Raw genomic sequence first — 144,179 nt, 5'->3', positions numbered from 1 at the left:
TTAAGATAAGTAGTCACACGATCTCTAATTCATATGTGATATAGTTTTCCGACCAAAGTTCACGTTGAAAACAATTAAAGGCTTTGGATATATTATAGGAAATTCCTAAGGCATCCTGTGACTCCTCCCAAGCTTCAAATATATTAATAATCCTATCCCCCATCGTAAAGTCAAATTGTTTTCTAAGAAGCAGTTGTCTGTTACAGTAAGCTTATAATTGCTTAAGATATTATTATTAAAAATATTTTCCTGATGATTGGCCTTTAGTTATTGGAATCTGAATAACTGACAGATTTAATTTACTATTAGCTCAGGAAATAAATAAAACTTTTAAAAATTTTTGCAAGATAAAGTAAAATCACATCGATTATTTATTGAGCTTACAAAGATACCTCATTTATCAGAAGTTTTATTAATATCTAATGAGTTAAACGATGGTCGTAAATTAAAATTTTAAATGACATTACCATCCTTTTTTTTGTCAGCGGATAAACCCCTGTCGGTATCCCTTTGTAAAGAAGTAAGAAGTAAGTTCCTTTATAAGGAACTTATAGTAGTCAAAACTGGCATATCAGGAAAGATTTTCAAAAAATGAGGTAAATAATGAAGTGTAGTCAATATTTACGAGATTATTATTATTATGCGACCAATTTCACAATTAATAATTTTTATAACATATTTCTATTTTATAATGTCATGAATAATTACTAACATAATTAAGAAAAGTGGTACAGTAATTGTACGTTATTTAATTGTAAAATTAGTACATTCGTTGCTTACTTTTATGAATTCCAATATTGTTCAATGTTTTCGTAGAAAATATTTTTAATTACTGTAAATAAAGTGTTGTTTAAAACATTCTGATTCTTACTGGAAGTTAAGTATGTGTGATTGACCATTATGTCATTCTTCAATACGACTTGTGTTAATAGGAACAAATAATATCTTTACAGGCTTTATATTTCGGAGTTATAGGAAATCTTCTTCACTGTTGTCATGCTCCCGTTCTTTACATTTTCTTAAAGTTTTGTTATCTTTTCCTTTTGATGTAGTCCGTAAAGTTGATAAAATGTCACCTCCGCGAGTATTCTCAATCTACAGAGATGATTGGACACTCGTCCTTAGATTCAATTTAAAAATTACCGTTGTTTGATCTCTGTTTAAATAAATTAAAGCTTTAAAAAAACCCTAAGCCGGGTGTTTAAATAACATTGAAATTGCATCAATGACAAACAAAATTTTAATTTATCTATTACGTTTATCATTAAAAGATTTCATGTATTAAATAACTTTGTGAAATTCATCATTAGTAGAGCATTTTCCAAAATTATTTTAGAAGTCAGTTCATTGTTTTTTCAATTTTACTTTAGCCGTTTAAGAGCGAATAATAATATAGGTATCGGCTTAGAAAGTATACTATACCCTTACTATAAATTATAATAATAATCAAAGTTTAGTATTATCATAGTTTTTTTTTTAGCAACATTATGCTGCTCTTTGTAGAGTGAATAAATACAATGGTATAGTAATTTGTAATTTAGAATTATGTACATATATAAGACCGAAATAAAGTTAATGAAAACTAACGAATACTTTGCTTTAAATAATTTGGATAACAGTCCGGGAAATGGATGGGCGTTATTTACGTTAAGTGATAAAAACTGCTTTTTTATAATTAAGAAAATACTAATTTTATTATAACTTATTCAAATACACATTAATACTAATTTCATAAAGTTACCCAATTCGGTCTAGCCGTTTGGGGGTAATCGACGCATAACGTAAGACATCAAATATAATATAACTCGAATCTCTTGGTAGTGGCTTCGCGCAAGCCGGCCTGGTAAGTACCATCCACTCATCAGATATTCTACCTCAATATATAGTATTGTTGTATTCCGGTTTGAAGGGTAAGTGAGCCAGTGTAACTAATAAGCACCAGGGAAATAATATCTTAGTATCTAAAGTTGCTGTTAACTTCCTGCAATGTACATCACAAACAACTTTGGTGCTGAGCATTTAAATAAACATGTTATTTAATGAAACCCTTAAATTCAATATTGCATATGACGCAACAGGGTGCGAATTGCGAATATCAAAACGTAAACTGCCATTGAATCCATGATTTTCGAAGGAAAATTGCTACTTATAATTTTTTTGATGTTAAACCCGTTTTTTTATGTAATTCGAATGGGCTGTTTACATTTATTTGTATTACAATAAACAAATGATATTTTTTATGACAATAGTTTAATATATGTTTTTTTATTTTAATATAGAAAAAATAAATATTACGGAATGTTCTACAATAATACTTCTTGTTAAAAAAAATATTTTTAATCATTTACTAATTTAATTATAATTGCATTAAAAAAATAGGAATTGTACCTTTTTAAAAAATAATGTTATTATATGAGTATTTATTTTAACGCTGTATAAATCACCGTCTGGTATAAATCCACAAGACGATTCAGTGCGATTCTTTGAGAATTCTCTTCGTATCTCAGACGTGAAATGTTGACAACCGACTTTTGGTGATATGCCATTTTGATACGTATATCCTATAAATTTTAAAATTATTGTAGTCAATGTCGCATATCACATTTTGACGTTACACACTCGTGTTCAGAGGTGAGTTTCGATTTTCATTTCATTCATCTTCTTTCCCTCTTGTCTGTTGTTTTCTAAAATGCGTTTTCCTTTCGTAGCTCGTCCTGGGCGAAGAATTCGATTTTATAATCACTTTGAATCGTTTCAACGTTTAAATTTAGAGCAGAGCATAATTAACAGTAGAGGCTGCTGAAAGGACTTTGATAATACAATCCCACTCAATCGTTTTGTGCGGTGCATCTGTATCATTAAATTTACAGGCCAATTTCGCTGACTGTTGACCGTCAACGAAATGTCGCGTTACTGCTATCCTGAAGTCGTTTTCCGTCATCTAGTTAAGCCATTAACTATAAAATTTTACTAGCGATTTGAGGTTGATGTGTTAAGGTTTGGGTATTTTATATTTTATTTTATTATATAAATTATCATAAAATCACATATGTAAAATGAATGCACATAGCGTCGAGTGCATTGAAAAGGCCGAATAGAGGTTTATGATTTGTAATTATGCAGAGATGTTCTGTTGTTAGATAATTATGAAAGCTTGCGATATAGAATATAATCGATGTTGCCTCTGTATCAAGTTGAGAGAATTGCTGCTAATGTTCAGATGAAAGAACCCTTTAAAAACAAATATCATTAACCATTTCGTACCCCAAACTAAAATAAAAAAAGCCCAACACGGGTTTTTTTTTAGAATTATGAGTCATGGAAAATAGATTTTCTTCATTGACTAAGAAGGCAAAGACAAAAAAATCTAGAAAATTAATTTCATCATCTCCACTACTTTTTATTGCACATCTAATAATATACAATCCTCAAGATTGATATCGTCCATCAACCTGCTATTCGTTGTATATCTGCTGTAGTAGAGGAGTAATTACTCCTACAGTTTTACATTACAGTTAATTAACTGATGAAAAATTTAACGACTAAGAGTCAAATTATGTATCAGTATGTAGTATCAGATTCAGTAGCTATAACTTTGAAATAGGCGTACTAACTTGATTACTTTGAAATACCTTACCTAGGTAACGTTAACTTACCTAGTTTACCTCGGATGAAATCGTGCGCTAACCTTTCGAGTTCTATCTTTTGTTTCTTACATACAGATAGTACCGATGAAATGAATAATTATAAGGTTATGGATGACCATAGTATGTGTATTCACAGTTTGTGTACGAATGAGTATTTGTTCAATCTTCTTTTTAACCTTCATTATTAGAAACAATATCCATATACAATAATTGCCAATCGTTTACTACAATATTTGACTTTTTACATTTGAATATATCAATTTAGAAATCTATTTCTAAGTTGATATATTCTAAACTATATAAGTCAGTCATTTTAAAATGACTGACTGAAATACTTGAAAAAAGCACTCCAAAAGGATTTTTCAAAATTCATCTTTTAATGTAGTTAAACGTGGGATGAAAGTTTGTGTAGAAATTCGTCATTTCTGATGTTGGAACAATAAAAATCGGTTTTTAGCAGACTTAAAGATAAATATTAAAATCTTTCTGGAAATACTAAGGAATAAAAGCTAGTCGATAATAACTTATGCAATAGTGTTTGATTTTTTTTGGTTTGGCTATAGGCAGTTTAGCACATTTGTTTTGGTTTAGCTATAGGCAGTTTCCGTAAATCAATAACGGGTTGACTCCAAATCTGTACTAAAAATGAATTATTCCGTGGATTTAATTTGACTCGAGTCAAATTGAAATAAAATTTAATAAAACGAAACTCAACTGTTGACTAGCGTAATGAAAGAACACCCAAAAACTATTTATTAATGTGAATATTACTGGATTGGATCAATTTATATTAGTTTAGGATCAACGAAAACAGGTTTCAAGTCAACGTTGGCACAGGTATTACTGCAACTGTTGCCTGTTGCTCCTTGAACAATTGCTCTTTCAGTATACCACAAAGTACCTACCACATCTAGATACGGTAAATTGTCTCGTTTCAACAGTTCGTATTGTAATATACTGGCACATATACTTCTCATAAATCTAACACGTAAAATTCTCTCTAAATCTTCCTAGGTCAATAATATTCCACACATTGATGAATTTCAACATTAAAATAATCTTTATAAATAGCGTAAGGCAATTTTCGTAATTATGGGACGATGGCTGCGTATAAAAATAGGTTATAATCTCATTTTGAAGAGCTCCAGCCGTAAATGTGCATAAAATTAAAGAGGATTCTAGATTAATTGACTACATTGTTACGATTTAACAACGAAGTAATTTTAGAGAGCGGAAATAAGCTACTAGCCGGTTAGAGAACGGTAATAGAAAAATATGAAAACGTAAATATCCTACATAACTGAACTGACATTAAAAATTTCATTTAAAAGTGTTTTCATCATTTTGACGCTAAATGTAGATGAGTGACTTTAAATTCGAAACAAAACAAAACCTGTCATAGGTTTCGAACGACCTAAAAATATTTTGAACAAACGCAAAGTTTCGCGGGAGACCGACTAGTCTTGATAATTGGGATAGACTATAATATTTGCTTAAAATAGTTTATATGTCGGTGGAAGTCACTTCCGTTCTGAAAGTCGTCTCTTTAAAAAGTTTCTTGGTTTACGGTGACATTGATCGACTCGTACCAAAATTTTAATCTTTCTATAATTCCTTATATCAATTCTTAATTCTCTATATGATTATTGGCCAATCCGCTAGGTCCGAGTTAAATTCTTTAATAAATATTACCAAATATCGCCACTATAATTTTCAAGGGATTAATTCGAAACGAATATGTCGCTCTACATGATGACAAAACGTTTTAAAGACACATATCAATAATGCACAGATATTGCAAGTTAGACCGAAAGAATAGAGAACAACAGCACAAGTATCTCCTATAACAGTTATTCGAAGTATGCCAATAATAAGAAAAATGAGACATTACCAGTTAAGTACTAAATCAAAAATTCAATATATTAGGTATAATACTAAAATTTTCACAAGTTACAATATATTTTTATCAAATTTTTAAGTGGACTCGCAATATGCTAAGTGGTCATATACATTGGTGCCGTAAGAAATATTAAGCATTCCTTACATTACTAATATTCCAACAACATACTGTATATACATACAACTAAGATGTTATGTCTCTTATTGTGTGTAAGTGTCAAGTTTCAAACTGGAACACAACAAAGTATTTTTTTATGTTCTAGTGTTACAGTGCAGAGTTGTGTTGTTTGGAAATATAATTTGTGATGAGTGAGTGGTACCTACCCAGACAGGCTTGCTCGATACCGTAGGATTTTGTGCAGTCCGGGTGCGTTGGTGGTAGCAGAAAGATCATGAAATGTCAACAATAAAAATAATAAAGTGAGGCTTCCAATAGTTGAGAAATGGTTTTTATTATTACCCTTTGTGATTAGAAGATAGCAATTAATTTGATATTTTTGGAAAATTTACACATTCAAATATTCAAACAGCTAAAAAATATTTACTTAATAAGTACATTAATGTAAAAGTATTAACATTTTTGAACTTACATGCTAGGTACCTTTGTTAATAATATATTAAGTTTAATTGCAGGCAGACCAAAGCTTAGCGAAGTGACTGATAAACTTTCCGGCTGTAGTTCTGACTTCGTAATTAGTTCATACAGATACTCGTATTGACAAATCAGTTGTTCCTTTCAGTCAAGGTACTCTTCTTATACAAGGAAGCATAGTTTTAAATATACATGGTAGGTACTTAAAAGCTTTATATGTACGTGGCTCTAAACTAACTAAATAAAACTAACGCCGCTGTAAGGTACAGTTCTCAAAATTAAACAAAATAATACATTTCTTGTCCGGCAGTACCGAATAAATAATAATAAACTTGTAAAAACGTGAAAAAATACAATATATAATTTATTATTTATCAAAAACATTTTTTTTAATTAAGTATTTAATTTGAAAAACGTACTAAAAGTAAGCAATACTAATATAATCATAACCTTCTTAGCATTTAATGTAATTCAAACCTATAATTATATATTTTAAAATGATTCCTTGAGTATTCCTGATTTGGTGACACATGTTATTTACATATTTTTTGTAATACTCCTAAAATATATCCTTTATTTTTGTTTGTTATTTTCCTACCAATGAAAACGTTTGAAAATTATACCTTCCTCGTGTTTTCAGCATACGGTCAGATATTTTACGACACAATTTTCTCATTTATTATTAATAATGAAAATAAGTAATCTCACAACTGCCTTAATTCACACTTTTATTTAAAACATAATCAAAGAACGGTATCCTGAAATTCCTTTCAGATTCAATTTATGAAAGTCCGTTAAGTTTAATACTTTATGGGTCAGTATATGTCTGTAGATAATTACTTAGCTTTAAATGTTAAGAAGTATTTGGACTTCACAGGAGAAAGAGCAACAGTTCATGGCAAAAGTGATACACGTGACACCTCGAAATATCACGATACAGTTTCGTCAGGCTTAAACTCAAACACACCGTTGGCTGCTGTCGCGGTATCATGATTACTTGCGTTGTGTAATATAAGCGTGTACTAATTCAAAGGTGAATACAAAAGCGGCGCCCTGTCTTTCGGTACGAATAAAATGATCCACGCCATGATATTTCGTTTGAAATAAGTTTTAATAAGTTAGAAAATAATTCAACTATTTTATAATTTAAGAAATCGTTGATAAAAAAACAAATATAAGCTATTACGTTACAAAGTCTGCAAAGTCATTTTGATTTAGTTATCTCGCTATGGATCTGATATGGCTATGATTGCTTTTAGTATGTATTTGCGTGCGCTGAGGCATTATTTAATTCGCATACTCTGCCAGCTAGCTAGGAGATCTACTTAATCATAATTTTCTTACTTATTCATAAAATGATTATTGGACCGACCGGTGGCTATTTTTGGAATTAATTGCGGTTAATGTATGGTATAATTTTATACGGCAGTCTTACCTTTACTGATGTAGTTGATGTCTCAGTACATATCTTATCTCTTCTCTCTTGTCTCTTCGGCTTCGTTGACCTACTTTTATAATGTATATATATACCTTAAAAATGTAATCAATGATTTTTAACTTTAATATTTGAAACAATATAATTTATTTGATTGTTTGATTATGTATATTATATTGTCGCTTCGCTTTTTTATATAAATAAAAATAAAAATTAAAAGAAAATGAAGTAAATTGAAATAACATTGAACAGAGTGGTAAGTAAGGTGAGTGTTAAGTACATTATTATTTAAAAAAATGTATGCATTAACGTTTAACGTTATATTTTAATATCTAAAGAAATAGGGAAATTGGTTAGGTAAAAACAAACAGTTTTCCGTTTTTAAACGTATGTTTAATGTAACAATTATTTCATGAACACATTTAATATCATTTTATTATATTAATAAACTAAATGTATTTAAAATTTTACTACATAAGTAATCATTTGGTAATATTTCAGGATACATAAAGATATATAATTTAACATATAACATGTATACAATAATTAATCGTAGCTGAACATACTACTTTTCTAGTTATCACAATTAAATTAAAAAAGGTAATGAAAACAGAAAATATAATTTCGGATTTAATATTAAAGGCACAATGAATTCACAATAGTATACCGTCATACATTTACATAACAATATCGCTGAGCTTCCCTTTAGTAGAGTTCGTCGCATTCCAGAGGTTCGGTCGAAGTTCACCGCACATTTTGCAGGTTTCGTCGACAACGAACCAATTGTAATCACGGTTTCATCGTCCCGAAACCCGAATTATGTGCGGTTTCTTCTTTAGTTTTCTTTCATGAAGTCGGTTTTTCGAGACAGATTATAATATAAATGTTAATATGTATAATAAAAATGTATGTCACACAAAATTCAAACAATAAAGTTCTTAAATAATATCACTACATTTATAGATGGGTTATATACATTTTTCTTAAATTAACAGCTCTTTTTATTGCGAAATATAATAAAATAATTCTTATTTCATATATCACAAGGGCCCAGTGCACTGTAATCATTTTAAATAAAACCAACAAAAATTATGATTTATTCATCTAAATTTTAATTATGGAATGAAACGGGCAATTAATTACTTAGGCAATGGTCTGGCTTAATAAACAAACCGCCTGATGACTGACTCAGTCTTTGCGTTTTCCGTTTCTAAGAAAATAAAATATCAACGTTTTTCTAAATGTTACTATTCATCTACACGATTCGAGAACACATATTAATATACTGTTTGTGTATTTAGTACAATATTACGCCTGTCTTAAAAACAAAATTATAATCATCTGAAACTTTTGTATCATTGTATGCGAGTGTCTGTAAAGGAAAATCAAATATTATTTCATCATATATTATTACCGTATGTTAACAAACGCTTAAGCATTTTCTCCCTGAACAGATGACCAATTGTTTGTGCTTCCATAACGGCAGCCGCTAAAAGTTTTCCCATTTATTCAGTGCTCATACGTCAAGCGATGTAGCGGTAGCGAGGCGGGCGGGCGGCGGCGGCCGACGCGTTCCGGCGTGATAAGGCGGGTGAGTCTATTGTCGCGGCGTTGGCGCACGTTTCCTCCGCAGCCGTCGAGCCTACCCGCATTGTTCACTCTGTAATGAACAAACTTATTCCCGAGGCTAATGCTGCAAACGCCCCGCCGGCTGCCGAATTCGCTCACTTTAACGTTATCTCCCTCAATTGTCGTGTACCTTATTCTCGTAACTTATGACGCCCGACGAACTATAATAGTCCGAAACCCATAGCCCTAGTTTTGTTTGAATTATCTTACCATTCCATCGAATGTATACTCATATTAGCATAACATTTTGAAGGATTGTTTGAGAAGGACCCGAACTATTAGCGGTTGTGAGACTGTTTTAACGATGTGTAATGTTACGCACCCTATTACTATTGACATATATTGCCTAGTATAAATTATTTAAGAAACTTTATGTAAAAAAATTTTTCGTTTAATATTTATGATATTAGTAACTTATTAAATTAGCAAAATCAATAAGATTAAAAAATAACTCTGGAGCATTTAGCACATTCGCGAAACACACGCACACTGACAGGGTGTCAAGTGTTAGGTACCCTTTCAACTTCAGGGGGACCGGCCCCCTGCCTACCGAACTTTTCACGAATATTATGCATTCACAGTGGCGCCAAAATTTCTTATTCATTCGAATATATTCAAAATTTTCTAATAGTAATAGCGTCTCTCAATAGCGAAAAAAACGCGTCCTGGCAATAGCTCTGAAGGGAGAAAATCGCATTTCGATCGAAAAGAGGGCAAATCTTTTATGTAATATCAGATTGTCATCGCGATTATTACAGGCAAATAGAATACGCCGGATCAGTAAGTAGGTTATCTTCTCGCTTCCTTTGCCTGGAATCACTTTATTGGATGTTGCGAGGTACAACCTACTTATTTTATTTTATGCTTGGTCATGTTTAAAACATGCTTATGTTTATTTTGATTATGTTTAGAAAACGATTTATGATTAAGTTTATAAAATAATAATTAAATTTTATCAATGTTTTATGGGCCTTAAAAAATATACGCGGCTAGGAAAATACATAATACTGTAATGTCAAACTTACAAGAATCACACGTTTTCTTTCGACGCAAACGAATATGAATCAAAACTTTTATTGTGCGAGGGGTGACGCCAATTTGCTACAATTTTTTCCCGGAATATTTCTTAAATTACTCAATACAAATTGTCTATGACGAGATTGTTATCCCAACTTTATAAGAAAACTCTGCCGATAGCGAGAAACTCTGTAAAGAAAAGTAAGTATTTAATTTTTTTATAATATATTTACTTTGACAATGTTAAACGTATACAAGAGTTAAGTCTTTGTTTAACTTGTGCAATGTTTACTTAAAGTCGGATTATGTTTATTGGATGCAATACAATAGTTGTTGAATGAAGAATCATTACTTTCTAATGAAATTATAATCTTCAGAAGTCAACCTAGAAATCTGATTATAACTTATATAATTAATTATGACTAAAAAATACGAGAATGCCTATATGCCTATTCCTTATAACACAATCTTATTAATGTAAATGCAAGAAATGTCACCTAAGCAATCATTTTAATGAAGTGAATCGTATATAACTCAGCTTTGATTGCGTCGTGAGACTGTTAGTGCAGCGAGTACGGGAGCAGATGCGCGGAAAAATCATAGATTATTAGCTGACTCCAGACGGTGCGACATATTCATATTTAAATGTCACCTTGTGAATGCACCCGGTGTTAACTCATTTGTATAATACACATATACATACAAGCAGTACAAGGAAGCGAAGCGGTTTATAGGAAAACCTGAAGTTTTACATATGTATGTATGTGTTGGCTTTACATTGCTGTAGCGTATTAGATATTCTGCTTCAGAAATACGACTAATTATGATATTGTATTTTAGAAATAAAACAATAGTTTGTGATTAATTTTATAAAAGTATAAAATTATTTAGCTAGATTTAAGACACAACGATCATGACGTCAAAGTTTTATCGAAGAATAGCTTCCTCTTTAAATATATAAATGGAAATATTAGATACATTTAATTAAGTAATATTAATTTATATTTGTATTTTGAATTTAAAAAGAATTCTCATTTGATAAATCGGAGGAGTCTGTTCAAAGTATTAGACCGAAGACTTCGATATGGAAGCCCTGTTGTGAAAAGGGATTAAATTTTTCATCATCTTTGAGCTTATCTTTTAAGTATTTTTTTCCTATTTCAAGTATTACTTTGAACTATTTCATTAATACTTTATCGCAGATGTAATAAATATTTCTATAACTTCAGATATATTTCATATGAAAAATGTTACAGATAATGATAGTATTTTTATTGTGCATTGTTTTTATTTTCAATATTAATAAATTGTATTGTATTGTAATGCTTTTTAAATGTTATTTAACTTCAACAGAATAAATATTAATGCTATTTTTAAGGACAAAAGAATATTTCAAAAGGAACCACAATATTTAAGAAGTAATGATTTTACTGATAAAGCACCAGAGCCACTCAACCGCAACGTTTCATTGGTTGACAATCGAAACAAAATTACAAAGTCTAAAGGGATCCTCTCTTAAATTTCTCAACTACAACAAAGGGATAAAAATGTTGGCTGCAATTTCGCTGAGAGTCAACGCCTCAATCCCGCGCCACCCCGGGAAGCTAAACTGAATTTATGGTTTGAAAATTAAACTCAAATTGGATATAGCCGAGTTATTTTTTAAGATTTACATTTGGTGATTAAGATTATGATTACACAATTACATAAAACGACATTGAAAGATGAAAAATAATATATCAATGTTTTTTTTTTTAATTTTATTTTATTGTGCAAAAGTGGTGACGTTACTGCTTTAGTTAGATCATATTTAATCTTATTTTTAATTTTAAGCCATCATTATTTAATTGCTTTTAGTTTAATTCTATGTCTAATTCCAGTGAGATGATTTGAATACCGCGCATTACGTGCGCAAGCGATACATACCTATAACTACATATACTCGTATAAGCGTGTTATAATAGGCTTATTAGATATAGATACCAATTCGTTATAGATATGAGTAAGCAGGGATAAGTAATAATTAATGTACCTAATTAATTTATCATTATTATGAGTACAGCTATTGCGATTGACATTTCTTCTTTTGTTCGAATATCGTCCATTTTTTGTGAACGTCTTTGTCAAAAAATGGAATGACTTAAGTTTCGATGTTCATGTAAATTATTAGTTTAGTTTTTTACAAATTTATTCATTTTTGTAAATATTATGTTCATTTGAAAATATGTCCATTATTTTGATACAAGTTATAATATCGTGTTACTCTTTTTATGTTTTCTGTTTTCCGATTATATTGATTCGGTTAGGTGTAAATATATATAACAAAACTGAGCAATACTATGATTGTATTGAAAGTTAAAATATAAAAATACGATTTTTACGAAATCTTAATTAAACACATTCGCAAAAACCAGAAAAACAAGTAAAGCAGTTTTATAAAGAACCATATGACGGGATTATTTTGATTTGTGTTACAATCTGCACGTGCTTACACAATTATGATACGAAAAACTTGCTCACTATTTTTATGATTGCTATATACTTTATAATTAAAATATAATTTTCTAAAATTTCCTTAAATATTAGAATAAAAATATTTACTACGTAATGCAATAATTTCCACACAGTATTTGTAAAATATAACTTATCTAAATGTTATATAATAAGAAAGACTAGAAAAAAAGTGGAAAAGAAAACTGTTGAGATTACTTTAGTACCAAATGTTGACATTGCAGGCTTTCATCACCCTTTTAGAGAGGGTAAAACCTTTTACACATATTTAAAATACGCAAACAATACAGTGTTAGATAAAATACAAAGCCTACAGGTGTTTAAATTAAAACAAAATATTTAAAAAAAATCCCGTGTAACCTGAATCTAGTTAAAACATAACAATGTTTTATACAAATGACATTAAGATGGTTTGAAAACTGAACTTTTCACAGAAAGTATCATCAAAATTCGTTCGTAAAGAAAAATAGATTGCTTTACACTTAAAAAACATACAGAATTCAGATTAATTTTGAAATCAAAAAAGCAGATTCAAAAAACAACAAAACCGTAAATAAACTTTGCGAATGTCTTATAATTAACTTTTATTCTTCATATTTCTAAACTAAAATAATAAAGTAAAATTCACTTCCGCTGCCTTTATCCCAAACAATCGCGTGCCAAATCACGTTGTACAAACGAGTAACCGGATCAAGGAAGATGACACGCCATATTTTAAGTATCGGTCGCGAGTCGGTGCGGAGACGACACCTGGAGGACGGGTCCCTTCTCCCACCCTCTTTATTGATATTACGGTCGGCGCATTAACCACTCCACGCGATGTGTATTGGCTTTCACGGAGCCTACAATAAAACTAGGATTGCTGCTGCGTTAGTATAAAAATATCCGGGAAAATGTCTTTTAACTTTAAACCAGATTAGCTGATGTGTGTGTTTTTTATTAAATAAATTTGTATTTATTTTCTTAGTTTTTATATCGTCTAGTTGTACTGTAAAGGTTAATAATTAAGGCACAGTAGCTAAGTAATGATAATGACGTCTATAGGCATTTACTGTTTCAGTAAGTGAAGAAATATATTGATAAATTAAAAATAAAATACATTACAAAACATACAAAAATTTTAAATTTTAAAGTGAAATTGTCACAAGATTATATTTATTCCATTCGAAATATACCGTGAATTGGCTTCTAAAGCTATAAGTACGTTATGGGTATTACTGAGTTCTAAAGTAAAGAGTGCAGTGGTCAGACGCGGCGCATTGTACCCGGATCACGATAATGAAAGAGCTGCTCTATTAAGTATAAGAGCTTATATTCTGCGAGCAGAAATGGTCAGTACCGTCGATTGCCGCCTGTAATTGTGTCCGGTTCGTCTCCACTTTACTTCAGACGCAAATCTGCAGACTTCTTAAACTGTATCGCCGGTGCGCTATCTATTTGCAAATTGTCTTTAAGCTTAATTTTATATGCAAAACAAGATACAGTCTGTAGTTTGCTAAAGAATGGGTGTACGTAGTAAGTGGCTATTTAGTAGAACCATTGTCTTAGCATACTAGTTGGACCACCAGGGATAGAAGTTTGAAGCGAGACGCTGTCGTCTAACCGCGGACACCGCCACAACTGCCGAACTTAGTAACACTTTAATTAGTATTTACTACACTTAATAAGTCACGACTTGTTTGTAACCTAAGCGCAAAAACTTAACATGATATAAATTAATTAAATTCTTAACTCTTTTTTGGCTTTTATAACTTTAGCAAAAGGGCGCAAAGAATGTATCGATACTTCTTAATAAAAATAAAACAATTAAAACTTCAGTTTAAAAAAAAAAACGTTTATCTAAATTGTCTATATTACTTTTGTTAGTGGAGGAAGATTTTGAAATATTTGTATATGATTTTTTAAAACGTACTTGTATTGTACCAAAGAAAATATAAGAAGTTATACTAACCAAAGCACATTAAATCGTATAAGACTAGGAGCTTGTATAGTAAACGTTTTATGAAACATTAGCCCGTAACAAGTACGTTATAACGTTATATGAAAATGGGAAAGAAAATACGTTGCAAGTATATTAGCTTTAGCACCGAGTACAACCTATTCGGGATTTCCCTGTAAAGCCGTTCTCAATAGATGGGCGTCAGGTAATAAGCTCAGCGATGGGCTATTATGATGTTAAGGGAGAAATTCGTATCACAAGAAGCCGGCACGATATCAGTGGTAACTTTTATGTAATGGGAGCCAGATTGTAGCGTGCACGCCGTATACAATTGCAATCGATTAGAAATAGCCGCCAGCTGCAAATTACTACGATTGTTCGCTACGTCGCGTTTGACTCTGGACCTTATAATTTTCAATGCAGCTTCCTATTTTGTAAATGTTTTATCAAAAAATATTTGAAAAATGAATTTAACGTGAATGTCTAATGATATACGAGAGATGAATTTTATTTTCATATAAAACATTACTTAAAATCCCTTGAAATAAGCATATCATTAAAACAAACTAAGTATACTATTTTCCGTAAGCGCCGGGACTTTAAATCCTTATAAATCTTTTCTTCTTTAACAAAATCGTAATGTTATTCCAAGTAGTACGGTAACCCTTTAAGTGACGTGTAAGCTAAATGTAGTGATACTATCAGCCGTACCAGTTGAGAGTACATTGATAAACTTTGATAATTACCTATGGGTTTTGCTATTAAATAATAATTAAAGACTCCGAATATATTAGATAAAACCAAACGAAACAGTTGATTACAATCTTTGTTGTCTCGTCAAGTTACTATTCTATTAATCAACAGAATGAACATTATTCAAGGAGGAGTTAATCAGCAGCCGTGGAAATTCTACTAGTATTTACATCTGGCTGATTTTGAACTCTCGTCTCAAACAACCATCATCACTAGAGTTAACTTATTTAGATTATAATCAAGCACTCAAAATGTTAAATAAATCTATTTGTTTTATTTATTTATTTTAAGGTAACTTAAAAAGCATAAAATATATTTATAAAATAAATTTCGTGTAATGAATGAGCTTGACATAGCGTTAACTTAAAATGAGCTTGCCGAGATTGTTATAATGTCGCCAAATTTAATTTAATAAGGTTCGTTTACATTTTACGACATGGCGACGTAGCCGCGTCGTTATTATCGTACTAAAATCAATTCACAAAAATTATATTTAAATATATTAAAGACGTACTTATTTGATGCAGACTATGACGGAAAGGGATTAGCTTTAATAATGTTTCATTTTGTTACTTGTCCTTTATGAAAAGTAACTGAAATGATAAATATAATTTAAAATTTTTAGTATTTGTTTAAATGCATTCTTCTTATTTGTTTTCATAAGACACCAATGTATTTCATTAACTGCCTAGACGGTGTATTTTGTGGTTCTGCTATAAGAGCGGGGTTTTTATTGGGAAATTTATAGAGCAACGTTTAAGAGCGTCACCGCGCGGGCCCTCGCCGCCGCGCGCCGTACCGTTGTGAAGACATCTCGCTGTCCCTTTATTGCTTGCTTGAAATTAATGTCTCGACCTAACAGCGAAGGATTTTCTACTTTGTGGGAACGTTTATCGGATTTTATTACGTAAATATTATAACGTTTACGTAATATAACAGTTGGGCGATGCAATAATATAGCAGCCATCTAATATCTCATTGCTTCTTTCATATTTTTCATATTATTAATTTTGCATTTAAGTACTTAGTTTATTTAAGTATGTCAAAGTGTGCATCCATTGCATTACCAATTTAGGTAAGTATATATAATATTATCAACTATTAAAGTTTAACAAAAGACTTATAAGCTGTTTGTAAAATATGTAACCAGTAAACCTTAACAAACAGCCCGTTTGTTAACATTACGTCCAGTTTACCGCTTCATGCACCGCGGAGGGGGATGGGGAGCGGGGTGCGGGCGCGTGTAATTTTCAGATTAGTTTGTTCAGTAGCGAGTCGAGCGCTGCTTGCCCGCAAATATGCGGCCAATAATAATGCCCTACCAGCTGCCACGCTGTCGTCAACAACACTAAATTCTTCTAAAAGTAACACTATTAGTTATTTCTGCATAGATTAACTCTACATTAAAAATTATTATTAGCTAAATTTATTAGTCATAGCACATATATTGATTGAAATAGGTGAGATCTGAATAAAAGTATTAGGGATTTATATGGTATTGATAAACATAATTAGCTTACAAGAAATGCTCGAGTGCTTCCTCAATATGAATCAGTGCCACCCAGATGTTTATTATCAGTTTCGCTCGCAATAAATAAAGTCGTATTATATTCTTGAGCGGACGATCTCGACGCTCTATAAATCATTTTTATTGTGCTGTCGAAGAGCCCGGGTAATAGCGAAGTTCGAGGCTAAATTGGGTCGACTCCCACAATAAATAGATAATACTTCATTATAGAAATATTTTCCTCTTAGTTAATCAATTGATATTTAAATTATACAGGTTTGTATGTTGTTATTTTAAGCCCCTCTGTTTATTTTACACTATAGGCTAACGGTTGAACGCTTTTGAAAAACACTTTGCACACGGCTGGACGAACAAGCGCAACATTAGCTACAAAAGCATTTTTAAATTTATTCTGCCCCTACATATAAAAATAGTAAAAATGCATTTATACAGTAATTTAATAGTTATTTAAATAAAAGAGCTAAAAGAGCGTTTATTAAATACGTCTAAGTATATATAGTCACCAACAGCCAAATTTCATTTATTTTTGGATCTATTAATATTTTTAATCCGTACTAAATATAATTGCAATGTAGGTATAATATTATCCTTATTTATAAACAAGAATATTTTTTAATAAGATATTATTTATTATTGTTATTTTTGCAATATTAAGCTAAAATTTGTTTCGCATTCTTTCAAAAAAATATACAGCTGTATTCATACATGTGATGTATCTCATTTTAATAGTGTATTTTTTAGAATTATTTCATTCATATCATCAATTGATTTCAGTCGTGTATTCTCCTACGTTTCTTTTCCATTTTAAATGACTTTCGTGTAATATTTTGTGCAAAAAATAAAAAGCGCAGATAGATTAATTAGCGCGTTTAAATTAACAATGTTTGTTAATTGTCATTATTAATAATTGCATTTACTCAAAAAGCATTTATCAATTACTGTTTATTAAATAAAATCTTTTGAATATAGGATAATAGAAATATACTGTACCACCACAATATAGCCATCTAGCCTTTCAGAGTAATCGGTGATCATAATGATGTATATGAAACATATAATCATTTCAGTAAATCCTTTAAATCAGCTTAATGTATTTAGCGCCTGGTGTGTTTACATAGCAATTACCTGTTATTGCAAAACAACTAGGATCAATACATAAGTAAATTAAGTTACTATAGAATATAAAAGCTTTGTTTCTTGTTTTTATTTTGATGAATCCAGAAAAATGAACGAACAAATAAAACTTTCTGTAGAATGGGCGTATTACATAATACTGTTTTTCTTTTGTAAAAAAATAAACAATCAATCACGCTTGCAAATAATAGGACTCGTAAAATATATCTAAGTAATATATAATTACATACAATTCATTAGACGTGTTCAGTTATAATTAAAGGACAATGCAGAAAGAATGTCATTCAAACAGTACGTTGCTACACGGCGTCGTGAAAACAATGAAAGCTTCGGCATTACTTCCGGTAGTTACTTCGCGTACTACACACTACGCCTCATTTCGTCCTATTCCTTTACAATGCACCTACAATGTAGACGATTTATGATTAAAGCTAGCCATAAGAAATTGAAATGATTTAAATTACATTTATGAAATGATCTGCTTTTTATCGTAAAGTAACACATGTAAGATAATCTTATACATACTTAATTTATTTGTTGCTAAATAATTATTTCTTTACCATAAAAACAATTATGGGTAGTTTTCCAAACTATTAATTCTTAAGTGGCTCATTATTATGTTTTTCTAAAAGGATTATATGAATTGTTGAACATCAATCTTTGATTTTTGTATCAAATTTTATGACTTTTACAAACATCCCATATTATTTAACACTGTAAAAATTGTTTTTTTTTTTAATTACTCGTGGTAAAATTTGTTTATTTTATGCAATTGTAATATGTTTTTGATTTAGTTTACTAGCCCCGATATGCGGCCGATATAAAACTGAGATATAAAAGAGGTTATTTGGTTTCGCAAGCAATAAAGCGGTATTCTTCGAGGACAATGGGAAATGCACTCGGCTGTACTCCTTCTGTGATATTCTGTTGTGTATAAGAATTAATGTACAATATCAGGAGTATTTCCTACTTTTTAAAAGTAACTAAGCTTCTCATCCATAAATAGGGAATAAAATAACAATGTGTGTAGCGTAGAATTTCCGTTTTAATTTGTTTTATAAAGAAAAATAATAATATTTTATAAGTTATAAAACTATATCATATATGTGAAATCATGTTATATGAAATGTCTCCATCATAGTTTAGTTTTGACATGTGAATATTTATATAAAGTACATTTCTTAAAGCTTAATTTAACAGTTGGAAGTAGGTCTTGAAGACAGCAATGAATTTGGATAATCTCGGCAAGTGCAAGGATCAGCGGGGGATTGCGGTGACAACAATACAAAGAGGAGGCCGTGACTAGCTCGTTAGGCAAAGGGATCGTCTGCAGACAATCAGCCTATCTTCGATACCACTATTGCTTACATTTAAAGCGCTACGTCCTAATTCTCTCCCGCAATATTCTGAGACGGTTATGATTTTACGTAATAGAGATAAATTTGTTCGTTATTAATAAGGTGGCTTGATTTATATTTTGTATTATTATACGGAAGTTTTGTGTTTCATAATATTTGATAGATGATTACGTAAATACCACGTGGATCGTTAATAAAAATATTGAAAGCGTCTGACATACGGCTTCACAACTGGAAGATTGTTTACTTTTGTGGATATTTCAAAAATGTCATGTTATATAAGTGTAATCTTTATTCTCAATTGTGAAATAATAATATTTATACATTTAACATTTATTGCATTATTTTTTGTAATTAAATAGTAATATTAATTATGATTATTGAGATAACTACATTTTGAAGTATATATTTTAAAAAATAGTGTCTAAATTTAAATAGTGCATATTAATTAAAAACGAATCAAAATAACTGTTAAAACAATATCAATAATTGCACGCACGATTACCTTCATTGAGAAGATTAAAATGAGTCTACTTGAAATGAACTTCATTTGTACGAGAGATCGTCGGGATATAGAGACGGAAATTCTTAAAAATTCTTACAATGCTACCCACGGGCCTCCTTATTAGACGGTTGTCGTAATTGTGGCAGACTTACAAAGTTAAGCGGTCGAAGGTAAGCCGCAGGTCCTTGCGATCATAATCGTTATTTCGTCTGCAGACTTTATAAAGAGTAGACGTACGTTGACGCGCATAGCCAAACGAAATTATTATTAATGCTCTCGAATTTGTTTAATTTGTTGGCTTGCAAACTATAAAACATAGTATATAGAATTGATTGGGTTCGAAAGTCATCAAAAATATTTTAAATCGTTATTCGTTTAATGTCGTAGAAGGTTTTAGTGAGATGTTGTTTTAAGGTATCTTTTAAAAATATATGAAAATATGAGTTACATTAGATATACATAATTTATTTTTACATTACTTAATATATCAATAAGGAGATTGCGTCATAAGAGAGATAAATAATATTAGAGAACAAATTATTTTACTGAAAATTTGTAAAGTAATTAATATCGAAAACGATTTAAGTTAGTGTACAGTAGATGACTTAAACTTAAACTAATGAAAACGAATAGAAAAACCAATTAAGTATTATCGCGTAGTTCATAAGCAATTCATTAGTCTCGAGGTTTACTAATTGGTTTGCAAATGAATTATTTAAATGGCGAAAGCAATGTAACCGGTCGGCAAGCGCTATGTACAATGGCTTTTGATATTTTGTTGTAGTTTAAAGAAGTCTCTCACAATCTTATATTATGAGTTGCTATCCATCCTATTTGCTCTGTGTATCATATGTAGAAAATAGTATGAAATGTCTTTAGGTTACATAACGGTAATGATACTAATATGTGCATGGTAATTTTGCCGTACAATGAAGTGCACGTTGCTCCAACTGATATGCAAGGTAGAAATTGGATGAAATGGCAAAGTTATCAAATCGCAGTATGCATGGGAGTGGTGCATCGACGGCCGTCTATTCACGTCAACGCGTCTCTGCGGCTCTGCGCCTACCGACTACGTGGTCACAATAGTCATTCAATAGGAGACGAGCGAATTCAATCAATCAAGTGTATACGGTGTTCTAACGTTTAAAGTACTATGAAATGTTTATTATTATCATTACGTTATTCAATGTTGTTATTGAATATACTATAAACGCACCCAAGAAGAAAAAAAAGGAATGAATCAGTATTAGTATAAATTCGAACCTGTAAGAAATTGTTGGTTTTTATTCTTTCTAGTCGGGTAATATTCATAACTAACTAGTGGGTTCGTAGTAACAATAAACTTCACAATTTCTACAAAAGTATTTTTACTAGATTATTAAGTATATATTGAGAAACGACGTCAATATTTCAATTTCTTTTAATTTATATAAGAAATTGATTATATTAAAGAATAATTTAAAATATAACGTTAATTTAAGACCTCATTTGTGGTTCGACTTTCGTGGGCTAGGTACCCCAGATTGCTTACAGAGCTCACTCTCGAAAAGGCTGTAGAGCTGTCCATACGAAAAACAGTCTTCTCTTATAACTACTCCGGCCATTTTTGAAATTTTACTTTGTACTTTATAAATTTTTATGGTGAAGCATACTTTAAGCGCGAACTGACTCTCTTGAAATTAAAGGGGTATTCTGATGGTATCAAAGATATTCGTGGAATATATACTATTTCTCCTTTAGTAAAATGATAAGTTTAACCTATGACATTACCATAGAGAACCCTTAATATTAGTCTGGTGACGTGATAATTTTTCAGGTCTTAAAATCCACAATAACATGATTGGCGCGCCAATCTCCTAACATAAAAAAAATCCTTGGCTTCAAGACTTACCCATATACGACCCCTATTTCAACCCTTAGGGGTAGAATATCCAGAAGCGCTTAAACTCTTATATACAAATTTTTTGTAAATATCTCAAAAACAAAGTTTCATGTGAATGTAGTTTTAAGGTAGAAACCTTAAAAAATGACGGACTTTCATACTAACTTTTAACCTTTATTTCACCCCTTAAGGGTTAGAATATGAAAAAACGCTTAAATTTATATCTACTGATTTCTAATCAGTATCCCAAAATTAATGTTTCATGTTTCTAACTTCAATAGCGGCGGAATTCCAGACTAATCTATATACGAAATGGCTACCCCTATTTCACCCCTTAGGGCTAGAAAACAAAAACAAAGTTTCAGGTTTATTATTGCTTATTTTACCCCTTTAGGGGTAAAAAATCCAGAAACGCTTAAATTCGTATCTATTCATTTTTAATCAGTATCACAAAAATGAAGTTTCATGTTCCTAACTTAAAAAATGACGGACTTCCATACAAACGTTTAACCCCTATTTCACCTCCTTAAGGGTTGAATTTCCAAAACTCCTTTCTTAGTGAGTGTCTACTCAATAAAAAGAGTCGAGATGGCACAGTGGTTAGAACGCGTGCATCTTAACCGATGATTTCGGGTTCAAACCCAGGCAGGCACCACTGAAATTTCATGTGCTTAATTTGTGTTTATAATTCATCTCGTGCTCGGCGGTGAAGGAAAACATCGTGAGGAAGCCTGCATGTGTCTAATTTCAACGAAATTCCGCCACATGTGTATTCCGCCAACCCGCATTGGAGCAGCGTGGTGGAATATGCTCCAAACCTTCTCCTCAAAGGAGAGGAAGCCTTTATCCCAGCAGTGGGACATTTACGGGCTGCTAATGCTAATAACTCAATAAAAAGATTCTACTCATAAATTTCAAGGCTCTAACTTTGATAGTTTACGCTCGGCGATGATGAATCAGTCAGTCAGGACTTGTTATTTTATATATGTATATAGATTAACTACATTAATGATAGTTTCTAAAATACTTTTTACGAAATATCGAACATGAATGTGTTGTGTCACTAAAAAGACGGTTAAAAATAGTTTAATATATTTATATAATATATATATTAAGCGGCTGGTAATTCACGTAGCAATTAACTCTTTTAACAGTATTACTATTTAAAATTGTAGGCGTTTCAGAAAACGATTAATTTTTAAACCTAAATTGCCGGCAATATTATACTTTGTGTAGGTATATAATTATGATAACAATTTTGAATTGATGCAAAAATACACATCATCTATAAAGTTTAAAAATAATTACATTCTTGTTTATTTATTGTAAATTTAGATATACTTTACTATTGAAGTATTTAAAAGGTTTGTAACAGATAGTGGAAAAAATTTAACACAAGTATTTTTTGTCACAATAATTTAGATAGATTTAAAATAATAATGAGCATTATTTCGAAATTTGAGTTTCAGTTAATTAGGTTCGTGAGTCTGGTAGGTTTTTCGTCTTTAGGTCTCAGATCATTACCCAGTAACGATATTTTTTTAATAATATATATTTGTTTAATAAACTTGTATTCTGTAATCTATTGAGAGAAAATAAACGTAAGACCTTTAATTATTTGGTTTCATGATATAATTATTAAATAAATGTTATATAATATATGTAAAAACTGTTTTCAACGTCATTTATCATCAATGTTTTTTTTTAAATAATTCGTAGTAATGTTTCTTTTTTATTTTACATTTCTGTTTGTAATACCTAGTAGTTTTCATATAAAAAACTTTCAATATTTTGCTTCCTATTCACAATGATTAGTTAATTCTTCTTATATATTTATTTCGCGGTAGTAATTTACGTAAAATATTAATAATTCTCATAAAGTGCGGTAATTTCATAGAGATGCCAGCAAACACGAAAAAGTTTGATTGGTTTCAAATCGCACGAAGTCGTGGAATCATCAAAACTCATTAAAAAGTAAAGAGAAAATATCGAAATATAAATCAAATATGGTGAAATTATCTTCAGCGTATACCGTGTCTAATGTTTATATTAGAAAATTTATTTGGTATTTCCTGTTGCTAGAAGATTGTATTATTTTTGTAATGAGATGGTAAATAACAAAAATAGTATTAATTTAGCGATGATATTTCAAAGAAAGTAGATAAATGTCAACTCCATCACAAAGTATAGCATAAAAATATACAGTGTTCAGTGAATGAAAATAAAACGAGGGCGGAATATGCGTACTGGACGTGGAGTGCCTCGCATGGACCTCTGTTTCATTACTTGATGACTGGACTGATGGTTTAAAACTGGTATTTCCCTTTGTCATGACATTTATTATGTACGGTCTTGTGCTTGTAACAAAAGTCATACTTCCGATTTTTTTAACTGCAATAATTGCTAATTAATCTTTAATTGGCTCCATCGCTTTTTCTTTTATGTTACAAATTTTGAAGATTGATGTTAAAACATTATTTTCTTCTATTTGGTTATCTTAAAAGTAATATGTCGATGTCTTGTTTTCTTGATTTATGGTTTTTATAATTTTAATAAAGATAGTCGGTGTATTTATCTTATCTACTCAATTACATTGTAAGACTGTCCCAATAACTGATCGACAAGACAAAGCCTAGACAAGGGGATGTAGACAGACATACTTGTATAACGATTTCTATGTGAACATGTGAATTAAAAAAATCAACCCATAGGATAGTTAATTAGTGGATTAAAGTTTGTATTCAATATTGTAATTTTAAAACTTCAAAAAATGGTAATTAGTCTATTATAGTATAATAAACGTCAGTTGCATCCGCCTTTTTGATTTCATATCAGCTCAATCGATTTCGATGACGGCGACTATTCTCAATGGAGCTAACAAAACATAGGTACACTCTTTACACTAATAGTCACATTAATGTTTTAAGTCTTTAATTTTTTCCACGAAACGAATTACTCGCCGTTACCAAAGGTTAAAAAAAAACCAAGGCATTGGCAGAGCAGGTAACCCAAAGTGTCTACCATTTGTGAAAAACGGTTGATTCATGAGATTAAACAGAAGCGAAATTGGGTTGTTTATGAAAACGTCATAATATTCAAACTACTGATCTCATTATCTTAAAACTTTATAATATTGTCAATATCCTTATGATAATTGATCTTATCTCACTATTATTATAAATGTGAATGTTTGGTTGACGCTTGTTATTCATTCACGCCAGAACAGGTGAAAGGATTTGAAAGAAATTGGGCTTAGAGACAGATTATAGTCTGGAATACCACGTAGGTAATCTTTTTATCCCGGAAAAATGTTCCTCACACATGTTTCCCCACTCTCCCTTAACTAACTGTGTATATTTTATTTTTGCATTAAATTTAACAATACGAATAAATAATATAAATATATAATTACTAACTATTTGTTAACTTATTTGTGTGCACTGTTAATGGTGATATTATCAACAATCAACTGACTATCAATTGAAATTGATAATTCGGTTTTCGTTGCATTCGCGTTCCTAGATAGATAATATCAACCAATTTTGTTGTTTCCGATTTGGTGGTTTTTATTACAGCTTACTTTAAAATACTACATTTTTCCCTCTTTTCCAACCTACTTTCGCTTCTAGAAGAAAAATACATGCTATTCACCAGCCGAAGAATCGACGTGCGCTAGCGCTGCGCATTATATGGGTATAAAGATAGAAAAATCTAAAGAAAGAACCGAGAAAATTTGTGCATTATTTTTTCTTATCTTTATCTTTACTGACTTTAAATTGATTATTTGAATAGTGTTGTATGTTAACTAAATGAAAAAGTAACGTTTAAGTGTTGAAAACTAGAGGCGAATCATCATTACTCTCTAAGCGGTTCTGCGTTCTATGAGTTTTGTTAAAAAGGGCCTTTCAGTCTCTCATTTTAATTATGTAAATTATTAGAATAATTTATCACTAAAAATAACAAATTATACCTATTATTATGTAAATAATTATATAAATCTACTTTAAAATAATATTAAAATATTTACAATAATTGAACAAAAAATTTACAAGTGAATTTTGGAGGTTTTCGCTTAGCAAAAGTTAGTGTTTTACTTTTTGTGTTAAGTATTAATTTTATAAAAAACCTATTATGTTGTTATTACGTTAAAGGTTTAACAATGCTTTAAAAGTATTTTTTTTTATAATAGTCCGACTCATCAAAATCCAAGGGCAATTATGGTTTGAGTAAATGTCGCGGATCTGTACTTTGTACGTATTTTATTTTCATAAGATTAAACATCATGTTACATTTTCTTAAAGCTTTATAAAATTCATGAGAAGCCATTTTTTATTAATTAACAGGATTGGCAAAGTTGCACCACATTATCTCCATAGACATTGGAAATTTAAGAAGAAATTTGGGAATTAAGATATTAAGATATATTGTGTATGTAGTTACTGGCTGGCTATCTCTACCTTCAAATCGAAACCCAACTGGCTGTATGGTAGAAGGTGTTATAAGTGTGAGGTACCTTATTAGACGAGCTAACAAAAAGCCTCACCAACAAGTAAATGATGATGATAAGGTGCATTAATATAGGCTGCTATTTTTAAACTATTGGGGTTAAGTAATTTGATTTGTCATAAGAACATAACAGCTTAGGTACTTAAAATATGGTAATCTGGCTCACTTCAAACCGAAACACAACATTACTAACTATTGATGCTCAACAGTAGAATATATGATGCGTAATGAGGATGGTAATTACTCAGACGGGTTCGCACTACCACTAAGTGGATATTAAAATACCTAAGATTTTTTACTTAATATATTTTTTGAATAAGCAAATTAATTATAAAATCTATTCATGTTATTGCTACTAGCTGGTGGATATTCGACATTAATATATAATTACTTAAATGATGTACAATTATATACCTTTCGATACAATTGACGTTCTATGAAGCCTTACTGTTAGTATACAATTATTACCGTTATAATAATATTTATTAGTCTATTAACAAAAAGGTTATTATTAAATAGGTTGTAGTTTATGAATATTTTAGAGTTTATTTAATCCTTATCAATTATGAACCAATTTAGCTGATTCAATTTTTGTACCTTAAAAATGATTGCATTTAAATTCGGAGAATATACTCCTCTCCTTAGGGCGAAATAAGAGTGGAAAATGTGGGGCCTGTCACTTGTTCCTCTTAACGGCGCTATCTCATTTAAAAAACGCTTTAAAAAATTGAGATTTAAAATCTCTTTTAGAACAAAACCAATTTTAAAATTGGGTTATTTTTAACGTCGGTATACTTAACTGAACTGTTCGATAAGAGTGAGAATTGCCTCGCTTAGCCAAAACTAGCTGATTGATGACATTATTGGAAATGATTATATAATTCTATTTAATTCTATATTTTCCTAATAAATTACAAACTTTGCTTATAAAAATGTTATTTTAAATATTAATTTTTAGTTTGTAGTTTTATTTCGTTCAATTTTTTTTTCAATTTAGTATTTTTGAAGTTGACAAAATGTTTCGAAATATTTTATATTGACAAATCTATGCATGATTTATATATTGTATTATTTGTAAGATTATAAAATACGCATATTTATTTGCATTTGATTTATAAGGTCATATAATAATCCTGACTTTTTTTATGGATTCAAAACAATATTATAAAGAAAATTTAATTGAAGTTAAAAAAAAGATTATTGCTATATATAATAAGTATAAGTAAGGTTATAAAATACATTTGTGAAATAAATATTAAGTAAAACCGTGTGGGATGATTTAATACTGTTAATTTAATATAGTGGTAAACGTTATATGTTCAACAAAGTAAAATTGCTTTAAATATTTTTTACAAACAAATTGTAATTAATTCCGTCTATGGTACAATGGGCTTAAATAGGAATAAACCTCTACCCCGACTCCAATATTGTTGTGTAAATACGGCGTTCATTTAGTTGCGGCGGGTTATTACCTAACTTTTATTTGATTACAAACTAGGCATCTCGGTCGTAATCTTTAATGGTTATAATAAATTGATTGTTGCTCGTTCTCTAATAACACTTACGAATTATTTTATTTTGCGTTACTGTTTTTGAAGTAAGATCATTTTAATGTGCATTAAAAGTAACGCTAAGAAAAGTTCCTTTAATTTTCATGTAATAAACGTTTTTTTTATCAAATTATATTATATATTATGCTAATTGATATTTATGATATTTTATTTAAATTTTCGTTCGAATTCGATTTTATCCTGAATTGATCAAGAGGATATAAAAATGCTGTATCTAATATATAATAAAAACTCATGAACATGTATGTAAAATAAGACACTTCCGCAAATCTTAAACTTTCGAGAAATGTTCCGGAAACAGTAACTTTTCACTTAATTTAAAATGCCTCGTAGTTTTTCAGACGTCATTTCCCAGCTGTTTATCGCAGGCAAATTCACGACTTCCCCGAAGAAATTGCTTTTTAATCAAATAAAATTCACTTACCCTCGAGGCGGGCGGCTAGGAACGTACGGGAAGATACCGGATCGGAGTCAGCACCGGCCGCGACCGCTCCGTTCAGCCCTGCGACCACAACTGATATTCCACCGCTAAAACTTCCCTCTAGCGCGTCATCACTCACCCCATTTCCAACCGACCAATGATTCGACGTCGATTCTAGCGAAGCCTTCCGGTTTCAACCGAGTTCTGCCGAGCGCGTAGGGTGGCGATTGGATCTTTTAATCTGAAACGTAAATGCATACAAAAAGAAAATAAGTGAGCTGTAAGCTTCCGTGCACGGGATGTAGGCCGTAGCCGTAGCGCGAGTTCGCGCAACAGGTAAAGCTGCATCGCTCCGTCTACGAGCTCCGACTGTGATTCTTTTACGATCACTAAATTTTAAAGTACTCTGAAAGTACACTTAGATGAAACAGATATCTTTAGTCTTATATTAGATAAGTTATTTAAAACTTATTTTCCATGACAAAATTTTATTATTTGTTGTTTTTTAGTTAATCAATCTACTCTAATATTTTATTATGTATCCTTGTAATCAAAAAGGAAAGGTGATTTTGTTAAATTATAAAATACTAATTTACAATTCAAATCATTTGTTTATAGGAGTCCGACAGGATTAAAGGGCAAATTTATTCTTCGGACAGGATTTCTGCTTATTATCCGAATGCGAATATATTTTTCTTTTCTTTATTTAAAATTCAATATAAAGCACAAATTTTATCCGGATTGCCGTAGCGACTCATTTGGGGATACAAATATCGCAATGAACATATTGCAGTCGTTAAATTTTATTTAAACATTAAAATAAATTGAAACAGTCCCATAATCCTCTTTGATTACGTGCACCGCAAAATACGTATTGTGTGTAATTGAAATCCCTTCAAATGGATCGTTCGGTGGAGTGCTACGTGTGCCCCATTAGATTACTTGTTTAATTCTTGACCACTGGCGGCGCAGGCGGCGCTCGTAATCTAAGTTGTAAACTAAATCTTGGGGCGCGTCTCACATATCCCCCGTAAGCCTGGCTTGCTCGCTATTTGAATGTTCCTCGAACGACCACGAATTAGTATGCGCGCTCCATTCGGCCCAACGTCCCAATGGGTTGCAAGCACCTATTCTCGGCGTTCCGTTTATCTCTAATCTGGCGGCGAATAACATAAAGACATATTGATGTACAAATTTAGAATTATTTTTTTTGTATTTTTTATACAATATTTTAAAGTAAATTAAAAGTTCTGTTTCATTTTATGTTATTTAATATTTGATAATGTGCTGTTATTTATATATCGTTTTTATTGATAACTAATATTGATATGTATTAGAATAGCAGCTACATTAACAAAAATTACAGTTATTTAAATTATAAAATTATTTAAATTATTATAATATATATTAGTGATAAGGTACGTTTAGAGAATAGGGACCCGGCGTGGTTCAATTTGTAAGTGGGATCTTGGGATATGTTCATTTTGTGTATTACAGAACGAACGGGGAATGATTCCGGCGTCCGCCTGAATTATGTAAATATGGATTCAAATATATATTTGAGCGAATAAATATTGTGCTACTTTCACGGACAACGGGTAGTTCCGTTCAACAATAACAAACGAACACGGTACTAAGGTTGTGATAATGTCCATTGACATAAAAAAATAAATGTTTTGCTTGACGCTCATGTGTATTTATTTTGTTTTTATTTGTAGAAATATTGTAAACATGTTAATAAAAAAAATATGTTTTAAATGTACACTCAATGAGTTTATAAGTAATATAGCTGATTCATTGGTTACTTACTTTGACACTAAAAGTAGGTTCTCGTCTTAGAGTGTCAATAGTAAGTTTAATTTGTGAAATACCTTTACAGATAATATTTAAATCTAACTCGAAACTAAGGATGACGGGGATGATCAGAGAGCGATAAGGAATGTTTTTTCTTTTCATTTTTTTAGTTAATTATCTTAAAGACTTTGAGTTAAATTCATCTTGACAATATATTCGTTTTAAAGATATTCTTTTAGAGGTTCATTATTCGTGAATCAAAATATTTATATGTAATGATTTCACTTGTTTTCCTTCCTTATAAATAATTTAATTCAAATTTTTTGAATTTTGTGAATAAATGGGGTCAGTAGAATTTATGTTTTAAAAGATTTTTTTTTAAATGAATGAATGAATGAAAAGAATTTATTTCATTATTTAATTCTTGATAAAATGTACAAGTTATTGCAGCTATGCCGATGCAAAATACATACACAGTAAGTTACTGCACAAATGAATAATTTTTATGATGTGTAATTTTTATGCCTACAGGATTCTACAATATATTAAAAATAAAATTCATTTTACTTGTAACAGTTCAAACAGCTGTAAATATAAAGTATTTCTTTTAATAATTCTCAAAATTATAAATGGTGTAATCTGAGTTCAGTTAATGCATTAGATTGGATTGGCAGTAAGTGTACACACCGATTGCAGGGCTTAGGCAATTTAAAAATTTGTTCTGAAGGCGTCGCCTGCCTTGTCTGTATTATGCGGGCAAGGAACGAGGTGGCCGCCCTTGTTTCAGGCCTATGAACGATGAAGAATTACCTCGAATAAAAACAGATAACCTTTTTAGCTACCGTAAAACACTTTTAGAATTTTGTATTTTTTTATTTATTTTGATTTGCATATTTTATTATTATATTAAATTTATATCATATATTATTATTATTTATTAAAGAAAGCACATCAATTATTATTTATTTATAAGGTAGAATAATATGTATATGTTCAAACCATGTATCAACAGTTAAAAAAAAATTGTAGAACTAATTTGTAATTCTACTAATATATAAATTGAATTTAAAAATGATCTGCTCCCGAATATTTTCATTTTTTTTATAATTAAATGAAAATAAATAATAAAAAAAAAATGCCGGAGGAAACAAATAACTTTTTAATGGTGATAATACATTAAGCATTGCCAATAAATACATTCAAAGATAAAGATCTAGAGTTAGCGTCGCGTAACGCTCAAGGAAGCTTAGAATGAATTTATGTAAAATCTTCTTAAGCTGAACTTATAATAAGAGTTTTTAATGTTCTTTTCAAGATAAAAGTTGTCCTTTCTGGGATTGAGATAGTCTGTGGCGCTCACCTAGTGGGGTGGGGGCGCGAAGTAGACTTGATTGGAAACCCTATTCCATATTTATTATGGGCCTATTTTGTCATGTTTATTGACGCGCTTGGTGAGATATAGAACTCAGTTATTAGCTAACTTTCAAACTTATGTGGTTAAATAAAACGCCTAATATATAACTTTTAAAAACGAAAGTTGAATATTCTGATCCATTTCAAATTTATCGATTGTTATAGTTTAAAAATGACGAGGTTTGGTGAGTAAGAGCGTCTACTCGTTTGTTTTATGCCACTATTATATTTTATTAATTATTATTAGTAATAATTCAGCATGATAATGCACTAGTATCAATATATATTTCAATACATGCATATTGTTATTACCAAACTATTTAAAATATTAAATTACGTCCAAAATTATATATTTATGTTTGAGTTATTTTATTCTCGTATTTATTTTATTTTTATTTTTTACATGCGCCTAAAAAATAAATAATTTTCAGTACCGGCCATACACTATTTCGAATTTTAAAAATTATATACATACTGAGGATACTTAGTTAAAATTATTAATTTATATTTTAAAATAATACATGCGATGAGCTCGATATGTTTTAAGCGAAAGGCTTGCACAAACACTTAATGCGGGGTCGAAAGTCTATCAACAGGCGAGCGCCGTGGCTCGGAGACAGTACGGTCTTCGTGCCTCGTTTACTATAATTGCACCATTAAAATCGGCTTGGCTTTGTGAGGATAGAAAAACATTTAGAAACGGATTCAATTACAAATAATAGGGAATAAAAAACAATTACATTTTGCTACATATATTTGCTATTAAAATATGATATATTGTTTTTTTTTCTTATAGTATCGATGCAGTGCATTTTCAATACAGTCTTAACCATTTCAGTTATTGTGTTCACCATGTATTTATTAGACTGACTCCTTCAATCTTAACGCCGCAAAAACAGCATTAATGCGCTGGTAAAATATCTAGTGCGTCATGAATAGAATAACCAAACGTAACATCATAGAACTTAAAACAGAAAAAAGAATGTATGGAACACATCTGAAGCACTCGTAGATATACAAAAATAATATTTTCTTTTATTCATGAGGACATCATGTCAAAAAAAAAAACGGAGAAATCTCATGGCGTTTTGCATTTTTTTATGCTGGGCTGAATTTTATTGGGTTTTTCACCTGAATTGTGAATTGCACATTCGATAATATCGAAAAAAAGAATTACTTTATTTTTTAATTATTATTTTTTAAGCATTCGAATATAAAATAACTTCTACTCTTAGATAAATAAAAGATCTTAGTCCGTTATTGATAACTTTTTGTTATTTAAAGTTAATCATAGAGGTTTCAATATTAATCGGTCAAAATTAAAAAAGTAGTTAAACAAAATATTCTTTCATGCTTGATTTTTATATACCTAAAAAATAGTCATTCAAATTGTACCTTTATAATTGTTATCCAAGTCCTTGAATGCTTTTCCTTTTTTTTTCTTAATTCTGAGATGAATCGAAGCAATAGATTTGTATCATATGTCCTAATTTGAATGATACAACGAGCAGGAGGCTCACCTGATGGAAAGTGACTACTACCGCCCATGGACATCTGCAGGTGCGTTGCCGGCCTTTAAAGATGGAGTACGCTCTTTTCTTGAAGGTTCCCAAGTCGAATCGGTTCGGCGAAAGCTGGTTCCTCAGAGAGTTTGTGCGAGGCAGAAAATATAAAATATAATCACGCTGTTGTGGGTTTTCGGACATCTAGGTGGTCTATCTATCTAAGACTATACCACCGAGTATAAAATACTTTAAAAAAAAATATAAATAATATTGAAGCAAAGAGCGATCAATGGCCAAGCGGCGACGGTTTTTTTTAAGTAACCATCTTATTATAGTTATTCGTTTACTTATACTTATGTATGAGTATATCGTAGTCGTAGATACATCTCCGAAGAAACTACAGACTACAGCGCGCCTACGCTTTTAAAGTTGATTCTCTTAAACACAATAATATTTTTTAAGTTTTAATACGCTTATGTTTTTTCTTCCATATTATTCGTTTATTTTGTTATGCGTTTTGATATAATTATATTAAAACTACAAAATTAATAAATCGAATTAAAACAAATACGGGCTGCTAACTCTGTGTGCTAACACATATTTGAAAACGATTTATATTAAAGCAACGATATAATTTTATGAAAACATTGTTATAAATATAATAAAAAATTTCCATGTTCAATAGCACTCGATTTTTGTATAGATAAAGTCACCAAGTTATCACGATCTAAGTAAAGTGCAGTGGGACGACAAAACGGGCCCGAACACGCCCGGAAGCGCCGTTAAAGGCATTATTATCCGGACGGTCGCGCTGCAAATAAATCGTCTGCCGAGCGGCCGCTCTTTCGATTATCCTCAAATCTTCATTACACCGACATATGCTCTTCCCTTATACCTCTCACATGCGTTGCTTTATTTTCTTTTTCATTTTAGAAGCGATCTTTGCTGTATAATTAGTATCATCGTTAAATTTTCTTCTGGAGAAAATATATTGATTTCAGCTAATTAAACATTTTATTAAAATGATTGTATATTTAGGGTTACTTTTGTTATAACAAATTTAAAATTACTGGTTCATTCCAAAAAAAACAAAGTTAATATTGAAAGTTAAAAATTTAAGCACGAACTTTATATAACCTCCTTAAAAACTTTATTAGTTATTTTTAATATTGGTTTTATTAGCTACTTTTTTTACATGTTACGAATTTGAGCGTTGAAAAGAAATTCAAGCAATATCAAGTATATGAATTACGGAAACTTCTTGTTCGGAAACTTTTAATGAAACGATTGATGAGAATATAACTTCTTCCTGATTTAAATATATTTTAATAGGCAAAGAGTATATGATAAAATCTGTACAAACGTTGAAGAGGAATAATTTAATTAACAACTATAATATGTATCAAGGAAAATATATTTATATTATAAAGCAACGATGCTTAAATATTGTTTTAACGGTAAACTTATACACATAAAACGCCATACTTGTAGTTCCGGAGTTTACATCGTTGCAACATGGGAAAACTATTTAGGACTTGAGGTTGTAGTTAGTGCGACATAGTTAGAGTTTTATTCAAATGGAGGCAAAAGCTTGTGACAACCGCGCCCACCGGATATTGATTTACTGAGGCCAATGGAGCTCGGTTCCGTTGCAGCCTCTGATACACCACATAAGCTTTGTGCTGCGTTGTTGGTAATTAATTTTCACGAGGTCGCCCGCTGATATGATCAAGCGATATACTTAGAACATTGAATTAGGATCGTTAATGTCGTTTTTGTTTGTGATGCGAGATGATCGAGTTAATAAATTTTGCAACAGACGTGCCTTTTATATTTTATAAATTAATCTTACTTTATTATTTTATAAAATTACATTAAAAATATCCTCACTTATGTAATGTCAATGTAATTATTTTAGTAGTAGATAAATGTGAAAAAGAGCATAACTTTTAAGTCCTTCAATCAAATCAAAAGAATATTGAATTTTATTTCAATTAATAAAAAAAAAAACCAATATTTAAAATAATTATTAGTTATAAATACATATATAACCTTAATTATTTTTCACATCCATACAGGTTCCTGATGATCATAAGCACGTTAATCAGATAAATCAGTGTAATGCTTCCTAAACGTTTGATATGGTATGAATAACATCAGAGGGTGTTACGAATGGATGAGCCGCGCGGGACACCAATGTCGGTGTCGGCTCTATTTCCCTTATAGTTTCCGTGGATGTGGTATGTTTGAAATTAGAATTTATTTTTCGAATACATGACGTATATTTTTTTTTTTAATTTAAGAAAATCTGTATATTTCGAACCCTAGTATTACATATACGTATTATAAATTTCAATAAACATTAACGGTAGACAGTAAAATTTAAATTTTATATTGAAATATATAATTAGTTTAAATCAACAAGAAAAACATAACAAAGAGATAAATAACTGAAAAACATGAAATCCTCATCTAAATGATTTAATATTCATTTTCAAAGAAATTTTTAATAACGAAAGTTACTGCCCAAAGTAAAATATAATAAAAAAAAAATATCAAGAAAAATAAACTTTACATTCTAGTTTATTTTTCATTATTAATAGAAAACGTTAAATTTTCGATGGTTGTATTCGAGTTTTGTATAGCCGCGATTATCAGTGGGAATCGGGTCGTACGGGGACCAGGCGCGATTCTCTCACTCGAGAGATCACCTGAAAGTGTACCACTTAATAACTCACATCCTCTCTCGGTTCACTGGGCATTCGTTGGATCGTCACATATCTCTAAATATGACCGGCGGAGCGTGGCGCGCTACACCGTTCGGATTAAGCGCATGCCATCGCTCGCGCTTTCACAACAACCTTCCTAAAATCTACTAAATGTAATATAAAGTGAAATTATAAGGTATTACCAGTTCGAAGTGTAATTGACTTCTTCAGAATTCTACGAAATGCGAACTTAACTAGTTATTTTTCTTGAAATTGACTCAATCATTTGTCTTGCGCAATCAAAAATGTTTTTACCTTGTAACAAATAAATAATATAAGATTGATATAAAACTGTAAATCCGCTGCATTTTTTTCCCTAGAATATTGCATAATGTTTTCTTAACAAGAACAAACTACGTGGAACTATTGAAGAGTTTAATAATATTCATTGGGTTCGGGCAATTTTCCGGACGAACGGCGACGCGTCTTTGATCAGCTCCGACTAGCCCGAGAAGTCAAATTGACGAAGTAACTATGGCTTAACAAGTCCTTAAAGCTATGATGCATAATTCGATTTATTTGTATCCCGAAGATCATAATAATTAATAATTGTTTATAAAAATATTAGTAATTTATAGCATGTAATTTTTATACTTCTGAATAGATTATGCGAGTACGTTACTTGGATTCTGTTCGCGATTTTCCTCAATTTGCAAAAAAATAATATCTTAACTCAATTGAAAGAGGTGAATGCCTGTTTAATACATCATATAGCTTCAAATTTGAGGGTTCGGTTGAGGAAGTAGGGTGCGTGTAATTATGCATGGCACAGTGATCACACTTGTAATCTATTAGGTGAAAATTTTGCAAAGAAAATCAAATGTACAGTGTAATTCAGCTTCATTTACTTTGGTTTTGGCTAATACAATTTTACTTCAAAGAAATATTCAGTTTCAAAATTGTAAAATATAATTTATAAAATAGCAAATCATATAACAGAGTTTAAACGGAAATACCTTTTACTTACTTTTAGATAATAAAACATATTATAACTCAATTTTGGTCAAACCATTTTTTTCCCGTGCAGTATTCTTCGTAACATATTGAATTTATATCAGAAAATGACAATTTTGATAAAATCAACTGGCGTGGGGTTGGAAATTGGATTGTAGTATATTATAAATTTATGTTATACATAGAGATATATTTAATTAGTGTAATTCTTTTTAAGCTAAGTGTTAGTATAAAACAAATCGTAACCAATTGGTACGATAAAATAAATGGCATTAATTTATTATGAATATTCGAAGTTACTTTGGAATTGGTAAAACACGAATGGAAAGAACGTTAAGGGAGTTGTAATATTCCTTTAGATAAATGTTTATATATAAACGAATACAAATAAGAGAAGCAATTAAGCGATTCTCGACAAATTGAATGATCACTTACCTTCGAAGCATGTCGAATATTGAGTGGAGCAATTGGTTTTTCATGTCAATCTGATCCTAAGAGCTTGTAGGAAACTACTCACAGAGCAACACTTGTGGTCAATATTACGATTTTATTTGCTTCCGATGTGAAATGTGTAAAAACAAAATCCTATAACGTTTAAGTAAGTATAGATTGAGAAGCAACACAGCCTTGCGTCTGAATTCTTATTTAATATATAAATACACGATTGCCGTTAATATATTGAATTTTGTCATATATTTTATATTATGAAAACGATTTTTATCGCGTGTGTTGCAGATGGGTAACAAAGCGCGTGTGTGCATGTCACGGGTCGCGGGGGCGATGTTGTCGCGCCCTTCCGGTGCGCGGGCGCAGCTGAAGCGCCCACCGTGACCAACTATATGTACCATGCTCTGATAAATAGACTTTTAACACAAGTTTGTGATATCACCATTGAATTTGTAGTTTAGATTTATGAATAAAAATTAAAAACGAATAATATTATACTTAATCATTGGGATATTAATCCATCAACCCTTACTTTATACCAAATTCAAATATTTAAATCCAATAGAAGAGTGAGAAACCATGTAATTAGACGATACGAGTTCATAGCAACAGTAGTCCTGCATTGTGCAATTATTATGTGAGACAATTTGTGTTTAAAGGTCATTAATAACACTCAACGGTATTTATCTGGGTTTGAGTCCTCAATCTTTGGGTAAGATGCAAGTGATCCCTGCCACTGGGCCATAAGTATATCGGCACTACCGGCGATAATGTACATTGTTACGGTGTACTAATTATGAACAAAATTAAAAGGTTTATTCTATAGATTAATTAGGTGATATAGCACACAGGACTGGCTTTTATGATGCAATTAATGGATACTGTTTAAGTGTTGTGAAAAACAAACGGCGTATTAATTTAATAGTGACATGCTAATGGAGGGCAGCCACCTGAGCTTTTGCTTTAAAATGTTTTCATTACAAAATATATATTGTTCCTGGAAAATACTGATAAGTTTAAAATACATTTTACCTTTCAACCTTTTAAACGGGTAAATGGAGTTCATATCAAAGTGATTTTCAATTTTCCATACGCGAAGTAAAACAATATTAATTGTCTTTTAGTTTTGGGTTTACTCGAATGAAAATAGAAGCATTGATGTTTAACTTTAAAATACTAAAGTACATCATGATCCTTCTGTCCCATTCCTTCTATCCCAATTTTATTTAGGGTCGGCACAGCATGTCTTCTTCTTCCATACTTCTCTGTCTGACGTCATCTCACAAGTAACATTCCAGCCATATCGTCTTTCACGAAATCCATTCCTCGTTTCTTTGGTCGTCCCCTTCCTCTATATCGATCCACATCCATGCTCAAGACCTTCCTCACAACATGGTCCTAATTCCTCCGTATAACACGCCCATACCCTGACAGCAGACATACTAAAGTACATATACGTTGTATATATGTACATACCTAATTTCTAAAACCAAGTATATTATCAATTCAGCCTTCTTTCAATTTTTTTGGTGTATGTTCTTTGGTATCGTGATCGATTGTTAACTGATCTTAATATTTTTCATTGTAATAGAAGTACTTTACTATTCTCGTTACAATATAAAGAGAATAATATTTTGCAAATAGTGGGGTAAGTTTATACACATAGGTCATTCAATACGTCATTAGAGCTGTTAAGCTTATTTAAAATATAAACTTTAATACTTACTTGATAATAAATAAAAAAAAATAACGAAGAGAAAAAATAAAATTATGTGCAATGTCCAATCAAATATATTTTTGGCGTTGATTTTAGTCAATGCGAAGTAAGGTTTAGCTATTATATGAACACAGACAGACATATATTCAGGCAATCTTTTACGTCGGTTTTTAGTTACGTAGAAAAACTATTAGTTACGATGTAAATATTGTGAAATAAGAAACTTTTTTCAGCTATTAAAATGAATGTTATATAATATAAATAAAATAAATTCATACGCATCGGAATACAAGTAGTTGATCTTTTAATGAAGTGACATATATAAATGTATGTTGTACAAAAAAAAATAATGCTCAACGAATATAAAAGACTATTTAAAATTCATTTAAAATATTTACGGTAAACGTTCTGGCCCGCTACGGAACTCTTACTTTGCGTAGTCCAAATTCCTCTTGGTTAAAAAAAATCAATTAACCAGAAAAAAGATATATAACATAAGTTAACGATAATTCAAAAATATTCTTTAATGAATGGGCCACCTCACTGAAATCTGGTGGTCACCACCCCCCAATTTACCACAGTAAGAAATATTAACCAACCCTTACATCGTCAATCAACCTTAGGAACTAAGATGTTATATCCTCTGTGCATGTAATTATACTGGCTCACTCACCCTTCAAACCGGATCATAGCAATTACGTTAGAATATGTGACCTCAGACGAGCTTGGTCAAAATCCTACCACTAAGAAAGTGGTGTAAGTGTACTGACAACTAAAATGGGGCGAGTTTAGAAATACATATAAATACATAGCTCTCAAAATATTTTATTTAGACGCATAATAAATTAAGTCCAGTTTGTAATACAGCACGCTTGAAGATATATTTTTATTATTATATTTTTCATAGCAATACGTTAGATTGTATGCAAGAATTTATTATAAAAATCTATTTTAGTGTGCTGTACAATTTTTCATATGGGAAAATGATATCGCGGAGAATATTCTGATTACAGTTTAGCAATATTGTAAATATTTTCAAATAACATATAAATGTCAATTTGGCATCAAAAATATTACTACAGTTATTGTTAGGTCTTGTATTGACATAATAAACAGTACAGTAAGATATAGGTACGGACGAGTACATTACAATTCAGCATTAGCTGTTCAAGTCAACGTGGAAACAATGAGGATGTTGTATAACTTGTATATTAATATTAATTGAGTTCGAAGTTTTAATTAAGTCATATTAAAAAATATATAAACTTTTTGCCGTAAGAGATTTTAGTATAAGAAAATAGTTTAACAATATGTAGTGACAATTACTTATTAGATAATTTTACTGAAGTACCTACGTCCTTGTTTAATTCGCTTTTACTGCACTAATTTAATTCAAACACTTTTTTCAATTCGAATCAAATTTTAAAACTGGAAATGATCGATCGAAATCGTCATTTAAAAAAAATCCCAAAGTGAGATCGTTGGAGCATTTGAACACCTTTTATCGGGCTCTATTCACGTGATCAAATTTCGTCAATTCAACGCAGTGGTTATGTAGAGAAGATCGGAAACAATTAGACAACTGTGGCATTGGTCAGCCGAGCGCATATCCGTACTGGCGTTCTGCCCTAGTGATACATTGAACCTCTCTACACACGCATTCTGCGCATACCTTATCGTATTTGAAATTAGGTTCAAATTTGAATAACAATGACATATATTGAAAATCGCGGAATATTTGTCTCTGGTATTTAAGTGAGGAAACATAATATTTGAGTGCGCGCTTTTTATGATTTTCAACTGCAAAATTGAGGCTCTAGTTCAGAAAAAGATTTTGTAATATAGACAAAGCCAAGTTATTCTAGCAATAGATTTTAATAGTTTGTATATCCAAGTTGTAGTTTAAAGATTGGGTAAGTGTAGTAACAGACAGATTTAACATAACATCTCAAATCATATGAAGAGGCGCATTAGCAATGTAAGGAGTAATTCATTTTTATAATTTTATTATTTATATATCCTTATGGATAACAAAATAAATTCAAGCTTGATAATAATCTTCAAAGATATATATTTTTCAATCCCTCGCAATCATCTCATTATTATCCTTATGTAAAGTTTAATAAATCATTAAAAAAATAATTGCAATAATAATTTTATACATGATAATTTAAAATAAATAGTTTTGGTTATAATAATTATATATAATAATGTGATATAATTAAAGATGACATCCCATGACAATGCACCGTGTTGGAGGCTGGGGATACTCGCTAACATGTTTCGTATGCTGTTTCACCAAGAGGCCCGGTTGCCGCTTTAAAACATTTAAAAAATAAAGATTGTCATATATTTATATTTATAATATATATATATATATATATATATATATATATATTTTAAATAAGTATCCCCGTTATGTTTCTAACGATTCAATGAGATTAAAGTATAAAGATTTTTTGCACATTGCAATTCATTTCATTAGCATTTCGACCGCTTCGATCAAAAAGCAATGACTTTTACCGGTAAATTAAAACAGAGTAAAGTAACTTTGTTAATAAATTGTATAGGCAGTAGATAGGATGTATGTCCCGAGGTTGTTGCAGTAACTAGTTTGTATCTCGACTGCTTCGCTAAGTGCGTCCTGCCGGACCGGCCGAGTACTTAACCTAATATTCGGTAATTGCATTAAAGGGCAGCAGAATTAATTAACTGCCTCTTGGAGTTGGTTAGCTAAGACGCAGTATTGATACGTGCATTGTGTTTAACATAACTATGTGTATAGCGTAGGCAACGATATATTTTGCCATACTGTATTTATTGCGTCACAAGTTGATATAATTATTTAAAAGATGTCTTTAACTGTATTTTTTCATGATATAAGAAAATGAACAAATTAATTCCAAATGATTGTAAGTGGTTACCTTTTACTATATACAATATCACTCGAGAAATAATTACTCGGTGGTAGGGCTTTCTGCAAGCCCTCTGGATAGGGATCACCCTCATCATGTATTCCGCCGCCAAAAAGCAATACTTAGACAGCATGTCTACGGGCGGTCTATTTATCTATTTCTATGTTGAACACGGTAAATGACTCATTTTTCAGTCCACCTACCAATATGACAATATACACTATATACACTGTGAAACCGGTGCCGAGTATCCAGCATGGGAACTAGTATGTTATATAATACCTTTCACCTGAATAACACTCTCTGACTTACTGGAATACAGGGTATTGATATTAGGCGGTAAAATAATTAATAAATGGCTTATACCTTAAGGATTAGATAAGAAGTAGGCAAGGGGACAGGAAAAACGAATAGGGGCGGGCACAAAGCCTTAATTTCGGGCACTGCATCATTGCAATAGAAAATAAATAAATATAAATGCATATACTATAATAACTAATAAACTATAATTAGTCTGTATAAAAACATTAAGTTACAAAAAAAAAAATTACAAAAAAAGTTTAATTTTAATTAACTTTAATTATTTAATACATATATTAATAATAAATTTGTAACTATATCATAAAAAATCACTATTGAATATAAAGTTGGATTTTATTGTACAATTGGACTTCTTCGACAACAACCTACATTTAATCAATTCAGCTATAATATTAATAAAAAAAACGTACACGCAACTTAAAAATAGTCTTTATAAAAGATAACTTTTATTATTAGCTTAATATTAAAAGTAAAAGAACATTTGGCACATATTCGACTACTTTGTTCTAATTTACCAGCGCGAGCACAAGATGAAGTGTACACACAAAATAAGCAGATAGGAATTCAATGATCCGAATTTGAACCTGCAATCTTTGGTTAGATCTACGTGTTATATCCTCTAGACCATCCCGACTATCTCGGTATTATAACTGCTTAATATTAAATAAACTAATATAATATAATCTTGAAATGACTTCCAATGCAGTCGCAATATGATAACCCTCGTTATGTGTTTCATATTTTTACATGATTTTATATAAGATTACCTATTTCGACGATAAAAATAACTTAAATTTTGTTAGATATTTAATATTGCAAGAGACATACTTATTCATCGAATTAAAATACAAAAAAAATAAAAAATAACACAACATTACTTTCGAATATTAATAATATTTAAAATAATATAAATATGAATTAACAGTGTATTGTTTAAAGTAATTTGAAGGTAATACTAGTCGATAATATGACTTATACATTATATTTTCTTTACATCTTTACGTTTGTAGGGAATGACGACTACATCTGTAAATTTGCATTATTATAAACTGCTTTAAAAAAGTCTGACAAGAGTATATGAAAAAAATGAGGTAATCAGTTTTTTGTATCTTACTTAATCGAACCTATAAAATTATCAACAAATAAATAGAAATTCTATCAGTGATCAGAACCAGGTTTATAAGCTGCATTCCAAATATCAGCAAAGCAGACGCTGGAGTGAAATCTATAGAACATAATGAGAGGTAAGCTTATATGTCCCAGGATACTCCAGAGAATCTTGCCGTAGAATTCGTATCTCTCATCGAGGCTTTCTGGTGACTTGTACGAGAAAGTATTAAAAAGCCACATGGATACATTAGCGATTAGGAGGAACATGAGCACTTCGCGTCCGGGCTTGTTTCGTCTCAGCTTCCGGCTGTTACTGCAACGTCGTAGACCGTCAACTAACAACGCGGTTTGGAAGATGACTTGAACAACCTGAAATTATCATCATTAGACATCATTCGATTTACAAAATTCAAGTTTAATCGAAATAATTATTTATAGATTAAGTGGAAGATGAATCTGCAGTACATTTGCAAGATAATTTAGTTTCATTAATCAAAGGTGTATTTTGATATTTGATTTTTATTCTAAAAGGGTTGCTGCATCTTATCTTATTTCAACAAATTGACCAGTTAGAAGACTTACCATTACAATAACGTCAATCGACTTCACGATGTTCAAAATATTAATAGTGGCCACCATCGAGAATACAGTTTCCATAAAGAAAGCTGGGAGACATATGAAAAGCAGAATGTCATCCAAGAGTGAAATCGGATGTTCATTGATGTCCAACTTTCTCGTCTGGTTGTAGGCGATGACCACCGCGAAAAGCATAACTAAGTGTAGCCCTAACTTTGTGCAGGCATTGAGCATGTAACCCAGTTCCAAGAAGTCGCTGAAAATTCAAAAAAATATTAAAAAACGCAGTTACCGTTGTTAATAAATAAAGCTTTAATAAATATTTGAATATTTTTGATGTAAATATAGACGCTTAGTCCAAATGAGGACAAGAGTCAAAGAAATTTTAAATCTCATAGCGAATGAAAATGTCGTAACGAAAATTGCATCCGTCATTTCGTCTGAAATTTTAGCACATACCAATCTCCGTACTGGAGGATGTTAGTGGTGCAATTAGCTTTTCCGTGAGATGTGATTAAGGATGCAATTAGTTGTCTATGACACATTTTTAAAAATTGTTATACATTTATCAATCAAACAATTTAAAGGTTATGTTAAAAACCATTATAAAATACATCACATAATATTTTTTAAGATCCATATAAGATGACAAAAGAAATGCTTGGAGATGAAAAAAAAAACTCTGTCCAGGCATCCAGTATCTGTATCTGTGCCAACTTTCACCGAGATTCGTTCTCGCGTGATTTAATAACATACATCCATCCAAACATATTGCATTTATAATATTAGTGAGATTTAGATTTTGAATATTAACTCACCCGCCTACACTGCTGAAGACGAATCCAAGAATCAGTACTCCAGAAGTGATGACAGTCAATACGATGCCTAGAAAGAGACCTTTGTTGGAAGCGTGGCAGTCCGCGTAGATAACGATGTTGCTCGTATAATCATTTTCTTCACTCGCTGTGGGAATTCTGTAAAACATATTCAGTTAAAAAGATAATAAACAATTGTCCGTCTACTGAATAATCCCGATAATTAATTCGTAAGTGCGTTTAAAGAGCCGAACCAACCAACGATTGCGAGATCCTAACCTAGGAAATTTCCATGTGCTTCATTTATTTGATGAGATTTGAAAGTGTCTAATTTCAATGAAATTCAGCCACAGCTGCCAATCTGCGCTGGAGCGTGGTGGATTTCGAAACCTTCTCCTCAAAGGGGGAGAAGGAGGCCTTAGCCCAGCAGTAGATATTTACAGGCTTTTTTTAACTATAAAATTAATAAAGACTGTTTATTCTTATTTAAAATGAAGAAAATAATTAAAGTGTTCTTCTACTCTAAGATAGTTAATGACCGAACAGTGTTACTTTTAATATGTTACAATTAATTCCGGTAAATATTACGAAAACATACGAGATGAAAGCTATAATTTCAATTGTTAAGTGGAATTGCCAAGGATGTTTTTTCTATGTGAATGTGTATACGTACTTGCATACAGTATTATTATCTTCTAAGCTCGATGTACTGTCGGAGTCTTCGTTTGAACAAGTTCCAATATGACTCCAGATTATGTAGTAAACGGCCACTATAAATGATTTCAATAAATATATCAAAACAGACTCATATTTATCAAGCATATACATTGAAAACTATTTACTCACCAATGAGAATATTAAATTCAACGCCAAAGGGATACAAGTAAGGCGAAAAATTTTCCGTTATAGATGTTATAGCGGGCGCTCCTTGACATTTTTCATTGTAAAGATCACTTATATCCCACAGTGGTGATTGATGTTCTAAAAACAATACAATACAATAATACGTCATTGGAGCTCAAGGTCATCATCACAAATCTATGGGAGAATTTAATGAGCCCAATCTAATCTAAAAGATTATAAATTTCTAAAATTGTATGTGATTTATTATAACTCAAATGATCGGTAAGACTCCGCGAGCTAAAAAACCACTACGTAAAGTAGAATATACTTTGGCAACCTTAAAACTGTTGACGGTAATATTGTAACTAAGAAGAAGTGTAGATGCCATCGTAAGACACAATATTAAAAAAAAATCTGCGAATTCGCCAATATAGGTGAACTTAGGTTTTATTTATTTATTATATGTAAGTACCCAATATTTTTGTCAACTTACCATACCTTAAAAGCACTTCTAAATTTAATAAAGGCAAAAATTTGACACAGAGGCAAACGGATGTTTTTAAAACCAACATATAATGTATATACTCTATTCTGTATTTTATGTTCTTTAAAATACTTACGCTCATTTAGGAGGAGTGATGTTTCATTTTCCGTTGTTCGATTACCATACTTAGTGCCTGCGTATATAGTTAAGGCTAGAACGGTTTCGCGGACAATCGTCGATATCCAAAAGCAGAGACTACTTCCAATCATATGCATGAAGCCGAAGTGGGCTAGGCTCTAAATAAATAAAAAACAAAACGGTTTAAAAGATATACAATTATGATATCATTTAACAATTAGTTACGTTCGTGGTCATTTGTCCTCCGATGAGAGAAGGATATTTCAATATTGGTTACCGCCAATTTGAAAATAATTAACTAAGTAATAATAAAATATAGAAAATTATAGTGATATATGGTTTTTATTTAATTTTCATATTAGCGCATCACTTTGAATCAATCTAATATATATTTTATAAAAGAGTTTATTAATTTGTAAAACGAATTATTTCATGATTTTCCTCGTATTACTTGTATAAAAAAGTTTTTTATTTTTGCATTGAATATTGAAATCTCGGACGTTTTGCCCTGAAATAATATTATTGATTATAGATTTTCTCATCTGAAACTTCTCAGCATTTCATACAACAGTACCTTCATATCAAAGTGGCAATTAAATATTCGCATGGGGATGTAATTATAAAGATACATTAGGGGACATAAAGATTCGGATGGGACCTTTTTCTATATTTTTTTTACGATAAGAAAAAATATATAAACATTTCTTGAGAGGTGTGTTATAATAAAACCTATACAAATTTACAATATACGAACATATAAATAGCTATTATTTATAGATTATGAATGCACATTTGTTAGAGCCGAGATGGCCCAGTGGTTAGAACGCGTGCATCTTAACCGATGATTTCGGGTTCTAACCCAGGCAGGCACCACTGAATTTTCATGTGCTTAATTTGTGTTTATAATTCATCTCGCCGCGTGATCGTGCTCGCCGGTGAAGGAAAACATCGTGAGGAAACCTGCATGTGTCTAATTTCAACGAAATTCTGCCACATGTGTATTCTGCCAACCCGCATTGGAGCAGCGTGGTGGAATATGCTCCAAACCTTCTCCTCAAAGGGAGAGGAGGCCTTTAGCCCAGCAGTGGAAAAATTTACAGGCTGTTAATGCTAAAATGCTAATTTGTTAGGATGTATAATTAGTTATTTTAACAAATTTAAAAATAAATAAGCAAAAAAAAAATATTGTCAATGATGCATACCTGCGCTTTCATTACATGAACATTTGAATATTTAAATATGAAGTATAGTTGTAGAAAACAGTAAAGTGGATTGGCCACATCGAGAATCACTTGCATAATATCGATGCAGTCTTGATTACTGATATTATCGTCGAAGTAATAGCTAATTTGTGCGGCTATTAGCAAGACTGAGTGTATTAAGTGACCTAACGCGAAACCTGTAATAAAAATAAAATTAATGTCATGAAAACTGAAGCGGTATACGATACGGTATAATATGTTAATAACGTGGATTAATAAATTGTACAGAGTATAAGAATAAAATTATTCAACCTAATTAAGGGATCAACCCTTCAACCCTTTAAAGTTTGTTGTCTTGATCTCTTAAATATATTTAAAAAAAAATAAACATATTATTTTACATTTCTTACAATGCGCCTATTTTTTTTGCCCCTGAGCTAGTATTTCATACATATATTATATAGTAACGATACATATAAAATATATTCAGCACAAGATTTAAATACATACAATCAATTTGAAAGACAGCTGAATATATAAATTTTCAGCTGTCTTTTAAAGCTTTCAGCTTTAATATAAATGATTTTATGATACACCGTGTGTTAATCTTAAAATAGTATGTTTGATCATTTTTTTATAAATAGAATGGTTATTTCAGGCCTTATCACATAGTTATAAAGATTCTATACATCATTTAGATTATCAGAACTAGACTATTTTTATCAGAATTGTCGTATACTCTAATCAATGTTTTGTTTAATATTGCTAAAGATAAACGTACCAGCAGCTCCTAGTTTAAGATAAAAGCTGCCCGAGTGTCGTCCATGACTGAAACAGTAGTTGTGTTTGAGAGGGATTAATAATGCGGGAGGAATCACTTGAGATATAGTACTTTGTGGTGTGCGATCGCCCGGAATGTTGTAGCCGTACTCGTCCTGGAATGTCAAGATATTTACTTAATAAGAATCGTCTGTAATAGTAAGAATACAAATATTGCCTTAAAGAACATGCGTCGGTTGAAAGTCTATCAGATGTGTTTCCATCAATCCCTATTCCCTCCGCAAAAAGTCGTCTTATTTATAGGCTATTGCTGTGCTACTTTTATGTGATGTGATAGATTTCTTAACCAGGCTACTTATGTTATAAACTTCGAAAAGCTGCTATTCAGCCACTTTTTTATTATTATTTTATTTTACTTGCACTTTAAGTGATTTTAATAAACTAGAAGACTATATCGATTACTGGCAACATTCTGCGACACTCTTTGTAAGTGTGTACAATAATTTTGTTTAGAAATAATTAAGGGAGTCTTCTGTGTATGATGTGTCTCATAACGGATCGTATACTAATATTTTAAGAGTTAGAAGATCAAAATTTGAATACATTTTAGAAGAAATACGATCTTTCCGTAATTATTTATTAAATATAGTCCGAAGTTTGCCTTATAGGAATCAATTATACCTTTGAAATAACTTTAATTAATCAGTAACTTACGGTAAAATAATATTATTTCACCTAAAATATGCTTGTATGTAGGCAAAAACTCGTTAAAATATTAGAACGAGACAAAATGTCGTATGTCACGTATTTTTAAGTAGTACTGCTGTTTATATTTTTATAAATTCAAGACTTCACTGTACTAATATTAAAAATGCGAAAGTATCTCTGTCTGTTTGTCTATTATTCTTTTACTACCAAACCACATTTTGATGAAATTTGGTATGAAGCAGGCTTGAAATCCTAGCAAGGACCTACATTATACAATATATTTATAAATAGCTAAACTTAATAAGTTTTTGTATCTTACACTTGATGGCCAACACAAGAAACCCGTCTGCGACAACTATTCATTTATAAACGTTAACTTATAAAGAAGTCTTTCAAAATCAAAATATACTTTATTCCAGTAGGCTTTTTCAAGCACTTTTAAATTAAATTTTAAATTTTAACTATTGTATTTATTTATTATTATTACTAACATAGTTTTAAAATATTTTGTATACTAATCTTTTCATAATTATATAATATGCAATTGTATAAATGTAAATGTTATGAATGTTATGATCCTTGGATGGTCGAAATAAAATATTATTATTATTAAATCGTCGTTTAACAAACTATATGAAGTAAAGCTATCACTGGTTCGGAATGCAGATTCTACCGAGAAGAACCAGCAAGAAATTCAGTAGTTTCTCTTTTTCAACATTTAAAAATACAAAGACATTTTAGTTAAATACAATGATATACGCATATAAGACATCCTGCCTGGTATACAATAAGTAATACCAGTAAGACATTCTACAAATATTTATTTTGAAATTGTGTTAAACGCGAATATTTCGATAAAAGTTAACTATTAGCTGGCGTATGAAAAAACGAACTTTAATATGTTAAAAGCACTGTAGTTTTTGTTATTACTTTATATCACGTACGGAACTTTATAAAAGAGGTGTTAAGCCCACGACTTTGTTTACGTGGACGTTGAATATCAGTCGGTAACAGAGCTGTCAATCCATTTTTCATACCGTTTCAACGATGTCTACGTGTTACGTCATGCGTATCCAACAGAGAGATTATATATTTTCAATAATTGTATTTTTAATCTTTATAAATATGATTCCTTCTTATGCTTGTAAATTTATCGTAATATATATATCGGAGCGTGGTTACTTTGGTTGTTGATTTGGATAATTAATGAATCGAGTAATTGGCAATAATGTTTGATGGCTGATTTACTTATAAGAGCGGGTCACCCCGAATGGAGTTGTAAGTGTCATGGCAACGCGAGTCGTTATGTTTTGACAAGCTTCTCGAATGTGATGGTTGCTTGCAAACCCATTTGCTCTTAATCGAGATGAATTATTGTAATCCTTTGATATTATTGTGGTGTACGATTATTGAATCAATGAATACAATGATTAGACGATATTAAATACGTTTTATTTTGTGAATATCTCCATTGCACGCCCACATAGTCCTCCAAATGTCGGATCAATCCCGAACACAACTGTTCGGCATCCTGCTTCTCCGACATATATATACCATACATATGTAGCTGGTTCACTAGTAGGTTGGATATTATAGTGGATACATATATGTATATCGTTGTATGTCGCTACAAAGGCTTAAATTTTTAAAAAAATCAATAAACAGTGACAAGATACCTATTTTAAATAAATAAATTTGAACAGACTGCCATATCGACCATTATAGGCGCCTGAAATAATATAGGGTTGTTTTTTATTAATATTCTTTACGCTCTAAATGCGTCATCAACCGCGGCAACGAAAATGCTAAGTCCCTTGTGCCTGTAGTTACAATGGTTCACTAACCACATCCACCAATGGTTTGGAGGCAGAAAAGCCGATTCTTGGCCTACGTCCACTATTTTACATATGTTATTAAAATGTTATTATTTGAAATCATACATGATTACAAACAGTAAGTCTCACCTCTTGCTTCCTGAAGAACTCTTGTATCTTTTTACTATGAAGACCTTTGATTCTTTCGTTCTTAAGAGCCTTCGACTTGTATCTATTAATGTCAATTAATAAAAATAATTGATATATAAATCCAATAGATAGTAACGTGATTGAGAAAATCTGAAATAGAGGAAAAGATTTCACATTCAATTATATTTTAAATAGTCACGTGACTTTAAAGATTATCTGTTTTGGTTTCGTGTAGACATATATAATTCAAGAGATGTTTGAATAATAAGAAGTATTTATATGATAAAAATTGCTACATATGTTGAACAAAATATGCGATAACACTAAATTCCAATAAATGTATCAAATGGAAGTGATTTTTGATTGTATACCACCACACACATCACCAAACACACTCGACATATTTCGTTTAATTTTAGTATGATCATCAAACAAAAAATGCACTGATTTGTAACCCCTAACACCGACAAAGTGCTGTCAATGAATAGATCTAAGACGTTACTACGATCTACTACTACTTGCGATCTATTAGCCAAATCGCAAAACACTAATACAAACGATTGAAGTTTAGGTAAAGTGTATTTGATAAATGGACAGGAGCTATCCAGCATTAGCATTAGCAGCCCGTAAATGTCCCACTGCTGGGATAAAGGCCTCCTCTCCCTTTGAGGAGAAGGTTTGGAGCATATTCCACCACGCTGCTCCAATGCGGGTTGGCGGAATACACATGTGGCAGAATTTCGTTGAAATTAGACACATGCAGGTTTCCTTATGATGTTTTCCTTCACCGCCGAGCACGAGATGAATTATAAACACAAATTAAGCACATGAAATTTCAGTGGTGCCTGCCTGGGTTTGAACCCGAAATTATCGGTTAAGATGCACGCGTTCTAGCCACTGGGCCATCTCGGCCCAGACAAGACTGTATAAATCCTTACCATTAGCCGAAAAACTATAAACCGTAACCCTACGTCCCTATTACGTTTAACGTGATAAATGTTTTTGATTTCAGTATTTATAATATGTAGAATATTAGAAACACATTCGAAGCGAGTTCAGTAATCGTACTAGTCGTGATTATTTACTACATTCGTGTGGAATTAGCTTAGTTAATTAGCTAAATTTGAATCAGCTATTTCTTGATAGCTAAACAGATCAAACAGTACAGAGATGAGTGATAGAAATAAACAAACAATGCCTGTTTATTATTATAAGTATTATAATTACCGGTGATAGTGGAATGTCGATAAATATGTCTGATACGTAAAATATCAGTCCAAGAGTCACCAACAACACTGCGTACATACAGCTCAGTATCAACGTGAAGTATTTGCTGTAAGAAATATGTATAGTTGAAATACTAAAAAGAGATTAATATGGTATTAAGATATTTTTATTCGTATAATTTAATTTAGTTTGAATTTTCTGTGCTACCATTCTGAGGTAATTGTTTTTCATTTTTTTTAAGTAATGAGGCTGCATATTTCGAAGTCTTCGATTCGAATTATAGGCTGTACCAATAAAAAGTTATTGGATTTTTTTTCTATGATAAATGGTCGAAACGATCATTATTGACATGCTAATCAATCTATACAATATGAAGATTATAGTGAAGCAAGCGAATACAAAATCTAAAGTGAATGCAAATTCCCTGTAGTGCGATACGTCGCGTCTTTTTGATAATGAGTCAAGTGCTTTAATTTTTAACTTTTGATTATTCACTATTACGTTCGGCGCACCCCTTCTGCCTTTTCTTTTATAATATGAGAACAACTTAGTCAAACTTAAAAATAACTTGTTTTATTTAACGTATATTAAAGATTTTTTTCAATTTTATGTACCTCGTAAGTCGAGCGTTTTCCTCAGGACTTGTCGGTGGCGGTGCATGAGTTTCCACGGAGCGAATGGATTGCGCGTCCATAGTGACCACTGATCGCTTACGCGGAGTCATTCCGCCGCGCAGTTCGATTGGAGTTTGTAGACGATAATTATCTGAAAATTAATTGCTTTTTAAATATCTCGCTTAAATATAAACTAGAAGAGATTGCTATCGTTACGTATGCTCTTGTCCATCTTATTAGTTGTGTAATGTAATAAATGTTATGTATAATAAAAAAAATTATATACTTGTCCTATTTGTACATATGCAGTACACATTGACATGTAACATACATGTAAAAATTTATGAATAAAAACTTTCAATCTCGTGTATGTCCGAAGTCTTCAAACCAAATACTTGTTGCGTATTCGAATACGCAACAAGTATTTGGTCACCTTACTATATTATACTTACTAACGGAATAGAGGAGTTAAAGATTTAAATAAAAATTACAAATAAAAAGTAGCGTGTATTTATTATAAATTAGGTACTCTTGAACAAAGAAGAAACCAGATTGATATGTTACTATTAAAAGCAAACATAAATGCTAAAATGGATTGTTTTGTTAAGCTATCGCTCTTTCTCAGAATACTTCTTCCTTTAGACTGCTAAACAAGCAACGATTGAATCTACCTGAGTCGAGCACAAACTATGCTGAAATTCTATGGTAATTCGTCTGACATGAACATAAAACAATTTATATCAGCATCGTGACTTATTTTAAAAATACTAATAAAAAAAAAGATATTAACTGCATACTTATATGAACTAAAAAATCATATCACATACAAGTACATATAGAGTATATAAAGTAGTACTTAAAAACGCTATTGATTATAAAAAGATCATAAATCGTATCTTCTAATCCGTATAAGAACAACGTGTTCTCCTCCACTAAAAAAGAGAAGGTCTCAGCCCAGTAGTGGATCGTTTACAGGAACTGACATGAACGGTAACAATTTTTTAATGATTAATTAAAACATTAATACTTACTCATAGATTTTAAATCTCCATTTCTGTAAATGCCACTGCTCGGTGTGTTTTCAGCTAGAACGGTAACAATATTGAAGTATGTTAATAAAGTTCTGTAAAACAGTGACTTTTGTAATTTGGTTTTATATAGTTAAATCGAACAGTTTTTATATCGGTCTAGTTTAGAAACGAAAATATATAATAAAAATAAATTTGAATGATATTAGATTTAAGTATTATAAATTAATAATCAAAACGTAAATTATAATTGTAATACTAACTCATCGGGGTAGATGGATACGAATAATCTTCACGGTTAGGAATAATGAGCTTCGGCAATCTGTCCTGGGAGTCCTGTAAACAAGAAGTCCATTAGCCTGTTGGGTAATTGTGAGAATATAGACTGAAAGCGTATTCCGATACACGGTGCACGCGTGGACTTCGTATTTACAACGTAAACCGGACCTAAAAAAATCATGCGTGAACATCGAAAGCCGTACAAAATCGGATTAATAACTTCATTAGTCGCTTGTTTCTCTCGATCGACACCACCCCGTATTTCACTATAATCCCATTACAGTGTTCCACGTTCTCGAAACAAAATTTTTGGCCGTTCGATTTCAGCCAAATGCTGAACGATGACATCCATTAATTTCAACCAATCAAAACTCAAACAATTCAGATAATTTCACTTCGACATTTTTGTATCGTATAATCAAAAATAAAATAAAATTATGATAACATATTTTGGTGTACTTGTATTTTATATATACGAAACCAATTACTATTAGGAAAAATCTAGTGACATAATATACTGTGTCATATTTATCGTCATAAATCATATCGTGTTATTATTATGATATTAAAGAGATAGTCTATTTTATTGTGAAGTAGTTGGTTTTACATTTTGACCTTTCCAGACCAGTGCTGTTTAAAAGTAAATAAAAATATAATCATTTTATTGAATTTCAGTTAACAATACAAACGTTAAATATAAAAAATTTACAAATTTATATGATTTTTAATTTATAAATGTGTTTTTAATTTTTTATTATATTTAATGAAATTCAAGCGAAATATACTATATTCGAGTATGTTCTTGCGAGCGATTTTGAGTCATTTTACATGATTAAGGAGAAGAACCGGCAAGAAACTTAGTAGTTACACTATCCTGATAATCAGTTACATAGACTACTGAATATAATAATCAAATTATTACTTATCCATGGAATTCGGCGAATAATATCCCCACACTTTTTTGCCATCTATAATAATTCTTTATCGATTACTACGCCTTATAAATAAAGTTTTTTTAAAAATGTGATTGAAATATATTAACTGACAAACTAAAAGTATTTAAGGAATTTTATTATAGAAGTGAACCCAGCCCAAGGAAGGATGAATTGAGTTTGCGAAGACAAAACCCGTGTTACAAGTTTTTTTTTACTTCTCGTGTTTATAAAATGTTTGTCACTGTTTCTATAAAAATATTCCATATTATTATGAATATACAAAGTATTGTTAAAAATAATCATTGAAACATGATTTACATAATAAATTTGAAGGCCATGTATCTTTTTATACTTGATAATGTTGTAATTCGTGCCACGTGGTTAATTATAGTATTGAAAATTTGCATTATTTCCTATTGTAAAAATATAGTCACATAGACATGATAAATCAAGAGGCATAAACAAAGACATTCTGCGATTATCGGTGCTTATCGCGATACTCAATTAAAATTTGATATGTAAGACGGGCGCTAGCGATGCTATTAATGAACATTTCCATTGAGTATTTATGACATGGCCAGTTAACAGGCGCTGTGTATAATAAAAAAAATAAAGAGATTGAATTTTCATTAGGCGAGGCGTTGGGGCGGCACGATGTGTCCGCAGTCGGTATTTACAGCGGGGTAGAGAGGGTGTAGGGCGAGGGTGGCGAGCGGCTGGACTCAAAAGGTTTACAGTTGGCTGCGCGAGAGTGACCCGCCTCACAAACACGGGCCGCGTTCGCCGCTCCGTACTATGGAAGTGAGCCGTTCGCGACAAATCCTTCGTATTTTATTTGTATCGTAAACCATACTTTAATTATTTATTAACTTGTCCTGATAAAAATAAAAAGATACTACGGCTCAGGTTTATCGTATAAAATACATTAATATTATGAATATGAAACATTTAAAGACAAATTGTGATTCTTTTGTATCTAAAAAGTAATGGTAAAAACTTTAATAAAACGATTCATATAAAATATTAACTATTCGTAAATAGACAATATAAATGAATCGCATACAAAGCCACATCCATATCATTCTCATGGAAAAATTATTACAACCCATTGCGTTCATGTATGTATATGAATTCACTGTTTAAACAACGGACGATGCTTAAAATAAATTTACTTTGAAAAAACAACAAAATAAAACGTTGATTTTTTTTTTAAAATAAGAATGACATTATTCTTGATATCGAAAGAATTTCAACCACGATAACGTTGTACTTGCTAGTATATAATTTTTATTTTATCATAATTAATTAAGATAGATTTTCAGATTTAATTGATAAGTTTTTCGATTGTACCCTTGAATGATTGAATTTAACTGCAATATGATGTTGACGTCATAGAACTTTGCTCGGAAATGACATAGAAAAAAACTTGTATATTATTAAGGAATTGTGTGAATTTGTCATGTATATTTTTTTCACACAAACAATTCGAGATTCGCTTTTATAAAAAACTAAAAGTGTATATGATTCTGTCATTGAATTTCAAGAATAGTATACAAGGAATTTATTATTTTATATTTATACAAATTAAATGAAAACTGAAACAATTCTTTTTGAACTTTTTATTTCAAAGAACATCATTTACATTATGTATAAATTAATATATCATCGAAGTGAATAGCAGGCGAAATTGATTATATAAGATGAGTAAAGCCACGATAAATCGTAAAGTAGCTCCTTGATCCAAAATAAAGCGGACGTCATTTGGGTGAACAAACAAAATATATCAGCAAACACCGTCAAAATACGTTACGAAACACCGCAAGAAAAATATTCGCAAACCGACTAACAATGTCAGGTGTAAAAAGCCTGCAAGTTTTTGATGAAACGATTACTATCGATTTATATAAATGAATACTCATACAAGTAGAAATGTTCAATAAATAAGGTACAAAAAACATCCTTTTTTGTTAATAACTAATTTTGCACTAAACAAAAACATTTTAATACACGGTAGGTAAGTTATAATTATTTATACCTTCTGTCCAATTTTCTACCATATTTTTTCACAAAGTTATAAACAAAAACGCTTTTCACCCTCTCAACCCCTTAGCGTTCACCCCAGAGGGTTGAAAATTTGTTATTAATTTAACGTTCCAAACCACATATCAAAAAATCATAATGATACTAATTACTTAACCTTAACGGGCTTTACTGACTGGCCTACTATTTAATCGCCTATCATTCATGTTTTGCAATACATTTTATTTTAAAATATTTATTCACATGTTGTATAAAAATAAATCGAATAGATTTAAAAAAAAAAAAACTGTAATTATTATTGGTTCTTTCTTAAAAAAATATTTTTTTCATTACAAGCCGTAATTTATACTTCTCTTTTAGAAATAATTTCGGTGTTTATAATTAAATAGTTATTCCTCTTCGTTCGGTCCAGGTCTTTTTATACTAAATCTCTTTTATAATAAGTCCCATACACCTTTACATAACGATCAGTTCAGTAGCTTAGTAGTGAAGATGTATCAAACGCACGTATGCAATTAATTATAATGATCTAATATTTGTCTGATTGTGTTATCATAAAAGTTTTGGTAGAACCATAAGTTACATTTTTACCTGCATACGTTGTCTTTAATATTATACCATTCATTTCGAAGTTCTTAAAACACCATAATTTAAACTCATTTCCGCGGACTAACAAGTCATAAAGCAGGCTTATTGTGACTAGCGAAGTTTTCTTCAATAAAATTATTAGGCATTTTTTAATCGTTATATAAACTTAGTATCATTATAAATAAAACTACTGAGAGAAGAACTACTGAAAGAAGCAAAATTAAACAAAAAAAGAATTTCATAATATCTTAACTACGCATTTAATTTATCTTTTATATTTATTGATTATTTATAGCACGAGTTGCGGTATAACAAATATATGTAGGCAAAGTTTTTCTTTACCATATGTATACCATTTGTAACTTATCATTTAAAATCTAAGCAACCATTGACGTGACACACTTTTGATAAGAACCTAATACTGACGGTTAGGGTAAAAACTAGCATTTTAAAATAATAATAATAATTGAATAACAGATGCGGGTATATTAACAAATTTTATTCACCTGCTTGTACCTGGGATCTTCATATTATGTAGGCAGGTGGTAAGTGGCCGCCGAACCACAACAATAAAAAGTATTGACGCAGAATCCTTGATGAGTAGGTGGTACCCATCGAGTAAATATTAAAGTCTAGGTGGTAAACGGGAAAGTAGGCAACCTATATTTATCCAGTTACACACATAATATTCTTTCGGCTAATGTTACATTTTTATCAATAACAAATTGGGGAAAACAAAATAACTGAATTTAATCATCGAACTTAGATTTTGTTGCTGCCTTTTATTAAAAATATGAAGACACAAAAGTAAAAAAAATATTCAAATTAAAGATAAATTACACCAAAGGCACGGGCAATATGTCTGTAGAAATTTAAATTAACAACAAAAATAATAATAATAATAAGTATGAATGGCCCGTCAAGTAGTTAGACAATCCATTTGTGATTTCCTAATGTACTCGTACATATTATCTAACATATATCTTTGCCATTATGAAATAACAGATGAAATTATGTATTTCTTGTACCGTATATTTTTATAGGTAGGTGGACCGGCATATGGGCCACCTGATGATAAGTGGTAACCACTGACGATAGACAATGGTATGATAAGAAATCATAGACATGCCTCATACCACCGATGTGGCACAAATAGAATACAACAATACTAAGTAGTTCTGTTTAGTGGTAGAAGATATGACGCGCGGGTCGTACCAACCCAAACAGGCTTGCGCATAGCTTTACTACCAATCTTAGACTATTAGCTACAATATTAATAATATAAAGCAGAAAATATTATGATAAGATCTATACTTTAAATTATATTATACGGTGGGTTACTAAAATGTTTGTTTAATTTATGTACTATTAGGACTTTTTTATTCAATGCATACCAAGTCATAGAGATTTTTTTTTTTCTTAAAACAAATTATCCATGGAGAAACAATATTTATCCTAATTATGTAGCTTCTTAAAAATGGCGTTTTTGAAAATATCAGATAATTTTTGATGTGATTAAGCAAATCGGATATTATCTAGTAGTATTAATATAATCGAGATTAAAATATTACGTGAGGTGGTTACATTTGCTTTAAATACGCCATGAGAGACACGTTTCGTTGCTTGATTTGTTTATAATCTGTTTACTGGCTTGGGGAAATTACAATATTATCAAAAAATAATTGTGATACGTAATCATTGTTAGATATGTTAGTTTTTGAGTCGATATAATTACAAATACGTCATGTTTTAGCACTTTCAAAAATAAAGATGACGATTTAGTCTTTTTTTATCTGGTATCAGGCTAGTGCGCAAAATATTCTAGCAATATCACATAATAGAGATGACAACTAGAAGATTAGTCAGTTTCTATAAATAAATAATTATACAGGCTTTTTGTGCCAGTATAGTTATTAAAAAAATATATATTAATTATAAAAAAAAAACACTAAAAAAACTGATAAAGTATTTACATAAGACAAACATATTTTTGTCAACAAAATTGATATAATATAAGTTATTTTTTAATTATTTTTTGTTTCATGAATTTTGTTAATGTTTGATGAAATCAATGGAGTATACCTTGGGGTTAGATACTTGTTTAACATATACTGAGATATTTAATTATTTAACCAAAATAAAAGGTCATCATTTGTCAAACAGAATCATGTTTTGCTTTCAGTTTCGATAAAGAAAGAAAATAAAAAAGTTAAATAAATGTCAGGCGTATATTACTAATAAAAGCTATATGGTAAAATTAATTTTCCATTATACGTTCAGTATAGCTTCTTGATTTTAATTTATCTTAGATAATATTATGAACTGTGTTGTATTTGTTTTTCAAATTGGCAACACCAACATTTTGTCACGTGAATTGATTAGCGTAGTAGGAAATAAAGAAAACATTAAAATCGTAAAATATTATCAGTATTTAATCCCTTGTCAGGAAATTAATCCGTTAGGTAGCTGAGTATTAAAATATTGGATTTTGCGATTTATTATAGCATTACTCTTATGACACAATTATTTATTAATTTAATAAAAATTATAATTTATTAATTTTATAGCACAAAATAAGAAATGTGTGTAAAAAATAGAATTAATAGTCTTCGTTAGAAATTTATATAAAGATATTAACCTTGAAGTAAATGTAGTTGAAGTATGTGGAGTGATTATTATTATGTAAAATAGGTATGTAGTCTGGCAAATTGGCATAATTAAGTCAACACCACTGCCCATAAACATTGGCGCTGTATCAAATATTAATCAACCCTTTAATCTTGTATTATGTCGTATAATACATCTTTAGCTTTATTTATTAGGTGAAAATTCAAGGCATTTCAAAACATAAGTAAGGAAATAGAACAGATGTAAAATTATTAGATTAGATCAGGATTTAGATAATGTTATACTAATTGTCCTAGACTTAATTTTATATTGAAATTGTTAGTATACATACTTATTTAAATAAAATGTAACCTTACCGTTCTTTCAAGATCAGCGTACATGACACTGCGTGGAGGTCGGCGTCGGCGACCAGCGGCAGCTGTCATCAAGTTGCCAGCACTAGGTCCCGGCTGGGACATTGTCCGCCGACGTTCAGGAATATCTTCATCTTGAGCTGACGTGGCATTCACCGAAGAATTGTGTACCTTTATGATCAGTGTTATTACTTTAGTTCCATTGGGATACTAGTTGTGAGGACGGAGGGCAGGTGTAAGGTATCCCTGACAAAATGTATGTAAAATTTCATGATGATCGATTGAGTTAAAGGCGTGAACTGTAACAAACAGACGCATGGGTATAATAACGGGCGTAATAATATTTGAATGTAGTCATCGTCCCGTTGTAAAAAGAATCAAAATATTGGTATCGCTTAAATTAATATTTTGTTTCCAATTGGCTTAGTGTTGTTTAAAGAAACAATTGTTTATGTTTTAGTAATTCCTATTAACTGATATTGATATTTCAAACGACTAATAAGTCACAAACGACTATTACAAAATAATTTCGGATTTTCGAAATGCGTAAATTTTTAAAGCTAGAGGGGAAAACATTAACGATGCACCAATAAAACAGGCCCACTTGTAAATGGCAAGCTCTCCCGTGGAAAATCCCTAACGTAAATTTTGTCATGTAACTGGATTGGAATACGAGCTGCACGCTGAATTGTCTAGTGTAGAAAAACTTAAAAAAAGAAAAGAGAACTGAGGTCTAGCTGTTCTAAAAGTTGTTTATGCCACGTATGCATCGCTTAACATTCCTTTCGGGTATTTCCCGTATGTTCAATTACTGAATATTGATTAGATTAAAGCGATCATTTTAAATCAAAATATATATCTTAATGTAAATGAAACTTGATGCTTTATACATGTTTTCTTATATTTAAAAAAAATAATCTAGCAATTTCCAGCTACTTACTCCAGGATCGTTTGTGTTATCCGTTATGTCTCCTTGGTTTTCCTCACTAAATTTCTCCAAGGAGGTTTCCGAGTGAAACTTTTTGTCACCCAGGTTGTTTCTATTCACAATATCCTCCAACATTTCATTCCTAGCTGCGTTCGAGTTAGACATTTCACTAATTATTTATAATTCACTAAAACGTTTCAAATTTCCCTTTAAGAGACAACAGAATTAAAGTATCATATTTACACTGCCTTTGAATTACAATTGATTGAATAAATTCATCGATACAGAGACGTTTTCTTTGTAAACAATCAATCGTGCGATTCAGATCGCAAATGAAATGAAAAAATATAATCCTGGTTATCTTCTTATCATTGAAGATATATCTGTAATAAAGGCGTAATTACTGTATCGATTAACCCGTTACACTTCCTTCATTAAATTTATTTTCTATTTCTAATTTTAAATCGTAACTTAAAAGACAAAAATATTTATAAAACAATAATAATATTTTTACACGTTTTTATACGTTTTCCATAACAATGTTATATGTATTTGTCGATATAATGCAAGAAATTATTATCAATATAACACCGCCTTATGATTGTAATCAAATTAATTAGGTAGATAATGTTAATAAACATTCGCGACTGCAGCGATTCTACGTAAAAACAAAGAAACGGAACAGTTCAATATATACTTTTATGCCTTTTGCTATCAAAATAAATTATTAATATTAAATCAAGATACGGGGACTAACCATAGTTTCATTATCGCATTACGCCAACTATTACTCGGAACACTTTATTGTTTAGTTCCGATTTCGATTTAAAGATGACGTAACGTTTAGACCGATGTTTAGAGCACTATTGCGGAAGCGATTAAGGTATAATTAATTTTAAAATAATAGTAAAATCGTGGAGTCAATGCCTGTTGACTTCCAGGCAGGAGACATAACATACATATATAATTGTATTTAAATAACATGACTGTATTTTTAGATGTTGAAAAAGAGTAACTACTGAATTTTTGCCGATTCTTCTCGGGAAAATTTACATTCCGAACAGGTGGTAACTTGAAATAGTTTGTTAAATGATGATTAAAAATACTTGAATAAATTAATTGTATCGAACGCCATTTATCTGAAATAACTAAAGTTTGTATTAGTTCTGATTGAGTGCTCTACATATCCACTTAGTAATAAATAATAAATGAAATATAAATTCATGAAGTGAAGTGGTCGTCTTACGAATCTTGGTTTATATTGAATATTATATAATGTAGTATATATAATTTTACGATATTTATGGCAAAATTTGTACATTTTATGTTAAGTTGAGAACATTAATTTTTTTTACCCTATCTAAATATATTTCAACTCCATCTAAGTGAAACCAAATTATAAGATTTATAATAATTTATTTGTTAGAGGTATATAAATATATAACAAGATTAGCTTTATATTTGATTGTGTTTTATACATAAACCGAAAAAAGGAGAACCATAATAAATTAATAACTGACATAAAGTGAAACAAAGCCCATATATGGCGTAAATATTACATTTTGAAATTGAATTTGAACTGTTGGATATCATTACGCAAATAAAAAATAGTTTAATTTGCTTTTCATATTCATAGCTATACAATAAAAATCAAATAAAAACAAAATAAAATACAAAATGTCCGTATTTGTTTGTTACAGACATAAATGAAATACATCGGAACTGCGGTATTTATAGGGCAATTGATTCTCATTCACTCGACTCTTTCTCTACACTGTATTTTAATGTTAAACCACGTAAAACTAACAAATGGCCTCGTTAAATAAGCAAAAACCAAATATTGTTTAATTGTTACGCTGAAATTCGTTTTCAGCAAAGCTATACAAGAGTATATAAATACTTTTTTGTATTAGTCATTCAGAAGTTTGCTGAGCACTTCCTTCAATTCAAGAGAGAATTCCGAAACGGGCAACGCTAAGTCTTGCGTAGAAGATGTTCCCGCTTTGAACTTTATAATATAATCTGAGGGTACAATGAATGGTTGCTTCTTCTCGCCGGGAGCTTCAAGAGACTTCAGGAAAGGAGGCATAGCCAAATGCGGCCTTTTTTGTAGCCATTTATGGAACGCTTTCGTTGACCTACAATGTAAGGATACACTCAGAATATATGGATCGCTCGGCATAAAGTTACATAAGGTTACAAATCAGTATATAAATATGTGACATTTACTAGATACGTAATACAATTATTACAGTCCACATTGTGTATCTTAGCGCGACTGGTACGGAAATAGCGTTTATCATACTTGAGTAAAATCGGATTCTATTAATAAACCTATGTATAATATACCTACACATGTATATGTACATTATTTGTGTATCAGCTTGTATCTTATTATTAGTCTATAGAAAAGGCTAAGTAAAAATTATATATGATTTTTACTGTAAATTGTGTTTGTCTATTTTCTTATTTAACCCTCTCGGGTGGACTGGAAGAGATGTCAAGGGATAAGCATGCCTTTTATAGTTAGTTCTCTATGACATTCTATGTATCTATTTTATTTCTGGTACGTATAAATAAATTTTATAAATGTTAGAAATCGAAAATACGAGCTACTACAACACATCATACACTGAAAGATCCAAGGAAAACGAAGTGTGGGTCGAAGAAGGTACTCTCGGCTAAAAAATCTACGCCGATGGTATGAAAAATGAACCCTTTCATTTTCTAAGGAACAAGAACTTTCGAAGATACAAGTTGCCTTAATGACCGCCGACCTTCGAAAGAAGGTGGCACTTTAAGAAGATAATAAAATGTTGGATTAAAATAGATTTAACATTTAGAATCACTTACGTCAGATGCTGTATGTCATCCCACACGCAAGCCATTGACTGAAGGTCTTCTGGTATCTTCACACCGTGCCACAACTCCTTCGTGTTATTTTTAGGAGGAATGTGCTTCTTATCTTGCGGAAGACATGTGCCGAAAGCCATAGTATGCGCTGGGCTGGTCTCTGCATGTACGTCATATTTAATCTGTCTTTTTAGAACTTTTGGACATGATGCCTGAAACAAGATAATTTACATTAATAATAAGAATTAATTTTATCGATGCGATACAAAACACTGTAGAGTTGGTATTCGTACTAACTAGAAAAATATCGGCACATTAGAAACATGAAAAATATGAATACGATAGTGTCTACACAAAAATTATAAATTATTTAATATTAACCTTGAAGTAATATGAACTAAAAATGTATTTAATCAGTTTCGTATTACCTTTTTCACACCAACGAATTCAGCGATAGTTTTCAATACACAAGGTAGTATTTTGTGATCAAGTACCAAGCCACGCGATGCGTGCTCATCGAACCAAACCTGAAACATTTTATTTGAAAATATACAACTATCAGGTTAATACTAGTTCAAGAAATTAGAAAATAATAAGACATACTTGGAACAAATCTTGGATATCTTCCGGTCGTCTTATTTCGCTTTTGAATTCCACATTACCCAATCCGACCCACCAGTCATAGAATTCTTGAGCAATCTGATAAAATAGGTTTACATTTATAAAGGCATTTTGAATTAAGTTCATCACCTGTAGGGCTGCAGTTGGAGCAGCGTAGTTGAATACACTTCATCTCTAAAAGGAGAGTGGACCATTACCCAGCATTTGGACAATCGCATGTTATTACATTACTATTATCATTTTAACGGTGGCTCCGGGCGAGGTTTTCCCGAGAAAACTCCGCATCCATCAATAGCTTAAGCACTTGTATCTCATCCCCTTACGGTGGCAGTAAAGAGACTGCAATCGGTCGGCTGTATGCCTGTTGTGTTTTTTCGACTATTGTATTCAAAATCAAAATATTCTTTTGGATCGTCATGTTACAGTGTTGAATTAAATGTAAAGCTACTGTCGGTTTGAAAAGTAGATTCTACCGAGACGAACCTCAGTAGTTACTTTTTTCCACCATTTTAATTATAGGGTATGTCAGTAAAGAACAAATACATTTTTATATTACCTGCCTACAAATCGATAAATACTAATTCCACGATTTATTGTCTTTAATATAACCTTATATTGGGTAACATGCCTTATTCATTAATGTTTTTTTGACATAAGCTTTAAATTTTTCAATAAATCAATTTAAAAAAAGAAATGAATCTTATTATATTATACGATATCGCTGCCATGTAATATACAAGTTATTAACACTAATCCAAAAAATAGTAATTGATTTTAATAAACTAGCAGAATTATCTTAAAATACATGTCGAAAAAGAAAAAATGAACAACCGCTGTGTTACAGGTAACATTTTGTCGTACACTAGTACGGCTAAAATGTCCGAGTTACGTATACGCAATATTTCTCGGAGGCGACCTTTTTCTGCAGAATAATCGAATCAAAATCCATTTAGTAGCTTTTGAGACAGCCGCAAATATATTGTAAGACACAGGGTGATAAAGTATATATATATTTACACATTTATAGACAAATATATTTTAGTATATAACCAGCCAGGCGATTTGATATTTTTATTTAAATATTTATTATGTTTTGATAATAAAAATATTGGTACTTGTTTTAAACAAGGTAAAGCATTAGCTTATAAATATCCCACTGCTGGGCTAAGACCTCCTCTTCTTTTGAAAGTAGGGTAGGAGCTAATTCTATTACGCTGCTCCAGTGCAAAGTGAATGGTTTTGAAGTGTAAGGTAAATTGTATTCAAATGCTATTGTGCCGATTTTAACGCTAAATCTTCTGTAAAAATCAGGTGTTCTAACCATTAAACTATTTCGGCGCTGTTTTAGTTATTATTTTAAAATAGATAGGTATCGCAATATTAAATAGGTATACAATTTAGACTCTACATACTATGATCCTTATAGCCTCTAAGTCATCTACACTAATATTATAAAGAGGAAAACTTTGTTTGTTTGTTTGTTTAGTTGTAATGAATAGGCTCAAAAACTACTGGACCGATTTTAAAAATTCTTTCACCATTCGAAAGCTAAATTAATCTCGCATAACATAGGCTAAATTTTATTTTGAAAAAAATAGGGTTCCGTAAGATATTTTGGGTTTTTCGGACAAAAAAGGAAAAAAACTACCAGAAAAGTTGATATTTTGCGTATGATGCCTAAACTATAAAAGATAGAACTATAAAATGTTCTAATTAAGTGTAGATCTCATTAATATCTACAAAAAAGTCCGCGACACACTATACCTATCTATGTCGGGTGAAGAACAACAACCATTTTTTTATTAAAAAAAAATTGAATTTTTTTTGGGCTACATTAAAACGCGTTTATTTTACTCATGCTACTAATCCTTATCAAAATAAATTATTTCATCACTAAGAAAAGTTTATGTAGATAATATTTGGTCTTTGAATGATTAAAATTGGACGTTTGGTTTTTAAGTTATGGCGAAATTAAAATATTATTCTGCTGCACGTCCGTCCGTTGAAAAAGAATACGTGGTTGACAGCTGTCACCGAACCCATGCTAGCTGAAAAAGAGTATGATAACTATAACATCCACATGCTCGATTGCCCTGTTGTGTTTAAGAGGCACTCCAAACACCTAGAACGGCCACTCCAAACACCTAGAACGGCCACTCCGGTCCTTAGAGGGCATAATGGCCTCCGACCCTAAAAACCTCATCAGATTCGTGGCTGATGTTGGTCTGGCTCAGGTGTTGTGATCACGAATTTGAGGTTTATCACAATAGATCCAAGCGCCGGTTGCAGTAATTCTTCAATTGTGACCGTGCCTCAGCAGTAGGGATATTAGAAGACTGATTATGAACCGTTATCTACGCGGGCAAAGCCGCGGGCGACCGCTAATCATTTATAAAAGAAAATTACTTTAAATTTACCTTCGTAGTTAATATTTCAGCTTTTTTACTAAATTCATCAGACGCGGATACTTCGAAGTTTTTTTGTTTATAGTGAGATTTCCACTTGATCATATCTGTCTCCGATTTATTACAATACAGCATTTCGAAATGTGGATTTCTCTTGCTTTTGTGACTGTGAGTCGACATACGCCTACAATAATATCGCATAAGTAGTGATGAATAATGCAATCATTACGAATTATCAGATCAGTAATGTATTGGTAATGGTATTATTAATTTTAATATTTCGTATGTATACTCGTGCATAAATTATCGTATATAAGGCAACAATTGTAATATGATTGCATTAAAGTCTAGATATTTAATATAACCATTTAAAATAATGACTAATTATATGAAAATTAACGTTTCAAGCGCTTTTCGAGTCACGCGAGTGTGAAAATTTGATATTTTATGTAACGGGCTATTAGGAATTTATTGCCACAAAAACCACCAACCAAACCAATTGGTTGACCCAAGGCCTTAGGACCTAATTTAGTCTGGGCTTCACGGTAGCATGCGATAGCGATCCCGTGGCGCCCGCCGAAGAGACGGAGACGTCTGGTTTCTTAGTAGGTATTCCGGTGTACCGGGGCGCACTCGGCTTCCTGGGCACCATCGAGTCCTACATACCACCCCACTTCATCGTGGGGAAAATGGGTAACTCATTTTTCTAGTGATATAGGTTTTCAGGACCTTATATACTAAATTAGAACAACCAGATAGTTTTTAAACATATGTGCATAAGTATCGATATTGCGTCCTCCATGCTTATAGTTAGTATATTCAATTATTATTTTACATAAATACCAAGAATATAATATTGTATAAATGAGCTCACTTCTTTGGTTTCTCGCTCATTTGCACTTCCAAATCGTCCAGAGTTGAAGCAAGATCGCCAACACTAGATGGAGTGGACTTTAGAAGCTTAGAATGTCTAGTTAAAGATTTTTTTGATAAAAACTTTGAGAATGACTTAGACATAGATTTTGATGTGCTCAGTGATTTTGTTCTAAGTATAGATTTAGATCGTGATGACTTTCTTAAGTCAGAAGACGATGATGATATCGTCCAAATTTCTGATTCTTCTCCTTCCGTCTCTTGATCACATTCTTCCTCTAGGTCTACGTACATAGATGGATCAAAGTCACTCATAGAATATGACGGACGTATTGGACCCTTTAAAAATAATAAGTAAGTAGGTACAGAGGATTTGCATCAATAGATAAAAACTATAGATATTAATTTTCCACTTTCAAAGAACAATGCATTTTGTAATATGTTTCCGCATTTCGGTGAAGGGTATGTTCGCCGGTGTAATTACAGTGACAAGATTATGTTCTGGTCTTAATCCCGGGGTTGACAGCGAATTCATAATATTTGGTATATGAAATACCCTTGATACTGCTGACGTCACCCGGCATTTGAATAGACTACAATCTATAATCATTTGCATCTTCATCATCAACTTCATATCAACGGTAAAAATAAATGCATTATCGACGTAAGATTAAAATTATCAGTGATATAATTTCTACGATTACTAAGAGATTTAAAAAATGCATTAAGTATATAAAAATATCTTATATATCACTAGACATATCCATCATTTTTTTTTTGAGATTTAATATCGACAAGGAATAAAAGGAAAATGTTACAAGCACTTACATCAGAAACGACATTATTAGTTTGATAATAAATATCGGAAGGTTCAAGGCTTGTCTCTGAACGAGGTTCGTATGGTTTGTCCCTCAAAGACAACTTGAATATCTTGGCGATTCTGCTAAATATTTTTGGACCGACAAGCTCACGAACCACTTCTCCCTGTGAGTCCCAAAACTAAAAAACCAAATTTATTTTTAAAAGTTTTAAGTAAACTATTTTTTTAATTACTTATTATATCATATTATATACTAAATATACTTACATTATTATATTTAAAATCATTCATACCGTGCATACAATTTCATGCATACCCAGATGATACATTAAATCTTTGAGAAATAATTACTATTTTTACAAACAATACAACAGTTGTAACAAACTATCTTTATTATACCATAGTAGGATATATCAGCGGTTGAATATGTATGTCATTTAGAAAAAGATAAAGATATAGACATACATACTTACGTATGTAAACGTATGTTTCTCTGTAGGCAAAAAAGAAATATCTACACAGATCCAAACATATAAGACCTATACATTTAGGTCAACAGACAACAGTTAAAGGGTATCATATAGGATCGCCATTGTTGCGGGAAATAAAATCGGTCTAAGCTTAGTATAGTAATATTCAAACGAACGGATTTCTATTTCAGGGAAAGAGGGATACAGATTCGCCTATAAATAGTATATTGCGAGTAAGTAATTGATACTCTTCTCCAAACGATAATCGTAAGATTCCTTCGTTTAATTAGTGTATTTAATTTTTTATGAAATTAATAATTTGTATAAAATTGAATCTTTTAATCCTACTAAAAATGTTGTAAAAAATCAAAGAATGCCAAATGTAATCTAATCTAAAAACGTCAATATATAAATAAAATAAGGAGTATTTTTAATGTCCTGCTAATTTATTTTATAAATATTTAAATAATTTTAATGGTATAAAACCGACATCGTCACATCGAACTTATGCTGAAATGCTTATATAGATAGAAATTTTATTGTCAAAATTCGATTTGCTATAAGGAAGCCGATGAGTTTTTATTTTTATTTCCTATTGTAAGTGTAAATGAATAGCAAGGGCTGAAGGTCCTGGGTTCAAACCTCTAGGTTTGGCTGACAGACGTTTGGCCGAAAACAAATTCGCTCAGGAAGACAACATCGTCATTATCATTATTATTAATTACAATGTGGATGTACGTATAATTTAATTAAGTACTTATTTAAGGAAAACAAGCTTAGCATTTATTTCTTCCCATAAACTGTTTTGTAATGGTGTAGATAAAAACGGATGACAATATGTTAAGGTTTGCCGCTAAAATATTATTTTTGATGTCTTCCTTTTTTTACAATTTAGTGGTTAAAATTATAGAGATCAAATGCCAATTTACTTTAATAATTATCGCTGTAATTCGATTATTATCATTCAAAAATACTGTAAAATCGTTTTACTCTGATAAGGAACATCATGATTAAGGAGTCTTATTACTTTATATCAGTTTTTATTGCATATTATTTTTTCTTGCGATGTTAGTAGTTGTAAACGTTTCACGCTCCTAGCATGCACATCACACACCGTTTTGTTTATTTCAGTTTCGCATTTAATAATCATTTATCATTAATATCGTAATTTTTTTCAATAAACTTTATCAGATATAAATTGATTATACCTATTCATCTAAAACATCAGGTATATTAAGCAAGGAAATATTTGTATCGTACGTGTATCGTGTCTAACTTTATTATATTATATATTTTATAGTTTATCGTACAATTATTTTATTGAAACTTTCAATATGAATCACACACAGTCATATTCTATTTTAAAACTAATTATTATATTGGTATAGTTTCTGATCTAATTTATGGTCTAATTTTGCATTGTAGGTATATATATATATTTTTAATTCATTTCTTTTTTTTTCAAAATCAAGTCTGTGTGCATTTTTTAAATTTAATATTAAGATAATACAATAATGAGTACCGTTTCATCTTTATATGACAGTTCCAATTCTCTCAAAACATTCTTCCAGTGAACTTTGACAGATGCTTCGTTTTGTTCATAGCGAGATGGTTTTATCACTTTGAGATCTTTAGGTCTATCCCATGTTTTTATTAAGGGTCTTTTTCCACAAGGCATCATATAAATATTCCTATAATTGAATTATTATTACTTTTCTTTTATTGGCTCTTCTTTATTTACTCTCGGAAGTATTCTTTTTCCAAAATTTGACTTCCATTATCGATTATACCAGATATCACAATTTATACGAGTATAAATTGGGAATGTGTACTCTTTGGTATAAATTAACTGTTTCTTTAATTTTTTTAAAACAAATGTAGAATTATTACAAGTTATAACGAATAATTTAAATCGTAATAGATTACGTATTATTATAATTATTGTAATTTTTTTTTTAAATATATTTTATCGACGAACTCATGACAAATTAATTTAAAAAAATAAATATATTATTTTGAAATACTATTTGTTTACAGTGGCATCTATCTTGGAACTCTGAAATTGCTAGAAGTCTTTATACAATGTAATGTATTTAATTAATTCATAGATGGCAGTTCAAGTTAATCTCGAGCCGAAACCAAGTGCTGCTACCATCTTTACATAGATGGCGCTGTAATGTAAAACGTGAAATAAATTATGACCTATTATTTGAGTTTATCAATGTTATATGATCTAAGATTATTTTTATATCTAGATAGAGTGTCAAACTATATAAAGGACTGAAATTTTTTTCGAGCCAACTTAAAAATGTTAGTGTGCGTGATACTCGCCAAGCGTCATACCACTTTACTTGTGTGCGTGTTTATATTGGCCAACAGTTAGCCACAATTTTGTTGACGTATTCTCAGCTTTAACAATCTATCTAGACATGAATAAAATCAGAAGTTATGATATTGAATAGTGAGGTGGTGTAGACTGCAAAATAATAACTAATACTTCTGTTAGGACATGATTTTTATTTGAAAATATTTTATATATTTTCGTTGAATAATGGTTACAATATTTACTACTTTAATTATTTATTTAAAATTACTTTATATTCTATTTTCCTATTTGTTCGGCATCTTCAAACGTGTCTGGGACTTTTAAGCCACGTGTTTCGGGCTGTGTTAGTATTAAAAATCCAGCTATAGCTGCCATTATTGCAAAAAGCATCGACGGAATTCCTGACCAATACACCATTAGAGGCGGTGTTAGTGGTGCTACTACTGAACCGATTCGGCCTAACATTGAAGAAAACCCAAGAAACGAATGACGATGTCTGGTAGGATAGAGTTCTGAAGTAAAAAGATATAATGATGTAAAAATAACCCCAGTGCTGAACTTCCCCATTAAAAATAAAATCAAAGATAACACGAACATATTGTCTGGTGTAAAAGAAAATGCTAAACAACATATTGAACATAACATATAACCACAAAATAGAGTAACCTTTCGGCCCAGTCTATCCAATACTAGAAAAGCTGTCCAATAACCAGGTATCTCAATAAGAGCTGTTAGAACGTAATTCAAATACATATTTCCAGATAAACTGACGGAGTTGATTGATAAGCCATAGTAAATGAACGTTGTTGCTATCCAGTATACAGGTGTAGTACAACATCGACGCAACATCACGGGCGATTTTATAATACGAATAAATAAGGGTTTGTTACTAATATCAGATTTTTCTTTACTTAATTTTGGAATTGATGTAAGGAGAATCGTCATTGCATTATCGGAGATTTTTCTTTTATTTAATCTGGCTGCTTTTTCTAACACGGACTTGGCCTCGCAATTCTTGTTTTTACTCAGTAACCATCTGTGACTCTCTGTTACAATCCAATAGTAAGAAAGTATCGAAAAGACAGGAATAAATAGTGTCAATGTCAGCTTACGCCACTCGGGTACGGCTGCAGCGATCCCACCTAACAATGCTTGGCCCAGAGCGAACATAGATGACATTGTAGCGCTCGTTGGAACACGAAATTTAGGACCGACTAGTTCTGTTGCTAATATATATGCTGCACTGTAAAGTCCTCCTCCTATTGCTGTGTGTAAAAATTGTAAAACAACATACATAGTATAATTTACGGAAAAGGCTTTAACTAAACCCACTAAAGCGACATTGAATGCAAAAAACACAACTGAAATACGCCGACCGAAATAGTCAGAGACGAATCCGGCTAAAGGTAGAGCGATCATTGCACCCAGACTGTTTAACGTCCCGGCCAGTGCTCTGAGCCACTCCTGGCATTCCAGACCGAAATCGTAAACAACCGTGTTCGTTCTACCATACACATACCCGTCACAAGGAATAATCATGCTTCTATTAAAAAGCTCAGCCGAACAAGAATTGTTCGGTAATGTAGTAGTGTTTAATATGTTAGCATAACGAGAACAATCTTCAAAGCCCGTTGATCTCTCTGGAATGGCGTTCAATATCCATTCGGGTGAATAGTCTGGAGGTTGCTGGTCACATAACGGCACAGTACATCTATACGGTAACCTGCCCGCTGTAAACACATAGTCGCCTGCCATAAAACCTGAAGCGGCGGCCGGCACTGCTAGTAGTAATATATTGATCAATTGATACATTCCAAACTGTCCTAACTCATTATTTAATACCGTCTCAAACTCCATTTTATTATCACTTTCACTAACACCTTGAGTCATTATGAAAAATTGCAACTTATAATGTAATTGATTTACAATATTAGAGTCGTTTAATTTTGCTCATTGAATTCTTGTTTCTAAGTTGAACATGCTTTAAACGTCTGTATATAAACTCGTCGATCGTTATCTTTATACTGTAGGTTATTAAAATATATCTTCATGAAACGTCAAACGTTCAGTCACACGATCGTAGTATCTAGTCAGAAACACAAAGTTATTGGTTTTCCTCCTTCAATTTTAATTATTTGTTTACATTGAAAAACAATTATATTCAAATTATTAAATTAATATGTCAAACAATCACATGTTAATATAGTATACAATGGTATACATTTGCAAACCATTTTGTGTTCAATTCTTGTTTATCTGTTAATAATAGGACTGTTGTAATCTGTACAGATTGATACAGTTTGTTTGTGGGACTTCATACTCTATGTTACGGGTAACTGAGATCAGTTACTTGTGGTTTTCAAATACAACAGTATTAAGTTACCAAAATAATCGTGCAAAGAGGAATCATTTATACATACGTCTTATGTTCTAAATATAAAAAGCTTTAGATTTTTTAATTAATTACTTTTATTAATTTTTCATCCACATTTCTTATTCGGCAAAAAGTATGTTAAGAAATAATAAACATATCATTTTAGATAGTAATTTGAAAATATGATTTTTTTATTATTGTTAAGTTATTCGATTTAATTGAATTCATTATTAAAACAAAATTAATAAATTTTGGGTGAAGTTCTTGCGTTTCAGCTATCCGTCATCATTGGTTTCAGCTAGTTCAGACAGCCGCTTGCGGATATGGTCGATGGGTGCAGGAATGTCTGTCGGAGACGTGAGCGGCGGCGTCATATTTTGCTGTTGAAGTTCGAAGGTCAACCTCGCGTCAAGAACTGCGGTGTCGAACATACCGAGACTTCTCAGGTAAGGTGCTCTACGATACTCGGGGTGTTCTATCATCCACCGGCAGTATTCTTTGACACTTCTAGAATCAAATTGTTAAATATTTTTTTTCTAGTATTAACTTCACAATTGCACCTTCCTTCTTTTTTATTAATTATAATATTAAAAAAAATACTATTTAAGAATCACAAAGATTTTATAAGCCGAGCAGTGCGATTCTGTAAAAACTCACTACTTATTTTGTCAAATATTAAAATCTGTCTTAACTTGTGTATCATTTAAATAATAAATTTATAAAAGTCGGATGCGATATTGCATATCAATTGCAGATATTTCACCGTTTTACGCTGAGTTTTTTTCTTACAGAATAGCGCTGCAGCACTAAAACTTTACTAGATTAAAATTTGTTTGAAGCACATCATTGTTAATATTTCGTAAAAATGTATCTTAACTAAAATGAACAATAATTACAATGAAGAGGTAAATAATACCTAAGGTTGGTAATGCCCTCCCAAACTGTTTTCAAAGTAACAAGGTCCTTCGGTACATGACGTGCTGATCGCCACATGTCTTTTGTTTCGTTACGAGGAGCACGCCATTGCTTCTTATTTGGAAGATTGCGATTAAACGCACGCAGATGATCAGCTCGACGTTCCGCTTTTATGTCTTTTGATATCTCACGATCGAGAGCAGCGAATTTAGATTTCTAAAATTATATTTCTAACTTTACCCATCGGCTACGTAAATAACATTATATTTATATAAAATGTTTAAAGTTAACCTCTGGATTTTCAGTAACGTTTGCGATTCGTTCTTCAACTGTGGGCATTTCTTTCGGAACAACTTGAAGACTGCGGGCCACGTGGGTGTCGAACTCAACCTATTAAAATTATAGCTTAAGTTAATATTATAATGTAAATAAATGAGCATAATGTATTGAAGATAATGTCACTGGTTACTTATGGTACCTGAAACAGTTCCTTTATAGCTTTCGGTGTAAAAAGTTGTGACTGCTGATCACCGCCTAGTTGTTTCATATAATCACAAAAGTTTTGTGTTATCTGGGAAAATTAAATATAATGTTTTAAACTCATGCAAAACTCAAAACTAAAAAGTTGCACTTAATTATTGTAATTAGGGCATAATAGAATATGTATTTATTTTAGACACATGATGGTTGTGTAAATTAAATTCATTGACCATAATTAAAGGCCTGAGCTTTGACTCGGTTCGTATTCTAGAAAGCTACTCTGAGTTTTTCAAGTACTTGGTTTGTATTTACAATTCATTTCGCGATCTAGGAGGAAGTATCGTTAGTCGTAGGAAACTTGCTTGTCAGTAATGGAATTTCAAGGTTTTAGTGGTTAAGATGGTTGAGGATATGAGTGCTTATATCTATATATACTATTAATTGTCTGTTTGAATACTACGTAAAAACACCGATATTGATGAAGATCTTGATATTTAACAATTCCCCTGTCCCGAGAGGCACATATGAGACATGGTTATTGTTTTACAATTGTGTTTGTAATCAGAATAAAAACAATGGACAGATGTCGGTTTTTATAAAGTATGTTTTTTTTCCGTAATATTGATAGAAAAAAGCATAAGCCGTTTTAGCTCAAATAAATTTATATATTTTAAATGATTTGTCAAATGGTAAAATGTGATTTTCATTTCACGCAATAATGCACTTTGGCCCTTTTAGAAACAGAATTATTAATTGCAATTTGTTCGTATTTAAAGCGAGACAGAGAGATTAAAATTTTCCAATTTGGAAGTTATTGATATCGTTTCAATTTTCGGAAATTCAAATGTTGCTAAATATTTTGGACTTCCCAGAATTTAATTCTATGTTTAGACGGATAACTATATGTTCATTTATAGTATATAGGTAATTTCACAGTTCGTAAATATTACATTCTTATTAAATAAATCTTAAATAATATAACATTGAGACTATAGCCATACTAAAATTATACTTACTCGTTGATATAGGGATATAGATAAAAATAATTATAACAATAATATTGCACTCAACACTAAATCGCACAAAGAATATTTGCTAGTATTTATTTACCCGTCTGGGTAAGTATCACTCATCATATATTCTACCGTCAAGCAGCATTACTTATTGTTAGTATTGTTGGTTGTAAGGATGAGTGAGCCAGCGTAACTACAGGCACAAGAGATATAACATCTTATTTCAAATAGTAGGTGGCGCATTGGCGATGTAGGGAATGTTTAATTTCTTACGGCTTCTGATCTAAGAGACAGCCCACCGATGTTAAAGAAAAAATAAATGATACAGAGAGAAAATTGTGTGGTAAAATTCACATTAATCGTTGGATTAGGAACATCTTTAATATTTAAGTAATAGTATTTTTTTCTTAAAATCTAATCGTTGAAAATTAGTTTATGTATGTTATATATAATTTGTACTCTGTCAGTCAGATCGTCAGCTTTTTTTACTAAGCTCTTTTCATCCTCCTTTTCAGGTTCAAGATAGTGCGTAGCCCATGTGATTTGCTCCCTGATTGGTTTTCTTAAAAAGTCTCTATGAATATTCGGCTTTTGTTCTTCTTCATCACTGAAATTATATACCACAGATTAAAATTTTTAAATATTAAATTTCATTGAATTTTTAATTTTAATTGGAGCGACATAGTTAATATAAAACATTTTAATTAGTGTACTCTACTACACGAATTAAATTACACATCAAATAACAAAGGAATCAGAGCTCCACGATTTCCTTATTTGATTTGACATTACAAATAATAAAACATAACATTTTATATATATGATAAAATACTAGTATAAGGTTTTTGTATTCTCTGGTAAATTTTCATCATGAATAAATGTTTGAGTAATATACAATAAATAAGTATTGTACTATACTAAGTTTGGTTGTTCCGAACACACGCTATTTTTTTTTATACTTTAACGAAGTTACAAATTGGCTATGATATATGTTTATATATTTTTCAATTATGCATATAGGATATAAGTTTTGTAAATTATATATTACATGTCATTCGGTGGGTGCAAACGAGTAATTATTTTCCACTTTTTAGAGTTTATATTACGATCTTTAATTTAATCTTGCCAATTAACGATTTCTAATAATTGTAAAAAAAGTCTCACCGAATAAGGTTTAATTTGATTTTTAGCTAGGATTTTTTTTAAATAAATAAAGTTATCTATAAAACCGAATAAGAATGGTTAGAATGTAGATTGATTAATATAAAATAAAATATTGGTTAAATAGAAAGATGGCGATAATTAATATCGTACGATTTTTATCGGCTTTATGGAAAGCAATACAAATGATAAGATAAATTGTGTTGTACCTTTGCCTCAGGGTCTTACTAACAACGAATGCTTAAATAATGGCAATATTCTAACGACATTTTTTCTTTGCATAGTTTGATAACGACAAACAAATTATTCTAATACTGTAAATTTTGCTTTTGAAATCCAAAATTACTCTAAAAGAGAAACGTAGTATTAAAAAAATGAAATATGAAAAATAAAAATATATATTTAATATAAAAAATATTAATCGGCAATTAATTTACATTCATAGGAATTTCGATTGAGTCGGAAATTATTATTGTAGCGTTCTGAACATTCCAGTTGAATATGAGTTAAATTTTGTTTATTAATTTCATGTTAATCATGTTCACCTATGTTTAATTCAGAATATTATTATGTTTTCTATAAAGCATGAATTTCAACCCAGTTTAATCATTATCACTGTTTACTACCTAAGGTTGGTGGTGCATTGGCGATGTAAGGGATTATGAATATGTGTTATGGCACCAATGTTTGTGAGCGGTTGTGACCATTGACTAAAGGTGATCCAATTGGCTCTCCTAACAATTATAAATACATATGGAACTGATTTCAGATTTACTTCCTAATCTTAGTGCTGCTACTTTATTCAAGGCTCATATTGAAACGCGTGACTTATCTAAAATGATATTACTCACCTTGAGATAAATTCGACGTCAGTATCAGAGTCCAACTCTCTATTTATAGTTATAGTTTTCCTGCTTGATAACAGCAATTCTTTTACTATTCTACGAGTTCTAGTCTCTATAAATAAGTTAGTAAAATAACACTACTTATTTGTGAAAATATACAAAAAATAAATTAATATGTCATGTGAATTTAATTGTGTCTTAAATAAATTTTAATGTTCTGTTTAAAAGTAGTAAAAGCCAAGCCAAATAATGGCTGACTTGTCAGGCTGCATATCCCGAAGTCTTGAGATCGAACCGGGTGGGATAAGTATTGAGTTTTTTCGTCAAGAGATTCGCAGTAACATCCTACAGTTGAAAAGTTAGCGAGGTGAGGATGTGCCCAAATATTCTATGATACTGACGATGACGGTGCTCTATTTACGAAGAACGGCTATAAGTGCTGTCTGAAGCACAAGAACGTAAACACTGCCAACTTCCAAAGTACGGGTTGAGAAATTCTTGAAGCTATAACCGATTAACTTGTTATTAGCTCTCCGCTGACTTGCATTTACGACTTCGATATGCAGCCTAATACACTAGACCAAAAAGTTTAAAATACACAAGCAGTTCGTAATTACGATCCAAAAATACCTTCAATACATTCTGTTTCTTTTAATCTTTTCGATTTTAAAGTTATGTGCAATATATTACAAACATTATCACAGAGCTCTTTCGGTAGAATTTCTGATAAAAAGTTAATGTCTTTTTCTTGCAACTAAAACAAAAAAGTTTAATTTAACTGACACACTAAATAATATTACGTTCATTTGTTTTTTAAATTGTTTTATTCTTTTCAAAATAATAATCATTTTACTTACTGGTTCATTATCAATTTCGGATAATGCGTTAAATACATTACTCCAGTACTTCTTGTTACAACGAATAACTTCGGAACCTTCGAATCTGGACGGTTTTACTTTCAAGATATCTCGTGGAGCTTTTGCTTTACTATAACACTTCTTATATCCATGCATATTTGTAATAATACTAGACTAATTAAATTAAAGCAATCAATTCTTTGTTTATAGAGCCACATAGATTTAATGACAATGAAAAAACATTGTTGTCGATATGTAGTGCGGACGTCGCGTAAATCTATTCGGCGTTGCTACACAACCGATCGTATTGTAAATAACTGTACGGAAATACCTGGAAACGTTGGTTACGGTACATGCAGGACATATTCCGTTTTTTATTTCGTGAAAATATATGGAATGCTTCGCTTTACAGTGCAAAATTGTGCTTGCAAAAATAATACAATACGTATTTTATTCATCAATTTTTTTGATTCTACTAATATTATATTATGTAAAGGTCAGTTTCGGGTATTTGTTTTGCCAGGTTTATGGTTTATGGCAAAACTAATTTATATTTTAACATTTTGATATAGTTTGATGACTTAGATATATGATACTTGGTGTGAACTCATTAAGTGTAAAGTAATTCGCTAACACTGGATAATTGTGTCATTTAAAGCATTTCCTTTACACAAAGGGGTTCATAGAATTGTTTTTTTACTCCATTTTTAACATTAAAACTAGCTTTTGTTTATTCTCAAACAAAGTCAAAGCCCATAGCTTGACTATATAAATAATATTATTTATTTGTATATGAACTCGTAAAATACTCGTATATGTATATATTAATGTACAACCAATATATTTTTTTTTTTTTTTTTTTTTTTATTGCCCGGGAGGGCAAATGACTCTGCTCCACCTGATGGTAAGTGGTAGCAGAGTCCAAACGCGACGACGGCTAGTGCAGTTGGGAAAGGTGATCTGCTCTAGCCGCCCCCGCCTTGCCGGCCCGCAAGATGCCTCTTCACGCCTCGCTTGAAGGAACCCAGGTCATAAGAGGAGGGGAATACGTGCGCTGGTAAAGAATTCCATGTTTTGGAAGTGCGACAAAGAAAAGAGTTGCCAAATTTCTTTGTACGCGATGGAATTGATGTCACAGTTAGGCGGTGACATCGAGAACCAGCACGCGTGGACTTGTGAAGGAAAGGGGAAGCAGGAATAAGGGAGAATAGTTCCTCTGAGCACTCGCCGTGACACATTCGATAGAAAGCGCTGAGTGCCGCTATCTCTCGACGCAATTGTAAAGGCTCGAGGGTGTTGGTGACCTTTACATCGCCAATAATGCGAACCGCACGTCGCTGCAACCGATCCAAGGCCTCCAGTAGGTACTTAGCGGAGCCATCCCAGAGGTGCGAGCAATATTCAACGCAGGACCGTACCTGTGTTTTATACAGCAGGAGCAGTTGAGCAGGCGTGAAAAAACGCCGCACCTTGTTCAGGACTCCGAGTTTACGTGAGGCTGTTTTTATAACAGCCTCGATGTGATCCCTTGGATTGAGGTCGCACCGAACGTCGATTCCCAGTATGGCGACTTTGCTATGTATCTCCAGCGTGGTGCCACAGAGGGAAGGAGGAGGGGAAAATGGTGACTTTTTCGCTGTGAGAGCGCACACCTGTGTTTTCTTGGCGTTAAACTCAACAAGATTGTCAGAGCCCCATTTGGCGATGAGTCCTAACGTCCTATCGAGCTCAACAACAAGATCCCTCCGTCTCTCCTCAGTTTCCGCCCGTCCAGCCGCTGCGCGTCCGTGGTATCCCCCGTGCACTGTACTGTCATCTGCATAGCAATGTATGTTCCCGAGAGAGAGCATATCATTGATATGCAGAAGAAAGAGCGTGGGGGATATCACAGACCCCTGGGGGACTCCAGCATTCACTACATGGGATTTTGAAGCGCAACCATCAACTAGAACGCGAAGGCTGCGCTTGTGTAGGAAGCTAGCAATCCAGGTGCAGAGCTGAACCGGCAGACCGTATGCCGGCAGCTTGGAGAGAAGACTTCTGTGCCAGACTCTGTCGAAAGCCTTGGAGATATCGAGGCTGACGGCCAACGACTCTCCACGCTTATCGATAGCTTCACCCCAGAGGTGTGTTACGTACGCTAGAAGATCACCTGTGGACCGTTTTGGTCGAAACCCGTACTGACGATCATTAATTAGACAGTGATCTTCTAGGTAATGGATCAGTTGGTTGTTTAAGATCCGTTCCATCACCTTACAAAGAACTGAGGTGATAGCTATTGGCCGATAATTTGCCGGGTCAGATCGATCCCCTTTTTTGGGAACCGCTTGCACATTAGCTTCTCTCCAAGAATCCGGCACACATCCTGTAGAAAGAGACAGCTGGAACAGGCGCGTTAACACAGGAGACAGCTCCGCTGCACACTTCATCAGCACTATGGCTGGTATTCCATCGGGACCGCTAGCTTTCCGCACATCAAGTGATTGTAGCTCTGCACGTACATCACGTTGCCTGATTTTGATGTCAGGCATCGTGTAGCCACATGAAGGAATTGTTGGTGGCAGCGCACTACAATCATTGATTACGGAATTATCCGCAAAGAGTTTTGCCAGAAGATCAGCTTTCTCCTGCGGACTGTGAGCTAGCGATCCGTCCGGATACCTGAGCGGTGGCAGCGAAGGTTGACAGAAATTGCTTTGCACAGATTTGGTCAGACGCCAGAAGCTACGGGAGCCTCTAGGTTGTGAAATAAGGTCATGGCCAAACCGCGCAATGCGCTGTGCATCCGCTCTTGTGTATGCCTTCCTACAAGACTTGGAAGTTTTATTGTAGGTTGCTTTCAGTGAGTCAATGTTAGATGCCCCACTAACGCAGCCATTGATCCACGCGCGATAAGCCGCCTGCTTAGAAGACACAGCATCGGCACATTCGCGAGTGAACCAACGGTTACGCGTACCCTTACTGGCGAGGTCTGAGTTAGGAATGTAGTATTCCATCCCCAACAGGATCTCACCAGCAATAGCAGCGGCGCTAGCTGTCGGGTCATTCTCACTGAAGCAACGCTCCTTCCAAGGGACTGACGCATAGTAATCGCGCAAACCGTCCCAATCTGCCGACTTATAGTGCCAAATGCGACGTTTGCTTACCGTTGGTGGCGGCAGCTTGGCCTGTGGCACTTTGGTAGATATCAGGCAGTGATCCGAAGAACCAAGTGGAGCCCGAACCTCAACCTGATATTCCACCGGGTGGCTAGTCAGCAGAAGGTCCAGTAGGGAAGGCGCTTGCCCGTCAATGTCTGGGATCCTGGTGGGCTGATCAACCAACTGGGTCAAGTCATGCGTGAGAGCGAAAGCATGGGCAGTCCTTCCTGCATGGTCAGTTTTGGAGGACTTCAACCATGATTCATGGTGAGCGTTAAAGTCCCCCAAAAACACCAGTTCCGCGTTAGGAAACTGCTCTTGCGCAGCATCTGCCACCCGACTAAGATGGTCAAATAGTCGGCTTGTCTCCAAGTCACCATTGTGGGATCTGTAGAGGCACACGTAGACCCGACTCTGACGAACCAAGTCCACACGTACCACTAACAGGGAGAAGGAAGGGTCCTCCAAGCAGCGCAGACGGTGACAACAAACATCCGTCCTGACGAACAAGCATACTCCGGCTTTCGCTTTGAAGGATTCTTCAAGCATGTAGCCGGGATAATTAAGGTAGCTGGTATCGACAGGACGGAGTATTTGAGTCTCCGTCAGAAACAACATTGCTGGCCGTGCTGTCTCGAGATGGTGGTGGACAGCATTGAGGTTAGCGTGGAGTCCACGGATGTTAACGAACTCAACCTCAAACAGCGTGGGAATGGTGGGGGTGTGCACCGCTGTACGACCGTCATTTCTTTTATGCACTGTCATGGATAGGGGGAAAAAAGAGGAAGAGACGTGAAGCGAGCGATGCGTTGCCACGATAAGGACGGTCAAGGTGTGGAGCTGTGTTTCCCCAATAAGTTGCCAGAAGAGAAAATAAACCGACCCGCCGGGCGGAAGGGCCCCCGAACCCTCCCGGTAGTGGCCGCCGGGACCCCACCGTCCGGTCACCAACCGGCACGACGGTCCACACCGGGATTATGCGTGGCCTGGTGGGGCAGCCTCGCGAGCTGGTTAGGAACGCTTGGGCCCCTGTACTCTGCCACGGGCGGCCAGCGGAACAACCGTTTCTACGGGTCTCCCTGACCGGCGGGTCAATATACTTTCCTCCAGCATTGGTTCAACAGCAACATCCACCGGACCAACACTTATCGCGACAATGCGCGCTCGGGCACTGGCTGTACGCCGGCTGATCTCGAAACGCGGCTGCAAGCAGCCACTTCACGAGTGTTTCACCATGCGTACGGTGGTAACAAGCCAGGCGGATGATTGACATCCTACCACCAGATGAGCAGATGGTCGCTCAGATGTCCCTTAGTCGCCTCTTACGACACCCATGGGAGAGAGAGGGGCAGTGAATTGTATTCTTACTCCGTCACTGCACGGACAACACTGTTTAGAATGTATCTAAACAGTATATTTTGTTTGTATGAGTACAATCTTTATATATCGGCTTGGATTTCAAGACAATAAAGGCGACGATACAAAATATGCGCCCAAAGCATCCCAAAATGTGGGTTGGTTGGAGATGGGGAGTGTTTGATCAATAATCGTGATGCGTCGGATCCACTTTGTAAACTTTTCTAACCTAAAAATTTGCATTTACTAGCGATTGCACTCGATTGGCTGGCGATATGTCCAGCGATAATATATGATAATATATTAATGCATAGTGCATAGTGATGATATTTGTTTGTATTTCTATTCAACATCAGCAACATATTTTTATAAATTTAAATGTTATATTTCGGCGTATTAAGTACATTTAAAACTTATAATATTTGTTTATTATGTTGTTAGACTGGGTATATATTTTGTTTTGTTACGTTTTTTTCTAAATCTATTTTTTTTCATTATTTCATAATTCACGATGGAAAATTAATAAGCCGCATTATAGTAGGTGTTAAAAATTTAAAAAAATTAAAATACTTCTCTCGAATATAACCTTAGCATACTTTACTTTACGTCGTTTCTGTATGTAAAGACAATTTTCAAGTTCAAATAAAATATAACTTTTATTTTATTCAAACTGTTTGCGTAAACTTACAAATACCACATATTTATCTCTTCAGTTCTTTTAATTAAGAGCATATTCATCATGCAAAACCAAGTGTTTAATGTTCTTAAAAGATAATATCGTGTGAATGATGTGATGTTTATAATAATGGGATATTCTTGTGCTACAAGTACCCATACATAGATAGAATAAACGCAAGTAGACTCGGCAAATTTATTCAGACTGCAATTGTGTCAGATTTCACTGGAAGTGCCGCTTAAAACAATATTATGGAACGGAGAAACGTCAAGTTATCAAAACACTGCTTAAAGTCCAGCAATAGCAAAATTGAAATAAATGTAACGGAATCCTCGAATAACTTCATAATAGTATCAAATAAGTCGTTTAACGTTGCTACTGAAATAGTTTCTAATTCAGTTTGAGACGTCAAACTCCATTTAAATTTACGATGTCATTTGGTCAGGATGCATTACTTATTTAAGTATAATATACTTTTAGTTGTTTGTCAAATTTTAATATTTGATAAGATATGTTTAAAGATTGTAGCATCAATTCAGACTGGAGTACAAAAGGATTCTTACTAAAAGAGAGAACTTTTGAATAATTAATATAACATTTATAAAAAAAAATCATTGGTTTAGTTGATAGCTTGTTCTGTTAGTCGTTAGGTCCTGAGTTCTAATCTTGGGTCATACAAAAATAGATTAAGAATATGGTTCGAGTCATATTTGATTACACTTTTGATTGTAGTAGAAACGTCATTTTTTACATGAGTACATATATTAGTATAAATTTCTGCACAATAATGATATTATCATTAATTTATATTAAATTGCTAAATGTATGTTTCAGTTTTCATATCATTGGAATAAAAAACAGAATTTTAACAAACCAGAAGATCTCTAAAATATTAATTGGAAAATAAAATATTCTGCTGACCTACTCCTTAACCTTCTCACACTACGTATCTTGTCGGTATAACAGACCAATGTGTGCTTAGGAAGCGCAAATAGGCCTACCTATTAAGCTTATATTTAGCAACATGGCTATATTTTCAAGACAATAAATTACTCAGAGCAGTTTAATTCTTATTTGACAAAAGGAATCTTTATTTTTCAGTCACATATTTTTGTCTTTGATTTTGATTTTCCTTTCCTTTGATCTGTTGTAACATAAACATCTAATTTTGGCCATATCCTACCTATAATTATTACTAACGGAAATGGTGGTCACCACTGTCACCTTGGCACAAATCAATATTAACCATTATTTATATTAAATGATAATTCAATAATTTTATTTAATAATATATATTGTTTATTGGAAAAGAGTAAATGCAGTGAGTTTCTTGCCGGTTCCTCTAAGCCGTTGGTAGCTTTAAATTGAATGTAAACTGACGACTCAAAATAGCTCAAAAGAGTCCTTTCGAATAAAGTGTATTTTATTTGATTTCATTAACGAAATTATTATTTTACTATCTATTTATATACCTCATAGCACATTATTGGTTTCAGATGAATTGGTAATTGTCAAATCGTTTTAAAAAATTATGTTTGCTATTATGCTTCACCTGATTAGAATCATAATAAATAAAATGTTTACAAATATCCCCAAATGATACTTACCATTAAATAACCATTATAAGTGTCAGTTAAAGTAACCCTTTGGAAAAGGAAGAAGTTTTGACCATTCTTGATATTTCGCATAAGCTTACGCTCAGTTAGCAGTACTCGCTTTTCTTCATTTTTATTCCAAGAATTACAATAGCGCATAATTATAAAATAATAACATATTCTACAATTATAAATATATACAATATATAAAATTTAATAATATCTCGTGAACTTAGCCGTTAACTCTATTTGAGCCATCTACTCTACGACTGTTGAATGATTTAATTATAGTTAATTTTGTTAGTAATAAATAATAAATACTCGAGTTTTTTTTTATTAAAATTACAATTCCCCTTATTTTAAGCAATTATCCGATAGGACAGTAAAAGTCGTTTGTATACGTTAAGAATAGTAATGAACGACTAAGTATATTCAAAATAACACCTTGTCTTTTATAAAGAAATAACAAAATATTGAAAGAAAAATCAGCCAAGAATAATGTATTTCTACTGTTTTATTTTTAGGTCTAATTAAAACTGAATAAAATATGAATGAAATAGAGCCGAGATGGCCCAGTGGTTAGAACGCGTGCATCTTAACCGATGATTTCGGGTTCAAACCCAGGCAGGCACCACTGAATTTTCATGTGCTTAAATTGTTTTTATAATTCATCTCGCGCTCGGCGGTGAAGGAAAACATCGTGAGGAAACCTGCATGTATCTAATTTCAACGAAATTCTGCCACATGTGTATTCCGCCAACCCGCATTGGAGCAGCGTGGTGGAATATGCTCCAAACGTTCTCCTCAAAGGGAGAGGAGGCCTTTATCCCAGCAGTGGGAAAATTTACAGGCTGCTAATGCTAATAATGCTAAAACTGAATTAAGAATAGATGTTAGACTATAATATGTATTAAGTTATTAACTTTAAAAAAATATAATAAAATATAATAAATAAATAAAATCAGCGTACCAGCGAACTTTAAAAAATTTACTAACATACGAACACGTAATAATATTCATATATCATGTAATTCAAACTCAAACTCAAATTCCTTTATTCAATATAGAAGTATTACACTTTCTTATTGATGGTCAAGTTAAACACTACCTCCGGTTCGGAAAAAGAAAAAACCCTGACCTGAGAAGAACCGGCGAAAGAAACTCAGCAGGACTTTTTTTTTACGTCAAATTATATACATAATTGTATATGAGTAGAAACAGCCAGGAGGCGATCGTTGCATTCCCAAGGTGTGCTATCAAACATAAACTCACTAATTGTATAGTAACCTTTCGCACACAAGCGTTCCTTAACAATTTTTTTAAATTTCGCAATTGAAGCATTTTGAACGCTTTCTGGGATCCTGTTGTAGAAGCGTATACATTGCCCCACAAAAGAGTTACTGACTCTATGCAGTCGAGTAACAGGAGTAACAAGATTGTGTTTGTTCCTTGTACCAACGTTATGAGAATCACATTTTCTCATAAAAACATTAATATTTTTCCGTACATACAAAACATTACAGAATATATATTGAGAAGCAACAGTCAATATCTTAATTTCTTTAAATTTATACCTCAAAGATTCCTTGGCTCCCAGGTTATTATAGATTGCGCGAATAGCCCTCTTCTGCAGCACAAATGAATATGTATTGTATCTAAAACTATAATATTCTTAATACTCTGTAAAAATAAATTTGATGTTCTAATTATCGCGTGCGTGGTAGTATCGAGACACATTCATTGTTTTTGATTAACAATGTGCTTTATAGCATTCGCTCAAATAGTACGAAACGTTTAATTAAATTATACAAAGTATGTCACTAATCTTCGAGCCATAATCGTAAGCTACGGGAGGAATGTCATAAGTCTCGTCTTGGCATTAACACGGCGTCGAGACGTGTGACGACTTAATAAGTTAGGTTGTTACCGACTTGTGTAAATTTACCTTAACGCCCGATATACCCGCTCACACCCGTCCCTACATTATTCTTAGCTAACGGTGTAATTTATATGATCGTACAGTACATGCAAAGTTTGTGAATTAGTTACAGATTATCGTAATAATTATTAAAAACTTATTTTTCGATATAATTTGAAACAACGTATAGATTTTTGTATCTAGTTTAAAAATATTTCTGATTTCTTATTCTTTTATTTGTGGTGATTATACATGAACGCCTTTGTAGCTAACAATATACACACTCGTCAATTTTACTATACAGTTATATAGCTAAAATAATAAGATTTATTACGGCGGTTATTAGTGCCATTGACACGCTTGAAATGAATTTTGTATATGCTGAATTATGTAAACGTGGTACGTTGGTAATAATCTTTTAATGTACCGTAAATGTGTCAGTAACTCATCCTTAGTTTTACAAATTATTGACAAGTTAAAACAGAGGAAATGTAAAACAACCAAATATGTATCGATGTATAAAATAAAAACGATTTTTGTACGATGTGAAATAAAAAAAAATCCAATCCACGATTGCAATGCTACCTACCTGGTCCAATCCATTCAAACATCTAAAAAAAAGGTACATAAAAATTACTAGTCCTATAGGAGGAATTAATCAGTGACAGTCTGAAGAAAAATATACGTAAAAACACAAAAGATATATATTACTCGAAGTTACGTTCTGATCACAAAATTCCCAATATATAAAATGAATTATAAGTATACGAGATGAAAATCACAAGTAAGTTTTTAGCTAACAAGGTTTTATCGCAAAACATTCCGTATTCTAGTCCGGAACTTGCGTTAACAAATACAGTATGGCAAACAAGAACAAATGAATATAGTTTAGCGAGAGACCGCGAAGGTACTGCAAGCAATTTGTGATCACCGGGACCGGCTTACATTCTCACCTGGTTAAAATGCCTACGTTGAAATACGGAAAGTTAATTACGGGTTGGGTTATTGTAGTTAAATTTATAGGCATTGTAATTTATTTACTTAATTGACGTATTTTTTTTATCGTAGACTTAAAAAAAGAAAATAAAAAAAGAAAATGTGGGGTCTGGTAATGCCCGGTTAGAACTACGTTACTTTCGCTATAAATTTGTTTTAAATAACAGATACATTGAAACAACGTTTGTGAATAACAAAATAATAATGTTTTTTTTTTAAATTAAAATAATAACAATGTAATAATAATAACACCACATAATCGACGTATATGCCGTATTATATTAGTATAGTCCGTCCACCGCAAAACACACAAACTAATATGCCATTATTTCGTTTTCAAGGACGTTGGATTTGGTACGAGATCATTTTTATTTTTACAGATTTATTTTTATCTTTTTCTTGGATATTTGTTGAAAACTCTTTGATAAATCATTCATTAGGAGAAATGAAACATAAAACACAGATTACAGATTTAGATCTATCATAAGGTACGGTGCACCATTCCAAAACAGAAAAAAATAAATCTTCATTAGGGAATTTTCACACAATAAATAAAAAAAGTACACAGCTCTGACACTGTTTAATGTAATTAATTCAAAAAATATTAAGGAAATTTTACAAAATTAAATTAAATTAATAAAAATTATTGTTTATAATCGAAACATTCGTCAGTAAATATTTTTAATACATTTGGATTTTTATCTATCAATCGTTCTAATGATTTTTTACGCTTTGCTAGTATTTCATTTAATTCGTGGTTAGATGATTTTACAGTACAATTGAGGTTAAAGTTTATTTGCATTTCTTGTTCAATAATATTTTTAACACAATGACAACTATTTTTTGGCAAGCTTAGATCGTCCGTACTTGAATATTGAGTCCCAACAGAATGATGACGTTCTTTGGTTGCAGAAAATGGCAGCTCCTTATATGCAATATCTTTAGGGTTAATAAAGTGAGGTGAAATTTCTGTTTTACAAGCTGGACTCAGAATGGTGGTTACTCTTTCGTAATTTTCTTTAGTGTAATCTAAATAGTTGGCTAAATTCGGAAATGAATTTGTTTTTATCCAGTTTGTACACTTCCTCGCTGGACAATCTTTAAGACGTGCGAAATCGTCTAGTAATAATGACTCTAAAGAAGACTCTTTATCAATCGATTCGCAGGTCGTTTTAGATGGTAACTTAACTTCATTTAACTTCTTCGGCGGAGATGATTCGCGTGGAGTACGACATTTACATTTCTGTGATTCTAAATAGCTTTTTATACCTTCATATCCATGACACTTAGCGTAGACATATTGTCTTCCGACTCTAAAATATGGTAAATCTACATCAGATGGTAAAGTCTCTCGACTACCGTACGCCTTAGGAATAGGATCTGATAAATCACCAATTACAACGAAAGGATTTTTTTCACATACAGTTATTTCCTGCTCAGGTTGCTTAAAATGAAATACGTTTAAGTCAATATCATCACTTTTTAAAATTGTAGTACACATTACTGGATTTCTTTTTAGTTCAATAATTTGCAACATCATCATTTTCTCTAAGTCTAATAAAAAAGTTGTTTGTTCCGGTAATATTTTAAGTGAAAAACTTATAAACTTTAAAAACAACTGTAAGATTTTCTTAATTTTTTGTTCCCAATGTTTATTGATATCTGATATTCCTACATATTTTCGTTTGCAATCTTCTATTACCTGAGCTTTTTTTTCTAATATTTTACTTTTACTTAAAACTTCATCAGATTGTAAATTTTGTAGAAGTATTTTTCGGATTTTGCATTTTTTTCTCTCTAAGCTCATTATATACATAGTACTAGTAATTCTTTCCGCTTCGACTTGTTTATAAAATGCTTCTATGGCATAATTTCTCTCCTGAACGGCTTGCAGTATTAGTATTTTATTTCGATGCACTTCATTATGCAATAAAAGTGAATAGTATTTTTTTAATTTTTGTACTTCAATAGTAAACCTTTTTTTCAAAATATTTTCAAGCTTTTTTCTTTCTTTCAGCAACTTATTTTGAATTTCAATATTTAAGTCCGATATAATATTCGCGTACGCTGTTTGTATTTTAGTTTGTATTTCTGAATGTAAGTGTTTTTCTAAATCTTGTAAAGATAATTCGTAAAACATGGATATCTCATGTTTCATAATATCACTCTTGTGTTTAAATATATTTTGAAAAATGGTTTTAACTTTTTTAACTACTTCCTGTTTTTCATGTTCCAAGATGTTCTCCCAGGAAGCATCGTTGTCATGCACTAATGTCTCTAACAATTTTAGAAATTTTGCACGTTCCTTTTCTAAAACTTCATTACCAATGTCTAATATTCCTTCATGTGTTTTGCCTCGAGTAATCTTTGACGTAAACGGCGGAATTAATTTTATAATACCCACAAGAAGATCGCTGGGTGATTTCCACTCATCTTTTTGGTCTAAATTTTGAACAAGCAATTCCTCTTCTGAAGGTTCTTCATTATGAACTGCAGAGAGGCTATTTTTATCAAAAAATATTTCAGCGTAAGTACTTGTCACCCTCTGAGCATCATACAGTGTGTTATTAATATTATGATACTCCATAAATACAAATTAATTCAAAAACGTAATCTGACTGATATTGTTTCGTTTGACATGAATGTCATAAATGGAAAAATAAAAGGTAATTTAAAAATAAACGAATCATTATATACGGTAAACCTCCGCCAGGTAAAATTAATACTCCATTTTATTTATACCGACCACAAGTAAAATTACTTTAAAAAAAATAGACAAATAACGATCTGACTTTATAATAATAAATTACAATCAATTATAGCATTAATTATTTTTAATTAATTATATCTAATAACAACAACCAACTATAAAGGCATATTTTCTATGACTCAGAAATATTATGCTCGGAGTACCCAAACTTCGCGCCAAAAATTATATCTCCGTGAGAGGCGGCCGCGTTTTGTTTTTATGTTTTACGCTACAAGGTTTAAATGCATTAGGCTTTATTTGAATTATACTTGTGTTTTATGTCACTAATTTCGTTACAGTCGACAAATTACCAATAAATTATAACCAATAAATAACTTTTGACTATATACATGGATGGACGGGAGATTCAGACTAAACATCTGCCAAGCATAATAAAGTTTTACTTGAAGTTAATAGTGTATAAAATACTACTACTAATACTAGGGGACTAAAAATAGTCCAAATTAACATTATGTAATTATTAAATTAAATTGATAAATTAATAATTTTACAGAATAAAAAATGAAATTTTATCATAATTTTATCCTTAAACATTTCAAGGCTACGTAGATTTCAACAGGCTCACTTGACACCATGATTTAAGCAATCGCATGTATAATTCGTAGTTGACATTTGCTTTACGAGTCAAATATCTCTTGTATTCTCCTCGTGAATAGTATTGTGTTTTCTAAGAAAATATAAGACAGTTGTGATAACTTCTAATGATACTATTAGGTAAAAAAATTAAATACTAACTTATTTATTTAGAAATTGTATGATGTATTTATACTTTAATATGACTTTTTTAATTATTATTATTCAATTTATAGGGTCAATACATAACTTTGATCAGATTACGTCAGTTTGTTTATCTGGTTTCACTAACTGCGGGACTAGTCCACAAATTCAAGGCCGCTCAACGTACTATGCGGTAGCTTATGCTCGGAATAAAATTTTAAAAATAAATTAAAATCTGTTAAATTCTGTTAAATTCAGAAATAAGGTTATCCGGAAAAGAACCAAAGTTATTATAGATATATAGATTATAGATATATATTGCATGATTAGCTGACTGAAATGGAAATCAGTATGTTAGTCATGTATGTCGAACGACAGATGGCCAACCCTACGGCCAATGTATTCTGATTGCCTGATGATGATGATCATGAAGTGGATTTGACATATCGATATGTTGATACAAAAAAATATTGCTTATATTTGCTAAATCATTTATATATTTTATATTAAAACGATTTCATTTTTAAATTCAATATTTTTTCCTGAAAGTTTTAACGAGTTTCTTCAATGCTAGGAAATTTAAATAAGTGTGAAGGCAGTTCAAAGGAACGGTTTGGTATTCAAATGGGCGTACGTGTCGACGGCCTACCTGTGATTAGCAACGTGATGTAAAGCGGAATACCTTCACCGACAAATTTAATTAAATACTTCCTTGCACCACCCGCCCACTGAGAGCTTGTCTTATCTCTCCAGCGCTACTGAAGCACATTGTAAATATTCCCTGTTCTGGTCAGGAGACACAGACAAAGTATCGTTTTACCTTCAGTAAATACTAAATATACCGGAAGCATTACTGGTATTGGATATTCATGACAAAAACACTCGATTTCTTGCTACAGACTACTCCGAACACGAGCATGTGATAATAAATTACGGATATATCTCGACTCCATTCTCATTACGGATGCGGCAATGTCCGTTGGAGTTTTGTCATAACTCAGTCTCGGTTAAAATTATTTCCGTTGGGTATGATGAGAAAACTAGAGGTGGAGAACTGGAAATGTAAGTATTCGCGCAACAAGCCGTGGAATAACGACGGGACATATTTCATTCTTAACGAAGTTAAATTTCCGGGCAATTCCTGTAAGAGCGTGCGTAGCTGAGATAATAACACTATGTTTAATATATTTGCAATATCGGTCATAATAATTAATTGTAGTCTTAAAAAAACATATATAAAAAGTAATTTCATATTGACCAAATATATAATAAATATTTATATGTGTGTTTAATTATTAAAAACAATAAGGGATGTAAGAATAAAGTATGACTTATATTTGATTGTCAAATGAATACTTTAGTTGTATAAATAAGTTTCTGTTAGTTTTGTCTCAGATAAAGATCTACCAACAAAAGTTAAGTGCTATATTGTCTAAACTTAGCAAACTAAGGCTAAGGTTTGACGTATTCGCAATAAAACAAGAGCCATATTTCAGAAACTGCAAACAACTTTTGGATTGTTTTCTACACATCATATCGGCAAATAAATCTTTCGGCTGCTTATCTGACGTCAAACTTAATTCCCATGCATAATTCATCGCGTTGATGCCCGGTGAAAAGGAAAAGTTTATAACTCCGAACAGTGAACGTTTACGACTGACACCCGTCGATTACTTCGTGAAAATTCGCCGATACAGTATTATGTACTTATTACAAACTTCCCAAATAGAAGCATCGTACTATGTTCGTTTCAAGTTTCTCATAATAATGTTGCAGATATAATACTTGTTATTATTTAAATTTAAAATCGCAAAGGCAAAGCTACATCTAAGGATATAATCGCGACGACGGATACGACGCGTGACGTCCCGTTCTATATTTCATACTTACAGAAACAAGTTGGTGGAGATTCTCGTTGGCAAGGACAGAGCGTGCTACGTGCAGATAAAGATGCCTCTTACATTGCCGCCTCTTTTTCCTTCAGTATAAATATATTTGTTTTATAAATATGTATTTCTGTCATTGTCAAAAATGAGTTTGTTTATTTAAATTTATATATGATTAATGAGGTGTTCTCCAAATACGTGTAAAAGAAATGCCTGAAGTGGATATGACGATAGACAAGCAGTAAGGATTAAAATCTGCGACCTTCACATAGCTGTATCGATAATATAATCAAATTATATATATGTATATATATATATATAAAAATTTAATCCGATAAATCGTTAGTAATACTGTACATTGCAAGCCAGAAAATATACGCTCAATCAATATGTAAAGCCCCAGTTGTGAACACTTGACGAACTAGTCGATGTGAACGAGTTGTCATCAATCGAGTGCGAGCCGCCGCGGGATTGACGCCGCGCAAATCAATTTCGTGTAGCACCTGCTTTGCTCTACGTCGTACTGTTGATATTCTGCCTTGCAATCGCCAAATTGTTAAACAATTTGAGTGTTTAGACTTCTTGCATTTGCATATGAATTTAATTTTTTTTATTCCACTGATATTGGAATCATTACATATTACGCATTTTGTATTTTTATTAAATATTTTATCAACACTTATATTAATGTAATCAATTTTATTCATGTTTATAACTAAAAAGTGGTAGGTGTTGGTGTATCCTTTTTGTACGGAGCGGCACGCCACGGCGTAGCAGGCTCGACGGGATTGTTTGATTAGACATAGTTCGTGAGAAAATGTCGTGGACTATTCATACCAAAAAAAGGAGTGCGAGTCGCAAGAGAAAACTTTAATTGAATTATTGCTTCTATTACATGAATTCTTTCTGTTGATCCTAAAGCTCATGCTTCCCAGAAATAGCTAGACTCCCATACCAAGCCTTCATCCCTGCCCGCGGGATGCCTTTCATGTGTTTTTCACTTTTCTTTTGGACTGAAGGTCAAATTATTTTCTGTTTATTATATATACTTGATGTATTTATATATTTTTTTCTTAATAATTATAATTAATATATTTATCAAATTTTATATAAACCCTAAGCTCAAAAGTATAGCGATATAAAAGTAGCGGGCTTAATCCTGACCCCTCGGGCTATTATCACTCCCTCTTCTAACTCAAGCTTAACTAACGATCATAGGAGAGGTAAATATGAAAAAAGATTATTTCATTGAAATTATCAATATATATTTCATTCTAAATATATTTTATTGCTTGCAAATTATTAATCACCATTTTTTTTTTCTCTATTCATGTTCACTGTCAGTTATTCGCCGTACCAATATAACAGTTTTAATACCAACTTTAGTCATTTAAATTGAAAACATGAATATTTCCAAGAGCTTTTGAGATGCAGACCGACCAATTAGTGACTAATATGAATCGATCGAACCTTTTTTAGGATTTATGTATTGCGTATATTTTGTTTTTATTTAAGAATTAAACTATATTATTATATTATATAAAGTTATTAAAATCATATTAATAAGAACTAAGTAGGTACCTGTAACTTTCTCAAAAGCAATAGCTTTCTTACTTTAGCCTTCTTTATTATAATGCATACTTAAAATATTTTCTTGATAAAACAAGAGTCGCCAAACTCGAGCAATAAACATTTAATTTGTAAATTATAATTCCATTACGTACTTTGCGATGAAGAAATATATAACGAGGAAACCTGCATATGTTAGATATAATCCTGTATTATATTCATATATAATATAATATCCACGAATATCCACCAACCCACATTGGTGCAGCGTAATGGAATGAGCTCTAAACGATTTTCTCGCAAGGAGAGAACGCTTAGTTACTGTAATACAGTTTCACTAAATGTGTAGTTCCCATAGCCACTATTTTAAATGTTCGATGTAAAACATTAAGTTAGGTCCAACTCAAAAATATTCAGTTTGATTGTGAAAATTCGACTGGAAGGTGTGCGGTGCGGCGGTGCAAGCAAAAACTGAATGATAAACAAAGTCTGGCAAATAGTTGGACATACCACGCAACATATACATACATGTTGTGCAGGGCTTGTTTGTTTACGACATTTAAATTCAGTACAGCAAGTTACGGGAAAGAGTTTTAGCATTTGTCCGGTGCAGGTGAACTCACATACAGAATTGTAAATTTATTCGTATTCCTAGTTTTCTTAACGCCGAGGTCGCTGCCCAGCACCGTTGTGGTTCTTTAGTTCAGATCACTACCAAACTATGTACTACTCATGTTTTAAATTATTTGTAATGTTCATGAAATTTAAAATTATTTATTATCATGAGTATTTTAATACTAGAACATCATTTATGTTTGTCATGATGTTTATGTTACATTTGTGTTTATATTTCATCTCTTACTCGGCGGTGAAGAAAAACATCGAGAGAATTGCATTGGAGTTGCGTGCTAGAATAATCTTCAAACCTTCTACCCTGAAGAGGACACCTTAGCCCGCAGACGGACAATTAAATAATATGACGTGATCATTACAAATTAATAGCTATAAACCATAGAGCGCATAAGTAGTAGTAGAAATAAATATTAATTTCTACTAAAAATACTTGTAACTAATGTACGGTAAAATTCTGTCCGCCCTGGCTTCGCACGCTTAAAATTCATACAAATCACAAAAAGAGTAACTATGCTAAATTTCAACTCAATCAGGCATTTAGTTTCGATGATCTCGTGATGAGTGGTTGTTTGTTGTTTGTTTCTAATTTAAAATAATGGTGTTACTTATTTCCATATTCCTAGTAGATAAACGTAAAAATATCTGAATATATGTTACAAGTTATATATACATATGTATAAAGTATATTATGTTGTGTATACTCAGAATAGCGTCTATCTCAGAGTTCGCTGTAAATGACTTAAAATATTAACAGAGCCGGCGTTCGTTTGCTTAATGCCCGCTCGCAGCCAGTACGTGTTACTGCCTTCAGACACGACATGAGAAGGTGTTGCTTATAATTTTGACGTTGTAAGATTGCGCCGTAATGTAGGGTAAGGGCTGGTTGAATTGCTGTATTTCCTTAATAGTTTGCATTTACCCCTCGCCGACAATTTGTGACAAGAGCGTGAGCTAAATTGTCGCCTGGAGGAAATAAACTAATTTACTTATACACGGGGTCCGTAAACGCGTTTGTTCAAGTACAAAGTAACTACCGAAGGATAGGTAGAATATTAACTTGAAATAATTACCAGCAAAAGCAGAACTGGAATCTCCCATTTGAAAATGTTTCATTCAAGATGGGATATTAAAAACACTTGTTACGAGTATTTTGTTGAGCACTGAATTGAAAGTAATCATCACCAATTCCGAAATTGCGAGAGAAACCAGCAAAAACTCAGATGTTGTTACTTTTCTGAAAGGAAATGATTGTGTTAATCGTTTAAACTCTTGTATTGTGTAATAGGGGGCCCATCAATAAATCTATTTTTAGGCATTGTTTCTATTAAAAAAACTATGTAACTAATTATTTTCTCCTTAATAAAACCTAGGGAAGCTTCCAGCACACTAAATCACCAGAACCATTCCTTCCTCCAAACAGGCACGTATTGCGCCCTAAATCCTTCTCAACATTACACAGACAATTGCAGCCTGGAAGGCATTTTAATAATGAATTCTTTTACCTGGCACGTACTTATATTATTACTATCATTTTAATGAAGACCGTCATATAATGTTCATTGTGTCGAGATTATCATCTCTAGTATAACTTTCACAAAAGTATTGAATTATATGCTGTTACATATTTTACCAAACAAGGTTTGTGATACAGGATACTTTTCTGTCGGTACCTCAAATGACAGTCTCAAAATTAATACTTTAAATTTACGTCATACTACCGGAGAATTGGGTTATCATGAGTTAATGCAAAATTCAAAGTTGCACAGCTATCATTTAAGTTGACTTAAGCTGCTTCACACGTACCGACTTATTCGACAGGCGTCAATGTTTCGAAGGAAACTGCACTCAGTGTTAAATGTATACGAAGTAGATCGAAAAGGTTACGTGACGAGAACGATTCGAAACGTTTAAGGTTGATTGTTTTATGAAAACATGTATCAAATGGACACCATAGAATTAATCAGTATTAATTCTTTAAAACTCACATATAATACATTAAAATATATAAAATGACGGCGAGACGAAGGTAACAGTGGATTCTGCATCGCTCTAAAATAACATAAATAAAAATTAATATTTTCATATAATGATATTTATACAATATGATATAATTAATGTATTTTTGAAGAGCCGAGATGGCCCAATGTTTAAAACGCATGCATCTTAACCGATGATTTCGGGTTCAAACCCAGGAAGGCACCACTGAATTTTCATCTGCTTAATTTGTGTTTATAATTCATCTTTGTCTATCATTCATCATTCATCATCGTCAACCCGCATTGGAGCAGCGTAGTGGAATATGCTCCAAACCTTCTCCTCAAAGGGAGAGGAGGCCTTTAGCCCAGCAGTGGGAAAATTGAAAGGCTGCTATAAATGCTAAAAAAAAAAATGTATTTTAATGTCTCGAGGATAAATTAACGATAATTATTCGATTCGAGATGTTTCAGTTGTTGGAATACGATCGTGGGTTCAAATTCTGGCAAACATCACTGTAAACTTGCATATTTTGTTTATTATTATTTTATCATTTTGCGACATTGTTTATCCGCCAGCCGCCACTAACAGTAGCAGGAGCAGGAATAAGAGGAGAGGAGGATTTTGCCCAGTAGTGGGATATTTTACAACGAGCACATTTCGAAATATAGCATTACTCACACAATAAACATGATTGCTTTAAATTATTTCGATTCAACAAGCTTTTGAGTAAACATTGCCAGAAGAGGTTTGCAGTACTCGAGGCGCTATCTACATAATGCATAACTATTGATATCCACCACTAGGCTGAGATGATGGAGGCTAAATGCTTGCTTGGAATCTAGTTCTATCCCATTGCCCAATGTTCGCAGTTGAATTGCATTACATTAGACCTTGCTTGCATTCCAACTGCTCTAAATGCAGTCGGGTGAATCTACATATTTAACTAAGATATATATTAGTGAAAACAGTTCCTCTTGCCGGAGTGTAGATCTCCTATATAAATTTTCTCATTTGGAACTAATTATTTTGACCAGGATCCGCATATTTAATTTATAATTTATTCAACAGAACGAAATGAAAATTATGGTGTATGAGAATATTGTTAGTAATATTAAATTTAAATTAGCTTTAGTAAGGTGTAGGTAGAAAAAATATTTAGATGGTCACATTTTAATTTGATTTTAATGTTGTTATTTGGCGGTAGACTATGTGGGTGAGTAGGTGGCACCAGGTGGGTTTTCACAAAGCTCTACCACTAAGTTAATTAAAAAGATTAATATAATTATATTACATAAACAATCTTAACTGAAGATTGCAGGTTACATCCCCGGTAAGTGTCACTGAGTATTCATGCGTTTGATTTATTATTATTATTATTCATTTCGTGCTCTGCGGCCGACGAGAACATCGCGAGGAAATGTGTCTACGTAGGATAAAACTCTGCCACACGGATCCACTATCCCATATTGGAGCATGATGAAAGCTCTAAAAAGCTAATTTTTTTGACTTGAAACTTTGAACTTGAAGGGCTTAATTTTAAATAGAACTTTATTTTTTTTCACATGCAAACGGTTATTCTCAAATCTTAAAAAAGGAATAATTGATTATTTTAAAAGACAGCAATATTTGTGTGCATAATTGAATGATTATGTGATTATTTTCTGTGCACAACACACTAAAACCCATCACATTAAGACTATTTATTTTATAAATAGAGTTTGACGCCGCTTTATTGTCTAAGCGAGTGTGTCCCTGTCAACTTACTGAGCGCTACGTTATCGTAGCATGAACGTTAAAGCAACAGTTTTGTTTCTGTTGACAGAGCCCTCTGTGCGTGTTAATTTTATTGGGGAGCGTGACATTTCACTTCGCTGTCGACATGACGCAGGTCTGCTCGAAGACGGTCACCGGCGGTTAGACAATTGAATCACGCGGACACGTGATTTACCCCTCTTTTTCATTCAGTTCGTTTGAAATATAAAGCAAAATATGCGCTATTTAAAGGTTTATGTAACTTGAGGTTATGACATACAAAACATTTATTTTTATTACGTTAAAGTTTCATTTCATCCTACGAAAAAAAAAAATGTAATTATTTAGTATAATATTTTGAACTTTTAATAATTTTGCGTTATTCGAGACTAATATACTCTTATTTAAAATGTAAGCAGTTTGATTTTATGTACTCAAATATTGTTAAAAATTTCAGATTTAATATTTCCGTATCTGAATACATAAATATACTGAGGAACATTCTCCTGCATGATATCGTAATACGTTTCGCCATAATAATCTCTAGTCGGAGCGTAATCAAATCCGGTCGGGACTAGCGCCCTAATCGAGGCAGACCACGCTCGACCTCCGTCAAATCAACCTAAGAACATGACCTGACTGTCAGAGAGACAGATAACTGCTTAACTTTTTACTTATATAATTTTACTTGTGTAAATATTCGAATATAACACATCAAAAGAATATGATTAAAATTAAAGTAAACTTGAATGAAAAAAAAATTTTCGTTCTTTATTTTGTTCGCCATCAAAAGGAAAATCGGCAAGTCTTATGTTGTCAATATGTTTTGGAGACAAACATTTTAGGAATTAATTTAAACTGTCAACAACTTTTAATAGTGTTTAATTTTATTATTGTTGAATTACTGAAAATTACTAATTGTCGCAAATTAACAACTGTTTTAATAATACTGCAATTCTTAAATTTTTAAACATATTTCTTGTAACATTAAAATATTTTTAAAAATAAATTGCTGACAATTAATCCCTCATCTTTCCGAACTCGTAGCAAATTTTTGACAATAAAAACTTCTCATACTATAATGCTTCTATATCGAATAAATGTTTTAATTATTTTAAATAGCAACAATAAAAATAAATGTAGACAAACCCTTACACAGACGGAATAAATTTTATTATTACGTTATTCAAGGTAAATTGGTACAAGTTACTTCAGGCTCTATATCAATTATTATTTTAAACTTACTCTTAGAAAGTTTCTTAGCCGACCACGTGAGCGAACTTGACAATGAACTTGCAGCTTGATAGTATATAATCTACACGTTCCTTTAATTCAAGTGAGAGTCGAGTTCAAAGTTAGCAACTAATTGATAATAAAATGAGTTGGAAGCATCGAAATTCTTAAGTTCTTCTTCTTCAACTGATTGCATGACATTGGACAACAAATTCGTTTTAAAATACGAACGATTAGTAAAAAATAATAATAATGCAATGTTTTTCAATGTACAATCAGTGTCTTTCGAGAAAATTCACGTTGGCGCGTCGAGAACGCTTAGAACGTTGGCTCTCCGCCTGCTACATATTTCACTACATAAATCATAACTTTATTTCCTCTCGCTCACTTGATAGTAGCTCGAGGCGGGAGGTGTCTTTGAAAAGGCTTTAAGACTTCTCCGCAATACCACAACAAAGGCGTGTAATATTAAATTAGGCGTAGCTGGAACTGTGAGAAGTTAATATCATTTCCTGATGTAAAATATAGTAAACTCAGATTTGAGATAGCCGCTACTTTAAAATCAAACATTAACTTAATTTATCGTGGCTTAAACAATTAGGTTATGTATGCAATGGGCTTTATACATTTAATGATTATAATGACGGTAACGCCAGCTCATTTGAGACGTTTTAAACGGTCCTTCCTGCCAATTAGCGCGCGGCGCGCCTCCAAACAAAAGGAGTGGAGCCTCATGAATTTATTGTTAGGTTACTGGCTTAAGTTATTTAAGTGTTCGCGGAACGGACGTTATTCACGTGCGAGACGCGGCGCAGAATGCAGCTTCCTACGACGATTTATCATGAATCTTTAATTAAACTTTAGCACTGACTGTTCACGGAGACTCATTGTGTCTCGCAATATGCCTGTTATATTGAGTGTTTTGGAACGTTTAGTTATTAAGTTTTCTTAAGGTGAATATCATGAATTTAAGCAAGAAATCAATAAACGGTAACAAAAGACAATATTGGTATTTTATTGATTCTACTTTCACTATTGTTTATCCGAGTAAATTGGAATTTCGCTTTGAAATAGTTTCGGGGAATAGGCTTCTATTTTTCAGCAAATAGTTTTTGAAATCTATTGATAGGGAAATAACAAATGAAAGCAGGAACAATGACGATCGACGACGTGTCGATTGCAAGTTTCATAACACTAGCCCATACATATACCTATGTCCATACATAATTACATACAAAACGCATTAAAATATTTACATGAAAACTAATGTTTTAAACACAACTATATATATAATTATATCGTTGTGCTTATTTCGGCTCGTTTGACTTCACCTGTCGCTCGGAGTGTCACATATAAGCAAGAAAGTCGGTCTAGTATACTCGGTTTGCGAAAACATGTTTTAAACTCAAATGAAATGACGAAGTTCCGAAGTTATTCTCAGTTCGTTTATAATACAATTAAGTGCTTGCGGTTTGTGGATACGATTCAATTACGAACTTTGAGAATATTTTATACCTTCGAGACAAGGATCTGTCAAATTTTATACTAGTGTTTTTAAGAAAGGAATATTATTCAAAAAAGGTTCTTATTAAAAAATAACACATTTTGTCACAGTCATTTTATATTAATTTCTATTTATCATAATATTTCTATATGTGTCATAATACAGTATATGTACAACAATATCAACAATTTTAATACCTCATTCTATACATTTAGGTTATATGCAACATGAGTATAGCTTTGTTTTGAATAATAATTTTTAATGGAATCCATTACAATATATAATATAAAATTGATACTTTCTTAGAATTAATGAATCGATAAGAAAACATATTTTATATTTTTTTTTATAAATTAATAAGAAAGAAATTTAAATATGAAACCAGAAAAAGTGTTTGTTAAACAAATACACAAGTTAATGTCTAACGTCACTACGTCTTCAGTTACAAGAAGTTTTTTTTTTAATTATATTTTTATAGATTTATACATGCTCTTAAATAACAATAATGCAATCAATAGGTCCTTCAAATAATCAAAGTCTAAGAATCTATAAACGACAGAATTTACAATTTATTATAATTCTTTCGTGAATATACATAAACCAAGTCGAACAGTTTGAAATCTTTGCATATACAATATTATACTTGGCAGTTAAAACTGTGATTGTTTTTATAAAACCTTAAACCTTTTTTTTTTTAAATTAGGAAATTAAGAAAATACCCGGTGATATAGCGAAATGGATCCTTCAAATTAACTACACTAAATTCTATCACAACATCGCATACAGTTCAAACTATTAAAAGACAATGCAATACACTGCGGATATTACTTTTAGCCAAATATTATCCTAATTGCGACTCCAAAAAGGCACTAGTTATTATTTATATGTAAATCTGATACGTTTCCAAAATCGTTGTAATTCGAATATACCAAAGACTATTTTTAATATTTTTACTAATTAGTTACGAACAATTTTACAAATGTCTGGTTGCTGCATAATTTCGATAGCTATTTTTTCAGTCATAGTACATCAACCGAATTCATTTCTTTATATTCAAAAAACTTTTAATGTATTTTTCTGTTAATTACGCTTGAAAACTGTAAAAGAGGTTTTTATTAAGCAGTGGAACACTCATTTTTTTTTTGGTTATGTGTTGATAAAGCCAGTTACAGATTCATAAAACAAATTCGGTTGTAAGCCTACAACTTAACAAAAAAATTGCAATTATTTCGTATTAATATATGTAAAGACTTTACATATTTTTAATAACGTCTCGTGATGCAATATTTGAAAGCTCTTGTAAGCCACGAACTCTTTTAAAGCCAGCTAAGCTACAACGCTATAATGAGACAGTGTAATAAGTAAGTATAATAAGTAGTAGTGCTGAGCAAAATAGCAAAAGGAAGTAGTAGCATATTTTGAAACGACATAAAACTCTTTTGCACACTAAAAATTAAAAGTAGTTTTCTTTAAAATTAATTTAAAATTAGAATAAAAAATATAGTGAAATACTATTACAATTGAAATAAAAAAGGAACGTTTTTTACAACGTAAAATTCTACATATTAATAATATTTTTTTTCTTATTATATTATCGTATATATGTCACCGTACAACGTAACATACTACTTACAATTTTATGACGCATTATTTTTCGGTAGATTTTGATCTGTCGGAGTGAATTCATGCAAATAGTAAACCAACCTAACCAAAAGATAAAAACAATTCTCCATTAGAAATGTTTCGATAGTTTACAATCTCGCGAGATAGATTGTAATCGAAAGATATTTACAATTGAACTGTAATATATTTTATACGATAATAGAAAAAAGATAAATGTTATTATTAATATATAGAATTTTATGTTGTCCAATAATAATGGGACTTTAAAATATTTTCATAACAAAATATTTCTCAAATTAAAGATAACTTTTTTATTTCAATACAATTTTATAACAACATTTGTGTAAAAATAATTTGACATACATTTGCGTAGTTTTATGAACAAACTAATAATATATCAAAAAAACTATATATACTATTGCAAAGTCACAATATCTATGTAAGTGATACATTTAACAACATATCCGAGTCAAATTCAATATTTCGTTCTCCCCAATAAACACAAATTATTTATACAACTATAATTCAGCTCCGATTTTTATAATTGACTATATCAAGAAATAGTTACTAGTATCTTCCTACGACGCATAATGTTTAAAATGGTATAATTCAGTACAGTATTAATAAGTTATACATAACAATATTATAGTATATACTATTCTACACACCTTATATGTCTGTTATATATCATCATCGACAGATTAAGCTCTCTTCTCTCGCAGCGCAAACGCCGTGGGGGGGCGCTAGGAACAGTTTTCCGTTAGCACAAGCACATAATTGGTAAATGTTCTGATGATGTGGGTCGTGGCTGTGTGACCCCGAAGGTGGCAACGGTAACGCTGATTTTAATTTCGGCATGTATATATTCGGAGCATCTAATCGAATCTGTAATAAATAACACAGATTTAAAATCTTTAGATTATTTCAATGATTACTAGAATAAATTATCTTAATGAAACTTTGTATCAGTTACATTTATAACGGGAAATCAGACTGACCTACTACACTGACCCAGAACTCAAAACTCAGAACAAAGTAATAAAAAAGTATTTATGTATAGCATTGAGTAACTAATAATCGCGCATACCCAGATGGGTTTGCACAAAGTCCTGGTATATTCATGTTCTACATGTCTGTCCCGGTTTCGAAAAGGCTGATAAACGCAAAAATTAACTCAGGAGTATAAGCTGCCTAATCTCTTGTTAAATGTAATATGAGTTGCTAAAAGCATTCCCAAGTATTTGATTTAACTTATTATGTTAGTCAGCAGACCGGTTAAATCTTATTTCGAAATGTCAAATGTTATTTTGAGTTTCTCGAAGGCTAGTTCCACTATAATTTAAAAATTACAAAAAAAAAGTTACGTTAAGAAATTAATGCTTATTAGCAAATTTGTTAATAAATAATATTGTTTGTTTTCGTAAATTTACTAAAGTTAAAGCTGATCGTGTACGTTAAAATATATTTGAATTAATTATCTATAATTATATTGAGACCAGATCGACAATTATTATTTAAAACGTAAATTAATGGAGCGATAGCAATAACCACTATAAATTATTGTAATGTATTTTCCATTCACTGACACGTTCTCCTTATAGTTCAATATATTTTTAAATTATTAATATTTCTATAAGATAGATAAAAGACATCTCGGTTTCTGGCATAAAATGCTTTGATGGATAGCATACATTATTCAGCAACATGAAGCAATAAAACATAGTTCGGTTCGTGTTATACGCGGGTATCCCTGAGTCAGCTTACCGAACCGGCGATGGAACGCAGGCGGAAGGTGGATAGACAGCTGGCGCTGATGTCACCAGCGCGTGACTCGAGCGCTATGCTTTGCGCTGCATGCATTTCCAGCGATCGGGTGGGTGATTCCAACCTGTCAAGCATTACATACTTATATTTAAAAGATTTATGCCCGGTTACTACATTTAAAAAACATTTTGCTTACGGATAGTGAAATTTTCTATGAAATGTCTCTATAAAATAACATGACGTAAGTTTCGTAGTCTTAAAAATTTATAAGAATGACTTTAGAGGCTTATTATTAGTAATGTCAATGATATACTAGTACTATAGTAATACTCACATTAATTGCTTAGATGGTGGTGCCTTAACAAGTGGCGACTGTACAGCTGAATTGAAAGTAACTCCTGCCGGACTTGCAACGACGAGGTTTTCTGCTCCGATTGATACTGCGTCATGCCCTGCACCCAATAATAAAGTGCCACGGGAGTCCCGCACTTCCAAACGAGCCACGTTGACTTCTAAGCGGTCGTGACCTAAAGTAATAAGTACTTTTAAAAATAAACTATTTAAAAACGCACTTCGTAAATTTCATTGAATCTGCAATTCAAATAATAACTTAACGTATCTCATACAAATGACACCCTTGCTAGCTATACTGAGCCCAACGCAAGAAGAAAAAATAATTCGGTTCAACGACAAAAAAATTATCTATACGTGGATAAATATATGTACATATCTAAAAAGTGTTTATTCAATATGTTCGAGATTAAAAAATACCAATTAAAAAATCTTACCTAAAAATAATCTACTTTGAATCATCCCGAGTGCATCTCGCGTTGACACTGTAAAGTTTCTAGATGATTCGATTGAAATAGGTTGTCCTCGTCGGGATTTTACGCTAGATGCAAACAGCGAGTCCAAAACAAGAGCCTGTCCTAATAATTGCAAGCCGCCCGGCACGATACGAAGTTGTCCCATTCCTTCCTGTATGAAAGTAAAAATCAAACCTCTTTTCCTCATCGAATTACATTCTACATGTTCCTGTAGCTTTGATATATATACATTTTACTTAAAAACTCAAAGTCTAGAAAACTTAGCTTGCGTAACTTGCTTAACTTGGCAAGCACAAGTTTGTTCTAGAAAAATAAATTATGTTACAGTGTAATGTGGATAAATTTACGTATAACGTGTACGTGTACACACACAAATGGTCGATAATCATACATTATAAAATACTATAAGTTCGATAACCGATTATGTAATTGACAATAATTATTCGATATTCTCCGAGATTTGTAAACTCAAAAATAAACAATGAAAATAAAAATACATTACAAAAATATTACAAAACATACTGGCTTATTCTAAACGTAGATATAAAAGTTAGATTTACCGAATTGAAATCCAATACTTTCAAAACCCAGAGCGTCAGCGCGAGATTGATAATCAACATAAGCATGAGCGCCATGACAAGAATGTAGAGACATTTCTTTCGCCAGCCGTAAATGCCAACTTTGAATTGGCTATTATAACTGTTCCTGATCGAGTCCGCCTTTGTATCTCGACCCGCATTGTTGTTGAGGATCGGTTCTGGGGTGATCTTGTCGGCGTAAGGGATCCTAGAAGAAAAATATTGCTTTAAAAATCACGACATTTCATTACTTTCCGTCGGGATAATGGTCTACATTTCAATTTTAAAGCTGAGATTTAAGTTTTCGCTTCAAAATAGATTATATGAATACTTTTATAAAGATTTCAAAATATAAATTAAACATTAACATTAGTCATTGTAAACCTGCGCCAAGCGATCCCGTGCCCAACCAAACGAAACCAACTATCACATCACGCTAATTAATAAATATGTCATACCACATATCATATTTGTTTATATTATGCTTTGTGTTATATACTTTTTATAATATCTGAATGATATATGTAGATATTTGTCTATAAAATAAGAAGTTATCAACAACAACAAATTTACTCATACATTTTATAGTTAAATGTTAAAAGTATCAGTAATGATTTGATCTTAAAAAATCTACCTAGTTGACTATTGGCCTAGAACTTCTTGATCTACTAGAGATACATTTATCCATAAATAATATATACGAAAAAATATACAAATTAGTTACTAGAAATAGCATAAGAAAAACATGAAAATAACATATTTATAATTCGATCATTATAATAGCCGTAAACGGCGGAATTAAATAAACCACAACCACGAGCAACAACTGTATTAAACTTGATTTATACAAGTGTTTTACTTTAATAGTAAATACTTATTTGGTCGAAATACAGTCGTTTCATGCGTATATAGCTAACAACAAAAAATCTAACCAAACACATATTTATGTAATACTCGATATATTTATTGTAATTAATAGAGAACTATTTAAAAAAAAATACTTTATATTACTATGGAGTGTTTTCAGTTACAATAAAGAAAATATATGTAAGCTATTTTGTATCGCTTAAAGATATATATGTACAAGCATTTAATAATTGGTTTAAACAAATTCGATATAGCTTTAAATATGTTTGACACAAGGGAATTTCTCGCTTCGTAGTCGAGATCTTTCGCTCGAACGTTGTTTGAAACACATTTCACTTGCATAAATCATAACTTTATTTCCTCTAGCCCTACTGATCGCAGCAAATCCGGCTTTATGTCGCACACAAGTGTCCTACATATATCTTACAAGAACATTATTTCAATAACATTATACTACTAAAGTGTTCCTTGTTTTTATTTCAAATTAATTTCATATCGTTACTTACAAAAGTTAAACAAAAAAACTTACGTTATAGATTTTCCTTATATACACTATGTATATTATAAAACAACGTCCTCGCAGCCGTGTCTGTATGTCTATTTAAACGTGATAAACTCCAAAACTACCGACCGGATTTAATACGATTTTCACTACACGATATGATTCATAAATAGGCTTTTAGTTTATATTTCTTTAAGGTTTTGTGTGAATTAGCTGATATAGAACCGTAATTGTTGAATATGTCGAAAAAAATTATAGCGACGATATTTTATACCTCCTTATTCTACCCGTGCGAAGCCGGGTCGGGTAGCTAGTGAGAATGTAAAACAATAACAAGTGTACTACTCAACAAAACGTTACAAATACACATAACAAAAAGGATATCAAAGTGTAGTTAACTCTGTCCTTAGAATGGGTGACATTAGTAGCTAATTTACAAGTTTTATACACAGGTAAACTTGCTAATGTGGTTCCGTTCAATAAAATACGACTAAAAATTGTAGTCTCCGCATCAGTCCGGCCGTGTTTAATATATACTAGTCACGCGATGTATTTTATATTTAAATGACTAATGCTACCTTAAAAATCCTTGTAAATATATATTCCAAATAGATAATACGATGAATTGATTTACGTTCGCAAATATTACTGTGAATGTCACGATAATAATCTTAAATATAAAAAAAATAATTATTTTATATTTATAATTACAAAATTTCCGTTTTAAAACTAAAGTTAAATCATTCGTTATACAATAAACGGCATAAATGATTGCAGCTTAAAACATATAAAATCTTTTAAAATAAACCTGGATGAGGTGAATGCAGAATCATATTTCGAATTTATTTTTGTATGGCGTGCCGGGGCAGTGCAGCGGAGCGCTCATTCCCGTGCGTATTATTGGCATTAAAACACGATGTTTTTACTTCCGAAGCGAATGTAATGCACTTTCATATTCATGGATTGACTTTATGGTCCTGTTAAAACAAAATTTTAACGTCTCTTTTTATAAAACCTTTATGTGTTTATTAAACAGTTGACTTGCCTGTCTTAAGATATAGTACTTTTATAGCGTAAATTACAAAACTTCCGTTTTAAGTCGATAACGGCGTTTGAATATTTCCACTTCGTTCTAAAATTAAAATCTGTTTATGATCTCTAGTTATTTTTAATATTGTTTTATAAGTTCTTATTATTTTAAAAAATATATATTTGATAAACAATTTGATTCACATCATTTGGAATTATAAATTTTCTTTCGCTTACTAACTACGATTTATTTTTCTACAAAGATTGTATGTAGATTATATTTATAAAAAACTCTTTATATTTTGATTTAAAGAAAAAATCATATCATTGAATTCATTTATCAACGGAAACGAATATCACATTCGACCGATAAAGATAAAGAAAGGTAAAAATATTATTCGAAGCTTGAATGGAGGACTACATCATATCAATGTATGAGCTTTATCAAAAGGTACGTCGTGAAAGATGCACAAAGAGTTACGAAGTATTTCTAAAACTGGCCACTAGCAACGAGCAGGGTCATAAATTTACTAGGATTTAAACACGACAGGAGCATTGCACGCTGAAAAATTCTAACTCGCGCTCTTTCCGCAAGATGTAGGATATGTTGTCCCCATCGCTTGCATATCAAGTAGGTTAACTTTGATATACGTACGTACACGTAACATTATGTTCATTACATATATTTTGGTTTATCACTTCTTACTTGTCATTACTTAACAGCAAATATTTTCTCCCCAAACTAGTGTTAATATTTGAATAATATTACTGTATTTAGAGTAAGAACTTCATAAGTTTCTTTGTTTATTTATTAATATAATCTGGTTTAAATTTTTGCTTGGTTTCTCTTAAGAATGCAAACATTTCATCAAGTTGTCGGAGCGAATATTTCAGCCGGCTTTTCCTTAATCCTAATACAATAAGAAAGGCTTGGTGCCGAATTGTTCGTACTCGTACGTCTATACTTAACCCTCTTCCTCGATTCCCTCAGATTTATGTTACAAGCAATGTCTCTTGTTTAAATGATGCGTATTTGTGCTTGTTGTGATCACTATATATCACTGCAATGATCGCGTCTCATTATTTAATATATTATAGTTTAAGAAACTATTTGCCAGACACAATAAGAAATTGAATTTAATTAAGGATATTATCTCTTTAAGTGAATAAGTTATGAAAGCAATGTTTCTTATTAAATATTAATTAGTAACATAATATTATTAAATAAAATATAAGTAATTAAATATATTAAATGTTACAACGAAACTACAAATAGGTCAATATTTTCAGTATTTTAGATACATTTATTTTTAAAAGAAAAATAAGTAACGACACTCAGCGAGCGGCTGCACTTTATCTCCGGGTCCAGTCTCCCAACACGTTTGGTGGGTTTAGGTGGCATTAGAAACCAATTACAACAATAATATCGCTTACTTACCGGTAGCTTGCCTTTCCAATTTAACCAATAAACGTACTTTAGCTATTATATAAAACACTTAACCTCGAATTAAAATATATTATTTATATCATAGCGTTATCACGTGGTATTTTATATTGATACACATTTTGGAAATATTATGAAATAACGAAGTTTTAGTTAAATAGACCTTGTATTTAGAAAATAACTTCTATGTAAATAAGTATTATAGTTTTCAAGAAATGTATTTCAAAATGATTATGAATAATATAATCTTATAAATTTATATGATACCCGTAATATTCTTCGGTATTTCATACAAATTAAGCTTAAATAAAAATTTGCATTCAATATATTCGTATATTCTTAGTGAAAAATCTTAATAGGTTCTTATAAGACATAAGAACGTATTTTCCTAAACCACCTAAAGAAACATTTTCATAGCAAATAGCACAAGGTTTCAAGTCATTGTTTGAAGAAAACCTTGTATAAAGGCTACTGCGCTTATTAGCCTACATTGTACAAAGACCTACATTAAAACCTAACAGATATTATAAGCCTATACCGCACTCAAACGAGTTATACATAGTATACGAGTTCCATTCAAAAGAAAATAAATGTCGTATTCTTGTATTACTTTATACGTACTTCGGAATGCTAGAAAACAAGATGACATTAATAAATACATAATGGAGATAAAATGTATAAATGGGGTGGGATCTAATAAATTTTCCGCGCGGAAGCGTAAACGATGTACGTAGTAGCACGTAGCATCGCAGCGACGTAGCTCGTAGCCCGTAGCCCGTAACGTCCTAGAGGGAGGCGCGTGCCACAAATGAGGCATATTAATCATCTCCATCACAGCGACTGACTTCGTAGCTACCCAGATATGCCTTAATAGGACCTGTTCCTTTTACGAAAATATTATTTGTAGAGGCTTTTGCTTTAGAAGATTTGGAACTTTCCGTAAAAAAAAAAACAAACTGAAAAATAACAGTTTTTTTTTCTACCTATTTATATTCAATAAATATTATAAAAATTCTATTGTTGCTCTTATATCACGCTTCCCGCAATATAATTATAATTTGTAGCTAAACAACCCTACATCGTTGTTCGCCGTTGTCACGCTTTAGTACTTTGCATTGCGTGAAATTACTGACGTTTTATATGAAAACCGAGGTAGAATAGTTGAATAGTGACTGTGTGTGCTAATTGAGCGTTTCACCGCCCGCCGGAATGCGCGGCCGCTGCACATTCGTTAGCAATATTCCACTAACGAACCAAACTAATAGCCATTAAGTTGAATAACGTAGCACTTTGCACTGTGAATACCATACAAGTGACACATGATGCCTGATCTCTACAACTTATTAATTTCGTCTCGTTAGTAAAAATCAATAACATAAGTATAAAGCCTCGGTCACACTTTTGCGATGTTAAATATTTCAATGATACATCCGATTATGCAAATCTAAGAGTTTTGTAACTTTATATCGCAGGATTGTTTATGACATGATTTAGTGTAAATAATAAGAATTCTGAAACAATTGCATGCCGATTTAATATTAGCATGCAGAATACAACGCAGTGCCGTTATGGATGCCGTAAATCATGTGCATTGAAATCTTCTTCCTTCGTGTCGACAACTATCGTCGAAACCGAGGATTTGAATGGATACAATGTACTCGTATAACCAGTTAAAATCGCTATTTTACCAATGTCAGCTACTGATAGACACTTACGTATGTTTTACATTATTTATTTTATTGCCTGATAAATAATTAATTGAACTGGATGGTTAATAATTGATACAGTCTCCCTTAAAATCAAAATATTAACCTCACCACGGCACGGCATTATATCTAACAGTATTTAGTGATTTTTGTATATATAGTAAACCTACCAAAAGTTTCTCTAGCAAATTTTCATCGAATTGCCTTCTTTTTAGAGAGATCAAAGTGACCAGTTTGACTATGAATGATTCTATTGTAAAGTTCCAGATTTCATTTATGTATTATAAATGTAATTTTAATAATTAACCGAAATATTTTCTTAAATAACATTTAATTTATAATTATTTATTATAAGACTATGCAAATTCAACCCTATTTTGGGAAAGTAGAATTTTTTGAAACAAACGAAACTACTATTACTATTGTTCATTTGTAATCAGTGCTTATTATTTAGAGGTAAAATTTACTTGTATGTCGGAAAGAATTTTTTAAACTACTGAGCTGATTGTAAATATTTTCCTGCTCATAAATAATTATGATTTAATTAGTGACCAAAACGTAATGTAACATTATTTAACGATACTTGATAGGAAAGTGTTGAGATCAAAAGATTCGTACAAATATTATATTCAATTAAAAAAAAAACAAATATCACGTGTTTTTCATCAATAAAAAATATTCTACACATATAATATATTGGAAAAAGTTATGTGTCTGTACAGTGCAAATTGACTGATGATAAATGGATACGGGAATAGGGATAGGTAAATATAAATGGGTGGAAAGGTTACTAAGGTACTGACATACCTAGGTTTGTGTGTGGACTCGCTGATTGTTGAATGATTAATACATTACTGATATTAGCAACAGTTGCATTACCGGTCAAAAATTTTCTATTGTAGATATTATTGGATATTTATAGAATTTATAATACGGAAGTATCAGAAAGGGTTGCACAAAGTTTTAGTACGAGTCAATCAATAGTTATGGTGTCATTTTCGAAAACAAATCAACGAGACCCGGTTAACGAATAGAGTGCACGTGGCCATGTTTGGTACGTGATAGCACGCATCGCATTCACGTGTTTCCCAACTTATATAATCTCATCAGAACTATATTATGAATACGAAATCATTTTGTCAGTGTATTAATTCTCATTTATGCAATATAAAAGCATTGTTCTTATACATTGATATGGTCAAAGTAAAAACTACCATATAAAAATATACCATGAAAATGCATTCATCTTGATGCAAACTCGTATGGATAGATAACATCCACTCACTCATGAATTCTGGCGCCAAAGAGCTATACTTAGTAGTGTTGTACGGGCACAAAAGACATAACATCTTAGTTGCTAATAGTTGGTGGAGTTATAAGGAATGGTAAATATTTCTTACAGACCCAATGTATATATATAGGCGTTAGTGACTCCTAAACGTCAGTTGCCCCTTTTACCATTCCGCCTACTTATTACGTAAAAAATACAGCTTAATGTTTGGACCTGAAAAGAACCGGTGAAAAAAAAACTCAGCTTTTATTGTATAAAACTTTTCAAAAGCTTAAGATTTTCAAAATGATTATAAAAATACCCAGATGGCGATCGTTCAATTCCCCGTATATATGTAAACATATTTGCTTCAGTTTATTTAATATGTACAGCCAACTACATCATTAAAACAAATCATTCTTCTTCCAACTTATTATTTAAAATAAACAAAGATGATAAGAAAATAGCAGTTACAAGAACTAGTATTCAATAAGGACCGAGTATTAAGGAAATATCAGCAACAAGTTTTAAGTGGAGCGAAGTGGTCTATCATGGGCATTAGCTTTGAACACAAGTTTTATTTAATAGTCAGTCCGGATAGTCTGTATTGTCAAGAGTACAGTATAGAATACAGAGTATACAAAAATTTTTGTGCAAGTCCATAATATCCTTAAAATAATTAATTAATGAGATTATATTTATGTAAATTATTATTAAAACTGTTAGACTGATTCAACACCGTCAAGCTAAATTATAGCCTAATAAATTGTATGGACATAATTTAAGACTCAATTGCTAGGTTGTACCCACATTTACAGGTGATATTAATATATATAGTGTTAAATATTTGTTTAATTTTAACGAAAATGTAACCATACAAACTATTATTAAAGAAATCTGTGTATGTCCGGTATTCATATAGAATGGATAATGAATGGAGAATGGAAATAACATACAAAACTCACTATAATTATTTAATATATAATATAATCTCTATTTTATTATATATGTAGGTAACTAAAGTATTCACTATACCAAGGGCGTAAAGAACGCATACATTTAATTGATAACCTTTATTCATGCTAATAAAGAACAAACAAACAAACTAACAAACTTCGCCAATATAATATATTATTAATATATAAATATTTTTTAATTGCGTCCTAAAATCAACAAACATTTACATTTCATTTACATGACTAAAATAACATGTATAGTTTCAGATTCAAAGGAGCCATTATCTTAAGAAGCAGATTTTCTAATAGGAAAATATAAAAAAATATATTTGGTAACTTAATGTACTTTCTCTAACAAAAAAGAATATAAATTAATATAAAAACACATCAATTTAAAGTATTTTTTTTATCTCGCTTTCAGAATTGAAATGCAATTCGTATTTATAATTCCGATGTTAGTTCACTATATCTTTAAAACTAAAATCCGAATATCTGCATTCACTTTTGACATGTATATATTTATTATTATCATTGTTGAAGAGAAATCGCTGTGATTCAGACATCATTCTCAATGGCTTTTGCATGTTGCATTTCATACACGGTGCAAGCTCAACTCGGCTAATGCTATATTTTTAACATGATACGTTATAACCGTCTCGAAAGTCTAACTTGCAAGTGGAAAATATTGAAAACTTTGTAAGTTCTATATTTACTTTTCAATTTAGAGCTTTCAAGCTTTTTTAGGAAATTACTAATTTTAATCGAGTCTATTATTATGTGCGTCTTTTATATATTTTTAATAACTTAATTGATATAAGTGTTGTATTTGATATCGCTTACCGAAATAATTTTGTAAATTAAGTTTGTCATTTATGTTTACTTACAGTGACCAATAAAACCTTTGTCAGCAATTATTTCCCAGTAAATTCAGACAATATTTGTCACTTTATTTAAAAGGTTTCTTGTTATTGCAATAGCTTATTGGTACTGCGGAAAGCAAACAAAATTATTCATGTACATACATTCGAGCGCAATACTTATGCACCTTTATATTTCCTGATATATACAAAATTAACTATCAATTGAAATTAATATAAACTACTTCAATATTAGTTTATCTGGTAAATTTGGAATATGTTGTTAACTTATGGTTGTATTTAATATATGAGTTCACTTAAGTTTAATAGCAAAACAAGGTTTATCGATTATCGCCCGTCAATCTATATATTCATTCATGGAAAGCAAAATCTCATTATTGCATACCCCATTTAAAAAAAAACAATTATAAATAATAATAATGTTGTCCTGTCGATTTCGGCTGCGGCGGTCCATCTCAATGGAAACTAGCCAACTACGTAGGACATATGCAGAAAGTGCAGTGTGTGTGTACACACACACTTCTGCACTTTCGCCAATGACAGACACAGATTCGTTTCTGTCAATCTTTTCTCTCACTCTCATAATCCAAATCGATTGCAAATCGACCGGTAACAGTTCAAGCGCGTCACCAACTGCTTTACACAAGTGTACACAATTCCAACTAAGTGGACTTAAGTGGATGCAACTGAGTTTTTTTCGACTTAAAAAGCCACTAGGCCTAAACAGAACTACAGAGAAATATTAATCATTCCTTAAATCGCCAATGTGGCACGAAACTTTTGAACTAAGATGTTAATATCCCTTGTGCCTTTTTACACCGGCTCACTCACCCCTAATACTGGACCACAACAATACTTAGTATTGCTGGTTGGCTGTAGAATATCTGAAGAGTGGGTAGTAGTTAACCAGATGGGCTTGAACAAATCCCTACCACCAAGAAAACTTTGACTTTTGTTTCTTATATTATATACACATAAACAGTAGTCTTGTGTATTACTAAAAAAACCAAGATGGCCCAGTGGTTAGAGCTCGTGAATTTTAACCGATGATTGCAGATAGAAATCCAGGGAAACATAACAGAATTTTTCGTCCTTAGTGGTAAAGGAAAACATTACGAAGAATCCAGGGTATATTGGACAAAACCGCTATACGTGTATGCACCAATCCGTATTGGAGCATCGTGAAAGCTCCGATCCTTCTCTTCGAAATGAGCCTTAGCAGTGGGACATTTGAATGTTGTTCTTAATAACATTATCACTGTTTTAATAAAAAGCAACCGATTCCTTTAATTAATTAAAACAATAAACTGGCGACTTAAATGAAAGACGATATGGCTGGAAAGAATGTTATTTGCGAGATGACGTCTGACAAAGAAGTATGGAAGAAGAAAACGTGCTAGCACGCGTCACGCAAATTAGGATGAAAGGAAGATGATGACGAGGACTTAAATGACACAAAATACAACAAGTAAAAACAATATTCTTTGGTAAATTTAGGCAATTAAAATTAACAAACAACTAAAGATCTATCACACTTTATTTGGACGAATCGAAAATTAAAAAAATTAATAAAAATACGATGTGTAGAAAAAAGTATACGTACTGTGTCTTTCATAGCATCAAATACGCATAATCATTAAAGCCCGGAAACGAGAGTACTTATTTATTTTACAATATTTATTTTTGCCGTATGATTTCTGCAGACTTTAACAGATCGTCTTTGAAGGGTTTGTTTGTTTAATTGGACAGGTAAATGTCTTAATCACCAATATGATAGCGAGAACTAATTCACCAGCAAAAGCATCTCCAATCAGGGATAGCGTCAGACAGGCGGTCGGCCGTAAAAACAGCCAAATCATGCAGCATACACACTACGTCGACCTAAAATAATTGAAATGAATCATATTGATGAGATTTGGAACAATTATATATTTTTTTAATGTATAACGCGACAACCATAACTTCTACGTCTCGCAAGTTTCCTTAAAAATCTAAAATATATATTATTGATTATTATTTGCATCTCAAATTTTATATAGCTCTTACGGGATAAGAAACCTGATAGATAGGATGACTGTAAATTTTTGTCGGTACCAAAAACAAACTTAATTATATAACCGGAAATAATCTTCAATATACTCACTGTATATATCAAACATAACTCTTAACAATGTACCAATATTATAGAGATTAGTTTTATTGGTTTGTTCCTGAGTCTCATAAAATCACTCGTAGTTTATAATTTTTGGACGAACATAGGCTGTAGAGGACATTCATTTGTTGCGTACTTTTTTGAGATCTAGCATATGCAGAATTGGCAAATAAACTTTCTAACTGAATGCAGCCAAAACTATAAAACATACTTAAACATGACAAGTATGTAATAGATAATGACAAGATAATGACAAGTAGAGGCAATATATCTCTCTGGCTGACTCGATGTTTATAAGATGGCGGGACTCGAGGTCCTGGGCTAAAATCCGATTGGACCAATGAAAAGTTTTTAAGTTTTTCCATAAAAAAATCGTATATCATTTGTTATTTATTTGTATAAAGTCGGGAAGAGCGGCCATATTCATACTATGATAATTTAATAAAATTACGCAATTAGATTCATTGAATCGTTTTCAATGTAAAATAAATTAATGTATTTTATCTTAACATTTTCATGCATATACTTGAGAGGATATATTTGCATTATTATTCAATAATTTCGTTAATTGTACAATCTTAGGTCTATACACACATTCATACCCGTAGTTCCACGAAGAGCAATGGTAACTGAAGTAGACGTTTATCGTCGGATTTAATAATGCACCAACCCAAGAATATTGGGCTGGCTAAAAGTGGAACACAGAGTACTATCAATAGACAATGAACGTGTAGTATTTCAATTAAGTTTCTCATAACATGTGTATGACACAAGGCTAACCTGTATAGAGAGATATGGGTAGGAAATAGGCACAGGGCGTCATGTCCCGGTTAATACCTAGCCCGAGAGACGTGTCGGGCCGGCTCAGCGAAACGTCAAAGGCAAATTGAAAATTAATTTATGCTTGCAAAATTTCATAAAGCTTTCGCAGATTGTAAATCAGTCAACACGAATATGCATGTGCAAGTTTAAGAGCGAAATTTACCTGAAAAAAGTCATATTTAAACTAACGAAACAAATTGATACGGATTCATTTTCTTTTTTTTTATATATATAATATGCAAACTTCTCATGTTATACGTATAATGGTTTTTTTTTTTGAAAAAAAAAACAGTTTGTGTGCAGCTGTTATATTTAATTTTTAATATCAAATTAATTGATTATTAATTATCGTTAGATCCACTCACATTAATTAAATATATAAGTATATCAAGTATATGTAAATGTAGTTGTCGAAAACGGATACATAAAAAGAAAAAAAACAATTATAATACCAACAGAGACATTTTAGGAAAAAAAAAGAACTTAATAAAAGTTAATCTTCGTACGTATTAATAATGCCTCCAGTTGTCGTTTTTATTTATATGAAAGTTGAAAGTGAAACATAAAATTCGAAATATTTTGTAATCATGTGAATTTCTAATTTTTCCACTGCTGGGCTAAACGCCTCCTCTCCCTTTGAGGAGAAGGTTTGGAGCATAACATAACATGTGTATTCCGCCAACCCAAATTGGAGCAGAGTGGTGGAATATGCTCCAAACCTTCTCCTCAAAGGGAGAGGAGGCCTTTATCCCAGCAGTGGGACATTTACGGGCTGCTAATGTATGTATGTGAATTTCTAATACTTATGTAGCAGATAAAAAGTTTTAAGAAAAAACGCAATTGAATTATTTTTCATTTACGAATTTTTTTTGTTTTTTATTTTAAATCTGTCAAATTTTATTATGCCTTTTTTATTATGGACCTACTTTGCTAAAACAATTTACTGCACGTCATTAGTCCAACTGGTGAAATAAACATGTGAGAAGAAAATTTAATATGTTTATTAAAGTATCTTGTTAAATAACTGAAAGATCTATATATAATTATATGAATATGTGGATGTCAATACAATGAGTAAATTTAAGTAGCATCAATATTATCTGTATTTAATAATACTTCTTACGGTCGCCTCATACCTCTTCGTCTTTAAGATTTTCAAGATGATCTGACATCTTTCGTTGATTTAGGTTGAATAATTTTATATCATGGTAATTACTCAATCTTGAGATCGATTAAAAAAAGTGATTTGGGTTTAATATTATAAAATATACTTGACAATAACATGTTTAGTAATGTAAAGTATAATTGGTACTAAAAATGTATGTGATACATAAATGACCCAAATTTGTATATGCTAATTTTAAAGCGAATCAAAAGTAAAATAGAAGTCATAACGATCCGTGGTGAGGCAATAGAACTGAACGCACTCGCGGGAGGGTTCTAGAAAGAGTCGTAAATACAGACGCCTCTCACTTATAAATTAGGATCATAAAGCAGTTGCCGAAGTTTGTTGGCGTCACGACGACCATAAAACAACGCTTACGTCTAACGGGAATACGCTTGTCTACCCCCTTCGCAATCTTTCAATTTACTCGAATCGCTCCTATAATTCATATTCCATATTTGAATGCAAGTCATGTTTCGAACACGTGGATTTTAAGATAAAATTACCCAGAAACAAATAAGTGCAATTAATTACAATAAGTCTTAGGAGTTGCTTGACCTTAATACTTTTTTAATTTACTGAAAATACTAAGAGTTGCAAATGGACCATGATGTTAAGTGGTTACCACCGCCTATAGACATTGGTGCTGTAAGAAATATAATTATCCATCTCTCACATCATTATGCTTTACCAACCTTAGGAAGTTAAACCCACCAAACCGGAACAGAACAATACTAGTATTACTGTTTGGCGGTGCAATATATTATTATTGGGTGCTACCTACTCAAACAGACTTGCACGATAGTGGACTACCACCAAATTACTTTGTACACTAGCTACACTGAGTATTACGCAAGTAACCTATGCGATATTCCAGGCTTATAATATATATGTGTGCCAAATTTTATTTAGATCTGTTCAGCCGCTATGGGTTGATTGAGTAACAAAAATCCTTTCATCTAAACTTTATAATTTAGAACATTTGTAACATTACAATAATTTATAGAATGAAATACATTTGTAACTGTAATTGTACAATATTTAGAATTAAGATGAATTAATTACCTGAGCATAATAGATAGTAATGATATAACAATAAATAAATAAATATAATCAAATAAAACAAAGTCGTTTTTGTTCGTATCTGTATTTAGAAATGCCAATAAATGTTTGTCAATATTTTGTACCAAATTGCTGTAATGTGCGTTTTATCCAACAAAAGCTATTTTCGTACACTTACATGACTAAGCTGGAAAAGCCTTCGGATATACATGAAAATAATGAACCAGAAAAAAATTAAGGCCTATAAAAAAGTAACCAACAGACTTTGTTTATCTTCTAAGGTACATAGTACCATAATATTGATTTTATCTATTACAAATTAGATAAAATACTATAGATCATTTGCGAAGCAATACTGTCTAATTCAATATCGATCCCTATTCTGATAAATATGTTAGTTACAATTAATATAGATTAAACTTGTCTTTTACATAGTGTAAATATTCCAATAAATACCTTATAAGATAATGTTGTCTTAGATTTTCGCGATTATTACACATTGAAATAAAACTAGTTTTTAACGGATTTAATCGCGTTCGTGGTCACGACGAACACTGCAAAGTGCTCGAAACGTCGGGATGTTAAAATAAAAAAAAAATAATAATAATAATTAATATACGCGATTAAATCCGTAAAAAACTAGTTTTACCTTATAAGATATTGCCATTTTCAAATAATGGGCAAAGCAAAATTCTTAAAATTGAAAATATCCAAATTTGAATCTATAAGCTGTAGACAGATTTTTATTAAATTATAATTCCAACTAATTGCGTGAACAAAATTAAATCATGCTCTTTCTAGACTTAATTAACAAAATGGTTTTGGCTACTACTTATAAAATAAAAAAAATAATACCTTTTATTTCATACTCATACATTAAGTTACTTCTCATAGTCACGCGCTATTGACTATGAACAGTAACTTTCATCTACACCGGACACATTTTGGCATTGTATGGTTTTACATACAACCTCACATTCAAACTTTTGACTCACTTTTGTTTAGTTTTTAGTAATTACTCCTTAGCCTAGTAACATAAAATAAAACTATTAAAATTAATTTCTTAGAAAGAAGTTCCTTTTATTTCCATAAAATTGCACTCGGCCATTGACACTTAATCAAAATTTTCTTACACATATACATTCACAATTTGTAGTTAAAAGCCTCATCGTTGTAGCTCTTACAGGGCTGCACTCTTTCATGGAATCGCCATTAACCGTCAAAGGCTTACACTCCCATGCCTCTGAAAGTAACGCCATTGGCCCTGCGCCTCCCCCCGATCATGTAGGAATGCCACTCTATTGTCAGAATAAAGAAATATAAAGCGCATGTTTTTGTACACACTTGTGTTGTGCACTATAATATCATCTACACATAGGGCTCGTTCTTAAAATTGACCGACCCGTTGAAGAATATCCGTAATAATATAAATGTAAAGAGGTTTATAATATATTTTAAATGCATTGCAATTAAATTTTAATATAAATCCTATATTAGTAAATAATCTATTTCCAATATTATGTATTCTGTTATAATACACTGATGCAATACATCAAAGAACATAGCTGAAAACGGGGTGTGAATATGAATCAAAATTTCATATATCCGTGCCAATTTTCATATTAATTGCGTTTTATTACGGACAAAAGTGCTTGCATCAAATTAGTTATGTATGTAAAATAATGTTGTTAAAAGGAGTAATGGCATTTCATTAATTTAGTTCCAGCGGTGAAACATGTTACCACATTGGTAGCTGCGCACATAGCGACCGAGAATACAACCGACTATATCATTAAAATATACTAAAATGTTAAAAATAAATGGTAAATAACGAAATGTGAATTTCATTTAACTGTTACTGACATTTGTAAAAGGACGGAACATAATAGCGTTACGAATAAATGAGACGTGTTTAAACTTCTCTCAGTATTCCATTAATTAAAGTCCGATAAATTGAAACGGCGAATTATTATTTCAACAATTTCTTTAAAATCCGAAACATAAGATTACTTCGAATCTATTTATAAAATCTCAATAGCTAATAATATAATTCTTAACTCATTCTTAAGTAAAACCTTTAAAAATGGAGGTTCTGATCACCTAATGGTTTTATTAATACAGACGAGAGTTTAACTGATCGTAGTGAGATCGTAAAATCGTGTGGAAGTAATTCGCGAAGGCAAGTTTGCCGCAGACGCTTTACTTACAGCACTTGAAGTTAGTTGGAGCAAAAGTTGCCCGGCGCTTGTCCCACTCATAAAGTCAGCAACGACAACTTAGTCACTTTTGCATGCTCTTAGCTACGACCAGATATGTAGTGATTAAAATGTACTCCAAAATATTAGAATATCATAAGTTACTCTAATGTTTTAACTGACCTAAATATATTTTTCACAAATTAAACTGTATTTAATTTAAAAGTGTTAAAGGATTTTTTATAAATAATCAAAGTGAGTATTTTGTAAAATCATACTTAATGGAAAGTTAAAAATATTCCTTATACTTTGAGATTATAAAAGTGCTTTACCTAGTTCTATTTTTAAAGGTGAGAAGTATGGAACGTTCATTAATTTAAAAAAAAAAATGAAATAATTTTAGAGAATGTTAAAGCGAATTGCCGTACCGCATTAAACTTTTAATTGCATGCACTGCTTAATATGATTTCTTCGTCTAAGTGCAGAGTGGTTAAAAGAAATAAAAATAAATTCACCTTTAGGTATACGCTCGCTTTACGTCAGGAGGTATGTAAGGTGCGTGTAAATTATTCAGTCGATACGAAGCTTGCTCTCTGGGGCTTTGGTCGGAATACTAACATCTGATCCGTGATTGTGCTTGATAAATCTCTTTCGATCAGGAGACTCATTCGCGCGTCTTTCTTTACGCGCATAAATCAATATTATTTACATTTGTTCTACAAGGCTTACATAATAGTTTTTTTTTCTAGTACTTTTTTTTAAAACATTTAAAATTTTGTTTAATATCTGTATAAGTATTGTCTCGAAAAAGGGTGAATTTGAACTAATTATTTTTTAATTTATATAATAAAAATCAAAATATTCTTTATAGGCTTAATCAAGTAGGCTCATAAGAGCATTTATGAACCGTTATGTAACACTGTTGAATTAAATTGAAAGCTACCACCGGTTCTGAAAGTAGATTCTACAACGATTCTAGAATTTAATTCTATTGAATAAGAAGTTATTTGTGTTTATAATTCATCTCGTGCTCGGCGGTGAAGGAAAACATCGTGAGGAAAATTCACCGAAATTCTGCCACATGTGTATTCCGCCAACCCGCTTTGGAGCAGCGTGGTGGCATATGCTCCAAACCTTCTCCTCAAAGGGAGAGGAGGCCTTTATCCCAGCAGTGGGACATCTACGGGCTGCTAATGCTAATGCTAAAGAAGTTATTTAAACAAGTTGTAGAAATAAACTGTATTATTGGTAAAGTGAAGAGTGAACTTTTAATATCCCGGCTAAACAAAATCATATATTTCTTTATTAAAAAAAATAGTGTAAATTAAAAAATACATTATATCTTTCTCTTATTTCATAGTGCCCTATTAAGTCATAAAAGTTATATATATATTTTTATAAGAATATTTACGTGAACATTTCAATAACAAAGCTACAAATATAATGATTTAAGCGTTTTGTTACCCTTAAATTTACCAACTGATTATGTTGTTTTTAAATAAAAAAACAATTATTCATTTTGCTAAAAAAAAAATTCGCATACATATTTCAATGTTAGTATAAATTATTTTTGAGCCTAAAATTTTAGAAATGGCAATGCCACATGTTTTATAGCTGTCACAAATAATGATTTGTGCTAAAGATAAAAGTAAAATAGTCTCGTACTATAAATAAGCATAGTGATGTAAATAAAAATACAGAATATTATTTAACGACGAAATTAACAAAGGTATAGTTTGTTTGTTTTTTAAATATTTTATTTGTTGGTTAAAGCAAATATGTGAACTTCTCATATTATTCCTCGTTTTTCAAAAATACATTTTAATTATAAGATGAGATAAAAAAATGCTTTAAAAACTTTTTACTACCAAAAATTTTTTAGCCAATATCAGTCCATTCAAAGGGGGAAAACAAGGTGGGAAATGAATAAATCACTAATATTTACTATAAAAATAAGATAAATATCTCTTAAACTTTAGTCAGCGAAAACAATTACAAATATCCAAACCCACAAACTAATTAATGATTATTTAAAACTGTAATATTTATTATTAGCGTATCTACGCTTGTTTGAAAGTGCTAATCTGAAGTTTTGCGAGTACAATTTGAACAAAAACCTTGACGCGGTTCAGCTAGTAAAACGAATAAACTTAATTACATCATTGAACATTACATATTAACAAATATTGATGTTCGTAGCACTTTTAAAATCATAAAAAATATGAAATAATAAATGTACGGTATCAACCTGTATAGTACGAGTACGTTCGCATTGTCGCTCCGCAAACAAGCCGCAGTGAGTGGGTACGTGACGTGCAGTATAAATTGCGACGTTCTAGCTGAAATCAACTGAATGTCAAACGAATCGAATCATTTTATTATTATACAATATTGACAAGTCAAAAGTGTTCGGGGATGCAATCAAATATTATAATTAGCACGTTACAAATTTCAACGCCTGCCGCTGTTTGAACGTGAACTAGTTTTTTACTAATTAGACAAATTTAATATTATTATTGAAAACGTATTTTAGATGAGATTGTTCAATTTTCAATATTATGAATAGAATGATTTACACGTTGATTTATAAATTTGACTGTAAAAGGTTAACGTGTAGCCGGTTTCTCTTCAAGATTGGTGAGGATATCAGCAAAACTGCAATATCCTCCCTCGTCGAGTTTGTGAGTAATCAAATTAACCGCCACTGAAATGATTTCAGTGATTCCAAATATTTTAATTGACAAACAGAAATTTGGGCTGAAAATAGCGTTTAAATTGTGCTTGCATTTACTGAATTTTAATGCTATGAATGAATATAATATTGGAACAAAGTCAAAAGTCATTCATTTATTTTGACTTATTATAACATCAACGGAGGATTAAAAATGTACCAATATTATTCATAATTGAAATAAATATCTATACATCGTTTTAAAATTGAAGCTAGTTCATGAATTCGACGAAAACTACTTTTTGCATTAGCATTTTAGCATTAGCAGCCCGTAAATGTCCCACTGCTGGGATAAAGGCCTCCTCTCCCTTTGAGGAGAAGGTTTGGAGCATATTCCACCACGCTGCTCCAATGCGGGTTGGCGGAATACACATGTGGCAGAATTTCGTTGAAATTAGACACATGCAGGTTTCCTCACGATGTTTTCCTTCACCGCCGAGCACGAGATGAATTATAAACACAAATTAAGCATATGAATATTCAGTGGTGCCTGCCTGGGTTTGAACCCGAAATCATCGGTTAAGATGCACGCGTTCTAACCACATTAAATACATATAAATATTTAAAGAATTTACATTTTAAGAGTTCGATTTTCATTATCCCTTTTACAAGTACATGACAAATAAGATTTATAAATTTCATCAGTATATTATAGTAATAACAAGTATAACAAGTCTTCTAACTTTGAGTAAGCAAAACTAATTTTAATCAAATACAGAAAGTGAATACCTCTGTGACGATATATCTGCCATGATTAATATTTTAGAAAAATGTTTTCGCTTTTGTAGAAAAACATCTCTTATATTTTTGCACCATTAATATACACATGTTTAAGGTACCTACCCTAACTTTCTATATATAATAAACTGAACAGTTCTCCATATTTTTAAATCAAACTGATACATTTAAATTGTATTCCCCAGTCAGTAGCGCCCCCAGACACCACTCTGCCCATACTTAAACTGCCAATCATTTATCGCTAATCTATCGCGGGACGTACGTTTTTTAGCTGACTTCAAAAAGAAGGAGGTAATTAATTCAACCATATTTTTTGTTTTTGTTACGTTATGTTGTTTGATGGCTTCACTAGTTATAAAAAAATGTATTTATTTAAACAGTAATTTATCTATAGAAAGTTCAAGATCAAAGATAATATACGAGTGAAATAAGAATTGAATTATAGGTCGATTATAAATCTTCTATCAATACTTATAAACCAACCTCCTTTTTTTGTTGTCGGTTAATAACATGATTCAACATCGCCGAGCTTCAACTATTAAAATTGGGGGGAAATATTAAATTAATATTACATTAATTTAAGACCTATACTCCAATGTGGTATATAGGTTTTAAATTAATGTAATATTTTAAGTTAATCGGTAAATATATTCAACTTCCACGCGAGCAAAGACGCAACAACAGCTAGTCTAATATAAATTCAAAAACTACCCGTAACGTTGGTATTGTAAACATTTTTTTTAAGTTTTTAGTTTTAGTATACTCTTAATAAGTTTTTTTTAGGTACTATTTTTTTCACGTTTTATTTTTGACTAACCTCTTTTTTAAGTTTTTTGAACGTACCTGACGTCCAGTGTAGTAGTCGTTTTTGCATAAATAGAATAAAATAAACGATATACATATATATCCGTATTCTTTGAACGTAAGATGATTTGGCTGAATGTCATTCAGGCCGCTTATTAAAAGCACCGTTTAGTAAAGTGGCTAGGCGTTTAATGTTTATGTTTAATGGATGGCTGATTAAGCTATTTGCCTGCAACATATATACATAGTTTATTAATAAGTAAAATATTTACTGATTTGTTTCGATTTGAATATACTTTAAAAATCAATTAGAACTCCATTGGTAAATACACAGAAAAAATCAAAAACTATTGTGAATATTGCAATATTAATTAAAAATGAAACCATATACTTTCAAAGGCCGAGACGATCAATGATACGAACCTCCCAACAATTTTAAAATAACTAAATCACCAGTTGCGTGTCTTTTCATAATTATGTCTGAAAGCTATACAATTACTATAGCTTTCATAAATACCTTTCATTCGGGTTTCATTAAGAAAATTGTTACCTTTAGTAAAAGTTTTCTTCAATTGTATTATTCGAAAGTCGATCACTAATGTAGTTCATCTAACTTACTATCGTTAGCCTATTTTCCCGCTGTTTAATGAAATATATTAGTAACAACTAATATAATTTATTATGTTTCCGTGTTTTAAGTGTTATTCCTGTAGAGCACATAAAATTTACATAACTTATTTGCGCTAGAGGTGCGTCGGCTCGTAAATCTCGCGACAAGGGGATTTCTGTTTGTGAAGTTTCTTTTTTATTTCCACTTTATCTGTGTATCGCAAAAGCCTGTGAATACTCCGGCGCAACTCGGAAACCCGCTTAACTTCAATAAATCAATTTGTACACTTACCCTTACTTATACACTCGGAGCGAACCAAGTTTTGAACGTGTCGCGACCAACTGAATAAAAATGTATAAAATTATGTTTTTACAGTGAAACATATATTGAAACTTCTGGACATTTATCAAATATTTTTTTTAATATTAGTCAATATTTAAAAATCCTTACATATTTTAAGTAATTATAGACATACTGAGTTAGTTATCATATCATTTATACTCATTGTACACTATTTGCCTCCTACCTACCTATTATACCTATGTACCTATTATATTGTTCTTTAAATGCTTAAAAAATGCTACGATGATATGATACGGATTTATACAAATTCAATTCCACTAACATTTACTGTCAATCTGTCCTACCAAAACAAAGCAAGTGTACTAATAATTAAATATATACACAAACATATAATTGAAATGAAGTATGTTTGTTCAGCAAACGTCAAATTAAATTAGATCCACGTATTCGTCTTACTGACATGTCCATTTTACATCACAAAGTTAGATGCGCCTGTCGTTCTATTTTAAACACGATAACGCCAACTTTGCCGTCCTCGAAATGTGAATACCTTGTTGCGAAAATGTGACTAACGGAAACTGCACAAGTTACTCGGCTGTCCTTCGCCGACACGCATTCACTGACTTTTCGCGGCCACTCTTGCAATGCGGGTGCCCGAACTTTAAAAAAAATATACATTTTAATTTTATAAATGCTAGATTTCATTTTACTCTAAAACCAGTATTCTAGTGTAATATATAGTGAAAAATTTTATAATAAATTTTTAAAGTCGTGTTTTACTTATTTTCTTACCTTGGTGAAAGACTAAGACAGATTCAAATTATAAACGAATTGCGTATGGTTAATATATTAATATTAACAACTAACAAGACTCGAGACGTCACCAGCGTGGAATTCAGTTTGTGACAATATTTCTATTTATATTGTTAGGGAGCAGCGGTAATCTAAAATAAAAAAAGCGACCAAGTGCGAGTCGGACTCGCCCATGAAGGGTTCCGTAGTAGCAAGTAACAAGGTTTATGTTTATTAAATTAAATGTTTTTTTTTTTTTATATTTGATTGATGTGATTTGTGACGTATTAAAAAAACTACTCACTAGATTTCGTTCAAACCAAGTTTGCATGGTAATGTATATCATATATTATTTTTAGTTTTATCATTCAAATTGCAAATTATTCAGTTTAGAAAAAAATGATATTAGAAACCTCATCATTTTTGAAAACCTATCCATAGAAGATAGTTGTACATGAAACCGTATGAGTTCGATGAAAAAAAAAAGTTTGGGGAACCCTAAAATTTATTGTTTTTTTTTTCTATTTTTGTGTGAAAATTTCTAAAAAAATACCTACCAAGCTTGGTTATACTTTCGACCGTGATAAACATACAAAAAGTGGCCGTGACATACGGACGGACAGACAGGCAGACAAACAGATTGACAGACAGACAGAAATGACGAATCTATAAGGGTTCCGTTGTATGCAATTTTTTGCCAAAATGGTTGTTTTGATTTTCGTCATATGAACTCCTAATAAAGCAGTTATATTGAAATTTTAACAACACTTACATTTTAATTATTAACAGAAATATTACCTTTCAGTTTAAACGGACATGCTGAAAAATTTTTGGAGTATCTTTTTATTAAAATGAATTCTTTCTTCAGGACTATTCATTTAAAGAATAAATCTTTCTTACTGTTTCCTATGTTAATAAGAAAACTATATCATCCAAATAATATATTAAATTACTTTTCTCACAAAAACAATTTTTTGTCGGATAATTTATTTGGAATAAAATAATTCTACTCCTATTTAAATGTAATGTTCATTTAAATAGGAGTAGAATTATTTTACATACATATTTCAATTTCGAAACTTAAATTTAAATTACTAAAAACTCCCTTGTCATGAACATTAAAAAAATATTGTAGTAAAAGGTGATTTTTAATTTATTTTATTAAGTCAAAAAATAGGTATGCATGTAGTAATTTTGCCGAAGTATGCCCGTGGAATGGAAATAGTACAATCTGAAAATGTGATCGTAACTATTATTTATCTCTCCGTTTATGCAAGTTTTCCCTGGATACAGAAACTCTGATGATAGTTAAAATACTCTTGTATATATAATTTAAGTATATGGTTATTATATATGGGTAACCGGTTTTACTGCACATTCCACTGAATTTTGTATAAGTAAACTAAATTGTATAATTATTACTCCGGAAACCATTCATAACATGAGATACGTCATCTATATTAATTAATTTATTTTGTATACTAATATTCTATACAATACAGACATAGACTACGTTTTTAACCTTATGAGGGGGTTATGTTGGGAATAAAAGGTTATAAATAAGTTCTTTAAGCATTTTTGTTACAAACTGAATTCTTAGGGAGCGAAACCATGAGTTGAGCTAGTATGTATGTATATACATTAAATATCTTAACAAATTAAATTTATAAAATATTACTGCAATTCTAAGCTCGGGCCTCTTCCGAGTATTGGAAAAGAGAGGCTATAGTCAAACACTCTAGCCCAATTTTGGTTGAAGGGAAGACATAACTTCGGAAAGTCAGAAATATGTGTAGTGGAATCGACTTTTCCATTGCAGTCCAACGGCTACCATACAAGACTAACGCTGCCATTTGGTATTAATCGGATATAAAGTAAAAATTTAACAAAGAAATAGCTATGATAAACATAAAAATATTTAAATTGGGAATTTTATCGAAAATAACAAGATTATTCCAAATTTTAAGACGTGTACTATATATAATCCTGATACTAATTAATGTAATTACGTCACTCAAGGACTAGTTCTTTGACAAAGACGTTTTATAATTAGCTAGTACATGAACATACCGGTAATAAAACACATAACTTGAGTAATTACTTGTCGTCGTAAAATGTCTATGCAGATCAGATTGTGATAAAGTTAGTTTCTACGCGACTAACAACTACTCTTTGTTTCTTAAATAGTTCAGCCGTAATGATCAAATTATTCAGATAAACGAGCATAACTTAAGTTACATAAATACAAGCCGTATTTTTATCGCAAAATGTCGTAAACTCTAGCGTTGTTACGCTATTGTGATGCATATATTCTTTAATTATATTATTGATATTATTGTCAATATTGTATGTTATTTTTGTTATTTACGATCGTTTTCCGATGTGAGTTTCGAGTAGGTCTTATAAAATAGTCGTATCTCGACTGAACTTCAGTTTTACATGAATTTTAACGTATATATTTTTATGATGTTATTCAATAAATAGTATTACATATATTTGAACTTGTGCCCAAAAATACTTTCGCTTTTCTATTTCGAATGGTAACTACGAGATGGAAGATTTTTTTAAGTATTTCCAATAACCGCTAAATAGTACTTAATATTAATTTTAAACGTGAACGTTACTAGTAATAGAAAATCACATTGACGTAATATAAAAATTAACCTTTTTAACCTTTGTATTTGCTATTTATGACAATCTAATCTTTTTTCCACCAAATCATCTCAAATAGAGTAAAAATAGGCTTATCGTAAAAATAAATCCTATTCGTACTTTCCTCATTTCAAAATTGCATATTTAACATTTTATGAAGAGAAATAAATTAATATTTACTATACAGTAAAAAATCAAACAAGATAAATTAATGACTTAAAGTGCGTCTTATGGCATAAATCGTTAGGTTTAAAAATGCTTCTGAAAAGTTTAAAAGTATATATTTTCTAGCAAAGTAGACAGTAATTAATACGAATTTTTGACCGCTATTTTTTAAATAAAGATATATTGTCAATTAAAACTATTTATGACATTTTCTTAAAGAAACATGTACTATGTAAAAATTGTTTATTATTTTTTATCAAAGAAATAACGTAATAAAATATTCTACGATTTGTAAGTTAAAAAAAATACACCCAAAATAATTATTCCGCAATAATTATCAACATTTATGGAAACATAAAACTGCTCTGATATAAATAATTTGATTAATATATTACTTTAATCATGTACTGTTAGAAGACATAAGAATAACAATGTCATAAAACGGAGTATAGACACAAGAGTAAGAAGGTTCCGAATGAACTTTCGTTAAAATTAATGAAGATTACAAAATTCACGGCCATTGAGTTTCCCGTTTCAACGAACCTTTGACTCTAACTTGTTAGACTAAATTGAGAGAAGTAATAGCGCTCATTTGTTTGGTTTAAATTCGCTCCTTCAATTAATTGATACACTTTATTATTGGACTTATGGTACTCACTTTCTTCCTTTGTGATCGGTGTAGATGATGTGGTTCCTGGCTGCGGGTGTCTGTCGATTACGGCCTAAAGAATTCGTTTCCATTGCGGATATTTATTATTATTTAGAAATAATCTGAGCTGCCCATATATCCATGCGGTAAGGTGATCCTAGTTTGTTCTTAAGCCACGAACAAGTTGGAAGTGTCTGATGTTCGATGAGGAACTGTGCCCACAGAATTATGCGTCCGCCGTCGCTCAGGCACGCTTAACAAGTTCGGATGGCCAGCTTGTTAGAGCTCACTGTTCTCCAGACATTGTACACACAGTTTCGACTTCTTAGCTGCAAAAGTTTCACTCGCAGTTGATTCTGTTCGTTAGTATTATTCTGTTTGTTAGTTATTATATTGGCGTTCAAAATTATTTTGATTTTTAAGAAATTATTTCAGAATTATATTTTTTTAAATATGGAACAAAACAATTATATTAAGATTAATTTTGTATGTAAGTTTATAAATACAAATTAAGATTTTTCTTTAACAAATAATTGAGACAGTTAACAAATGAAGAAATTTAGTTATAATTTAAAAGTCTCAACTTAAGCTTTTCCAATTTTTATTAAAAACGGGTATAAGAGTGCTAAAAATATTTCGTTATATAATAATTATATTCATATTATCGGTTTGACATGAAACTTGCCTGCATAAAAAAATTCAATAATCATTAAATGTACATATATAACGCTGTACATAAAGACTTATTTACCTTCCAAATAGTAGGCGGGGCGAAGGATTGAGGCGGGCTTATTTGTAATCGACAAGGAGGTGGAGTAGAGGTTGTTGTTTATCAATTGTCATATTACTTAAGCGCTCATTTTATAATAACAAAATAAAAACTGGTAATTTGTCACCGTATTTTATAAGAATTATACCAATAAATTAAATTTCAAGACTTCCAACGTTCTAATTTATTAAAGAATAAAACCCAAATGGAAAAGGTTCACTTAAATTTTATACACGTTAAAATGTTTACTTATCATATAAATTATATTTCTCAAGACAATATACAAATGGGCTTTAATTAACTAAGGGAATGTCGAGGAAACGGCAAATATGCGGAGATCGCCGTTCACGAGCCGCCGCCACCCGCCACCCGCTGTACTAACTACGATTTACATTCACTCTCAATTATTTATTATAAGATACAGTTAAACAATTCCCTTTTAATTTAGCGAGAAAATTAATTAACTTATGAATAAATCTTAACTGTAAACGTGACTTACATTTTCAGCCGATTGCTGGTAAAATAAAGAAAACATTTCGCGCTATATTAAGGATAAGGCCATTTTATTACCCTATTTATTATTCCAAAATTAATATAATTATAAACACTTCAATTTTATTTTTTCGCACGTTATTAACGTCCCGATTATATAAATTTTTCAATAGTAACTATTTACCTTTATAAGTCTTCATTTTATGTTCATTTTTAGTAAACAAAATAATGTTAAAATTGCCATAAATTAAAAATTTTAAACACTTCCTACAATAATAAATAACATAAGAAAAACGAAGCTACGATCAAACGCTACGAAATAAGTTACGGGCGCACTATGTCGCGTATGAAATAACTTATCCGCACTCCGTCGAGGCTCGCAGCCGACTGAACTCTGTGCTCCTTATTCGACAATTATCCTGGCATTGCCATACCTACAACCGAAAACATGCCTTAATACCGTTTGAATTAAGTCTCATTTACATTAAACAATGTATTAAAGAGAGATAAATAAGTATGACAATAAGTAACGAATACGTAGAGTAGGTTACGAAAATTTAATTCTTCCTACACGAGCATAATGACGCCTTTAGAACTGAAGGATCATGTTGAGTTTCAAACTTTGCTTAGATAATGAATTACCACACTGTAACACTCTGTGGTTCAGAGCAGAAGGTTCAATTTTCAGGTAATGTTTGTTAAGGGAGGCGGTCGTAAGGCTTAAGGGGTGGTGCGTACATCGCGCGCATGCGTCTTTTCTCGATCTTCTTAAACTTTCTAATCGTATAATGTTAAACTTAGTAACTTTGCTAACTTATAGGATTTAAAAGACGTAGTTTATAAATTTTATATTTAAAACGTTTGAGGTTTGAAAACGAATTAATACGATATGAATGAATGAACCTTTCGATAGTTTATGGAATCGAATCGATTCATCAATTACACTGCGCATACGACGCGTTTAAACATCGCTTACAAGATGCAATTAAGTAATATCTCTTTAACCTTGTAAATTTTAAGTAACAATTTGAATTAAGGTTTAAGTGTGTAGCAGATTTTTGCAAAAAAAAGAAAGATAAAAGATATTCAAGATTTATTAAATTTACCTTTAATATCGTACTAAGACTAAGACTATGTATAAAAGAAAATATATTCCGGATTCTCCAATTAAAAACAATCAGTGTAGTTTTAGTTGTAAAGAGGTTTTATGTTAATTTTTTACAGTTTGCTACATTTAATATGTTCCATACCAAATAAACCAAACAGGGCAACAATAAAACAGGGCATTGTATTAGAGTATTGTATTAATTGTTAGTCAAACTTATGTTCATTAGCAGCCTGTAAATTTCTCACTGCTGGGCTAAGGCTCTCCCTTTGAGGAGATGGTTTGGAGCATATTCCACCACGCTGTTCCAATGCGGGTTGGTGCAATTCACATGTGACAGAATTTCGTTGAAATTAGACACATACAGGTTTCCTCACGATGTTTTCCTTTACCGCCGAGCACGACATGAATTATAAACACAAATTAAGCACATGAAAATTCAGTGGGCTCAAACCCAGACAGGCACCTGTCTGGGTTTGAACCCGAAATCATCGCTTAAGATGCACGCTTTCTAACCACTGGGCCATCTCGGCTTATGTTCATTTTACATTAATTAAATAAAAAAATGTTCTACTTGTTAAAATTACTAACTAAACTGTTAATTATTGACTTTTATATAATTTAGCTCCCCAAGTTAGTCTTAAAGATTGCATTTAAATTTCTAATTTCTAATAAGTCCAGTATTCAAAAATAATCAAATAATGTATGAAAATTAGGAAATTTATTTTATAAATAAAATAGCACATTTTTCATTTCATTAAATCTAACACTAAATAATATTTAAAATAAATTATACGTTAAAATTAAAAAACATTTTTGTCATTGTTGTATTTTAATCGTTATGGCAGAGATAATATATATCAATTAATTATGCATTAAAAATATTCGTGATCGACGTCCCCGTAGGAGCGGTGCAGCGAGGGCGGCTGCCACGCTGTAACTTTCAATATGAGCTTTGTTACCGCTTTGTTCCGCCATTTCTTGTGTCACTGCATTGAATCTATCGGCGCTCTCCTTTGTGCACGGAATATTGCTCGTCTTTTGTCGAAATGAACGTTACCTTCCGCGAGTTGTTTCAGCGAAGAATTTCGCGATTGCAAAGTAATATTTTCCCCTTAAGAATTTCGATGTGTTTCTTTCATGTCTGAGATGACTTTAGGATTATATTGTATTTTGAGACGTTGTTCTGCCTACGGTTTCCAATATCACTTCTTCGAAACTTTTCGATAACCGTAACTCACTATGAATTTTTTTTCACAGATTTTTTTATAACTGTATTATTTTATTTAAAATTAAGATTATAATTTTTCTTGAGAGCATCTTTAACAAGTTGTAAAACAATTTCAGATTAATTGTATATACATTTGAGATTATCACTTTTTCATGTTTGATATCACTTTGTTTTTATTAAAAAAAAATTAAAGGATATTTCTCAAGAATGTAATTTTTTCCCTTAAATATAATAAGAAAACATAGAATTCTTACACATATGATAACATTAGTTTCCATTTATTTAATGGAGGTGTAATGAGGCGAGTCAGTAAATCCTTTGTCGCGATAATTGCATTGGGCTACTGCTCAAGTCTAATAGTCTTCTGACCACCAATTAGGTTTGGATTAGCGGCGGTGTTATCCCCCGCCGTACAATATAATTCTTGAAATTGCTTGTTATTTGTTGAACGATCAAACTCTCCGTTTAAATAATAATCATCAGATTATCCTTTTTGATAAAATTTTAGTCGAATATGGATTATCGAGATCACAATTCTTCACTTTAAACGCTCTTTACATAAGACATATGATAACTATAATGTTTTAGAGTTGATAATATATAAATGATAAATTATTTAATATTATAAAATCACTTAAATAAAACACGCTTAGTTAATTAATTTATAATCAAACTTCAACCAAAGGAAACCCTAACAACATAATGTTCGCTTAAGATAGATAATTATGAATTCCCACAACACACGCGCGTAACAACTTGATAAAAGCGGGTCGTATGCGGCGCGCGTTACTTCGTTACATAACAATAGGGACGCACGAGACACACTACTGAAAGTTTGGGCAACAATAAATAAATTGCCTTGTTCTTCAAGGTAATATAAAAAGTTACATTGTATTCTTTGTACCAAATATTACGTTCGAGTTAACTCAAAAAAAATATCAATAATGTTTATGAAAGACGAATTATTCCTTCGTATTATATTATGAGGTCATGATAAAACAAAAAAAATGATTTTTCGAGTGTTTAAAGTTTTTTTTTTAATAAAATGTTGCCCCTTACTTATTCAAAGGCTTGTTAAAAAACAAATATCAGTATAATCGCATTATAACTTATTAAAATCAAATAGAATCTTATATTTTATTTATAACAAAGATTTAAAAGGATTTTACATGAATATTACATATAACTACACGGTACATACACAGAGAATATGAATACCTTTTATATTTACACTCACCGAGCACCACAGCCATGAGTCAGTACTGCATCGTGCTGGACAGACTGCTAATTAACACCGGATTACCGAACAGAACCGTGTCCGGCTATTTGCTGTTTACAACTGAATCCGAAGACAAAGCAAATAGCTTACCCACTGCCGACAAACCTTTCATTATCTGCGAATAGAGCAAGAAACTACATTGTTTTAACCAAACTTGTGTATAATTACTAACGGCAATTATAATTTGCAGAAATATACAAGTGTATTGGGATATCTGTACTATTATTATAAATGCGAAAGTAACTCTCTCTGTTACCTCTTTGCGCTTAAACCGCTTAACCGATTTGGATGAAATTTAGTACGGCAATAGTTTAAAATATTTTTTTTTTGTAATTCACCCCTCGAGGTTTAAAACGGGACTTGAGGGTTTGTGAAATAGGTAAAGTTTTTAGAGCGGGTAAAGCCTCAGGTTTAGCTGGTTGATTAATTGATTGGCACTACCAAATGGTAAATATTTATAGCCCTTTTACTTGTTATTACACCGGATCACTTAACCTTCAAACCATGAGTTCTAAGTATTGCTTTTTGTCGGTTTCAAGTAGATGATACTTACCCAGACGGGCATTTTTATCACGTATCAAATCTTTTAAATATAAGATTACTAGTTGTCGCCTGCGGCTTCACACGCGATTTAGGGGTTCGCTGTCATTGTGTTAGGCAAAAACAGTAGCCTATGTCCTTCCGCGGAATTCAACTTTGCTTCATACCAAATTTCTTAAAATTCGTTTCATTGGTTTGGTAATTAAAGAGCGGCAGACAGACAGACAGAATTACTTTCACATTTATAATATTAGTATACATTATTATCTTATATTACCAACCAATTACCTATTTTAAATAATTACATGCGATTAGTTTTATAAGAAAAAAAAACCTTATTTGCCTTATTAAAAAAAAATAATTAGATGGCGCTCATTAAGTAAATAAGCGTCGGTGTAAAATTGAGTGTCTTTCGTTGCAAGACGGAATAATCCTAATTAGATATTTTCGAGACATTTTAATGTAAAATTTCCTTTTTTAACTTTTATCACTGTAGCCCTAAAACACATTATTTTTAATATATGTTATGAAATAACTAAGTAAACATCAACATTACCAGATTCAATGATCGTAGTATCGTTAAATTCGGAAGACATCAGATCTTAAACTAATAAATTAATTTACATATTACATCACGTATTGTATTATAAGCAAAAAATAGTAAAATAATTTTCAAATAATTTCCATTGTAGATCTATTATCTTTTCATCTCTACAGTCTAGCTTAAAAAATACCCGGTATTATTTTATTAAAATATTATAATATTTATACATAACGGTTTGTAAACAAAATCAAATGATATAAGTTAGAAATTTTAACTAGAATAAATATTGGTTTCTAGTTGGAGTGGTTTCTCCGTTTATTAAATACAAATTTACGATAATATGCGCTTTCGTTATTGTTCCTTTAAATATCACATTATATTTTTAAAATAAATAGACACTTAAGCGAGATACATTTTGAAAATCAATATTTATAGGTTTATTTGGTTTTGTATTCCGTACGCTTGTAGCATCTGCCCGCAAATAACAGAAAGAGCAAGTCCTTAGGGCACCGCTTTAGCTTTTCAATTTCCCTTTCGGAATTATTCGTGCTAATCGAATACGACCGCCGGGGTCTAGGGACACGATCACGATGATTCATTCATGAGACTAATGTCGCAGTTCAAGTCAGGAACTAGGACTATTATTGGGAACATTACCTTTTTCGTCCATTCAATAAATCTTTTAACATTGATTTAAACATTTAACCACTTACTAAGTAGCAGTTTCGATACATTAAATTGACGATTATGATGTATACTAATGATAAATTTGTTTGTTTGTAATTACATGCAATGTAAGTGAAAATAAATATTAATAATAATAATTTAATATTTACTTGAAGATTAGAAAATTAAATTTCTGTTATTTAAAAAATATTTAAAAAAGCTTTAATATTTTCGATCGCTAAATGACTTTTTTATGTAATAGGTTGGTGGAAGGGTTAATGGACCTAATGTTAAGTGGTCACCGCCGCCCATAGACATTGCCGCTGTAAAAAATAGTGACTATACATAACAACAATGTTCCACCAACCTTGGGAGCTAAGATGCTATGCCTGTGCCTGTAGTTACCCTGGCTCTCTCACTCTCTTCAAACCAGATTATAATAATACAAAATATTACTGTTTGGCGGTATAGAGTATCTGATGAGTGGGTGGCGGTTTATCAATAAGTAGGAGTGGGTGAATTTAGATCACGTGATTACATTAAAATTTATTCGAAGCCGTTTAAAATGTATATACCCTTTTATTATTCATGTCGTGGATACTAACTACTAATTTATAGTCATCATTATAGTTCCCATTAGAAATCGTAAGTGATACTCATAGTGAGTCTGGTGAAGCTTGAAAATATTTTTCAGAATATTGTTATTCTGATAAAATTTATTCGCTCGTTTATTGCCTTAAATTGGATTTCCACACGTCAACGTCGGAAGAACCATCCGTTATTTTTAATATACAGTTTTTTGGGTATTTGCTTGTCTTTTCAATGTTATAAATTATTTTAATGTTATAAATTGTTTTATGTTTTAATAGAAACGTAATGTTAGTTTTCATAAATATTACACAAAATTTTTAACATGAATTGTATATAATTTTATAAAAATGAGTTCCTAAAGTTTCACTACATACGATATTATCATCAAATACTCCCATTTGCCTGGTAACAAGACAAGCTTACTTGTTCCGAGCTACAGTAATATACATATAAAACAATACTGTTTTAATAATAGTATGTAAACTGAATACTCGATATTTTTCAAGCAACATTGTGAGAGTCTCGTATAGAAAAGCTTTTGTTTAGCGTTCGATGGTAGACGCGAAGGCGCAAATGACGAGGCGCGAGGTATTGTCGCTCCATTAATGAGCCCGGGCGAGCGGACAGCCGCGCGGAAGAGGAAAATTAAACTCCTGGGCCCCAGGCTTGTGTTCATTACTCCACACCCGATTATTCCGCCGCTGTTTGTAAATGCAACGTAAAATATCACTGAGTCATATGCACAGTTGAGCATTTGTTTGCGTGTGAATTAGAACTGCGATTGCTTATGGTTGCGCTATTGTGATATTACTTATTTATAATATTGGTATTGTGTAATGTATTGTTCTTACATTTACATCTTTTAGTTTATTAAATTAATTTGTGCAATTGTTTTTATCATTATAATTTGATGTAACGTAATATTTTAGTAATGAAATGCCTCTGATAGTACGACAGTAGATATATTTTAGTAATTCGCAATTAAATCAATTAAACGCTTTGAAGATATTTATGGAAAAACAAAACATAACATTCCATAAAAAAAATATATACGTATTCATGAGAAAACTAAATGATTTTACTTATTTTACATACTATATGATATACATTATATGATTTACTAAAATCACGTTGGTCTATTGACGTAGCAAAACAAGGTTCAATTTCAATATGAAAATAAATTGTATTGTTGGATTTAAGAAAGTGAGTAATTTCGGTTGAAGAAATTCAAATTTAATTTTAAGATTTAACCTACTGACAAGTGAAAATAAATAAAAAGTTTGCATGCATTTAGAAGAACTGACAAACTAAAATATAAGAAACGACATCGGTTTATTTTTTACCAACCGAAAGAAGATCAACCCTTTTTACCATTATGGTGCAAAACAGTAATATATATTATTTATGAAAAAGTTGTTGCTATGCTACAACTTATTTTGTATCCTCCTATACTACGCTATCTCAAACAAAAAAAAAACGAATGCGAGAGTGTGGACCCATTTGTCATAGTTGTATACTACTAAATACGCCGTCGTATATTACTAAAGCTATTGCCAAACTAACTAAATTTACTAAAAAATAAACAAAATTGAACAAGTAACGCAATGTTTGGTATCGAACAAAATTGAAATAAATTTTATTTAAAGATTTATATCCATTCCATAGCTAACTGATATTTTAATTAAAGTTAAAAAATATTTTTTTATATTTATTATTATTAATATTATGATATTTACTACATATTTTTTATTTAGAAGATAAAATCGCTCTACAAAAAACGATAGATAATATTCTCGATTCAATAAAAATATATACATAAAAATTTATACATGAAAGTTTTTAAAATATTTTTTAAAATAAAATAGTTAGTTTTTAAAATAACCATGCTAACAATATTTCATTAATTTACACTTATGTTTTATTAGTATAAATTTAGGCAGTTAGGTTATTTTATCATAATCGTAATCACTGCTTCCATTCTGAGTCATGTTTATTTAGTTTAATTTACTTCCAATTTGAATTTTATGTACTATGTATGTATCCGAGTTTGTTTTTCATTTTATACCTCAATCCGCGGCAGAAATATGGTCCGTGGGGCATTGCTAAGATTTCAATTTCCTTTCCGGAATTACTTGTACTCTAATCGAACACGCGTCACGGGACAAGGGGGGAGCGACACCGCAAATTACTCCCGTTCTGCGTGCGAATGTTTAAAATGTATAATTTAGAAGCGTTCTTACAACGCAGCTGCTAAATACTCAATGCTTGTCAATTATTTATTGAGCCACGCGGATCATTAATACTACTTTTTTGAAACCCTTTAAAGAGTATGAACTTTTTTTTTGCCATCAATGAAATTTGGCACGGACTTTATATATAAAAAAAAAAAAAACGAAAAACGTTATCGTTTCAAAATTATAATAAATTGAATAAATTCCCATTCAGGTAATAGAGTTGAAATAAGTTTTTATGCATGAAAAAGTCAGTAAGTTATAGCGGAGCGGGTATAGGCGTGCGACAGGCGGCTGCTGATTGTAAAGCGCTCACAGACGGAGCCTATTCGATTTCACGGCTCGCCGCGCCCGATATTTATTGTCATCGGTGCATTTGTACGACACGGCGCCTACTGAACCGCGCTGAAAAATCTCCATTCCCGAAATCGGACGAAAACATTCCGACAGTCCCTCAGTGGATCCGATGACTTTTAACAAAAAAATATCCCATGTAAAACCGACACGGAACGTGTTGTCAGAATGGCGTTAACAATCGCTCCGTGAATATATTTACGAGCAGACACACGTCAACTTGTCTCGTTAGTAAAAAGTCATGTCGCCTCACGATTTATCACCTGCACTCGACAGGGCCCGAGAAAGCAAGCGTCGTCCTCGAAAATGACGCAAATCACAACTTAAATAGATAACTGATCAATGATAGGAATATACAAAAAAAATATAGGCGTATTTTTTATTTGATAACTGCTCCTATTAATATAATGTAATCGCATATATATCAAAATATATTTAAGCTGGTTATTTCATATTTCGACAGAGCCTGTAAGAGGGCCAATGGCCAAAGAGAATGGGCTATCAATAAAGTCATTTCCACTACAAGCGTAAATTGTACCATGGTATCTAAGTTAGTATTGACCGTAATTGGTATCGTGCCAACTCGAAGAATAACGTTATTTTAATACGATCTCCTTTTTGTTCCACGAAACCAACTCTTTTCGCCTATTTAAATCCGGTAACGAAGTTCACTATAGTATTTCGGAAACATTCATTGAAATCCAAATAATTATTTCATAATATGAAAATATATTTGTAACCTTTTCTTTCTTGCAAAAATTTTTCGTTGTGATGATAAGTTACGTAAAAAATCTACGGGATATTATCGGCATTGAGTTGTATACTTAGTTTTGTTAAATATTTTTTAACTAATACTAGATAAACACTCGAACAAAAAACAATTTACTTCAATAAATATCAAATAATATAATAATGCAGGCATTGAACACAACATCTTTTTTCATAAGTGTTAAT

At 31.5% G+C, this 144,179-nt stretch overlaps 5 protein-coding genes and 1 long non-coding RNA gene across 6 annotated transcripts; 1 reads left to right on the top strand and 5 right to left on the bottom strand.

The window, feature by feature from the left end:
* Positions 1-43,143: 43,143 nt before the first annotated feature.
* On the bottom strand, positions 43,144-61,569 carry LOC125077988 (proton channel OtopLc-like). The gene is made up of 15 exons (XM_047690122.1): positions 61,417-61,569; positions 60,480-60,647; positions 53,917-53,989; positions 53,657-53,710; positions 52,626-52,776; positions 52,012-52,117; positions 50,785-50,934; positions 48,114-48,267; positions 47,333-47,529; positions 46,129-46,288; positions 45,512-45,646; positions 45,339-45,435; positions 44,669-44,824; positions 43,857-44,106; positions 43,144-43,643 (listed from the first exon to the last, which is right to left on the bottom strand). Exons 1-15 carry the CDS (start codon positions 61,567-61,569, stop codon positions 43,323-43,325), a joined length of 2,325 nt encoding a protein of 774 aa, XP_047546078.1. The 3' UTR covers positions 43,144-43,322.
* A 1,712-nt stretch (positions 61,570-63,281) lies between these two features.
* Positions 63,282-73,759, bottom strand: LOC125077686. Its single transcript, XM_047689692.1, has 9 exons — positions 73,496-73,759; positions 70,969-71,137; positions 68,985-69,155; positions 68,158-68,495; positions 67,296-67,467; positions 64,861-64,956; positions 64,686-64,784; positions 64,258-64,469; positions 63,282-63,542 (listed from the first exon to the last, which is right to left on the bottom strand). The coding sequence occupies exons 1-9, from the start codon at positions 73,660-73,662 to the stop codon at positions 63,314-63,316; spliced, it is 1,653 nt and encodes a 550-aa protein (XP_047545648.1). The 5' UTR covers positions 73,663-73,759; the 3' UTR covers positions 63,282-63,313.
* On the top strand, positions 73,498-76,042 carry LOC125077688. The gene is made up of 3 exons (XR_007120769.1): positions 73,498-73,559; positions 74,445-74,592; positions 75,367-76,042. It is a non-coding gene; the product is annotated as an uncharacterized LOC125077688 (long non-coding RNA).
* On the bottom strand, positions 74,383-79,599 carry LOC125077687. The gene is made up of 8 exons (XM_047689693.1): positions 79,418-79,599; positions 79,191-79,314; positions 78,567-78,672; positions 77,014-77,161; positions 75,540-75,632; positions 75,353-75,451; positions 75,063-75,277; positions 74,383-74,653 (listed from the first exon to the last, which is right to left on the bottom strand). The coding sequence occupies exons 1-8, from the start codon at positions 79,571-79,573 to the stop codon at positions 74,422-74,424; spliced, it is 1,173 nt and encodes a 390-aa protein (XP_047545649.1). The 5' UTR covers positions 79,574-79,599; the 3' UTR covers positions 74,383-74,421.
* A 10,142-nt stretch (positions 79,600-89,741) lies between these two features.
* Positions 89,742-91,688, bottom strand: LOC125077987. Its single transcript, XM_047690121.1, has one exon. The coding sequence runs from the start codon at positions 91,683-91,685 to the stop codon at positions 89,742-89,744; it is 1,944 nt and encodes a 647-aa protein (XP_047546077.1). The 5' UTR covers positions 91,686-91,688.
* Positions 91,689-105,292: 13,604 nt separating this feature from the next.
* On the bottom strand, positions 105,293-133,554 carry LOC125077856 (delta-sarcoglycan-like). The gene is made up of 6 exons (XM_047689948.1): positions 133,433-133,554; positions 107,914-108,139; positions 107,315-107,504; positions 106,861-107,053; positions 106,527-106,650; positions 105,293-105,647 (listed from the first exon to the last, which is right to left on the bottom strand). The coding sequence occupies exons 1-6, from the start codon at positions 133,513-133,515 to the stop codon at positions 105,453-105,455; spliced, it is 1,011 nt and encodes a 336-aa protein (XP_047545904.1). The 5' UTR covers positions 133,516-133,554; the 3' UTR covers positions 105,293-105,452.
* Between the last annotated feature and the right edge of the window lie 10,625 nt (positions 133,555-144,179).

Source organism: Vanessa atalanta, chromosome 4 (assembly GCF_905147765.1).
Source record: "Vanessa atalanta chromosome 4, ilVanAtal1.2, whole genome shotgun sequence".
In the NCBI taxonomy this organism is placed as follows: Eukaryota; Metazoa; Arthropoda; class Insecta; order Lepidoptera; family Nymphalidae; genus Vanessa; species Vanessa atalanta.
The sequence above is the reverse complement of the archived record's forward strand: the minus strand, read 5'-3'. Positions and strand labels throughout refer to the sequence as shown.

What these genes read in the sequence shown, in the direction of transcription:
- LOC125077856 (XM_047689948.1), bottom strand. Translation starts at nt 133,515, where the DNA reads ATGGAAACGAATTCTTTAGGCCGTAATCGACAGACACCCGCAGCCAGG. An exon ending in AAGTATTGGATTTCAATTCG is followed by an intron (nt 107,505 to 107,913) that starts GTAAATCTAACT and finishes ACTTTCATACAG; the next exon opens with GAAGGAATGGGACAACTTCG. An exon ending in TCAAAGTAGATTATTTTTAG is followed by an intron (nt 107,054 to 107,314) that starts GTAAGATTTTTT and finishes TTATTACTTTAG; the next exon opens with GTCACGACCGCTTAGAAGTC.
- LOC125077988 (XM_047690122.1), bottom strand. Translation starts at nt 61,569, where the DNA reads ATGTCTAACTCGAACGCAGCTAGGAATGAAATGTTGGAGGATATTGTG. An exon ending in ATAACACAAACGATCCTGGA is followed by an intron (nt 60,648 to 61,416) that starts GTAAGTAGCTGG and finishes CTGATCATAAAG; the next exon opens with GTACACAATTCTTCGGTGAA. An exon ending in TGGAGATTTAAAATCTATGA is followed by an intron (nt 52,777 to 53,656) that starts GTAAGTATTAAT and finishes ATTAATTTTCAG; the next exon opens with ATAATTATCGTCTACAAACT.
- LOC125077687 (XM_047689693.1), bottom strand. Translation starts at nt 79,573, where the DNA reads ATGCATGGATATAAGAAGTGTTATAGTAAAGCAAAAGCTCCACGAGAT. An exon ending in AGAAACAGAATGTATTGAAG is followed by an intron (nt 78,673 to 79,190) that starts GTATTTTTGGAT and finishes ACTTATTTATAG; the next exon opens with AGACTAGAACTCGTAGAATA. An exon ending in GACGTCGAATTTATCTCAAG is followed by an intron (nt 77,162 to 78,566) that starts GTGAGTAATATC and finishes ATATAATTTCAG; the next exon opens with TGATGAAGAAGAACAAAAGC.
- LOC125077987 (XM_047690121.1), bottom strand. Translation starts at nt 91,685, where the DNA reads ATGGAGTATCATAATATTAATAACACACTGTATGATGCTCAGAGGGTG.
- LOC125077686 (XM_047689692.1), bottom strand. Translation starts at nt 73,662, where the DNA reads ATGACTCAAGGTGTTAGTGAAAGTGATAATAAAATGGAGTTTGAGACG. An exon ending in CTAATAATGTCGTTTCTGAT is followed by an intron (nt 68,496 to 68,984) that starts GTAAGTGCTTGT and finishes TTATTTTTAAAG; the next exon opens with GGTCCAATACGTCCGTCATA. An exon ending in ATATCCAAGATTTGTTCCAA is followed by an intron (nt 64,785 to 64,860) that starts GTATGTCTTATT and finishes AAAATGTTTCAG; the next exon opens with GTTTGGTTCGATGAGCACGC.